The following is a 144,179-nucleotide window of genomic DNA, read 5'->3' as shown; positions in this document are numbered from 1 at the left end:
ACAGTGGATAATAGTCTCTGGGAAGGGAGTGTGACTGTGGGATAACAGGTATAGTAGGGAGAGATGGTGCCTATAGTAACAGTGGGATAATAGTCTCTGGAAAGGGGAGTGTGACTGTGGGATAACAGGTATAGTAGGGAGAGATGGTGCCTATAGTAACAGTGGGATAATAGTCTCTGGGAAGGGAGTGTGACTGTGGGATAGCAGGTATAGTAGGGAGAGATGGTGCCTATAGTAACAGTGGATAATAGTCTCTGGGAAAGGAGTGTGACTGTGGGATAGCAGGTATAGTAGGGAGAGATGGTGCCTATAGTAACAGTGGGATAATAGTCTCTGGGAAGGGAGTGTGACTGTGGGATAGCAGGTATAGTAGGGAGAGATGGTGCCTATAGTAACAGTAGATAATAGTCTCTGGGAAGGGAGTGTGACTGTGGGATAGCAGGTATAGTAGGGAGAGATGGTGTCTATAGTAACAGTGGATAATAGTCTCTGGGAAGGGAGTGTGACTGTGGGATAGCAGGTATAGTAGGGAGAGATGTTGCCTATAGTAACAGTGGATAATAGTCTCTGGGAAGGGAGTGTGACTGTGGGATAGCAGGTATAGTAGGGAGAGCTGGTGACTATAGTAACAGTGGGATAATAGTCTCTGGGAAGGGAGTGTGACTGTGGGATAGCAGGTATAGTAGGGAGAGATGGTGTCTATAGTAACAGTGGATAATAGTCTCTGGGAAGGGAGTGTGACTGTGGGATAGCAGGTATAGTAGGGAGAGATGTTGCCTATAGTAACAGTGGATAATAGTCTCTGGGAAGGGAGTGTGACTGTGGGATAGCAGGTATAGTAGGGAGAGCTGGTGACTATAGTAACAGTGGGATAATAGTCTCTGGGAAGGGAGTGTGACTGTGGGATAGCAGGTATAGTAGGGAGAGATGGTGTCTATAGTAACAGTGGATAATAGTCTCTGGGAAGGGAGTGTAACTGTGGGATAGCAGGTATAGTAGGGAGAGATGGTGCCTATAGTAACAGTAGACAGAGTAGTCTCTGGGAAGGAGCTAAGGAACCTGTGTTGATCATCCTAAAGTCCATCAGTTGTTCTGAGGTTTGTAGCCAAATTTCATATAAATTATTGGGAATCTCAATAGCTGCCCAGCTATTACAGATCTAATAGGGATCTATAATGTTAGGACACCTACACTGAAAACAGGTTTGAAGGGAAATCATCACAGCCCATTTCACATAAGCCTCCCTCTAGTCCATATTTATTCTACCATATTTCCTATAAAGTAAAGCAGAGAATCTGCACTGGAGTCTAAAGTGGTTTCTTCTCATTTGTATTCAGAGAGTTTTACATGTTCAGTAAGAGCTGCAGTCATATTATGTGCGATATAATTACAGATTTTACCACGAGGAGAGGCATTTACAAACCACAGTGGAAACACTAAACTTGAAATATCAACATGACGGTTTTAGCAGGCTGGCGTCGTTTCAAGCGAATGTGGTCCAACCGAGAGTTGCCGTCTGAGGCCTCCAATTAATATTTTATTTGGAATAAATGTAATAATACAGCACGGAGTTCAGAACTTTTTGCTCCTGGTGTTTCCTGTGATATCTTTGGTATCTTTATCTGTTTATATTTAGCCCTAGTGCATTAATGCTACAAATGTCCAGGCATGTTTCTGCTAATAAGCAGTGACATTTCTCTATATTAGAATGGATTAAGGGCTTCAGAGGCAGTGAATTATGAATTCACATAGTGTAGAGAAGATTACCTGGACTAAAAGCCTTATAATGGCACAAAATCCACTACCCGGCAGTGCAAGAAGGAATAAATGGATCATAAACCTCCTTAATGCCACACTTAAGTACACCATATGGTAACTCTGTATCAGTATATAAGGGGGACCATATAATTATTCAGAAGAGCTTTATAGAGGACATGTGAATACGAACTGAGTTTTGAAGAAGGGGTTTTATTGGCAGATACAGTAGATCGTTATTAAAAAAAGGGTTGGATGCTTTTTTTAGCAAGTCTTAGCGGCAAATTCACCAACCTACAGAAATTCGTCAGCGACGGCTTCATTCACATCGCCACACTTCGCCAGGCGAAAATTCGACAGGACAACGCTAATTCACTAAAAATGCGAAGTGGTGTCCAGGGTGCTGAACGATGGCAAAGTTACGCTAGCGTTAATTCGGCAAGCGAAGTTGCGCTAGCGTTGGCTAATTTGCATACGGCGGGAAGTTAAATTTCAATGGACGTTTCAATGGACGTATATGTTGCAGCAAATACATTACACTACACAAGCCCAGGGAACCTTAATAAAATAAAATAAAGTTGTTATATTGCCCTACACATGAGCCCAGTATATAGTTTATGTGCCATATGTATGGAAATGTAGGGGGGAAGCTGGGTACCCTAAAAAGAATTTATGATATTTTGCAGTCTATCACCCTGAAAAGTCGCCAGACTTTTTTGGGACTTAGAAAATTTTTCAGATTTTTTTTGAGGAAGTCCTATCTATTCTATTGCACATCGCCTGGTCTAAGGTGGCGAAGGCAAGTCCGGCACAAGAGGTAACGTTCATTAAAATCTGCATCTTAGCGTAGTCACGTCCATTTGCCAGAGCAAAATTCCTGGCGTTAGAGTGCGAAGTAACGTTACAGTCTATCTCCTTTGCAAGCTAATTTACTCCAGTGCCCGTTATAAGTCCCGAAATGACGTCACGCTGGTGTATTGTCGTCATTTTGCCCTTTAGTAAATTTGCCCCATAATATACAATGTTACGGAAATTAACTATTAATACAAAATTGATCCAGGAGTGGGTCCAACTGCCTTCTTGGGGCAGATTTACTAAAGTGGCCGTCGCAAGCAATAATTTGCCAGAAATCTCATCCACAGGGACATTGCTAATTTACTAACAGACGTAGAGGACAAATCGCTAGCAAAAGGGACCATCGCTAGTGTAGGTTTGCACCTTATCATATTTTTTTGCTTAGGCAAACGATCGTTACTGCTTTAGCCACCTTAGACCTGGCGAACCGATAAGATGAAGCTACATCCTCCTCAATCTTATGTCAGTGACATCATATCCTGTATGCCGAAAAGTCATAAAAGTTCTAAAAAAAACGCTGGCGTTTTCATACCTCCCAACAGTTCAGTTTTTAGAGGGACAGTCCTTCTTTTGACAGCTCAACCCACAGTCTCTTCTTTGTACCGGAAAGTCCCATTTTTCTCTGCACTGAACAGCCAGAAAATGAAACAAAGTTTCTAACTCAATTGGCTTTTGGCAGAGAGCCCAGAACAGCCACAGCTTCAGATAAGATATTTTTGTAACAATTTCAAGATAAGCAAATAAGTAATTGTAACAATATAAGATAACAGGTCTCTTAGGAAAAGTTAAGACTCGCAGCTTAAAGGGCAAGTCACCTTCATTAGCAAATCTGTAATAACTGGAAAAAAAATGGGCGTGGTCAAAAAATTCACCATGCTACACGCGGAAACTTTTTTGTTGAAACTATTATAGATTTTTGTGTTAACATTTTTTTCCAGCTATTTGAGGGTCATGCCACATTTGTCTAAGATATTAGAGGATCTTGTTTTTATTTTGCTTCCTTAGACATGTGTAATAATAAGAGGCCACTTCAAGCATTTGCACCAACATAATAATAAAGACGTATATATGATCTATATGTACACACCCTATTCAAATTGATCTAAATGTAAGAATACTAACGAAGTTTCGCTGGACGCTAGCGAAAGTTCACAATGAAATGCTCGCACTGATGAATTAACGATAGTGAAACGATGCCAGCATTCGGCTACAGAGACGCAACACAACTTTGCATTTTAGTGAATTAGTGTAGTGATAGCGATTTTACGTCTGGCGAAGTGGCGTGAAGTGTGTCGGAGTCTTCGCTGGTGAAAATTCGTCCATTGGTGAATTTGCCCCTTGGAGTCTAAAAGGATTGCAAGCAACACAGAGAAAACAGATGGCGTTTTCTGGACCTTGTAAGGGGTGGAATCAGTAAGGCTCTCACGTTTTATCCCCTCTATAAATGCTCTGAAGGGGAATTAAAGCTTAGCATTGAACTTTACATCTTGTGAAATCTCCTCCTCCGCCGCCTGTTGTTCCTTTAAGGTTCATATCCTATAGCCTTGCAATTAGCACATTCATCTGCATTAATAGCCTGAGGAGGAACGATTAACCTCCAAAGCTGGCCGAGCCATCAGGCGTATCATATCTTCAGTCTTCATTAGGAAACTCTTGCATACAAAGCGATAAAGTGCAAGTTTCTGTAGTGGGGGTTCTTCTGCTCCTATCATATGATTTAAAGGGGAAGTCTTAGGAATGAACATGCTTTATTTATATGGCACCTTGCAAGTTGTCCTCAGCACTTGACGGAGATCATACATCACACAATCCATGCAGACAAAACAGCATAGTTGGCTCTGTTAAACATTGTTGGGGGTTCTAGTTCTAGGGTAAAATGAGACAAAACCCATTTTGAACAAGGATCTTTCAAGGCCTAAATAAGAATAAAGCTGGCCATAGACACACAGATCCTATCGTACGAATCGTCGTTTGGTCAATCGGTCGGGCCCTTTTTTTAGCTTGTAAGGGGGGTCTTGGCACCAATGTTTTTTTTTAACTTATAAAAGGGCCCTGACAATTCCCACCAGAGCCCATTGCGCATCATAATCGGATCATTCGACCATACGGCCGAACGATCGGATCACCCCCGATATAGCCATGCTCGTTAATGGCATATAGGGGAAAGATCCGCTCGTTTGGCGACATCTTTCCCCGATATGCCATTATCTTTGTGTCTATGGCTACGCCGCGATCAGGGGGGGACAGGGGGTACAAGTGTCCTGGGCCCGGGCATGAAGGGAGGCCGACAGTGCTGCAGTTTTGACAAGAGCCAGGCCCCCCTTGAGAGCGCCGAAGCCGTGCGGCCATCCTGAACAGCCGAAATGCGGAAGTGGCGAACAGCCGACAGCCCCAAAGCCATGAAAACAGCCAAAGCCGAACTCCCGAAGCGGCCGAAATGGAAGTCCTGAAGCGGCGAAAAGACCCAAAGTCACGAAAGGAGGCGAAGTTGAAGTCCTGAAGCCACGAGTTCAATGCTACTGAACACTAATTAGTGTTTTATATTTGTTTTTTTAATCTCCTGGCCACCAATGTATTATTTTAATATTCTATAGGCCCCTGCCACCAATGTTTTTTTTAAAAAAAAGTTTTTGGGGCCCCAATTTTTTTTAACTTTTAAGGGGGGCCCTGCCACCAATGGTTTTTTTAAAAAAAAATAATTTTGGGGCCCCTTTTTTAACTTGTAAGGGGGGCCCTGGTGCCAATTTTTTGTTAAAAAAAAGTTTTTGGGGCCCCATTTTTTTTTTAACTTGTAAGGGGTCCCTGCCACCAATGGTTTTTTTTAACTTATAAAGGGGCCCTGACCATCAATACTTTTTTAGCCCTGATGTCTGTGTGGTCTTTGGGCAGGATGGAGTGGGGCTTGGGTGGACTGGGCGGGATCTGCGGTGGGGCTTAGGGCTAGTTTTGGTGGGGGCCCTGAAAATGTTGTTGTACGGGGCCCTGTGATTTCTAATGGCGGCCCTGATTATAACGTTATATCCGGCAGACATTAATGGTCTCTCAAGCCTACCTATCTAGAACCATGGATCTATTCTACAGGAGTCTCACAACTTGACTCTCTCTCCAGTAACAAGCTGGTATGACGTAGTAATCATGAACACCATGGGGAACCCAAATATCTCTGAAATTATGAAACCATGCACAAGTGTACCGTCCCTATTCCCCTTTACGGCTGCTTTACAGAAGATAAAGGCAATGAAATTTAAATTAACACTAGTGTTTGTATCTAACATTACTTAGTTAGTTCACCCTGAACATCATTATCTTGTTCCTATTGTTGCTGGATGCAGATCGATGCGGATCCCAGATAGGGAATTCTCTGCAGGGCTTACTCACAGATGGTCTGTTTGCTTTACACAATGACTAGATGTCATCTTTATAGTTCCAGTGAATTTTCATCCCGTTACTGGGGCCATAAAACTGAGACGTGACGGCCAGGAAAACAATGAATGTGATTTACAGGGAATGCCGCAGTCATCTATAATCTGTACACGTGTTGCATTGTTAAAAAATTACCAATTTAGAGACTTTCTTTAGCTAAGCTTTATACGAAACATTCTAAATCTAAACACATCAGGGAGCCATATGCCACCCATTTATTTCTTGGGTCAAAAATGTTTTCTGTTATGCCACTCTATACGGTATGAAAAGATATGAACATAAGGTTAAACTGGTCTGAGCAACACAGTTGTCTGAAAATTGTTTGTCATTTGGTAATGTTGGCTGTTCTCTAGCCCTGCTGCCTTCCAGGGCAAGTTTAGTAGGGCCAAAACCCAGGTTCTGTAGGGTCCTATAAGTTATTTAAAATATAGACTAAATATTCTCCTGTTGCTGCTAGTTGCAACTGAACAGCCAGAATTTGGCCACCAAAAATATGAAATATTACTGTCCCATGATGCCCTGGAGACCATTATACTCACTGCTACTATATGCACTGATATCATCTCTTCTTACTATACCTGCTATCCCACAGTCACACTCCCTTCCCAGAGACTATTATCCACTGTTACTATAGGCACCATCTCTCCCTACTATACCTGCTATCCCACAGTCACACTCCCTTCCCAGAGACTATTATCCACTGTTACTATAGACACCATCTCTCCCTATTATACCTGCTATCCCACAGTCACACTCCCTTCCCAGAGACTATTATCCACTGTTACTATAGACACCATCTCTCCCTACTATACCTGCTATCCCACAGTCACACTCCCTTCCCAGAGACTATTATCCCACTGTTACTATAGACACCATCTCTCCCTACTATACCTGCTATGCCACAGTCACACTCCCTTCCCAGAGACTATTATCCACTGTTACTATAGACACCATCTCTCCCTACTATACCTGCTATCCCACAGTCACACTCCCTTCCCAGAGACTATTATCCACTGTTACTATAGACACCATCTCTCCCTACTATACCTGCTATCCCACAGTCACACTCCCTTCCCAGAGACTATTATCCACTGTTACTATAGACACCATCTCTCCCTATTATACCTGCTATCCCACAGTCACACTCCCTTCCCAGAGACTATTATCCCACTGTTACTATAGGCACCATCTCTCCCTACTATACCTGCTATCCCACAGTCACACTCCCCTCCCAGAGACTATTATCCACTGTTACTATAGGCACCATCTCTCCCTACTATACCTGCTATGCCACAGTCACACTCCCTTCCCAGAGACTATTATCCCACTGTTACTATAGGCACCATCTCTCCCTACTATACCTGCTATCCCACAGTCACACTCCCTTCCCAGAGACTATTATCCACTGTTACTATAGACACCATCTCTCCCTATTATACCTGCTATCCCACAGTCACAATCCCTTCCCAGAGACTATTATCCCACTGTTACTATAGACACCATCTCTCCCTACTATACCTGCTATGCCACAGTCACACTCCCTTCCCAGAGACTATTATCCACTGTTACTATAGACACCATCTCTCCCTACTATACCTGCTATCCCACAGTCACACTCCCTTCCCAGAGACTATTATCCACTGTTACTATAGACACCATCTCTCCCTACTATACCTGCTATCCCACAGTCACACTCCCTTCCCAGAGACTATTATCCACTGTTACTATAGGCACCATCTCTCCCTACTATACCTGCTATACCACAGTCACACTCCTTTCCCAGAGACTATTATCACCACTGCTAGACACCATTTCAACCTAAATATTTCCACAGTCCTCACAAAACCTTTTGACTGACTTTGCTGTTAAACATTTTCCTGCTTTACAAAAAACAGCTCTGGCATATTCCTGTGGATGATACAATGGGGCTATTATGATATTTCCTTTGCAATGAGAACAAGTACCACGATTATTGAATAAAATTCTTTGTTCTTCCCTCTCTTCTCTGGAGTTGTGATAGCAACTAAGATCTAAAAATGAAAGTGGCTCACCTGTAATATCTCAGCGCTACCTCTCTGCATTCATTAGGCCCTCACTTAATTAAAACATATCCTTAATTTCCATATTAGCCCAATAGATTCCGTTTGGCAGCAAGCCACCAGTAATGTTCAGGAAATGGTTTAATGGCGCAACCTTAGGTACAGTTTCAGCATTTAGATTTAATAAAATAAGCAATTGTACGATAGTTATGTCCGACAAATAGTTATGTCCGACACTGCCAAAAAGTGACAGTCACCCAGGTCCGGACTGAGAATTAAAATAGGCCCTGGCATTTCAGGTACACAGAGGCCCAATCAGCCCACGAGAGGCCCACCCAGCCACTACCAGCCCACTAAGTATTGACTTTCTATGGCACCTTATAGCAGCCCCTCTGGCATTTGCCAGAACCCACAGATTGCCAGTCCGGGCCTGCAGTCACCCATTGATATTGTCACATAGGCAAAAAATGCAGAGATTTTATTGTTAGCTGAAAGAAATCTTCTAACCTGTTCTATTTACTAAATGACGGTACAAAAAATTACAGGTTGATTTACACACAGTCCAAAAATCGTACAAATTGACCTTAACTTTGCATCTATGGTCAGCTTTAAACACCATTTGTGGCTTATCATTGGTTTACCAAAATGACCAAACTATAAGTGCCAAAACCTGCGCTGCTGATTCTAGATGTTTGGACAAAAGTCCATAGAAGAAATTATAGAGAAAATCACTCGAATTCTTGGCTTCATCTGAGTTTTCGTGTCCCAGTAAAACCCAAACAAAAGTAGAATATCTGAAAAAGTAAGCTTTTGACTCAAGGCTGCATAACACGAGCAAAGTGGGCAGTAAATGCCACTACACATCGTCTATAAACTGGCAATTTGTAGCTTTCATCTCCAAAGAGCTAGAAATTGGTATCTGAAGCAGAAAAGAGAAGACGCATAGTGATTACAAACTGTGATTCACTAAAATAGAGAGATATTAGAACCATGGCTTTTCCCTCAGCCGCCTTACCCAAATCATTTATTTACTTCCCTGATTCTATCTCAACTCACAGGCGAGACAATGGAGATAGAGAACCCTATAACTCTTGTTCAATTTGTGCCCATGCAGTTGTAGGGAGCCTTTATTATCAGTCTGAAGGTGTATAGTTCTTACACACTATCAGGTATTGCTACTGCAATCTACAATTAAAATATCCACATGTACAGTGTATAAATACAAATATACAGAGAAGGAATGTTCTGGGCACACAATAAGCTATACCCTCATACTGTACTGTCTAAGGGAAAAAATACGACACCTCCTTCCCATATGTATAAATACAAATATACAGAGAAGGAATGTTCTGGGCACACAATAAGCTATACCCTCATACTGTACTGTCTAAGGGAATCAATATGGCAGCTCCTTCCCATATGTATAAATACAAATATACAGAGAAGGAATGTTCTGGGTACACAATAAGCTATACCCTCATACTGTACTGTCTAAGGGAAACAATATGGCACCTCCTTCCCATAGGTATAAATACAAATATACAGAGAAGGAATGTTCTGGGCATACAATAAGCTATACCCTCATACTGTACTGTCTAAGGGAAACAATATGGCAGCTCCTTCCCATATGTATAAATACAAATATACAGAGAAGAAATGTTCTGGGCACACAATAAGCTATACCCTCATACTGTACTGTCTAAGGGAATCAATATGGCAGCTCCTTCCCATATGTATAAATACAAATATACAGAGAAGGAATGTTCTGGGTACACAATAAGCTATACCCTCATACTGTACTGTCTAAGGGAAACAATATGGCACCTCCTTCCCATAGGTATAAATACAAATATACAGAGAAGGAATGTTCTGGGCATACAATAAGCTATACCCTCATACTGTACTGTCTAAGGGAAACAATATGGCACCTCCTTTCCATATGTATAAATACAAATATACAGAGAAGGAATGTTCTGGGCACACAATAAGCTATACCCTCATACTGTACTGTCTAAGGGAATCAATATGGCACCTCCTTCCCATATGTATAAATACAAATATACAGAGAAGGAATGTTCTGGGCACACAATAAGCTATACCCTCATACTGTACTGTCTAAAGGAAACAATATGGCACCTCCTAAATATACAGAGAAGGAATGTTCTGGGCACACAATAAGCTATACCCTCATACTGTACTATCTAAGGGAATCAATATGGCACCTCCTTCCCATATGTATAAATACAAATATACAGTAATGTTTTGTGTACACAATACTCTGATACTGTACTGCAAATGTAAAACAAGATAAACATTTCTTATTTTTTCCCTCTTCTCTTTTACTTTAAAACACTGAAATCATATTTTAGATGGTTCTTGAATAAGACTTGCAAGGACAGATAAATCCCTCACTTTGATAAATCTAAAGGTGTTTGAGATAATGAAGGGAAAAAAGGCACCATCAAGCTGTCAAATAGAAGTGACAGTGAAGTGACGGCAGCTTTGTTGTAGGAACACTCTCTTGCTGAGGTTAAACTGTGACAAATCGGTAGTATTACCCGGCTGTGTCTGGAGAGCAATTGATTTACAGCACATTAAATAAGACTGGGTGCAGATACAATTCCTCTGTTGTCGAGAAGCGGCAGAATCCAGGTCCTGTTGTACTCCTCTATACAGTCATATGATAAAAAGCAACGCTGAAAGGGAAGAAGATGGAGATAAGTGGCTCTCTGTCCACGCTTGTCTGCATAAAATCCTTGCTGATTGACTGTGAAGCAAAATACCCACTAAAACGGCTGCCTTTTTCCACCGCTCTCCTGTCTGTTGTGATTGGAGGTCACTACAGGGAATGATAGGTTACGCAGCCGGCCTGGGTTTCATTTCTCTATCTGTTTGCTGTGAAAGCTGAAGAAATTAATGTCACATAACGGGTCATATTAATATGGTGCCTATGGATCCTATCTGATCCCCATTGTAAGCAGCAGTCCTGCCCTGCTTTATGGCTGAGATTCTAGCTATCTGTATAACAGAACATTCTGTCCCAGTGACTGCACAGATCCTATCTGATCCCCATTGTAAGCAGCAGTCCTGCCCTGCTTTATGGCTGAGATTCTAGCTATCTGTATAACCAGTGTCGGATGGCCCACCGGGATGCCAAGAAAACTCCCGGTGGGCCCAGGTGTCAATGGGCCCTTTTGCTTCTAACTATGTGGCCAATTTCATGGTCATTCCTTATTTCTTTATGGGAAAAAATGCTTAATAATGAAATAATAGACTAAGTAAATATAGAAGACTAGGAGAATACAGAGGTTGAGTGAGGAGAGGAGGAATAATAGTTTGGAAGGTGGGCCCACGGTCTAATGTTTTCTGGTGGGCCCCTGGCATCTCAGTCCGACAGCTATCTGTATAACAGAACATTCTGTCCCAGTAGCTGCACAGATCCTATCTGAACCCCATTGTAAGCAGCAGTCCTGTCCTGTTTTATGGCTGAGATTCTAGCTATCTGTATAACAGAGCATTCTGTCCCAGTAGCTGCACAGATCCTATCTGAACCCCATTGTTAGCAGCAGTCCTGTCCTGTCTTATGGCTGAGATTCAAGCTACCTGTATAAAAGAACATTCTGTCCCATTTGCTGCAAAGATCCTATCTGATCCCCATTATAAGCAACAGTTCTAACCTGCTTTATGGCAGCTGAGATTCTAGCTATCTGTATAACAGAGCATTCTATCCGAGTGGCTGCACAGATCCTATCTGATTCACATTGGAAGCAGTAGCCCTGCCCTGCTTTATGGCTGCGATTCTAGCTATCTAACCTTAGACTATTGAAGTTTGGGTATGATCTGCATAGACTGAGTGACTAGGGTTGCCACATTTTCCGGAATATAATACCGCCTTTCCTATTAATAACATTGGAATCACTTATGCCCCTGAAGAAGCCGGGTAACCGGTGAAACGCGTCGGGAGGCATAGGTGGACGTTAGGGGACCAGCCCTTACATGCTCCCAACATAGCCAGGTAGTGTTCTCTGGGAAAATTACGAAAGGGAGGTGGGGGGTATACAGCGAACTCAGAGCCATAAGATTGGCTGAAAATTAGGCCACTTAGAACCTTTAATTTAATATATAGTTGGCAGGCAGTCAATTGAATTTATCGGCACTATACTTTGGAGGTCTGAGATTGAAGCATTACTTTTGTTGAAATATCCCCTTACGTCCATTCTATGTTTTTAAGTGTGTATTTTATGGACACGGTCCAGCTGCTCTGAAATGGATTTTCAGTGTTGTGTGGTGTGTAGTTGGCAGCGTGGTCTGCTTTTTAAAATAAGTGAAATAAAAATGGAATTTTAATTACTTGTGTATTTTTGTAAGCACCCGAACTGGTTAACTAGAGGACTGCAGGGTGGCGACAGTCATCACAAACTGTTGCTACTGAGCAATTCCTCTAATGTCTGTTGGCTATTGATACAATATTTAACCTGCGGGTGTGTTGATACTTTGTATCACTTGGTTACTGCTACTCAATTAGATCAATTGTATAACATTGGAATCAACCATAATTTTTACCGGCCAGGCCGGTAAAATACCGGCTTGACGCTGTTGATAAATTAGGCATCCATGTATGATTGGGATTATGGGAGTTGTAGTTTACTCAATAGTTAAAGTAATTTTCATGTTATTAGTGCTACCGTGTGAATCTATCTCCGTTCCAACTAAGTATGCAGTTCATTGGGTTTAGACACCCTCTCAAGGTGAAAGCCTGACGAAAAGAGCTTCATAAAAGCCTAATTAATTAGGAAATACATGAATCGTGTTGATGGAATGTCACATGACCTGACGGAGGGCTCTTGCTGTTCATTGGCTATACACTAAATAGATTGCCCTGAATAATTAAGAGTGGTAATTGCACTGGGTACAGTGCAATTTATTGTGTATTACGAACACTGCTACGTAAGTGTGCTTTATGGCATCGAATTGGAAATAACAGCGCTTGCTGCTAATTGTGTGCCCACTTTAAATCAATGGATTTATAATGCTTTTGAGATCAGATGGGGATAACACACTCGATATTCTCCTGAATGGCAGCAAAATAAAAATGTTCTGTTTGTGCCTGAAATGCAATGTTAGGTAAAACATCATTGGGCTTCTGGGAAAGCATGTTTTTAATTATGTTCTGATTCTAAGTAACTATTCAATTGGCCTTATTTATTTATTTTTATTCATTTGCCTTGTTCTTCCAACCCTTCCAGCTTTCAAATAGGGGCCCCATCTAAAAAAAAACAAATGCTATGTAAGGCTGCAAATGTATTGTTATTGCTAATTGTTATTACTCATCTTTCTATCTATATACTCTTAATTAAATTAATAAATCAATGTATGGTTCAGTGCAGTTTCGAGTACAATGACCATGTTTTATTTTATTTTTTACCCACATTGCATGGTTTTTCGCTATGATTCCAGCCTAATTGTGGTCAGTTAAACAAAATCGAGACCAATGAGACAAAACTGATGCACTTGCGATTGCACTTCAAGGCAGATCGGCCGCATGCCAGTTGAAAATATTCTAAAAAATGCCTACTTGTAGTAAGGTAGACAGCACAAAGGAAGATTAGGGGAGATTTAGTAGCCTGGTGACTAATCGCCTCTTTTTCGGGGCGACAATCTCCCCGACGTTTTTTCATTTTAGCAGGCGGCAGGCAGGGGGAAGGCAGTTCGGAGAGATTGTCGCCCCGAAGAAGAGGTGATTAGTCTCCAGGTGACTAAATCTCCCCGAATCTACCCGTGTGCTTGAACCCTAAGGAAGAGCCACAGGTCTCAAATCCCTTTTATCCCTGTCTAATGATTTAGTTACTATAGTCGGGTGGGTTAATAGGTTACCAACCCTGTACCTTTACATTACTTCCAAGGTTTTAAACCAGTAATTAGTGATGTTGGTAAGGAGCACTGATAATATCCTTTGATTGGACAGAGCCAGAAGGAAACATAAAACATATTGTTACCCGTGGATAATCATACTCCTTCATGGGTGACAAAACATTTAAAAATACCTTTGTATGGAAGCCTATTCAAATCCCGGTATTGTATAACATCCCTATTGCTCAAGGGCCAGGGCACACTCGTGAGGCAACTTCGAAAAACAAATCGCTTTTAAGTTTTGTCACTGGGCGACTAATCTTCCCTAATCTGACTCTAATAAAGCTGGCCATAGATGTTGAGATTTTTAAAAGATCAGATCCTGATCGTGAGACCACGATCTTCTCAGAACGATCGTACGATTGTACGAATTGATCATCAACTAAAAAGACCAATTTGCCAGGAAAGCAAAGGGGAGCTGCCTGCTTGGCCCTGCAAACATAGAGAGATTGCACTGGGACCGACAAAGATTTTTTGACCTGGCCGATCAATTTCCTGACAGATGTTGGCCGAAAAATCGTAAGATAATTTTGAAGGATCGGTCGGGCTTCCCTAAAATCGGTAGTTCGGCAAGAAGTAACTAAATCATCAGACAGGGATAAAAGGGATTTGAGACCGGTGGCTCTTCCTTAGGGTTCAAGCACACGGGTAGATTCGGGGAGATTTAGTCTATGGGGAGCTTTAGACTGTGAAAATGCCCCATTCCTGATTGATGCCTGTGAGTAACAAAAACATCATTTGAGCCATTGCCTTAAGCATAATGGTTGTCCCTTGTTGGTTTTTTCACTATTTGCGGTCAAATTTCTGCCTTGTTGGATCAGAGTGATGTCTAAAAAGATGACTTTATACTCTTGCTTGAGAATATGCACTACTTAAATCCACAGCACCAGTGAAATCCATCCATTCCAAGAGTAATGGCGCAGCTCACTTTACAAAAGGAATTGTTATGATGATGCTAAGTCTGTCCTTCTGCAGCAGCTGAAGGATAATGGCACATCAGAACTTTGAGCTCCATCCCAAAAGCGTAATGTCAAAGTGATCCCCCCCAATCTAAAGTTACATAAGCTCTGCTGTCTGGAAATATGGATGACAAAAGGCCAGCATTGTCCTGTGTGTCATTACATTAAAGGGCAAGTTAACTGTTTAGTACAGTATAGAGAATTGTATAGACAATGGCAGTCAAACAAGGGCTTATAAACTGATTTTTGGCCATTTATGGGGGCCCATTGAGTATCGCATTGGCTAGTTGACTTCTGATTGTTTGGCCCTCAAATTGGGCATAACAACCTTGATAAATGAGTGGATCTTTGGGGGCCTTATTTACCAAAATTTAATGTATTTAGATAAAAAAAAGTCTGACCAAGCTAGAATCCACCATGTGACCTTATTTATTTATAAAAAAACAAGAATCCATCGTATAGAGGACAAACTCAATTTTCAAGGCTTTTTCCCGAAAAGCCCGAATTTTTCGGATTTTTGTCCAAAAGTCGGATTTTCGGACTAATTCCAGCAAGGACCACATAAATTTCCAAATAGGATAGGGACTTCTCCCATTGACTTATATACAACCTTGGTACGTCTGAGATGCTGGATTTTCGGATTCTGACTTTTTCCACCCTCAGGGTATAAGAAATCTTTTAAATTTGAGTTTTTTTCCACTAAAAATTCGGATTTTATAGTTAAAAAAAACTTGAATTTTTCGAGCTTTTGGCATTTAGACTTTAATAAATAACCCCATTAATGTATGCCATACTAAGATAGCCTTCACTTTGTAGTTTGTAAGTTGTTCAAATGAATTGATTTAGCTGTGTGGTTGCTAGAGTTTCACTTACTCTATCAACAGGGAAGTGGTTAGGGAAACAGAATTGAGGACAAAAGGAGAAAGATACATCATAAAACATATTAGTAGTGACTAGTGCCATCTTAAATGCCAGCAGTGGCATAATTTATCTCTTCTACCCCAGATTGGATGGTATAATTGAATCAGTAATATCAGAACCCACCTAGGTATGGTGAGCCCTTCAGAGTGATATATACAGTGTATATACACACGCATATATATATATATATATTAATTGTTTTATATAAATACAGATATACAGAGGTGTTCAGTAGAAATTCAGCTGAAATCTGCATTTTCCATTCCTAAAGTCAATGTTCTAGTGAAATGAAACACTAGTGGTTGTTCATCTCTGCTTCCAGCTGCCACATGTGTTGTGAATCGGCAGAGAAAAGCCTGTGAATTATATTATTTTGCTTTTAGTCCATAATACAGTGTCCTCCAGCCGCCGGCGACAAGCACTATCATGTTCCTTGTGCCTCCGAATAATTACAATTTGCTAGATGGCTTCTCCCTCTCTCCGCGGTCTCGGCTTTATAATGTGCAACTTTTTATTTCATTGCGCCCAATAAAGCAGGCTGGAAAATGAAATAGCAAGGAAAAGGACATTCAATTGTCACCTTCCTTTATTTATCACTGAATAAGCGAAATTATTATTGCCAGGATAACAAAGGAGACGAGCGGCAAAACTGAAGCTGCAGTTATAAATTTTGAGAAGCCGTCAGGCGTTTGTTTGACTCTTTCTTGGCTTCGGATCAGTGCAGAATATAACAGAAAGGAAAGTCAGAAACAAGGGAAAATAAGGTGAGGCTGGGATTCGTTCTTTAAAGGGGAAATAAACATGAAATTTCTGGTGCTGTGCTAGGCGATGACATGCCTGAGCCCGAGCAGCTTCATGTGCTTTAGGGTAAAGGCACACGATAAACTTCGGGGAGATTTAGTCACCCATCGACAAATCGTCTCTTCTGGGCGACTAATCTCGCCGAAAAGCCTTCCCAACGGCTAGAATCTAAATCGCCCACGGGATGACACTCAAAGCTCTTCGTTTTCCGAAGTCGCCCGAAGTTTCCTCGTGAGGCAACTTCGGGCAAGGCTTAGGGGCAAATTTACTAAAGGGAAAAGTGACTAACGCTGGCGAAAATTCGCCAGTATGACGTCAATTCGGTACTTTGCTGATTTACTAACTGTCGCTGGCGTAACTTCGCTAGTGAAGGAGATAGACTCTAGCGGTACTTCACTCCCTAACGCCTGGCAAATTTGCAGATTTTACTGAACGTTACCTCTTGCGCCAGACTTGCCTTCTCCACCTCAGACCAGGCGAGGTGCAATAGAGTAGATAGGACTTCCTCAAAATTTAGTTGAAAAATTTTCTAAGTCCCAAAAAACGTTGGCGTCTTTTCCTTTTATCACGGTGATAGGCTGCAAAAGAGCCTAATTTTTTTTTTGGTGTAACCCGTTTCCCCCCTACATTTCCTAACAAATGGCACATAAACTATACAGTGGGCTCATGTGTAGGGCAATATAATACCTTTATTTTCTTTTATTAAGGTTTCCCGGGCTTGTGTATTTGCTGCAACATATACGTCCATTGTACTTTAACTTCCCACCGTATGCAAATTAGGCAACGCTAGCGCAACTTCGCTTTGCTTGGCGCAGTAACGCTAGCGCAACGTCGACAGCGTTCGCGCCCTGGACGCAACTTCAGATTTTAGTGAATTAGCGTAGTCCTGGCAAATCTACACCTGGCAAAGTGTTATGCTGTAAGCGAAGCCATCGCTGGCGAATTTTCAGAGGTTAGTAAATTTGCCCCTTAGTCTTTGGGTGTGCAAAGGAATCATGCTTAAGGCATCCATTGACGATTGAGATTATTCCATGTATATCAATGTAAGTATGTTAGACTTACACTTGTTCTATGTCACACATATTAAGTTTTACATTTGACTTCTCTTATACATCATGCTAGGGTTCTGTTATGCCAGGGGTGGTCACAGAAGAAAAAAAAGCTCAACCTGCACCCGCCCAGCACCCGCGAATAAGAGTGAGAGGTCAGCCCAAACCCGCTCGACTGGCGGGTTCCGAGGGTATTGGGCCGACCAACACATCTCTATAAACAACCCATGGAATACCCACAAAGCAATCTGATATCCACGTCACTTTGCTTGGGCACTATTGTAGTTTCTGAGCCTCTATTGATCCAATTTGCAGAGGCACATTATGTCCAGGATACAGCAGGTAACACTTCAACTCCCTACAAAAGCTCCTGCTAGTTGGATAATGGGTCTGAGAAGTCAAATACTAATCAGTGGGTCTGTGCTGGGTCATTTTTAGCCAATGGATTGGCAATTCTATCATTCAAATTCAATGTCAAAAAACTGCAAATATGCTCAGTTAACTTCTCAGCTGAGATTGGTAACTGTAGCCCAGGGGCCCCCAACATTTTTTAAACTGTGAGCCACAATCAATTGTAAAAAATGTTGGGGAGCAACACAAACATGAAAAAAGTTCCTGAGTGTGCCAAATGAGGCCTATGATTGGCTATTTGGTAGCCCCTGTGTGGACTGGCAACCTGCAGGTGTCTCTAGCAGAAAACATGTAACCAAAACTTGCCTCCAAGCCATGAATTTAAAAATAAGCACCTGCTTTGAGGCCACTGGGAGCAACATCCAAGGGGTTGGAGAGTAAAATATTGCTCACAATCCACTGGTTGGGGATCACTGCTCTAGCACCAACTACTTCAATTAACCATTCAAAGTAGACAGGTGCTCTAAAACCTCTACAAATGGGCCAAGCGGGGCTTCTCTTAAAGTGCATTGAAAATAAACTCCAAAACAATTTATACAATTTTTTGTGGATAGAATGCAACATATTATCAAAGGGAAGCTAATGATGGTTTTCAAAACATAAGAAATAAAACATGAATTAAAAAAAACAAATATATTTACTCTATTGGATACTTCTTCCTATAACAGCCACCAGTAAGGGCAGTGACACACGCTTAGGCTAAGGCCACACTAGGCGATAGCGCCGCGATTTGACTCGCGGTGACTTTTCGCCGCGACTTTTAAGCCGCAATCGCTGGGGAAACTTTTGCGCTGGCGTCTATGGGGAATCGCGAAAAATCGCCAGCGTAAAAACACACGCGGCGATCTTTTTTCTATTGTCGCTCGAAATCGCCTAGCGAGGCAATCTCCAGAAGAAGAGGAGATTTGTTGCTGGGTCACTAATCTCCCTGAATCTTAGCGTGTGTCACTGCCTTAATTCAAGTGCCTAAACCATTCTAAACCAAATAACTTGGGTAACCTGGGAAAAGTTTATTTACTGTTTTGCATTCAGAAACATCTTTCCAGCAGTGATATTGATAATAGCAAAGTAGACTTTAGCACCTCAGGAGCGGTTTATGTAACCTGTAAGTGTGAATTCAGCTCCAAGAGGTGAAAATAAAAGAACAGAATGAGGCTGTTCTCATCCGACAGCACTAGCAATGACTAATAACAATGGAACAGAAAAGAGAAAGAGGGCAAAAAGAACTCTTATCAAGGAAAAAAAACAAAGCTCGTTTCAATCAGCGAAAAGGCACTCAGTGACCTATACTTGCCCAATCTATGGGAATCAGTATGGCACCACCCTCCTATGGTATAAATAAGACATAGAGAGTAGAAACGTTCTTAACATAATAAGATTCATTATGCCTTGATAATGTACTGTGTAACTATGAATGGAAGATAACCTGTGATTGTATAACAAAGTGCAGAAAAGGATAAATGACCTTCACAGTGAGGCGATTTACTGCAGGAATACAGCCCATTCTGCTTTCTCAATGATATCTTTACTCCCTTGGTTCTGTGCAATTGTTATCGATTGTTGCTTTTGTGAGGCAGAAATTCTGCAATCCATTAAAGGGCGGGTCATTTTGCTAATCTACATTTAATTTAATGCAAACAAAGGCCACAGTTGACCTATCATATGGTGATCTTGCCTACAGGTTGGCCTTTCAAAACAAAAGCCGTCTCTTTAAATAAGTGGAAATTATTGGAATTGATTTTGGATTCTCAGACTCCTGCAGGAGGTGATTTAATCTCATCTTCATTGGCCAGAGTCTCTAAGGTATTCAGGTTATCTTCAAAGTGAAATGTGAGAGGCTGAGGGCAAATTGGCAAAGGAATTCTGGTTAAAACGAAGGTGTATTTTACTTTATAACAACCTCATTTACTTGTTTTTCTCCCAATAAAAATTGCAGCTTGTTTATTTCTTTCTAACTATTTCAATAGTTCAAATATGTGGCTGGAATGTACGTTAAGATAGGATCTGTGCCACTGGGACAGAATGCTCTGTTATACAGATAGCTAGAATCTCAGCCATAAAGCAGGGCAGGACTGCTGCTTCCAATGGGGATCAGATAGGATCTGTGCAGCCACTGGGACAGAATGTTCTGTTATACAGATAGCTAGAATCTCAGCTGCCATAAAGCAGGGAAGGTCTGCTGCTTACAATGGGGATCTGATAGGATCTGTGCAGCCACTGGGACAGAATGCGCTGTTATACAGATAGTTAGAATCTCAGTTGCCATAAAGCAGGACAGGACTGTTGCTTACAATGGGGATCAGATAGGATCTGTGCAGCCACTGGGACAGAATGTTCTGTTAAACAGATAGCTAGAATCTCAGCTGCCATAAAGCAGGGAAGGACTGCTGCTTACAATGGGGATCAGATAGGATCGGTGCAGCCACTGGGACAGAATGCTCTGTTATACAGATAGCTAGAATCTCAGCCATAAAGCAGGACAGGACTGCTGCTTCCAATGGGGATCAGATAGGATCTGTGCAGCCACTGGGACAGAATGCTCTGTTACAGATAGCTACAGATATAGCTAGAATCTCAGCCATAAAGCAGGGCAGGACTGCACAGCTATGTGGCAGGCTAAGCTATTAATGCTGCACTTTTCCTTTATTCTGATTATATTTACATTAGCCATCATGCCTGGAAACAACATGGTGCCAACACTACAGAATTTTCCATAGGCCGAATAGTTATAATATAGTGAATAAAGTACCCCCTCTTGTAAAATATAAGGATATTATAAGTTACCGAGGAGTTTCATGACCATATAAAAACACGAGGCCGAAGGCCGAGTGTTTTTATACAGGTCATGGAACTCCGAGGTAACTTATAATATCCTCATATTTTACAACTGGGGGTACTTTATTAATTATAATACACAAATTTTAGTGAGTCATGTGACAGAAATTACATCACTACTCACCGTTTATAACTGATGACATCACTACTCACCGTTTATAAGGATATAATTTACAAGATATTCATGGCTTTTGTGTATTATAGAGAAATAAAACACTGCACAGAGAGAAACATTGGTTGTTGCTGTTCATTCAATGACCTCTGTTTTCTACTCCATCATTAAAAAAAAAACACAAAATGATGAATAATTTACTTTTATTTATGGATCTAAAGGGATAAGTGCAAAGTGAATTATTCACTCTCAAATATTTCCCCGCAGTGCTGTATCCTTGTACCTAGCAGATAATAAGTCATAGTAATAAGTCATAGCGGCGCATTGCGAGGAATGATTGTCGGCACGGAAACTCCATGTTTTGCCCAGCGGTGCTTAAAATTCTCATATCACGGTGTCAGAAAACATTGGGTTCTTTGTGACTTTCATGGCTGAGTGGTTAGGATACACACACACAAACACACTCACGCTTCTGCCCTCCGACAGCCGCCATTTGTCATTTACAGTAAATTCCGAACTTTTGTTCCTGGGACCGCGAGTGACAAATCTTTAAAGATGGGAAGATAATGGATAATGTAATGAGGGAGGCCAACAGCTCCTAAATATGATCCAACGTGAGAACCTGCCCTGCCTGATTAACCTCACCAATACTAATCACAAGTGGGACCTGCCCGGGTGTCCGATTCATTTGCAATAAATAGGGGCATTTAGCATTTCAGGCAGCGAATATCAATCATGGCACCATTTAAATTTGAAATAATAAATTAAATTGAAATATTCATTAAAATCGACATCTGTGCAGAGATTGTCTATGGAGGGGCTTTGGGTCAGCTCTGTTGCACATCTTTACTATACATTTCATCATCATCATCATCATCATCATCATTTATTTATTTATATAGCGCTGTCAAGATACGCAGTGCTTTACATTTAAGGTGCTTTTACTGGCTGGCACTGTGGGAAGCAGAATGTACCTACATTTACATTTTCCTACCTTCGCACAGGAACATTTAAACAGCAGGCAGCATTTTCTGTGTAAGGACCATGGGGAAATCATTTACATAATAGTAGTATTGGCTCATTCCTAGTCTGCCAGTGTCTGGAATTTAATATAACGTACCAGATCCAATATTATTATACTTTAGATGGGGCATAGAGAATGAGCTCAAGTTGCTCCACTGAAAATCCAGAGGTAGATAAAAGATCAAATGTTCCATCCAGTTTAAACTTGACTACACTCCTAGTACCTCCTTATAACCTTCAGCTATAAGTAGTTATCTGATGATGAACTTCTGCAACACCTGCAAGGTCACCTACTCTCCCTTTCTCATTCTGAACCTACACTTACCATATTTCCCCTTTGTCTCGATCTTGTTCTACTGTCTCCTTCTAACTCACCATCTTGTCCTACAATCATCATTTGCCCTATTGTCCCATATTATTCTAGTCACCTACTTGCCCTACTGTATCCTTCCTGCTCTACTGTTTCCTTCAAACCCTGCTCCAACCATATTAACCTACTCTAATCATCTTGCCACACTGTAGCCATCTTGCCCTACTGTCTCCATCATGCCCACCTCTCACCATCTTGCCCTACTGTCTCAATCATGCCCACCTCTCACCATCTTACCCTACTGTCATTATCTTGTCCTACTGTCTCCATCTTGCCCATCTCGCACCATCCAGCCCTATTGTCTTCATCTTGCCCTACTTTCACCATCTTGCCCTACTGCCTCCATCATGCCCACCTCTCACCATCTTGCCCTACTGTCTCCATCATGCCCACCTCTCACCATCTCGCCCTACTGTCATTATCTTGTCCTACTGTCTCCATCTTGCCAACCTCTCACCATCTTGCCCTACTGTCTTCATCTTGCCCTACTTTCACCATCTTTCCCTACTGTTTCCATTATGCCCACCTCTCACCATCTTGCCCTACCATTATCTTGTCCTTGTGTAAACATCTTGCCCTACTGACTCCATTTTCATCTACTATCTCTGATAAATGAATACTATCATATTGTCATCATCTTACTCTACTGTTTCCTTCTAACCTACTATTACCATACTGCTCTCATCATGTTGCCCTACTTTTTCCATCTTGCCCTATTCTCTCTGTCTTGCTTTTCTGTCTCCTTCAAACCCTTCTGTCACTATCTCGCCCTTCTGCTCTAATGCTACTCTCACTATCTTGCTCTACTGTCCTGCCATACCCAACCTTTCAACCTGCATTACTCCCAGAGGACCCCTCATATACATACATAGGTCACATATTATAAATTATTAAGGAAAAATATGAAGGCAATTAGGGCACTGCCAAACTGTTATTGGCACTTGTGTAATGTTCATGTGCTCAGTATTTTGCCAGCATGGCATTTTTTCTGCCCCATTCCAGGGCAAAATCAGTTTCACCAGCAAATCGAATAACGCACATTATACACATATGCATTTTATTGCCAATGTTATTCATTGTTTCCATACAGCAAAAAGAAGGAATCAAATGTGCCCTTGGCAGGGCAATGGGTGATGCCAAAATGGTCCAGGCCTGGACTGGGAGTCAAAATAGGCCCTGTCATTCCAAGTACACAGAGGCCCAAACAGCCTACTACAAGCCCAAACAGCCCCCTACCAGCCCACTATATGTTAACTTTCTATGGAGCCGTACAGCAGCCCCTCTGGCATTTGCCAGAACCCACAGATTGCCAGTCCGGGCCTAGTTCTGCCCAGAGAGCAGCTGCTGCCCATTAAACCCAGTTTGAATGTCTGTAACTAGCAATATCTTCGGGCCGGAGCATCTTTTCAATCCGTATAAAACGTTACAAGTTTATTGGCAATAACCCTGTAATTATCTATTATTTATGCACATTCTGAATGTATTGTTTCATACTGGTACATGAACAGCCTGGAACATTTTGGGCTTTTTGTTTTAGAATCTTATAGCTCACACAGGTACAAATATATAAACAGAGAGCTCCCAACACTTCTTTAGAGCAGGGAACAGCACAGCTCCATTCACTTGTATGGGATTAATTAATTGTAATTTTACTTATAGATACATAGCAGCCATACCTCCATATGCAATAGCAATAAAAGGCACTAAGTTTGCCCAGGAGCAGTAACCCATAGCAACCAATAGGATCATTGCTTTTAAACAGGTGGCCATTAAATTCAACCTTCTGATTGGTTGCTATGGGTTACTGCTCCTGGGCAAACTTAGTACCTTTTATTACATAACCCCCATAGTGTTGTACCTTTAAGTTTCAAGTTACAGAGAATCCCATCATAGTAGCACAGACGTTATCCAAAACACATTTTAATGGGACAGACTTTTTGCCTATTATTTTAATCAAGGATGTTTTTTATTATTTTTTGGGCAATGCTGGGCACACAGGGAAACTGAAGCTCTTCAATATTTGGTAAGATATATAAACCCTTCTTTCCAGTAGTCTGTACTAATAAATTGTCTGTTCTCAATCTTTTTCTTCCCGCATATACTGTAGGCTCCCTCGGAGAGACCGATGTCCGGCACCTAATTGGGCCCCAATTGCTCGTGGCAGTTAAATCAATCTTTCCAATTTTTTCCGTTCAACAAAAACACTTTACAGCATTAACAGAAACCACTGATGAGAATGAGAATCCGCTGTTCGGCCAGAGTTTGATATCTCTATTTTTTCCCCCCCACAAAGATACAGTTAAAAATAAAAAGCAAATTGCAATGTTCCCAGATTGCGGCTCGCTCGTTTCCGCTTGATGACTCTCCGTGTGCCATTAAGTCATAGCAGCTGGTGTGAACCCAACTCCGAGCAGCGTGCATTGAAATAAACGGCAATATGATGTGCAATATCTTTGTAAACTTCATACATAATACATAATAATATATATGTTATTAATTTGTATGTTTGTCTCCTTCCCCCATGGCACAGACTTATATGCACTGTTTTCACTGACCAGTGGTTGGTTGCTCGTTTATTGTCGAGAATAAGCCCTGTCTGATTAATTGAGTCAAGCTTCTTATTCCAGAAAAAGTTTGGGTAAATAAGTGAAATATGGGTTTCTCCTGGTCTCTATGCACATAAAACAATCTTCCCTTGAACATTTTATAGGGAATAGAAGACATGTTCTGGGCACACAATAAGCTATACCCTCATATTGTACTGTCTAAGGGAAACAATATGGCACCTCCTTCCCATATGTATAAATACAAATATACAGAGAAGGAATGCTCTGGGCACACAATAAGCTATACCCTCATACTGTACTGTCTAAGGGAAACGATATGGCACCTCCTTCCCATATGTATAAATACAAATATACAGAGAAGGAATGTTCTGGGCACACAATAAGCTATACCCTCATACTGTACTGTCTAAGGGAAACAATATGGCACCTCCTTCCCATATGTATAAATACAAATATACAGAGAGGGAATGTTCTGGGCACACAATAAGCTATACCCTCATACTGTACTGTCTAAGGGAAACAATATGGCAGCTCCTTCCCATATGTATAAATACAAATATACAGAGAAGGAATGTTCTAGGCACACAATAAGCTATACCCTCATACTGTACTGTCTAAGGGAAACAATATGGCACCTCCTTCCCATATGTATAAATACAAATATACAGAGAAGGAATGTTCTGGGCACACAATAAGCTATACCCTCATACTGTACTGTCTAAGGGAAACAATATGGCACCTCCTTCCCATATGTATAAATACAAATATTCAGAGAAGGAATGTTCTGGGCACACAATAAGCTATACCTATCAGGGGCCTATAGGCTCCTAGCGGAGAGTCCTGGCCAAGTAGGAAGCTTAGGGGTTAAAGTCCAAGTTCTCGGTATCCAAAGTGGTCAGGCGTAATCGCAGTCGAGTTCAACTAGGCAGGTTGCAAGAATCAGAGTCAAGCAGAGGGTCAGGAAGACAGGAAACAGTAATTTAGGAAACCCAGGAATTCCTACAATTGGGCATTGAACCTGTGACCTCGGCGACCTTTTATTTTGAATTTTGGTGCCAGATGTGACATACCTCGTTTTAACGTCAGTACCTTAATAAATTGTGTCAATATGTGCTGTCCAATAGAACAACTATATTAGTAGGTGCAATCATAAAAGACCCCTAGCAACTACAGCAACCCCACTAGTAGACTCTTGACATTCAGAATTTTAACGTTATTATTATTTATCAGTCTTACAGATGATCTGTTATTCAGACAGCTCCGGACCAGAGGTTTTCCAGAAAAAGGGGTATTTCCGTAATTTGGAACTTCATACTTTAAGGGGCAGATTTACATACGGTCGAATATCGAGGGTTAATTAACATTAACTGCCGAATGTAAATCCTTCGACTTCGAATATCGAAGTTGAAGGATTTACCGCAAATAGTTAGATCGAATGATCAAAGGAAAAATTGTTCGATCGAACGATTAAATCCTTCGAATCGTTCGATTCGAAGGATTTTAATCCATCGATCGAACGATTTTTCTTAGACCAAAAAATTGTTAGAAAGCCTATGGGGACCTTCCCTATAGGCTAACATTGCACCTCAGTAGGTTTTAGGTGGCGAAGTAGGGGGTCGAAGTTTTTTTTAAAGAGACAGCACTTCGACTATCGTATGGTCGAATATTCGAACGGTTTTTGTTCGAATCGTTCGATTCGAAGCCGTAGTCGAAGGTCGAAGTAGCCAATTCATTGGTCGAAGTAGCCAAAAAAAACATTCGAAATTCGAAGTTTTTTTTATTCTATTCCTTCATTCGAACTAAGTGAATGTGCCCCCTAGTCTACAAAAAAATCATTTAAACATTTAAAAAAACCAACAGCGTTGTTTCCCAACCATAAGGATTAATTATATCTTAGTTGAGATCAAGTAAAAGGCATTGGTTTATTATTACAGAGAAAGATGCCAGTCTGGAAGATGCCACGAGAACTCAACTTGCCTCAATGCATAGGGGCCCATTTACTTAGCTCGAGTGAAGAAATAGAGGAAAAATAGTTTTGAATGGTCGAATATGGCTACTTCGACCATCGAATGGGCTACTTCAACCTTCGACTACGACCTTCGAATCGAACGGTTCGAACTAAAAATCGTTCCACTATTCGACCATTCGATAGTCGAAGTACTGTCTCTTTAAAAAAAACTTCGACCCCCTACTTCGCCACCTAAAACCGACCGAGGTGCAATGTTAGCCTATGGGGAAGGTCCCGATAGGCTTCCTAACAATTTTCTGACCGAAGGAATATCCTTCGATCGAACGATTATTCCTTTGATTGTAGGAATAGCGGTAAATCCTTTGACTTCGATATTCGAAGTCGAAAGGATTTTACTTCGACGGTCCAATATCGGGGAACCTTTTCAGAAAAGTCGTTTTTAAGTTTCTATATGGAAGCCCTAACTTTACTGTATTTACCGGAAGGACGGCAATTTCCTTTTTTCAGGATCAAATAGCAATTTGCACATTTAACCTTTAACGTCTCTAAAAGGGGGAATGTAATATTGGTCGGTAGCTCAACAATCATTTGCAATTCATTCGCACTGCGAATAAATGTTCGCAAAGTGAAAAATGACGCCTTTGCGAACACTTTGCTCCTCAGACAACAGTAAGATAGTGATTTGTGAACATTCGCAGTGCATGTATTAGAATTTCTCAATGCAAACCAATTTTTGCAACAAAATAGTCAATGAAACTGCAGAGCAGGTGTTAAAGATTCGCAATTAATATTCGCAAAGCAATAAAAGCCTAATAAAGTATATTACAATTTTTATTCCCAAAGCTTTGTGAATTATATTACATTTCCCCCTAAGTGATTAATGAACACGCCCTCTGCTGGAAAAAGTCCGGATATGACTGGCAACAAAACTTTCATTATATTTAACCAACAGTATGAAGCCGGCTCACTCGGCTCTTCCAGCTAATGATTTTGGAATAAAGGACAGAAATTAAACTTTGTTTTACTGGGCAAGAAACATAGATAATATTTTATTATTGTCTTTAGAATGAAAAAAAAAATAATTGAATGTACATTCCTTAAAGAATATTGTCAAACCGTTATATAACTTTAAATGCAACAGTTGATTTCATCAGTAGAGGAGAAAAACTCTATTTTCAGCTGGGGACTTAAAATGTAGAATTAAAATCTCTAGTTCAAAAGAGGGAAAGGAATCGCTTCCCCACAGTGCAGTTAGAAAAACACACATTTTACCTGGATGGAACGATGCTTGCTTCTATGGAAACACAAATACAAAGCGAAATATTGTTTATTTGCTCATTTCAAAAAAAACCTACGTAGATGGATAAAAGAATGTACAGTAAATGGGACATATTACAAAAAATTCACAGTGATGTAGGATATTGTAGTTGTCTACTGATGAAAACCATACAGGGAATCCAGACCCTCTTGGAATTGAGCATAAACTAAGCTGCTTAGGTAAATGTAGCTACAAATGGGATTTGTTAGTGGGAAAGGTTTGAGGCAGCTCTTCCATAAGATGCATAAGCCCAGCCATTCATAGATTTTCTGAATATTAAATCAATAAGCTGCTGCTCTCGTTAAAATAGTAAGGGATCATACAATTCAAGTATAGTCAGGAGAGATGGTGTCTTTAGTAACAATGGGATAATAGTCTGTGGGATAGCAGGTGTAGTAGGGACAGATGGTGCCTATAGTAACAGTGGATAATAGTCTCTGGGAAGGGAGTGTGACTGTGGGATAGCAGGTATAGTAGGGAGAGATGGTGCCTATAGTAACAGTGGATAATAGTCTCTGGGAAGGGAGTGTGACTGTGGGATAGCAGGTATAGTAGGGACAGATGGTGCCTATAGTAACAGTGGATAATAGTCTCTGGGAAGGGAGTTTGGCTGTGGGATAGCAGGTATAGTAGGGACAGATGGTGCCTATAGTAACAGTGGATAATAGTCTCTGGGAAGGGAGTGTGACTGTGGGATAGCAGGTATAGTAGGGAGAGATGGTGCCTATAGTAACAGTGGATAATAGTCTCTGGGAAGGGAGTGTGACTGTGGGATAGCAGGTATAGTAGGGAGAGATGGTGCCTATAGTAACAGTGGGATAATAGTCTCTGGGAAGGGAGTGTGACTGTGGGATAGCAGGTATAGTAGGGAGAGATGGTGCCTATAGTAACAGTGGATAATAGTCTCTGGGAAGGGAGTGTGACTGTGGGATAGCAGGTATAGTAGGGAGAGATGGTGTCTATAGTAACAGTGGATAATAGTCTCTGGGAAGGGAGTGTGACTGTGGGATAGCAGGTATAGTAGGGAGAGATGGTGCCTATAGTAACAGTGGATAATAGTCTCTGGGAAGGGAGTTTGGCTGTGGGATAGCAGGTATAGTAGGGACAGATGGTGCCTATAGTAACAGTGGATAATAGTCTCTGGGAAGGGATTGTGACTGTGGGATAGCAGGTATAGTAGGGAGAGATGGTGCCTATAGTAACAGTGGGATAATAGTCTCTGGGAAGGGAGTGTGACTGTGGGATAGCAGGTATAGTAGGGAGAGATGGTGCCTATAGTAACAGTGGGATAATAGTCTCTGGGAAGGGAGTGTGACTGTGGGATAGCAGGTATAGTAGGGAGAGATGGTGCCTATATTAACAGTGGATAATAGTCTCTGGGAAGGGAGTTTGGCTGTGGGATAGCAGAGAGAAGTGGTACCTTTAGCAATGCTAATAATGTACCTGTTTAAATGGCACCTGCTCCTGATGATGATAGCAAAAGATACAGAGAAAGCAGAAACAATCTGACAAAAGAGGAGAACTAAAAGCAATATTAAGAGAGAGCATTAGTAAAATGGGGAGAAGAAGGAAAAATCTAAAGAATTTAATAAATAAATAAAGGGGGGAATATAATGTCAGAATGAAATGAGAAGTTATATGATGGAGCGGGAGAACAAGAGGAATAAAGAATGGGGAAAAGATAAAGGGGACACAGAAGGCACCAGAAGAAAAGTTAACCATTAAATGGAACTCATCAGTATTACAGTACAGGAAAGGGGTTACTGTGCCAGTCTCCCAGGAGGTGCTGCAGAGACTTAGTCCTGTCCTGTTGTATTTTCACCAGCCCTGATAGTAAAAGTAGAGGGTGGGGAAGGCAACAAACTCCCCTGCTTGGAAGATCTGTCACCTCTTTGCACTAAACGTCCCCTCCGCTTCCTTGCAACAGGCACAGAAAGAGGGATCTCTACCCTCCCCTGCAATCAGAGCTCACTCCTCCCTTCCTTTCCAGCACACAGAGCCGGTTCCAGCACTACTGAGGTTGCATTCCCACCAACCACCTGCCTGCAGACACATGGCAATGTATCCAACCACCTCCAGGGAACAAGGGATGGAGGCAGACAAGCAAGAAGGATGAGACCCCGGACCATAACAAGTAAGTGTCCCCACTTCTAACATCCCTTTAACCCATTACTTTCCAAGATCTCTCCATAACACATGTTGCTTTCAGTCCAGACAAAATTAAAGTAAAATTAACGTATCTAATTTATACAGGATCCTTCAAATACTGCTAGAAGGTATTATCCAATATGTAAATACAGGGGGATTGTTTCCTGCTGTAACATATGCTCATTCTTTTGTTATGTAGATACTGAAATCACTTTGTGGTCAACTTGGTTTAGGAAAATGTTCTTTAATCTACATTATTTTGACAATACAAAGAGTATCACCGTTAATCATCACAGAGAAAATATATGTTGTCTATTGGTAGTAACAATGATGGAAGTGATGCTGATAATTGGCAAAGAGCAGAGATGCACGGGAAGATATGGCGAAATTTAGTCCCTCGTTGACTAATCGTCTCTTCTTCGGGCGATAATCTGAAAAGCCTTCCCGCCGGCAAGAATCAAAATCACCGGCGGGATGGCACTCGGAGCGCTTCATATTTTCCAAAGTTGCCTGAAGTTTCCTTGTCAGGCGCCTTCAGAAAATGAAGCGCTCTGAGTGCCATCCCACCGGCGATTTAGATTCTAGCCAGCGGAAAGGCTTTTCGGGGAAGTCGCCCGAAGAAGAGGCAATTAGTCGCCGGGTGACTAAATCTCCCTGAATCTTCCCATGTGTCTCTGCCCTAAGGGTTTGTTCGTTTTGCTCCATAATCTTAACTTTTAGTGCTATTGCAGAATCTCGGCATGGGTTAAACCCCAGTTATCAGCAGGACTAGTTCTTATCCGCAGCAAATGCAACATGTGTTTATTTACTGTGGAACTTCAGCAGCTCAGCTAGGTGGTTGCTAAGTAATATGACATGCTGGTGACATGCTTTTTCTGAGTATATTTAACTCCCTCTGATCCTGTAAGACCACCAGACTTGCTCCTGTAGACCCCGGTAAATTCAAGGACTAGATCTTTAATTCGTCATCCCTTTACTTTTATAATCAATGTTCCTGTTGTCTGGGAATTCTATTTTCAATTTTGTCTGGGACCCTCCTGATCCTGCAGTTCCTTCACTTGACCTACCCTTGAGATGTGGGTCATTTACAAGTGTTTGGACTTAATTCTTTCCATGATTGACTAGATACGTTGCAGTCTCCTTGTTTATAAATTAAGGGACGTCACAATGTGCACACATGTTGAAAATGGTGCAGAATGGAGGCAGCTTTATCTACCTGTGTTATGTGATTTTTGTAGGCTTATCCATCCCTTGCCATGTACACGAGATTTGACTAACTAAACCCAGGTGCAGTGTTATTTTAAGGAAATTGGGAAAATGGAAATAAGAACATTTGCATAACTGACGCCGTTCCTAAATGCAGATCTATTCTGTAATAAAAGCTTTGGACTTGGTTAAATAAAAGCCGTTTATTTCCATTTGGAAAATTCGTTTTTTATTTAAATCAAATACATTTTCCGATTTCAAATGCCGAACTCACCATTATGAACACACTCCAAAATGAACTTTCATTCAGTTGTCTCTGGGCGGAGGTAGTAAGTGCTTATTAACAGCACAAACCCATTTAGGTGCACCAAAAGAAATGAAAATTGCTTTGCCGGATCTTAAATGCAAATTTCGGAGTCAATTTTCCCTTTTTTGTATTTGAATGGCGTAGAAGTTGCGTTGCGTAGAGTCTGTTCCTCCAGCTGTGTTTACAGCTTAAATTATGAATGCAGCAGATCAGAAGTGGAATGATTAAAAACGTGCCAGCCAATGGTTTCCCAGGCTTGGGACAATGGTACGTGGGTAGATTTTGGGAGTTTTGTCTTGGCAGGGGATGTAACTAGAAGCAGACCCTGAGGCTGCTTGGGTTGGGGTGGGAGTTATTGGATGTTTAGTAGGACAGTTTTATGAACTTTGTAAAGTCTTGCTATGATTTTACTATGGGGCTGTATTTTCTTATTACACCACTGCTATAATAGTGGGGGACAAGTGCACAATATCAGCATCCACTGACTACAATGACAAGCATTGGTTCTTGAGCTTTCAGGGTCATCTTTGGTCTTGTATTAAATAAGGCAGAAAGGCAGGCAAAAAAAAAAAATATATATATATATATATATATATATAAATATATATATTGAAACCCCCTAATGAACCTCAAAACCCACACGTCAACTTGTCAACATATTTCAAGTGAATCACACTTATAATTAACCCTTTCTGGGTCACCCCAAGTAACTGGCCCGCCACCAGTTGTACAGGTATGACACCTATTAGGCAGAATGCCCATGGCTTGGGGTTTTCTGGATAAGGGATCTTTCCATAGCTTGGATCTCCATACCTTGCCTACTTAAAACTAATTTCAACATTAAATAAACCCGATTGTTTTGCCTCTAATAAGAATTAATTATACCTTAGTCGGAATCAAGTACAAGGTACTAATTTATTATAACAGTGGAAAAAGAAAAGCAATTTTAAAAATTTAAATTACTTGATTAAAATGGAGTCTAGGGCAGACGGCCTTTCCGTAATTCAAAGCTTTCTAGATAATGGTTTTCCAGATAACAGATCCCTTACTGTACATGTATTATAACTTTCCTGATCCTGTTCCTAGTATAGAATCGTCATCCAAAATGTTTAGAAGCAGTGAAGCAGGGAGCAGAAATGCCAATCTGGATTCAAAGTCATCTGGTGCATCTTTGTGGGACTGGGTTTTGGGCAGGCAGAGCCAAGAAGCACTTGGATCCAGGATGGCATCTCTGCATACTGCCCCATTTGCCCATACCTGTTAACTAAGACAGCTCAGCAGGGTTGATAGTGGGGGCATTTGAGGTCCTTTTAAAAGCTCTCTGGCCAGCCAAGGACATGTGCAGTTAGGACCAGATCAGCTTCAACTGCCACAAGAGAGCTAGGGACAGGCCATCAAACAGCTGAACGTGGCCTTAAACCCTACTGCACTACTCTTTTAATTTGCATGTTCCTTAAGTCTACTAGAAAATCATGTAAACATTATATAAACCCAATAGGCTGATTTTTGCTTCCAATAAGGATTAATTATAACTTAGTTGGGATCAAGTACAAGCTACTGTTTTATTATTATTAACGAAATTACTTTTGAACATTTGGATTATATGATTATAAATGAGTCTGTGGCCCTTCCATTATTCGGATCTTTCTGTACAACAGATTTCCAGATAACAGATTCCATACCTGTACTGGCAAACGAGGCAGTGATTGGTTCAGCATGGGGGTCTGTAAAGAGGATTTAGAAAATGTAAATCTTGTCCTTGTATGGGAAAGTTTGGCTAAACAAATTATAGGAGAAGCAATGTCGTATCCCACATCCCAAATGTTAGGCCCCCCCAAGTGAATGTATTTACTTACCCGACACTCCGAGCTGGTGCTCCTATCAGCAGAAAACTTCACTGGCCAAGGGTTATTCAAGCTAGCACCACAGAGTAATTGCCTTACAGCTTCTTATTTCTTCAAATCTCTGTTCACAATAGAATAAAATAGCCGGCATTTTTGTTAAAGTTCAGCCTTTCGCTTTGATGCGCATGTGCAACCACGAGAAGAAAGAAGAAGCCGTAAGCGGATCGCTCCGTGGTGCTCGTTGGAATAACCCCGGGCCGGTGCAGTTTTCTGCTGATAGGAGCATCAGCCTGGGTTTTCAGATAAGTGAATACATTCATTTTGGGGTGCCTAACATTTTGCACCCCCAATGGTATATATCTTTATTTCTCCTTTAAAAGCGCTCATTTAAAATTCTCAGGCTCAGTGCCATGTACAGTGCACAAAACTGCACCCATTACAATGCTTTGCACTTTCACTTACTTTGCATCAACTTGTGCCTTTTTGTGGTCATATATATAAAACCTTGGCAATTTGAATGCAACTTAAGGCACTATAAGTGCCCCTTTACTTTTGCAGGTGCATTTGTGTAGAATTGCACAACCCTGTGATGTTGGGCAGAAAACTTTGGTCTTGACTACAGCAGGTCCAATTATGTCACGTATGAATGTACCAGGCAGTTATAGCGATACTTCCTAGTGGGGTGCACAATAACGGCTGTAATTGGCTATTTGGTAGCCCCTATGTGGACTACCAGGCTACAGGTGGGTCTCTTTGGCAATACCCATGGTCTTTATGACTCCAAATCAGAAATCCAAAAATGAGCACCTGCTTTGAGGCCATTGAGAGCAACATCAAAGGGCAACATCTTCATCTTGAGTCACTGGTTTGAGATCACTGGTTTATTGTAATTAACATTTCTGCAACAAGTGATTGCTTATAAAGCTCGATAAACTGGGGTGATTAAAATGACCTGGAAACTGGTTCTGACTGCGGAGCTAAATTATTGCAATTAGTCTGGAGCTGATAAGAATCAGGAAAACTCATTGTGTGTGAATCAATGCGCAATCATCCTGCTCTGATTTCCAACCTCTCACGGATACTTGAGTCTCAGGGATAGCATCTCCACAATGGCCCCTTTTATTACATAAATAGTTGAGATGCATAAGGAATGGGCTCCGGTAACCCACAGCTACAGCAAGTGAATGCACAAGTAAATGTACGCGTGCTAGACCCCTAAGGGGCACACAATTACACCCATGGACAGGGCACTTCTATCTGGGCCTATGCAACCAAATTACTGTCGGGGGCAGAAAGCAACACTGCTGGGTACAAATTGAATCCTAAATTTTACCAGAATTTGAATTGAAATGTGCTGTTTAAATTCCAGCTGTCTTTCCCATCTCTGCTTCTCACTGTTCTGTCTTTATTTACCTGCCTATTCACACTGGCTTATCCTGATGAATATAAAACATTTGCACATCAGGTTACAATAAGGCACCACAGACAATAAGAGAGATTTCCCAAAAACCGTTCCCAAAAACAACTGCTTAATAAATTGCCCTGAATTTCCTCCCTATAATATATAATGTAATTTGTTGACATTAACCTCTCCAGAGATTTTTAATGCTTCTTCAAATTTCAAAACCCTTTAAGTATTTTTATCATGTTCTACTTTAGGGAGCTAGCACACGGGCAGATTTGGGGGGGTTTTAGTCGACTGGAGACTAATCGCCTCTTCTGCAGGGCGACAATCTCCCGAACTGCCTTCCCCCTGCTATAATGAGAAAATGCCAGCGCCAATGCACTCGCGGCGCTTCGATTTCCGAAGTCGCCCGAAGTTGCCTCACGAGGAAACTTTCTAAACCTGACTATTTTGCCATGAACACAGGATTTATTCCCAAACGATCGTCCAAATGACTCTTCAATAGATTAGTGGAGAAGCCATCTCCACAGCCAGAGTCGGACTGGGGGGCCCAGGGCCCACCGGGACTTGTTGTCCCGGGCCCCCCTCCGGACCCCCTGGCCCCCCAAACGCGACGGCGCAGAAGCGCGCAAGAAGTCGCGCAGAGATGCGCCGTACATTGTTTGGTTTTTTTTAGGACCAGGAGATCGGGAGAGGGGGTCTGGCCCGGCGGGGGCCCACCGGGTTTTTTCAAAAGCATTGTGCAAATACTTTATGTCAAAGTTATAAGTAGTTTTCAAAGACATTATTATGACAGATGTAAAAAAGAGTTTAATTTCTGGTGTCAGTATCTCTAACTATGTTAGGGCCCAAGAGTTGCACTCAACACTATAACCACCAATAGCAAAGAGCCCTCGTTTCCGCCGTTACCTCTAACACAATCCAGAAACAGTGACTTGCCCTTTGAAGGCAGCCATTAATCTGGGAAGCAGTGCGTGGAGGCTGTTTTAATACATTTATTTTATCTCCTTTGTTCATCTTTATTCTTGCGGAACTGTGTAATATTTCAGGGCTCTACTTGAGGAGTCGTAAAGGTAATGAGACTGTTACGACTGGATCAATAGCTCCAGTTCAGTTTTTAACAATGCGGTGATCCGATAAAGCACAACATGGAACAGGGTTTCATTCTGATTGTTCCATCAGCAACTGGGAGCATAACAGAACATGGTCAGATACAGAAGGGGATGAAGGTGAGGGATATGGAATGGTCAGGGTCGTGCAAGCATAAACATGCTTATTTTCATTTCATAGGTATATAAAGAAACTGCTTATCAGTCAAAGCCCCACTGTGTACCCTATACCTCCTAGGAACCACAGCTGTAACAGGGTTTGCTTCCTATGACCTTGTGCCCCCTGTTCCCTAATATCTGGGGCAATCCAATAAGAGCCACTACACACTATGGGGCTTTCCTGCTGAACTGCTTAATACAAGGGAATATATTTGCTGCCATAGTTTTATGATATCTCTCTGTACAGGCTATGAGCAAACTTAGGGGACTGTTCCTGCTGAATTGTGCTTAGTACAGGGCAGTGATCCCCAACCAGTAGCTCGTGAGTAACATGTTGCTCTCCAACCCCTTGATGTTGCTCTCAGTGGCCTCAAAGCAGGTGATTATTTTTGAATTCCAGACTTGGAGGCAAGATCTGGTTACATAAAAACCAAATGTACTGCCAAACAGAAACTCCTTTAGGGGAGAGGCTACCAATAGCCAATCACATCCCTTATTTGGCACCACCCCGGAACATTTTTCATGCTTGTGTTGCTCCCCAACTCTTTTTACATCTGAATGTTACTCACGGGTGAAAAAGGTTGGGGACCCCTGGTATAAGGGAATACCTATGCTGCTATAGTTTTATGGGATCTCTCTGTACAGACTATGAGCAAACTTAGGGGACTGTTCCTGCTGAATTGTGCTTAGTACAGGGAATACCTATGCTGCCATAATTTTATGGGATCTCTCTGTACAGACTATGAGCAAACTTAGGGGACTGTTCCTGCTGAATTGTGCTTAGTACAGGGAATACCTATGCTGCCATAGTTTTATGGGATCTCTCTGTATAGACTATAAGCAAACTTAGGGGACTGTTCCTGCTGAATTGTGCTTAGTACAGGGGAATACCTATGCTGCCCTAGTTTTATGGGATCTCTCTGTACAGACTATGAGCAAACTTAGGGGACTGTTCCTGCTGAATTGTGTTTAGTACAGGGAATACCTTTTCTGCCATAGTTTTATGGGATCTCTCTGTACAGGCTATGAGCAAACATAGGCGGCTGTTCCTGCTGAATTGTGCTTAGTACAGGGGAATAACTCTGCTTCCATAGCTTTTTTTGTATCTCTCTGTACAGAATATGAAATAAACACAGGGAAAAGCAAAACAAGATAAGAATAGTTCTCCATTAACATGTTAATATGAAGCCAAATATAAAAGGGAAAGAAGAGATGAGGGTACAGCGGCTCACTCTATCAGACCAGCATGGATTGAGTCCAATGTAAATGAAAGTGCAAACAGCTTCTGTTGTGCTATTTATGATTGGGAAAAGTATTCATTCTGAAAGGCTGTATTATTTCCAGGCTCATCATTTGTCAGAGCCGCTGCGTAGGCTTCTATTCTTCCCTGTGATAATGGCTCCCATTGTCACGCCAAAGGCAATAATCAGTAGGTCCAGCATAAAAGGCTTTCTGGTTGCGTTGATGCTCAGATAGACTTGTTTATATATTGCGAGATGGCATGTTTGCTGCAGGATGAAACAGAACAATACATGAAAAAAAACATAAAAGCAGCCCATAATAGCACAGGAATAAGAGCAATCTTACACTAGAGTTTGCATTACTAAGAACATAGCCTATGCCTACAGCTTGCAGGATTTCAATTCAGTGAAAGGCACTAGGGTAAAAACCGTTTAAAGGAGAAGGAAAATCGTATCCCATTTGGGGGGTGACAAATTTTAGGCACCCCCAAGTGATTGTATTGACTTACCTGACACCCCGAGCTGATGCTCCTTTCAGCAGAAAACTGCACCGGCCCGGGGTTATACCAGTGAGCACCACGGAGCAATTGGCTTCCGAATTCATCTTTCTTCAAATTTCCCGGGGCAGATGCATGCGTAGTAGAACAAAATAACCGACTTCTTCATTAAAGTTTAGCTTTATGCTCTAATGCACATGTGTAACCACGTGAAGAAAGAAGAAGCCAGAAGAGGATCACTCCGTGGTGCTCGTTGGAATAACCCCGGGCTGGTGCAGTTTTCTGCTGATAGGAGCACCGGCCCGGGGTTTCACTCGCGGGTGCCTAACATTTGGCACCCCTAAGTGGGATAAGTCTTTCCTTCTCCTTTAACGAAGAATTGCAATAAAATGGAAACATCATAAAAGCCACTCTGCACTGTTCTAATGGAATCTAAAACAGAAAAATCAATGTGAGCACCTCAAATACTTTGACCCCCTTTTCACATACCTTAAATGGCCGTCTCTGTTGTAAGGTGCTCCTTGTAGCTCCATGTTTCTGATATTGGCCAGCCCTCTTCCTAGTGTCACTGGCAACGCACATGGGGGCAAATTTACTAACCTCCGAAAATTCGCCAGCGACGGCTTCTATCACAGCACAACACTTCGTCAGACGTTAATTCGCCAGGACAACGATAATTCACTAAAATCCGAAGTTGCGCTGGCGTTACTGCGCCAAGCAAAGCGAAGTTGCGCTAGCGTTGCCTAATTTGCATATGGGGAAAGTTAAAGTACAATGGACGTATATGTTGCGGCAAATACATTACACACAAGCCCGGGAAACCTTAATAAAATAAAATAAAGTTGTTATACTGCCCTACACATGAGCCCAGTGTATAGTTTATGTGCCATATGTTAGGAAATGTAGCGGGGGAAGCGGGTTACCCCAAAAAAAATGTACGCTCTTTTGCAGCCTATCACCGGGAAAAAAGGAAAAGACGCCAGCGTTTTTTGGGACTTAGAACATTTTTCAACTAAATTTTGAGGAAATCCTATCTACTCTATTGCACTTCGCCTGGTCTGAGGTGGCGAAGGCAAGTCTGGCGCAAGAGGTAATGTTCAGTAAAATCCACATCTTAGTGAATTTGCATAGTTACGTCCATTCGCCAGAGCGCTAATTCGGCAGGCGTTAGGGAGCAAAGTACCGCTACAGTCTATCTCCTTCACTAGCGAAGTTACGCCAGCGACCGTTAGTAAATCGACGAAGTACCGAAATGACGGCATGCTGGCAAATATTCGCCCTTTAGTAAATTTTGTCCCCATGCTCACTCTGTGCTGTGCCTACAGATTAACCGCCCTTAGATGAACTACATTCCAGTGTAATTGCACTTGGTGCAAAGGTTCTCACCATTTAGTGATGCAACTGGGAATCCTGCATCTAAAGGGGTGGCACACAGATGGGACATGGGTGCTCACCTATCACTCAAAAAGTTTGCTTATTTGTTGTTGTTTGTTTTTCAGCACCAAAAAGGTACAAAAAGCAAAGGGCGCCCTGGTCAAGTGTTAGATACAGGGCTCTCCTCAGTGACAGAGGTAGGTGCACCCATAATCTCAGAATAAACTGCTTTAAGATGAAGGTAATTTGTGTATGACATTTAACCATTTAACTGCCAGTAGCACAGGATTTAGACTCCAGTCACAGAATGCCAGGCAATGTAGATTCTCGCTTTCCAGGGTTACATTTTACTCAAGCCAGCAGTTTAATTAGTTAAATAGACACAATTCTGACATTTACTATATGAGCCCAATTAACTGTAGCTATAAGGTTTCCAATAATAGTGAAGCAATAAAACTGCCCAGGCACAGTAACACTTACAGGAGACTATACTGAAATGATATATATAGAATTTCAGTATAATTCCCAGCATGCACCCTAATGATCAGACACAGCCCCAAAGGGGCAAATTTAGGGACACAGTTTATAGGATTAGCAATTATTGGCCCCAGAGGGAGAGCAACCTGTTACACACAGCACAGTGCAAAGAAGCTTGGGACACAGCCACTTGAAGCTAGGATTCAGCGAGCCCCGTTATTGGGAAAAAGTTAAAAGAAAAAAAAGAAAGAAAATTCAGAAAGCAAATAGAAGACAGAGTGACAGATCTGCTGCAGTAACGGAAGCCATTATGTTTCCCCGGCATTACAGAGCCAGCCGGTGATAGTCATTCTCACCCTGACAGCAGGCAGTTTGATGGCTACTAATTGCCTGCTATCTTAGCCACTAAGAATAACTCCCCAGCCTAAAAAAAGACAGCAGGATTCCCCGTATTGTTCAGCTCTCCAGAATGACACTGAACTACAATTCCCAGCATACACTGATTGCCAAAGGCTGCTTCTCTTCATAGCAAGGGTCCTAATTAAATTGCATCCTTCCATCCCTTCTATTTATTTTTCGAATATAGGAACACAGCAGAGGTTTTTAGATATTAGAGTATATTCTTTCCTGTGCTCATTATGGACACAATAGGTGCAGGTAGGTTTTGCCCTATGCACTATAATGATTGTACAGGAGAATGCAGATATACTGGCTGTGTCTGTGCTGGTGCATCAGGATCACATATACTAGACAGCTGCCTTATGTAGGCATTAGGTATAAGGCCACCTTAATGTTTGCTGCCATAGACCCATGTCTCACCCTTTGTGCCATTTTTCTGACAACAAAACCACTAATCACTACCCAGCACTGATTTTGCTCTTTCGGAATCAGAACAAGGGTTTATGCTAGATAGCTGCAAAATTTTCCCGTATCCATCTCTACAAGCTATGAGCAAAATTAGGGGCTGTTGAATTGTGCTTAGTACAGAGGAATACTTATGCTGACATAGTTGTATAGTATCTCTCTGTACAGGCTATGAGCAAACTTAGGGGACTATTCCTGCTGACTTGTGCTTAGTACAGGGGAATACCTATGCTGCCATAGTTTTATTTATGGGATCTCTGTGCAGACTATGAGCAAACTTAGGGACTGTTCCTGCTGAATTGTGCTTAGTACAGGGGAATACCTATGCTGCCATAGTTTTATGGGATCTCTCTGTACAGACTATGAGCAAACTTAGGGACTGTTCCTGCTGAATTGTGCTTAGTACAAGGGAATACCTATGCTTCCATAGTTTTATGGGATCTCTCTGTACAGACTATGAGCAAACTTAGGGGACTGTTCCTGCTGAATTGTGCTTAGTACAGGGGAATACCTATTCTGCCATAGTTTTATGGGATCTCTCTGTACAGACTATGAGCAAACTTAGGGGACTGTTCCTGCTGAATTGTGCTTGGTACAGAGGAATACCTATGCTGTCATAGTTTTATGGGATCTCTCTGTACAGACTATGAACAAACTTAGGGGACTGTTCCTGCTGAATTGTGCTTAGTACAGGGGAATACCTATGCTGCCATAGTTTTATAGTATCTCTCTGAACAGACTATGAGCAAACTAAGGGGGCAGTTACTGATGAATTTTGCTTAGTACCGAGGAATATCTATAAGCATTGGTATTTTGGAGCTGATATGTCCAGCCTGCAGCTCTCTCGATTCTAGCGACATCTGGAAATCTACATGCCTATTTTAGAGTCTGCGATCAGTAAAAAATCTTTCCAGTAATTCCTATAACCTCATTACATTACTGTAAGAACCTCATCTTAGATGTTATTTCTGGCTCCCAAATTGCTTGAACTGTCACTCACCTATAATGACTTCTAGGACTCTGCTCCCTTCTCCATTGACTCTCTGATCTGAGACGCTCTCTACTGTGCTCCAGTAATGATGTCCCGTAAGACTTCTCCCCTTCTATGCCATCTTCTCGCCCCCTCTGGGTCAGCCTTAAAACTCCTGCAAATCAAAACACCTTTTCATAAATGTATTCCCTTTCCTCCATATATGACTTCTGTATGTGCTACTACTGTGTGTCATCTGCTTGCTTCCATTTTTATCCCTTTCTATGTCTCTGTCACTGCTTATCCCCACTGCTGTAAAGCAATAAAGATGTGCCTTCAAGTTAATCACCGTTTCATAGTGACATTTCTATGATTCAGAAATCTATGATGAAGTTTGAGGTTGGCCATACACATGCCAATACAAGCTAACATCTGAGCCTCGCATACATCGAAAAATATCTATTGGGCAGGTTTGACGATCCCTTTGGATCCAATCAATCTGGCCCTGTGCGTGGGTGGTCAGTTCAATACGGCAACCTGCCAAAGCAACAATGCTTTAGTTCAACACCAGATGCTATCAGCTAGTTAGAAGGCAGTGGTGTTGGTTTTGCCTTTGATCAGATACAAGAACTGCCAGTTGGTTGAGTTGGTGGCATTTAGGTTCACAGTTCCATTTATGCAAATGACAGGTTCTTCTCTGACAGATGAGAATACATGTGTTCTGAAACTGGAGGGTGGTGATATTACGGCTGAAAAATCTCTACAAAAATCTGGATCTGCAGTTCGATAGCTGAGGATGCTGGGAGTGATAGGTTACAAACTGCAGAGCCAATAAATTAATCACTTCTCCTTTTTTATCCTTTATTGGTGTCCCTTGATCCTCAACCAGCCAATGACATGATTGGCTGCTCAGTGCTCATTGAAGTATTTACATTATAGGAATTGATTTACTTTCTGTCCCAGTAGGAAGTAGCAACCAACATTGCCACAGCACAAGAAATGTGTTATTTATATTAAGCACTAACCTTTATATTTGGCAAGATACACTCCCCCCTAAGGGAATCCTGCAACAGTACGATCAATGCACTATTTACCCCAAAGCAGAGGCTGACTCGAAAAAGTAATTCTGGTACCAATGTTTCTCTATTCAGAATACAGCTCCCAAAACGGAGAGGCAAAATTGACCCCAAATGTAGTTTGTATTTCCTTTTAAAAAATACAATGCTATTTCTCACAAAATCTGTATGCAATCAAATAAGTGTTATTCCTGATCCAATTCTGTCTCCCTTTGTTTGCAGTGTAATTGACTCAAGAAATGTGAGTCACTGACCATCAAGATGACTCTCTTAGGAGGAGAAAACTCTGATTATGACTACAGCGCTTTGAGTTGTGCTTCTGAAACCTCGTTCAACCATAACTTCTTTGGAGAGTCCGAAACCCTCAAGGGTATCTTCTACAAAAGGGCCAAGCTTATCCAGCCAACCGAGAACCTCTTCAAGAGTGCTCACCCAGATGATCGCAAACACCATGCCATCATAAATGTTGGAGGCATCAGGTACCTCCTGCCTTGGACCACCCTCGACGAATTTCCTTTAACACGCCTTGGGCAGCTAAAACTCTGTAGTAACTTTGATGAGATCTTAAGTATTTGTGACGATTACGATGTGACGTGCAACGAGTTTTTCTTTGACCGTAACCCTGGAGCCTTCAGAACTATTCTGACCTTCCTGCAGGTGGGAAAGCTACGGCTGTTGCGTGAGATGTGCGCTCTCTCTTTCCAAGAGGAGCTTCTTTATTGGGGTATAGAGGAGGATAACCTGGAATGGTGCTGCAAAAGGAGATATGTTCAGAAGATGGAAGAGTTTGCTGAGCTTAACCTACAGGAAGGGGAGCTGATTGAGAATGAAAATGCATCTGAACCTGAAGATGAAAGCAAATTGGATACGTGCATGCGTCACTTAAGCGATATGGTGGAAAAGCCTCAGTCCGGGCTTCCTGGGAAAATCTTTGCTTGTCTGTCTGTGTTATTTGTCACCATCACTGCTGTCAATCTGTCCATCAGCACCATGCCAGACCTAAGAGAGGAGGAGGAAAAGGTTTGTTTTTGCTTTATTCCTTCTCTATTAAAGGAAAACTGGCAGAACCATTTCAGCCCATCTATGAATAGGTAGAATGGCTCAGACATCACCAATAATAAGAATAATAAAAGATGGGCAGTTTATAGCATTTAAGGGGTCTGAAAATGTTTTGGGTTTTACAAATCAGGGCTTTTATCTTTAGATGTGGTAGGACCTGGATAAAATAAGACTTTTTGGGCATTCATCGTTAAATGTAAAACTGCCCAAACTATGGCCTTTAATCCCAGTCAGGTAAGGCACAAAAGCAATAACTACTAACTGTCAGCTATGACTCCTAACATCCTCCTCCACCTGATGATGTTAGATGCTATTGTGTCTGTTTTTTCCAGTTGTGTCTTTAGACCTGAATCAGTTCAAGCTGAGATATAAAAGTTTAGAAAAACCCCACCTTTCCCAAACAGGTGTGTCAACTATAAAATACATACCACTTTACCTGCATTTTTTTCATGGTCACTGGTGGACTTTGGGCCTGGCTACTTGGGATTTTAATCCCACACCTGTTGGGAAATTTAGGCTCATGTACTTGTGGACTTGTGAGTGGCACGGGGGACTCTTGTAATGCTCCTTACAGTTGAATTTTTTGTAAAGAGTGTGGACTGTGTAGGGCAAAGAAAGTTAGACTTTGTAAGGTAGTTCTGGGATGGAAATATAAAGAGTATTTAATTGTGTTTGTAGCAAGAGACCAAGTCCAACTCATGACCTGGGTTCCATGAGCCCATAGTTACACCTCTGCTACTATATTTGTATAAAGCCCTGTTTATTAATTTGGTGATACAATATATCTTAAATTTGTCTTCTAGGGAGAATGCTCTAAAATGTGCTACAACATTTTCATTGTGGAGTCGGTCTGTGTGGGCTGGTTTTCACTGGAATTCTTACTGCGCTTTATACAGGCTCCAAGCAAATTCGCGTTCATTAAGAGGCCCCTGAACCTTATAGACATTTTGGCCATTTTGCCCTACTACATCACTCTAATTGTTGACAAAACATCAGTGGGAGAAAAGAAGCCCGGCTCGGGAAACAGCTACTTGGACAAAGTTGGCCTTGTGCTACGCATACTCCGTGCCTTGAGAATTCTCTACGTGATGCGCCTCGCCAGGCATTCCTTAGGGCTGCAAACATTGGGTCTCACAGCCAGGCGCTGTACACGGGAATTTGGGCTTCTGCTTCTCTTTCTTTGTGTGGCCATTGCTCTATTTTCTCCTCTGCTCTATTTGATAGAGAATGAGATGGCAGACTCCCAGGAATTTACCAGTATCCCCGCCAGCTATTGGTGGGCTGTCATCACAATGACAACAGTGGGTTATGGAGACATGGTGCCCAGGAGTATTCCAGGGCAGGTGGTTGCTTTAAGCAGTATTCTGAGTGGCATCCTACTTATGGCATTTCCAGTGACTTCAATATTTCACACTTTCTCGCGCTCATACATTGAGCTCAAGCAGGAACAGGAGCGTCTCATGTGCAGGAGGGCACAGCTTCTCATGAAGACCAAGTCCCAGATGAGCAACATCTCCCAAGGAAGTGATATACTGTCTGAGAATGCATCCTGAGAGATCAAAGGCTGACTGGTACTGTCCAGGTCTCACAGTTTGTACTGTAGAAATAGTCTAGAGTTGCTATGTGATTATTACTGGAAAGAAATAAATTTTTGGCTCTATATTAATACTGAGTACCACTGCACACTTCCAGCTCTGCAAACAAATTGTGTCAAATGTATTTTCATAAAAATTTTGTTGCTTTCTATGGTTGTTTGTTGGTTATGGAATCTCTCGCTGTACATGCTATGAGCTGCCCTGAGCACAGGAGAATATCTATGCTGTCATAGTTTTATGGTATCTCTCTATACAGACTATGAGAAAACTTATGGTGGCCATATACGGGCAGATAAAGCTGCCGATATCGGTCGTTTGGACCGATTTGACAGCTTATCTGCCCGTGTATGGGGGCTTCCGACGGGTCTTCCCGATCGATATCTGGCCACGATATCGATCGGGAAGGTTGGATTTTTACCCGACCATACGGCCGAACGTTCGAATTACCCCCGATATAGCCATGCAGTTTAGTGGCATATCGGGGAAAGATCCGCTCGTTTGGCGATGTCACCAAACGAGCGGATCTTGGAGTCTATGGCCACCTTTAGGGGCTGTTCCTGCTGAATTGTGCTTAGTACAGGGGAATACCTATGCTGTCATAGTTTTATGGTATCTCTCTGTACAGACTATGAGCAAACTTAGGGGACTGTTCCTGCTGAATTGTGCTTGGTACAGGGGAATACCTATGCTACAGTTGTATGGTATCTCTCTGTACAGGCTATGAGCAAACTTTAGGGGGAGGTCATCCTGTTTAATTGGGTATAATAAAATGGAAAAATTATCTCTACAGCAGCACACTTTCAGGTACAGGTACAGGACTATGGTGTTTTATATTTGTCTCTCCCTTTAGGTTTGTTCTTTTGCATGAAATTCCAGCTTCCTGGACTCCATTCACTGTGGTAAGCAACTACTGTACTTGCAATCAAATGCCCCATGAACAATAACCCTTAATAGCAAATCGACTCAGATCATCCAACTTTGTCAGTTGGAAGGCCATTCTTGTGGTGCTTGAGTGGTTTGAATGATGGCCCAATGGTGTCACTGCATGGACTTGATACTTCAAAACTGGAAACCTCGTTTGTGTCATCTTTATGCCTTTGAAATAGTTGAACATCTAAGAGCAGTAGGTAACACAACATTTGCTACATCAATCAACCATAATCAGTTGAAATGTAGCCAAATAGTTCTATTGCCCCCCAACTACAAAATTGACCAAACACATCCATGTGCTTAAAGTAGGTTTCATGCCAACTGCCACTTTTATCCCATTAAAATGAAGACCAAATGTAAAACCCATATTATTTCTCATATATTTATATATTCTTATATAAAATATCCAGAGTCTAAAGCTGAGGGTGCAGGTAATAATGTTGTCAATGCAGCACTGGGAGTAATCACCTATGAAAAACCTATGAACCACATGATTGACAAAGTGCAGGAACTTGGTCTGAAAACTGGAATTTCATTAATTTGTCCACCCTGCTTCTCTATTTCCAAGGCAGTTTATGCAGAACAACCTGTAATTGTTGGCTAGACTGATCTAGCGTTGTCAAAACCGACCGGTCAAATGATGCAGGAGGAACAAATCTGCAGTTGTTTCAGTGTAGGCGATGTTATGATGCTGTGCCCCCTTCCTCCTCTAGCTTGCTGGTTTTGTTTCACAGAAACCAACAAACTATGGCCACTATACCCCAATATAGATTATTAGCCCAATAAATGGGGCCTGAGGTAAAACTATTCCATGCCTGTTTAAACAAAACAAAATGATGAATGCAGTCAATTAAGGAGAAGGGGGAATTCTCAGTCCATCAACCTACTGTATAATTAACATATTGTTAATAATAGCTGAAATGGTAATGGAGAAGTGTCCCCTATTTTTTGCTTTTCTTCGATTATCTTGTACTAACTAAGAGCTGGGTAAGTGTATGGGCTCTGCTATAAAGATAGCTAGAATTTAAGCCATAAAGCAGGGCAGGACTGCTGCTTACAATCGGGATCAGATAGGATCTGTTCCACTAGGGGAGAAGGCTCTGTTACTGTATACAGATAGCTAGAATCTCAGCCATAAAGCAGGGCAGGACTGCTGCTAACAATGGGGATCAGATAGGATCTGTGCAGCCACTGGGACAGATTGTTCTGTTATACAGATAGCTAGAATCTCAGCCATAAAGCAGGGCAGGACTGCTGCTTACAACGGGGATCAGATAGGATCTGTGCAGCCACTGGAACAGAATGCTCTGTTATACAGATAGCTAGAATCTCAGCTGCCATAAAGCAGGACAGGACTGCTGCTTACAATGGGGATCAGATAGGATCTGTGCAGCCACTGGGACAGAATGCTCTGTTATACAGATAGCTAGAATCTCAGCCATAAAGCAGGGCAGGACTGCTGCTTACAATGGGGATCAGATAGGATCTGTGCAGCCACTGGGATAGAATGTTCAGTTATACAGATAGCTAGAATCTCAGCTGCCATAAAGCAGGACATGACTGCTGCTTACAATGGGGATCAGATAGGATCTGTGCAGCCACTGGGACAGAATGCTCTGTTATACAGATAGCTAGAATCTCAGCCATAAAGCAGGGCAGGACTGCTACTTAGTTTCCTGCCTCCATTAAGGCTGTGTTGTTCTGATAAACAGGATCACAGCCTATGCTGGAAGTGTTTGGTTATACTCAGTATTTCTTATGCCATACCTTGGGTATGAGTAACCCGTTGTGCTGCGGGGAATGCCATAAGATGTGTTTCCTACTCCCAGTTGCAAAAAAAGTAGACATTTTTGACAAGCCTATAGCTTTAATATGTCATATGCTGTTGTTTTGCATGATCTAATGAACTAAATTATTCTCCAGCTCAAAACCTATTTTTTCCATAAATGATATTATTTGTACAGAGACCTGTAAATATATGTACATAGAGATGTGGGGCGCTGTGTGGAATAAACTGAGAAAATTTCATTTTGTTTTTATATCCACCTGGACTCTGATTGTACCTGAACGGGAAAATAAATTATGTGGTAATACAGAGGTTTGTTCCTTGGAGGGAAGGAGCAAGAAACTGTCATCATCACGAAATCTCTGTTTTGAAGGGAAAGCACCAGAACCAGAGAACAGAAAGGATTTTATTCACAAATAACTTTATAACCATTGAAAGTTGTGCATTGTGGGAGTTCAGGGCAGGGCTTGGCTGCTGTTGGAACACATGATACAGAATCTTCAGGTGATTGGCTGCTGTTCACATGATCACGTGGTTACCAGGAAGTTTGCTGCTGTTGCTATACAAAGCCATCAGGTGATTGGCTACAGAAAGTTTGTTGTTGTTGCTATACAATGCCATGTTATACAAAGGCCAATGTTAACCACACTGGCTGCTGCTACCAACTGGGAGCAAGGCTATTGCTGGTCATATCTCCATACTGTGAATAACACTGTGATATCAATCAATGCTTATACATTTCACCTGTTTTTTTATCTGTATCTGAAACCTTATACAACATTGAGTAAAGTTATGAATAGATAGAAATATATACGGAGATTATTCTCTGTTATTTATTATTTTTTACATGGTGTAACTGAAGATGGTGCAGGGGTCGTGTCCATAGCAGTGCCCCAATATAGTAATTCCATAATTATACAAATTTAAGGTCCCTATAACATTCTCACACCAAGGAGACCATTGCCTGGCCTGTATCGGAAGTAGGGTTGCCACCTTTCTGGAAAAAAATACCGGCCTTCCTATATATTTATCCTTTTTTCCCTATTAATAACATTGGGATCAGCCATCATTTTCCCTAATCGGAAGGTGGGGGGAAATTGCTTTAACTGGAGGGCCCCCACAGAAAACCAGAAGAATTTGCAATGTTGGAGTGGGGTAGGCTTGCCACCAAATGATGGTTGATCCCAATGTTATTAATAGGGAAAAAAGATAAATATATAGGAAGGCCAGTGATCCCAATGTTAATAGGGGAAAAAAGATAAATATATAGGAAGGCCAGTATGTTTTTCCAGAAAAGGTGGCAACCTTAACTGGGGGATGTGGGTCCACTGGGAATCTAAGAACAAGGGCCCCCACTGCTGAGGCCCAGTGTTGCACGTACGATTTTCCTCACCATTGTATCCCAGAATAACTCTGCTTCATTCCTCCTCTCACCGGAATTTCTCCTGTTGTCCCGGCGGGCCAGTCTAACCCTGAGAATTTGCAACATCCAATGCAGACTGTAACCTAGTCCAAATCAAACCCGACACTCCAGCACTCCAAGTAGGGTTACCACCTGGCCGTTATTTTACCAACCTCGCGGTAAAATACCTGCCAAGGCCTGGGCTGGTATTACACATTTATATATGTAGTTGATGGTAAATTTGTAATAGCCCTCACAAAAGCGCTAGGCTAGAGTTACCACCTGGGCATTAAAAATGAAGCTTGATGTTATTAATAGGAAAAATTGGCAAAAACATAGGAAGGCCGGTATTTTTTTCCAGAAAAGGTGGCAACCCTACCCTTGGCCCTCCCCCAATCCACTGGAAACGTGACTTTTTTCCACCTTGAGGTCAATACCGCGATGTGGCTCTGCCCCCTTTTACATTAAGGCCCGCCCCCACCACCCAGTAAAAAGTTTATGAAAAGGTGGCAACCATAACTCCCTACCCCCTTTGACAATGTGAAAAGGTTTACGGGTCTGTAAAATGAATCCACATAACAGTGAGGAGGCATTTATTAGCTCTACTCTCGGCCATGGGCCAATCCGGATTACTGCATGTAGTTCATTGTCATTTAAATAAATGAGAAATTTGGCCTGCACTGAGATTCAAAACAGGCCCTGACATTTACAGTACAAAGAAGCCTAGTAAATAGTCACTGTCTATGGCAGCCTAGAGAAGCCCCTTCTTTCTTGTATGAGAATTTGCCTCCCCTCGAATTGTACTGCCTGAGATATGAAATCATAACAAAATCACCCTTGCTATCCCTATGCATAATGGCTTGTGATCAGTTAAACATTTATTCATGAATAATTACATTTGCCGCAAGGACCGTGAGAACACAAAAACTACCGTTACAATCAATACAATAATACAATTATCTCCAAGAGGAGATTTCTTTTATCAATAATATCAAGGATTAAAACGCCTTTCATTTTCCGATTAAGAGGGAACTGAAAAAGTAGTTGGAAAAGATTATTTTGTGTGTATTTCATTCTTTGGAAGGCTTTACTAATGACAAGGCAGCACAGTTTTAAAAAAGATGCTGACCGGCCACATTTTCATACAAAGCTTTTCAAAGAATGAGAGGGAAAATGAAATTCCAATGCATTTCTTTTTCCATGAACATATCTCATTATCTGAATTGTATTGGATGGCTTTGATGTCCCCCATTTCAAAGAAAAGGCTTCTGATTGGTTCATTAGTGCTTTCCCAAAGGAAGCCAATTATTACTATAGTGAGTTTTGTTTATTTCTAACGCCCCCATGTGTTCATTCATTTCAATGCAGTAATGTCAGTATAAGGTGTTACAGTTCAGCGTATTGTTCATTCACCTAATCAAATAGTAATCTGTTCTATTTAGTTCGTTCATTTACACGTAACTGAAAGCATTTGCTCTCCCATCTGTTTTTGGGTTCTGCTTATAATAACCATGTAGCAGTAGTAGTCAGCCTTACTTTACATCCATATGAAATATTTTGGATTGCGTGAACAGGGTCGGACTGGGGGGCCGGGGCCCACCGGGACTACTGTCCAGGGCCCCCCCGACCCCCTCGACTCCCTACCGTGATGCGCACTGCACGCCTGCGTGACGGCATGGCTCGACGCTCCTTCTTGAAAGGCGGCGCTCAGAGCTCTGTATGTTGCTGCGCGCATGCGCAGATGGCGCAGCGCGGCGCCTAAAGAAATCTTTTTTTTTTAACAAAATGGTCGGGAGAGGGGTCTGGCCCGGCGGGGGCCCATTAAGGGTCGGGGCCCATTAAGGGTCGGGGCCCACCGGGTTTTTTCCCGGTTTCCCGCCGGGCCAGTCCGACACTGTGCGTGAACACTGCAAAATAAGCACCATTCTGGCACAAGGAACTTGTCACGGTCGGCACCCAACACCGGAACAAATGGCAAGCACCCTGGTCTCGGTTCGTGCTTCACCTGTAGCGTGACTGCCTTTGGCCTCGGGAGGAGCCCTCAGCTACTTGGATGCCACCAGGATTTAAAGGAGAAGGAAGCTACCTGGGCGCAAATCCCCTCCCCTGTGTTGCCCCCCCTCCCTCCTCCCCACTGACCTACCCGTCCCCCTGGGCAAATGCCCCTAACTTGTTACTCACCCCTCTGCCCAGGTCCAGTCCACGGAGTTCACAGGCGCCATCTTCTCCCACGCGGTCTTCTTCCTGCTTTGACCGGCGTCTTCTGGTGCATGCGCAGTAGGAACATTTACAGGTACGGATCTACTGCGCATGCTGCGAATGTCACAAAGCGCATGCGCAGAAGATCCGTACCTGTAAATGTTCCTACTGCGCATGCACCAGAAGACGCCGGTCAAAGCAGGAAGACCGTGTGGGAGAAGATGGCGCCTGTGAACTCCGTGGACAGGACCTGCGCAGAGGGGCGAGTAACAAGTTAGGGGCATTTGCCCAGGGGGAAAGGTAGGCCAGGGGGGAGGAGGGGCAACACAGGGGAGGAGTTTTGCGCCCAGGGGGTTTCCTTCTCCTTTAAGCGAAAGGCGCAAGGCTAGAGGTTCTGGATAGGCAGAGGGGCACGACTGTTAGCTAGGGTCTTTAGGCCGAAGGTCGTGGTACAAGATAATAGAGCAGTCAGATCAGGCCGGGGCAGGCAGAGAGTAACGTAGTCAGGCAGGCAAGGGTCAAACCAGGAAGTCAATCAGAGGGTTAAGCAGAAGAGGTAGTCGGTATTGAGGCAGGGGTCAAGATCCAGAGGTCAGAATAGTCAAAAGCCAGGCAGGGGTCACAACAGGAATCAAACAGGTTCAAAACAGAATAGCAAAAGCTCAGATAGCACCAGGAAAATACTCCTATCACGGGCAAGGTCCAGTAATCAAAATAGGCTATTTATACTTTTAAATTTCACGCCAATTGTAATTGTAATGACGCCAGCGCGCCTTTAAGAACCGCCGAGGCACGCGTCCTAAGAGTCCAGCGCCAGCGTGAGAGAGGAATCGGCACGGTGGGCCTTTCCCTGCTTATGGCGCGGCGGGCGTCCCAGCCGCACCGGGTAAGTCCTCACAGAACTATAGAGAGGAGTGGTACTCAAGAAGAACTTTGTCCTGTGAAGAAGCACCATTTTTCAAGTAGATTTCATAGGGTTTTAGTATAATCTAGTGGAAATAATTAATATACAGGTATGGGACCTATTATCCAGAATGCTCGGGACCTGGGGTTTTCTGGACAAACGGATCTTTCCCTAATTTTGCTTTGTGCGTTCCAGGAGGGTAACTTGTGCTCTACTATAATGCCTTCAGCACTGATGCCTGCGGAACTGCCAATCAAGCACCCTGCTACAATGTGGGGGATAGTTATAGAAAGTAGGCAAACCCTGTAGTGTGCAGCCAGATTTTATACAGTGCTGTTTATACAAGTAACATTGTATATATATTTCTCTCTTCCCATAACATAACTTATTAAACCAATGAGAGAGAGAGAGCTAAAGTCTTGTCATTAGCAGAATCTTGTTGCCATCTACTGGCGAGTCTTGGATACAGCTTTAGTACAATGCAACGTCTTTGTTTATACCATCAAAACAACAAGGGAGCCATTTCCCATATTAGAATGTGCAGGTTGTTACATATTCTTGCCATGCAACTGTACAGGCTGTTCAGCTAATGTTATATCTATGCAAATAAGTCAATATTTATCACCCACAGGCCACCAAACTGCTGTCCAAGTTTGCCAGGTAGGACAGACATTTTTCATAACTGTTTCTACTTAATGAATTTCTTTGCTAAACATTTCAGGTATGGGACCCATTATCCGGAAACCCATTATCCAGAAAGCTCCGAATTACAGGAAGGTTGTCTCCCATAGACTCCATTTCATCCAAATTTTAAAAAACGATTTCCATTTTCTCTGTGATAATAAAAGAGTAGCTTGTACTTGATCCAAACTGAAAGATAATTAATCCTTATTGGAGGCAAAAAACAGCCTATTGGGTTTATTTAATAATCATTGGATTTTCTAGTAGACAAGCGATGACAATCCAGATTATGGAATGATCTGTTATTCAGAAAGCCCCAGGTCCTGGGCATTCTGGATAACAGGTCCCATACCTGTACTCACCAGTGGTGAGGTGTTTAACGCCCCATCCTCTGATGAAGTGCCAGAATAAGGCATGAAACGTGTCAGATGACTGCACATGTTGGGTATGTTTCATGATGATACCTGTCCATTGCTTTAAAGATAGATATAAAGCTTTTTTAATTTTACTTGCTATTTGCCGGGACACTTTCCTTAACCCTCTTTGGCTAAACTCCCCAATGCCAACACTGGTTCCAGGTTGTCATGCCCCAGACCATTGCAGACAAGTCGTGAAACTGCTTCAAAGAACTGACATGGAACTCTTCTTTTATGTTAAAAGTTTCTAACAAATATATTGCACACTACAAATGATATATATATTTACATTGAAGATAAAATAATGGAGACTTCTGTAACAATCAAAGAACAAAAGCTTGCTAAAGTGACAATCTTTACATAATCAAACTATTGTGGGAGAGCAAGTTTAGAAAACTCCATCAGTTTTAAAATGATACCTAGGGGTTTAAGAATCCAAAATTCTGCAAAATGCTTGATGGATAACTTTGAATATACATACGAAAAAGAAGAAATTGCTGGCTCCAATCCCTCTTTGGACCAATTAAATATTAACAAAGTAACCTCAATTCTAATCTTGCTTATAAAATGTTAAGTAACAAAAAGCATGCCACTGGGTAATTCTCACCGAGTGGAAAGGAGTGACCTGGGTGTCCAAACCCCAGGTCCGTCACTTGAAGGGTAAATAATTTAGCTTCAATGTGATAAAAAATCAGCAGAGCTTGTCACTCACGCGTTTCGACGCATACTTTTTAACATGATGGAATAAAAGTTACAAGTTTTAACCTCTAATGCCATGGCTGCAGGAGTGCGTGCATACTTATTTTGGATAACTTTGAATATATACACCACTGTAAGAAAATGAAGACTGATTAGTCATTATGTCCTCATAGTTTTTCGATGAGAAATCGAAAACTGAAATGAACACACCAAAAACCTCTTATGAAGACCTAGCCGATCCTTCAGATTATAATAAACATTGTGAGAACTTTATGGAATGGATTAACAAGCAAAAAATAGTAAACAGAAAAACATTGTCTAACCATTGTCAATTGTCTAAATTATATACAGGTATCTGTCGAATTTTATTTCAGAATCATGTCAGGAAGGCTCCTTTTGATATCAAAAGAATACAGTGCCATCAAACTAGATAATGATGGCTGCTCCTCATCTTGGTCTACCTAGGAATCTAGAGCCATTGAAGTATTCTCTGGTAATAAAACAATGACGGAGCTCTCCAACAGAAAAAAAAGACTCCAGATGAAGAAAAATACAAAATTTGAAGTGGAGATGCAAGGAAAATAACTAGCAAGAGAAGCCAGAGAGAAGAAGGACAAAGGAAGAGAAGAACAAAGTATTGAAGATGTCTAGGACATTAACTGAACTATAGCTTAAAATTTTGGCCAATGTGAAATGTTTTTAACTTATTGAATTGGTTTGTAAGAGATAGTTGTTTGCCGAGATATTGAATGACAACATGAATAAACACAAATAATGCACAAGAATTTGTGCAGTTTAGGTTTGCTACTTTTAAAGTTACCTTGGAATTAGACCATTTACAAATAAAAATGGTAACAGATATGGGATCCGTTTCCAGAAATCTGTTATCCTGAAAGCTGTGAATTATGGAAAGACCATGTCCCATAGACTCTATTATAAACAAATAATCAACATGATTTTCTTTTTTTCTCTGTAATAATAAAACATTACCTTGTTCGGACCAGAGGCTTCAGACTGAACTAGAACGTTCTAGAAACAGGATGATTTGGAACACACTAACCTTCACCATGAAATCTTGAGTTGAGAACTAAGAAAGGCAAAAATAAGAATAGAACTAACCCGACTAATAGATACAGGAGGGCATAGATAATTTAAAGAAAGATGGGGACACTTATTTCAAATAGATGGTATAATCTACATTACGCTTATAGATAACTGTCAGTTAAATCTTCACACAATTTCATTCCTACTAATCCTGTAAGAATTCAAAGAGTTGAACTAACAAAAGATGCCCTTCAGCATCATATTATCGATGATAAAATATAAATTTTTAAAGTAGGCTTGGCAAAGACAGCAATCGTGCTTCACTTTTGAAAAATAAAATCACATAGTAGGCCCTCTATAGGGCAACCTAACATTGGAGGATCTCTCTGTGACCCTTTGGGGTAAATTTATTAAAGAGTGAAGTTCCGCCACTAGAGTGAAATTCCGCAGCTCTCAATTCATTTCTATGGGATTTTGAAAGGAGTATTTATCAATGGGTGAAAGTTCACCCTTTGATAAATACGCCTATAAAAATCCCATAGAAATGGAGAGTGGCGGAATTTCACTCTAGTGGCGGAACTTCACTATTAACTTCACTCTTTAATAAATATACCCCTTTGTATAATGTCTGCCTAGTCACCTTAAAGGAGAAGGAAAGTCTTCTTCTCTTTGGGGGTGCCAAATGTTAGGCACCCCCAAGTGATTGTATTTACTTACCTGAAACCCCCGGGCCGGTGCTCCTATCAGCAGAATACTGCACTGGCTGGGGGTTCTTCCAGCGAGAACCACAAATCGATTCTCTTCCGGCTTCTTTTGCTTCCTCTCAGCAAAAAACAGAAAAAAAAAAAATCAGCATGACCTATAGATAACTTTGAATGTTCATTCATGTTTTAAAAAGTAGTTTTTTTAGCGTCAGTATCACTTTAACTAGAAAGCTTTCATTTAGATATAAATTGGGGGGGGGTTGTTTATTTACTTCCCATTGTGAGGTGCAGCTATCACGGATCATTAAAGGTGCAAGTTTTAATCCCAATCAAAGCACAATACAAACAGCATGAACAGATTCTAGGATTCCCAATTTTATTTTGAATGATGTGTGACTAATCAAAGCAAAAAAAAAAAAAAAATGATAAAGTTTTAATCTGGAATACATATATATCAAAATTGCAAAATTGCATAACGTTTAAATCTTGGTGGTTATATTGTACCTACACTAGCAAGTTTGTGCCGAGGTTATCATCAAGTAGGGTCTTTGGGTAATACACACAACCTAAGTAATGATTCCAGTTCAACACATTAAAATGATTCAAGTATTAAAGGAAAACTATACCCCTCAAACAATGTAGGCCTCTATAAAAATGCATTGCATAAAACAGCTCATATGTAAAATTCCTGCTTCATGTAAATAAACCATTTTCATAACAATATACATTTTTAGCAGTATGTGCCATTGGGTAATCCTAAATAGAAAATTGTAATTTTAAAAAAATAGGGGTTGACACTGGGATCATATGATTTACAGTGCACACAAACATACCAAATAAACTATACTTGTTAGGTCACATGAGCCAGACAAAGTTCTGTCTTTTGCTTCCTCACTTCTTCCTGTTACAGTTAGAGTTGTAGTATTTCTGGTCAGGTGATCTCTGAGGCAGCACAGAGACCATCACAAAATGGTGGTTTAAGGCAAGAGATGTAAAAGGGGCAGGGCAATGTTTCCTTAATTATATATTCCAGTTTGATAAGATTCTTTAATATGCCACTTAATTTGATATGAACTGTTGCTCGAGTATTCCTTTTGGGGGTAAAGTTTTCCTATAAACATTTTTTATATTCAATTTTGAAAGCTGACATGGGGCTAGACATATTGTCAATTTCCCAGCTGCCCCAAGTCATGTGACTTGTGCTCTGATAAACTTCAATCACTCTTTACCGCTGTACTGCAAGTTGGAGTGATATCACCCCCGTTCCTCCCCCCCCCCAGCAGCCAAACAACAGAACAATGGGAAGGTAACCAGATAGTAGCTCCCTAACATAAGATAACAGCTGCCTTGTAGATATAAGAATAACACTCAATAGTAAAAACCCATGTCCCACTGAGACACATTCAGTTACATAGAGAAGGAAAAGCATTTCTCTCCTAAAGTGCAGGCACAAGTCACATGACCAGGGGCAGCTGGGAAATTGACAATGTCTAGCCCCATGTCAGCTTTCAAAATTAAATATAAAAAAATCTGTTTGCTCTTTTGAGAAACTGATTTCAGTGCAGAATTCTGCTGGAGCAGCAGTAATAACTGATGCGTTTTGAAAAAAAACATGTTTTCTGATGACAGGAGGATCCCTTTAAAGGGGAAGGAAACCTCGTCGGCGCTAACCCCCCTCCCGTGTATTGCCCCCCCTCCCTCCTCGCCTACCCCTCCCGCTGGGCAAATGCCCCTAACTTGTTACTTACCCTTCTGCGCAGGTCCAGTCCAGGGAGTTCACAGACGACATCTTCTTCCACGCGATCTTCTTCCTCCTTTGACCGGCGTTTTGGCGCATGTGCAGTAGGATCATTTCGCCGGTACGGATCTACTGCGCATGCGCCAAAAGTCACGCGCATGCGCAGTAGATCGTACCGGCGAAACGATCCTACTGCGCATGCGCCGGTCAAAGGAGGAAGAAGATCGCGTGGAAGAAGAGGTCGTCTGTGAACTCCCTGGACTGGACCTGCACAGAAGGGTAAGTAACAAGTTAGGGGCATTTGCCCAGCAGGAGGGGTAGGCCAGGGGGGAGGAGGTGCAATACACGGGAGGGGGGTTAGCGCCGACGAGGTTTCCTTCCCCTTTAAGGAACAAGGCCTGAACAATTCCATAGCCAGACAGAATGCAGCATTTGGTGTGGGTAGTTACTTGGAATAACCAGTAGCAGTGCCCCCCCCCCGCAGCCCATTCTTTAAATTTCCCCTAATGTCCCCTGTACAGAACTCGCATTTCCCCTTGATCCCATTATACAGCCCCAGATTTCTCCTGAATTACATTGTACATGCGCCATATTGCCTCACAGCCAGTTTACAGCCCCCCAAATGGACCTGGAGGCTTGAACCCGCTGTAAAACCCACAAATTGCCCCTGAAGCCCATTGTTCATCCCCTGGACGATACTGCCCATCTCCCAGGCCCAGACTTCTTCTTCTTCTGCACCACCTCCCTTCCCCGCTTCCACCACAAAGCACATATCAATCCCAGCCGGCGCGCCAGCAATTCGTAGGCGGAGCATTCGCTGGCCGGATGGTGCGGTCACGTGATGAGAAGAGGGTGACGTATGCAGGGCCGGTACTTGGTAGGTGCTAACATGGCCACCTCCGGGAACAAGAGGAAGTCCGGGGACAAATACTCGGTGCTGCTCCCCACGTATAACGAAAGGGAGAACTTGCCGATTATTGTCTGGCTGCTGGTCCGGTGCTTCCGAGACAGGTGAGCTCTGAGCTGCGCGCAATTATTTACCTGCCAATCAGAGCCGGCCATTATCACTACCCACAATCCTTTGCTGTGTGGCTGTATTGTCCAGCCAATCAGATACTGCCACTATCTCTTCACACAGTTCCCTGGGGATCATGTTGGTTAAAGGAGAACTAAAGCCTTACTAAGGAAGTAGCTAGAAATGTTGTACATGATGTTTTGTGCTTCTGTACCAGCCCAAGGCAACCACAGCCCTTTAGCAGTAAAGATCTGTGTCTGCAAAGATGCCCCAGTAGCTCCCTATCTTTTTTTCTGCTGATTCACTGCACATGCTCTGTGCTGCTGTCACTTACTGAGCTTAGGGACCCACTCACAATATACAGTACACATAGAATAGAAATGTCACAATATAAGGCTGATTAGTAATTAATACACATAATTACTACATGGCAGCACAGAAACCATCAGAATTTAATAATCCGCAAACCTGTAGCATCAGTTTATATTACAGCCAGGGAAGCTCATTTTCTGCTGGATAATTAGTGACGAGCCCTAAGCTTAGCTTCTCAACAGCCAATCAGAGCCCACTGAGCATGTGATTGTCACAGACACTTTCCAAGATGGTGACCCCCTGTGACAAGTTTGAAGTCCTGGATCATTGCTGCTATTGACAAGCTGAAACTTTAGCCTCGTGCAATAAGTTCACTATATAAAATATGGCATTTTTAGCCATGTTCATTTTTAGGGTTTAGTTCTCCTTTAAACACCCTTTTTCTGCCAGTTAGAGCCATTGCTGCTACCCTGTATCCATGCAGAAGGAAGGGGCCACGTATCTGCATTTGTATATAAGATTTTCCCTTGTACATTCACCAGTGTATACTGGATAGGGCAGTTTAGTTTCACTAACACCTGCTATCTTTCTATTTAGGCTTATTCATTTTCCGGTCTTTCAGTTAAACATCTGCTTGGTTGCTAGGGTAAAGTAGGTCCCTAGCAACTAGATAAACCAAACGTCTTCCCTTTAGCACAGAGCGTTGACCTTTAATTTTACTTTTAGTGTGATTTAGAGAGGGATATTCTGAGACAATTTGCGATTGTTTTTTTATTATTTGTGGGTTTTCAAGTTGTTTAGCTTTTTAGTCAGCTTGCAATGTCAGCAGTCGGGTTGCTAGGATCCAAATTACCATAGCAACCATGCACTGATTTCAATAAGAAACTGGAATATGAATAGGAGAGGCCTAAATAGGTAGATGAGCAATCTAAAGCAGCAATAACAATACATTTGTAGCCTTACAGAGCAATTGTTTTTTAGGTGGGGTTATTGACACCCCCCACCAGCTGAAAAGAATCAAAAGAAAAAGGCAAATTATTCAAAAACTATAAAAGAAAAAATGAAGGCCAATTGAAACGTATCTTAGAATTATCTTTTCTATAACATTAACTAAAAGGTGAACTATCCCTTTAAGCATTCCAGAAATCAAGAGAAGACTGTCTCCCCATCCCACTGCCTATATAATACTACAAGCACATTTCAAGCTGAACTGGTCTGGCAACGTTATGATTACAGCACGGCTGCTTAGTATTTTTATATTAAATTTGCCTATTTGTCTTTGCTCATTTATGATTCTGTATTGGGATTAAGAGAAACCAACATGTTGTCACTTTTGTTTCTGTAGTGGGTACAACTATGAAATTATAGTCATCGATGATGGAAGCCCGGATGGCACATTAGAGGTTGCTCAGCAGCTGCAAAAAATCTACGGCTCTGATAAAATTGTAAGTATTTAGGGCAGAGACACGATCAGATTCGTGAAGATACTCGCCCAGCAACAAATCTCCTCTTCTTCGTGGCGACTAATCTCCTGGAACTGCCTTCCTGCCTGCTAGAATGTAAATAGCCAGCGGGGTGGCACTCGGAGTGCTTTGTTTTTCGAGCGATTCGAAGTTGCCGAAGTTTCCTCGTGAGGGCAGAGACACGCTCAGATTCGGGGAGATTAGTCACCCGGCAACAAATCTCCTCTTCTTCGGGGCGACTAATCTCCCCGAACTGCCTTCCCGCCGGCACTTGAAACACTTCTTTTCAGAAGATGCCTCATGAGGAAACTTCGGACGACTTCGGAAAATGAAGCGCTCCGAGTGCCACCCTACCGGCGATTTATATTCTAGCCGGCGGGAAGGCAGTTCGGGGAAATTAGTCGCCCCGAAGAAGAGGAGATTTGTCGCCAGGCAACTAATCCCCCCCCCCCCGAATCTGACCGTGTGTCTCTGCCCCTAGCCACACCAAAACTGTAGATAATATCTATTGCTACCTGCAGAGTGGCCTAACATGATATTACGCCAACATTGTATAGCGCGTGAGATGTCAATTTTAACATGATCCTCAAACATTAGTGCGTCCAACTGGGGAAGAATGATACAGTACCTAAGGATTTATTATTAGTGAACTGACAATGAGAAATGATTAACAGATTTCTTGCCCACAATTGAATGTGATGTGTTCATTGGTAACACGGCAATCGTTACTTTGTTTATTGATAACTCAAATACAGGTATGGGATCCGTTATCCTGAAATCTCCAAATTATGGAATGGCCTTCTCCCACAGACTCCATTTTATCCAAATAATCCAGATTTTTAAAAATGATTTCCCTTTTCTCTGTAATAATAAAACAGTAGCTTGTACTTGATCCCAACTAAAATATAATTAATCCTTATTCGAAGCAAAACCAGCCTATTAGGTTTATTTAATGTTTATATGATTACTTAGTAGACTTAAGTTATGAAGATCCAAATTATAGAAAGATCTGTTATCTGGAAAGCCCTACCTCCCGAGCATTTTGCATAACAGGTCCCATACCAGTACGGCTCATCAGAATTATAGTAGAATTTGAAGGTGAATATTGGCCAATCCTAGACTGGCTGCTATGGGTTACTACTTGATTAAAATTTTCCCTGCACTAAATCCCTTTCCTTGCAGAAAGACTTACCTGAACACACTATCCCCTATATGTAATATAAGGCTTTAAGTTTGCCCAGGAGCAGTAACCCATGGCAACCAATTAGATGCTTGCATTTAAACAGGTGACTAGCAAATTCTACATACTGATTGGTTGCTAAGGTTTACTGCCCCGGGCAAACTTTGTGTCTTTTATTACATAACCACATAGGGTTGATTAATAGAGGTGCTAAATTGGCCATAGCAACCAATCAGTGATTTGCTTAGTTTAGGCTAGCGCATGTTTGTTAATAAAAAGAGATACGTGGTTACTACTGGTAGTAGTGCAATTGAGAGCTTAGGTTACTAAAATCAACCCCGCAGTTACTAAAATGCAGAAAATAAGGGAAGTTATGTGACAGATGTAGATAGTGATTGGTCTGTGTTAGGACCCGCACTTGTTGTGTAGAAAGAATAATCCCAAAACAAGATGGGCGAGCTACAGGGAGCACATACAGATTCACAGATCTTCCCTGATAAAGGACTGTGTTGGACTTGGGTTGGTACTGAAGCCCTAGATTATTGAGGCAACATTTCTAGCCTAAATCTTAGTTAAGCTTTAGTTCTCCTTTAATACAATGCTGATAGATGTTGGTAATTTAAAGCTTCAGCTAAATGTCAGTCTACGTACAGATTTCTCCAGTCTTCTAATCCAGTTGTCTTGTGTCATTGCAGCTGCTGCGCCCAAGAGCAAAGAAACTTGGCTTGGGTAAGTTGTTCTTGAGATCTTTAGTTATCTATAAATGTGATAGATATGAATGATCACTTAGTATATGTCATGTCTAAAAAATACCCAGCAGCCTCTTCACTTCCTGCCTTGACTTCTCCCCCACAGGTACTGCCTATGTGCACGGCATGCAGCACGCCACGGGTAACTTTATTATTATCATGGATGCAGATCTCTCCCACCACGTAAGTTTCTTCTTTTCTCTCTTACTTGCCTTTGTCCTCTGCTCCAGTTTTGGTCCTGACATTGGTTTTCATTTCCTGTTTTTTTAGCCCAAATTTATACCAGAATTTATAAGGTGAGTAAAGCAATAAATGTTAAATTGCCTGTTTGTTATGAGTTCTACAACATACACCATAAAGTATATGAATCATTTACATATTATCTTTATGTTGTTGCTGTTTTGTTAATATGGAATCACATTGCTTGTCTTGATTTATTCCCAGTAGCACTCAAATCCATCTAATAACCAAAACAGGGTTGTTCCTTTGTCTGTTGGGAAAGCCTATGCTGAAATATGTAGTACAGGTATGGGACCTGTTATCCAGAATGCTCGGGACCTGGGGGTTTCTGGATAATGAATCTTTTAGTAATTTGGATCTTCATATATGAAATAAACCCAAAAGGCTGGTTTTGCTTCCAATAAGGATTAATTATATCTTAGTTGGGATCAAGTACAAGCTACTGTTTTGTTATTACAGAGAAAAAGGAAATCATTTTTAAAAATTTGGATTATTCTGATATAATGGGAGTCTATGGGAGACGGCCTTTCCATAATTCAGAGCTTTATGGATAACAGGTTTCCAGATAACTGATCCCATACCTGTACTGCAGTCGCGGTTGATCTGTGGGACCTATTATAGAGAGTGCTCAGGCCTGGGGTTTTCCGGATAACCGATCTTTAAGTAATTTGATCTTCGTACATTAAGTCTACTAGAAAATCATATAAACATTAAATAAACCCAACAGGCTGATTTTGCTTCCAATAAGGATTAATTATATTTTAGTTTGGATCAAGTAAAAGCTACTGTTTTATTTTTTACAAAGGAAGCCATTTATTTCTAATTTGGATTATTTAGGTAAAATTCAGTCTATGGGAGACAGACTTTCCATAATTTGGATAATGGAACCCATTCCTGTATTTAAAAGGAAATAAGTAGCATTTTGATAGATTTAGTATAAGTATAAAGTTTAAATTTATCTAACATATTATATACATTTGTAACTACTAAATATCTGCACTCGAAAAAAAGTGGGCTGCAAAGTCAACATCACATGGATAAAAAATTATAAAACCAACACTCCTATGCATAATTATAAAGATTAACATGATTTATTCTTGTAGATTTGCATTGTACCTTTCACCCTTTAGTGCCCTACTCGAGGATAGTACATAAATAACAGCCGCACTCATTAAATAACCTCCCCTTTCTGAAAGAAAGTGCCAATTTGACATGATTTAGTTCCTTCAAAGTTTTATAATTGTCAAAAAAAAGCTATTCCATGCTATAATATGATATCCCTACTAGGTGTCTCAATTGTGCACCAAAACATTGCATAAATAAATGTCTAGTCTGCTATTAATTTGCCTCCAGTGATAGATTCAGTGTATTGGCATCACTAGATAGCAATAGGTATTTGCCTGGGCTACTGTAATCTGTAGATTCTGGCAAATGCCAGTGGAGTTACTGTAGGATTATTATTATTATTTTTATTAACAATTATTTATATAGCACCAGCATATTTTGCAGCGCTGTAAAGTAAATAGCATACCATAGACTCACTATTTATTGAGCCTGTAAGAGGGTTGTTTGGGTCTCAGTGTACTTGAAATGCCAGGGACTATTTTAAATCTCAGCCTGGAATTGACTAGGAACGTAGTCTAGATCTACGACCCATCTAGCATCCTTCAAATCTGTATACTCTTGGGCACTATGATAGTAACTGTTGCACGGGAGCCCTTGCTCATTTATCATAACCTTCCTGGCTATAGATATATTCTCCAATAAAAAGCACATGTTTTCGTTTCTAATTTTTGCACAGAAAACAGAAAGAAGGCAGCTATGATATAGTGTCTGGCACTCGGTACGCTGGAAACGGTGGTGTTTATGGCTGGGACTTGAAAAGAAAGTTAATAAGGTAAAGTTGAATAGGGGACCCCCTTCACCTGCAAGCCTTTTCCATTGACACTTTTGTTTGGATGTTCGTTAAACTTACAGATAATTACATGTGAGACAGCAAGTTTGAAAGCAGAACAATATAATGCCAAAATATTCTACAGCGCATTCGAGATTGTACATCTTTCACGGCATGGGGGGTTTACATGTCCTTTAATGCAGAAGTTTACATTAAAATTCACCGCATGAGCTAGACTTGAGCTGTACTTTAAAAGGCTTCAAAAAGATTTGTATAACCCCCAAAGTGATGACACAAATTTAATTTGATCCTCCCCTCTGTTATTAATATCTCGAAATTGTTCCCATGACAATGGCTGTTTGTAATTATCTGATTTTAGCAACTAGGTATTTGTTTAAATGTGATTATGAATATGAAGCAAAATAACATAAACTATAAAATAGTAAAGACCCTAGATCAGGGGACCCCGACCTATTTTACCCGTGAGCCTCACTCACATGTAAGAAGAGTTGGGGAGTAATGAATACAAGCATGAAAAAGTTCCTGGAGGTGCCAAATAAGGGCTATGCTGTGCTATTGGTAGCCCCTATGTCAACTGGCAGCCTACAGGAGTCTCTGTTTGTCAGTAGACCTTGTTTAATGGAACCAAAACTTGCCTTCAAGCCTGGAATTAAAAAAATAAGCTCCTGCTTTGAGACCACTGGGAGCAACATTCAAAAGGTTGGTGAGTAACATGTTGCTTGTGAGCCATTGTTGGGGACCACTGCCCTAGATTATAGAAAAAGGGTACTTCTTAAAGGCCATGCAGTATACAACATATGTAGACTGCTTCTAAGTAAAGTAAGTAAAGATTAATCAAAGGTGGGCCTCCTTTTAAGTATACGATGCATTGATGCTTGAACTGTGAATATCTTTATGTGTTTCTTATTCAATGTGCCTTCCTTTACAGCCGGGGAGCTAACTTTATAACTCAGGTGTTGCTGAGACCAGGTGCCTCTGATTTAACCGGAAGCTTCAGGTATGTGTGTTTTGTTTTGGGTTTTTTTAACAAAATAAAAACAAAATTCTTAAGGTGTTTGACTCTTTCATATGAAATTAGAGCAATTTTTTCCCATTCTCTCTATGTTTTAGGCAACTATCTGGTGTTACCAATCCCTATTTCTGTAGTGAAATGAGAGCAGACAGTAACCCTTCCAACACTTTCCTCTTGTCTATGTCCTTATATATTAGGCACCTATCTAGTGCTATCAATCCCTATTTCTGTAGGGAAATGAGAGCAGAGCAGGCAGTAACCCTTCCAACACTTTCCTCTTGTCTCTGTCCTTATATATTAGGTACTTATCTAGTGCTACCAATCCCTATTTCTGTAGGGAAATGAGAGCAGAGCAGACAGTAACCCTTCCAACACTTTCTTCTTGTCTCTGTCATTATATATTAGGTACCTATCTAGTGCTACCAATCCCTATTTCTGTAGGGAAATGAGAGCAGAGCAGACAGTAACCCTTCCAACACTTTCCTCTTGTCTCTGTCCTTATATATTAGGTACCTATCTAGTGCTACCAATCCCTATTTCTGTAGGGAAATGAGAGCAGAGCAGGCAGTAACCCTTCCAACACTTTCCTCTTGTCTCTGTCCTTATATATTAGGTACCAATCTAGTGCTACCAATCCCTATTTCTGTAGGGAAATGAGAGCAGAGCAGACAGTAACCCTTACAACACTTTCCTCTTGTCTCTGTTGCTGTATATTCCCAATCCATATTTCTGGAGCCTTAGCTCAGCATGCAGGACAGGGTTTTAGCCATTTTCAGACTTGCAAGCACAGCAATGGGAATTGCATCGTAGGATTAAAACTCAAGAGAGGAGACATTATGAGGGATAAGACTTTTTTTTTTTTTAAATAAGGATAGTAGAAGTCACAGAGGTTATTTCTTACAATACACAAGTTGCATTGAGCCATAAGACATCACTAAATACTGGTGACATTATGCATATATGGTTGTATATAAGAGGCTATTTATTGGTATATTGTACAATATTTCATTAAATAATTCACAGGTTGTATAGAAAAGATGTGCTGCAAAAGCTGGTAGAGCGGTGCGTCTCGAAGGGCTATGTTTTCCAGATGGAGATGATCGTCCGAGCTCGGCAACTGAATTACACCATTGGGGAGGTAAAGACCAATTATAGAACAATTACTTTTGAGTTATTCTACTTTGCTAAAATAAGTGGGATTGTTGTTTGCTTAGGGCAGGGGTCCCCAACCTTTTAAACTCATGAACCAGATTCAAATGTAAAAAGAGTTGGGGAGCAGCACAAATTTGAAAAAAGAATTCCTGGGGGTGCCACATTATTTGGTAGCCCCTATGTGAACTGGCAGCCTAAAGGAGGCTCTGTTTGGCAGTACACCTGGTTTTTATACAACCAAAACTTGCCTCCAAACCAGAAATTTAAAAATAATCTGCTTTGAGGCCACTGGGAGCAACGTTCAAGGGTTGGCGAGAATCATGTTGCTCATGAACCACTGGTTGGAGATCACTGGCTTAGGGAGATTTTTACAGACATCAAAAGGCCACAGTGCTTCATACAGGGGAATACCTTTGCTGGCATAATTGATGGAGTTTACCCAGTTCTAAAACTTTGTAAATCTATGGGTAAGCTAAGCAAAAAGGCAATCAATATAATTATTTCCTTGAAGCAAATGAAAATGTATAAAATGGTATAATTGCCTTTTACTATACCAGGAGTGGAATGCTCAGGAGGAAATATTGTTCTTTAAAAGGAAAAAACACCCAGATGACAGTAATCATTACTAAAAAGTATTACATTTAATATATTATTATTGTTAAAGTATATATGATATTAGTATTAAAGATGCAAGTATCCCTTATAGGCTGCAATGATCACATTCATTGATGACGTATTAAATTACATTTTAAATTACATTTATCTATTCTATGAAAAGGACTGCCCCTTGCATCCCTAACATCCCCCACCCATAAAGTCCTTGCCATTGCACATTACGCTGGGTGGGTTCATATCCGGTCACATGATCTGAGCACAGGATACAGGAACTGACATGTGCCTGGGGCAAAAGAGATATGATAGCAAATGCAGAAGAGGTCAGTCGGCAAGGAGAACCTGACAAAAAACAGACCAATTGTCTGCTTCTTCTGAATTGTAGGTGTCCAGCAGCTGGCATACAAAATACTAACTTTCTGAATCAGTCTGTGCACAGACTATAAAGACAGACACTGCTTTCCACAGCAATTACAGCAGAATACCCATGTTTTTGTTTTTCGGGGCCAGAAAAAATGGTGTAAAATTAGGGTAATATTTAAAATAATAAGTATAATGCATAAGATATAGATGGGACCAGTAAAAATCAATGAAAAATTAGGAAAACGTAAAATAAGGGCATGTAAGATCAAAGTCTGAATGTACATTTATACAGAGAGTGATAAATTATTGTATATTAGAAAGTCACTATTTGTAAAAATAGCAACAAAAAAAATCTGCAGACCACACAATTGGATCTGTAGATTTGTCCAAGAATGTTTGTTTAAACAGCACAAAATCTCTTTGATTTCCATGTCGGTAGGTAGGTTTGATATCCCAAATCTACATGAAGTGATCACGTAGGTTATATGACAGAAGTACAACCTCGAATTTACATTTCCCAGGAGATGATGTCAAAATGGTGTAAAGTCTGGGAAACTGTAAAGTCCAGGGGGAAAGAAAGATGCCACTTGCCTGTATGAGACCATAAGAGAAGTCTATTCCAAGAATCGTTTAAAACCCAGATATATAAAATTGGAGTTCTACTGTCTTTGAAATATGTGCTGATTGGACTTCACATTTGACGTAATCAAAAATATTAAAGGGTTAATAAAGTATAAAAATTAGGGATGCACTGAATCCACTATTTTGGATTTGGCCCAATTCCTTCGCGAAAGATTCGACCGGATCCTAATTTGCATATGCAAATTAGGGGTAGGAAGGGGAAAACATTTTTTACTTCCTTGTTTTGTGACAAAAAGTCACGAGATTTCCCTCCCCGTCCCTAATTTGCATTTGCAAATTAGGATTCAGCCGGGGAGAAAGATTCAGACGAATACGAATCCTGCTGAAAAAGCTTGAATCCTGCCCGATTCCCGAACCGAATCCTGGATTCAGTGCATCCCTAATAAAAATATAACTGCAACACTGTATTGTCAGTGGTCAGAACTTGTCCCAAGGAGGTTTAGGCTTCGTAGCATTCAATAGAATTTAACAGGGCTGGCTGGGTGCCCTAGGCAACCCAGCTCGCCACCTCCCACGTTGTCACACATGCGCCCGCTTATGTGCGAGGTGACCTCACATAGGGGGCAGATACAAGCTACAGCACGAGGAAGAGGGCCCGGACTAGAGGTAAGTGAATGGAAGAGGTATTTGCCTAGCGCCCCCTTCACCTTTGTGCCCTAGGCACGTGCCTTTTCTGCCTACCTCTAGTTCCGGCCCTGGAATTTAAGCATTTTGGGTGAAGAAATGCAGACCACTTGTGGAAGCATACAGAGTAGCTATGGGTGGGGCATGCAGATGAGTAGCTGTGGTTGGGCATGCAGATGAGAAGCTGTGGGAGGGGCATGCAGATGAGGTGCTGTGGGCGGGGCATGCAGATGGGAAGCTGTGGGTGTGGCATGCAGATGAGGTGATGTGGGTGTGGCATGCAGATGAGGTGCTGTGGGGTGGCTTGCAGATGAGAAGCTGTGGGTGGGGCATGCAGATGAGAAGATGTGGGCGGGCATGCAGATGAGGTGCTGTGGGTGTGGCATGCAGATGAGGTGCTGTGGGTGTGGCATGCAGATGAGAAGCTGTGGGTGTGGCATGCAGATAAGAAGCTGTGGGCGAGGCATGCAGATGAGGTGCTGTGGGTGTGGCATGCAGATGAGAAGCTGTGGGCGGGGCATGCAGATGAGAAGCTGTGGGCGGGGCATGCAGATGAAGTGCTGTGGGTGTGGCATGCAGATGAGAAACTGTGAGTGGCATGCAGATGAGAAACTGTGGGCGAGGCATGCAGATGAGAAGCTGTGGGTTGGGACATGCAGATGATGGACTGTGGATGGGGGCGTTAATATGGGGCAAGATGGAGGGTCAACATGTGATCTGATCATTGGCCTCCGACGCTGAACATTTGCATTTGCCTTATTTGACCTGCAGTCAACATGCTTTTATCACTCCTCACTGATTGACCGCTCGTATTGTTCATTACAACTCCCAGTTCACCTAATAGGAACCTACAAGTTCTTCTCTGAGAAAAGGCTGCCGACGTGTCTATGTGCTGATACTAATGCTGCGTGTCTAGAGAGTGTCATAGTCATACTTACAGCAAGCTATTGTTTGCACCAGCACAGCTCCCAGGACTGGCCTGTAGGTGGCAGCAGTCAGGGCACATCAGATTCTCAAGCATTGTGGGGCAGCCATTTTGCTCTTAAGCGATGTGTTTAGCTAAAGCAGGAAGTGGAGCAAGTCTCCTCGTGTGCAGCCTGAATAAACATCATCCCCCTCTGTGACCAATTCTTATGTCAGGAACACTGCACACCTATGGAAAAGGGCTTTTCCTCAATGATATACACGTGGCTCTGTTGTTAGGAACTGTATGAGAGATTTGCTTTGTCACCAAAACAGAACAGTGGAAAATTGGAAATCTATGTTGGTGATGGGCTTTATTATCTGGAATGTTTGGCACCTAAGAAAGACTGGATAGATTTAAAATAAACTCTGCTTAAAAGGCTTGTTCACCTTTAGATTAACTTTTAGTACAGGTATGGGATCCATTAACTGCAAACACATTATCCAGAAAGCTCCCAATTACAGAAAGGCCGTCTCCCATAGACTCCATTTTATCCAAATAATTCAGATTTTTAAAAATGATTTCCTTTTTCTGTGTAATAATAAAACAGTATCTTGTACTTGACGCCAACTAAGATATAATTAATCCTTATTGGAAGCGAAACCAGCCTATTGGGTTTAATTCATGTTTACATGATTTTCTAGTAGACTTAAAGTATGAAGATCCAAATTACAGAAATATACGTTATCTGGAAAACCCCAGGTCTCAAACATTCTGGATAACAGGTCCCATACTTGTGTGATAAAGAGAATGATGTTCTAAGACACTACTAGGGTTGCCACCTGTTCGGTTTTATTACTAATTATCGTGCGGTTAGTGGGATTCGAACGATCGTACATCTTACGATTTTTCGGCCGACATCTGTCAGGAAATTGATCGGCCAGGTTTAAAAATCTTTGTCAGTCCCAGTGCAATCTATCTATGTTTGCAGGGCCAAGCAGGCAGCTACCCTTTGTTTTCCTGGCAAATTGGTCTTTTTAGTTGATGGTCAATTTGTACGATCGTTCCGAGAAAATCGTGGTCTCACAATGACGATCGGATATTTTAAACATCTCAACATCTATGGCCAGCTTTACTCAACAGGCAGAATATAGATAAGAGATAGGGTTGCCACCAGTGTGGTTTTGAACTGGACATCAAAACTTTCTAGGCGGTTTACAACATTGAGAATAATGTGATAACCCACCTTGGGGTCATAACTCCACCTACTTCATTGTGCCTGCCTTTTATGTCATTACAGCTCCACCCCCAATGCTATCTGCCCCGCCCCTTGTGTTCAGGTTTAGGTGGTGGCAACCCTAAATTGGGATTAAGTACAAGATACTGTTTTATTATTAAAAAAGGAATTCACTTTTAAAAAGATTGGATTATTTAGATAAATCACAGTCTATGGGACACGGGCATTCCATAATTCAGAGCTTTCTGGATAACAAATCCTATACAGGTATGGGACCTGTTATCCAGAATGCTCTGGGTGTTTTCAAATAACAGATCTTTCCATCATTTGGATCGCCATACTTTAAGTCTACTAGAAAATCATGTAAATATTAAATAAACCCTATAGGCTGGTTTTGCTTCCAATAAGGATTAATTATTTCTTAGTTGGGATTAAGTACAAGCTACTGTTTTATTATTCAAAAAGGAATTCACTTTTAAAAAGATTGGATTATTTAGATAAATCACAGTCTATGGGACACGGGCATTCCATAATTCAGAGCTTTCTGGATAACTGGTTTCTGGATAGCAAATCCTATACAGGTATGGGACCTGTTATCCAGAATGCTGGTGTTTTCAGATAACGGATCTTTCCATCATCGCCATACCTTAAGTCTACTAGAAAATCATGCAAACATTAAATAAACCCAATAGGCTGGTTTTGCACCATTCTGGATTAATTATATATTAGTTGGGATCAAGTACAAGCTCCTGTTTTATTATTACAGCGAAAAAGGAAATATTTTTTTAAAAATTGGATCATTTTGATAAAGTGGAGTCTATGGGACACAGCCTTTCCGTAATTCAGAGCATTCTGGATAATGGATGCCATTCCTGGTACTTGTATAAGCATATAGGTCATGAGTGACTTCTAATATCCTATTTTTCAACAGGGGGGTACTTTATTATAGTGAGTCATGTGACAAATGACATCATTAAGCACCATTTATAAGAATTTAATTTACAGTATATTCATTATTATAACCATTTTAAATAAATTGACCGAACAAGCTCTGCCTATATATGTAAATATCATACTTTAGAACCCAGAAAGTTGCCCCTGGTATGAAGTGTGCCATATAGATTTCTGTTTTAGTGGCCATTATGCTATGCCATATTTTATTGCCTGCCTGCTCCCTAATGATTGTATTTTATTATTCAAATGAGACACAGACTAGATAAGGATGAAGAATTTTTTATTTGAACATTATAGAAGATTGCCAGTGTTTGGAGCATTCTGGATAGTAGATCCCATTACTATATGTAAGAAATACCCAGAAAGAAAATGCTCTGCTCATACTAAGGTCAATAACATTCCTTTGGTTCTGCATTTCAGGTTCCTATCTCTTTTGTGGATCGAGTCTATGGAGAGTCCAAACTGGGAGGCAATGAGATTGTGTCCTTTTTAAAAGGATTATTAACTTTGTTTGCAACCACATGATCCAACCAAACTGGCAGCTGCTTAAATCCTAATCCCCTGATCCGGGGAAGTAAAAGTAATATTAACCCTCCTCTCAAAAGTAAGTTACACGTTAAAATCGCCCAGAATGAAAACCCCTGTATTTTGGAGGGGCGGGGAAGACCAGTTGGGTTTTTCCATTGCTTCTTAAATATTGCTATGGGCCCAAATATTGTTTTGATTTTTGTAAAAAAAAAAAAAAAAAAGTTTACATTAAAGCAATTATCTTTGTGAAACACTGGTCTATATTTATTTATTTCAGAATTAGATGTTATCTTAGGACAATTAATGGAATTATCTTCTGTTTTTATTTGTGTATGAAATACAAAATATGTCAATTTTTATTTATACATATGGATGGAATAAACAGAACATTCCTTCTCTGTATATTTGTATGAGGTGCCATACTTCCAATAGACATTACAGTATGAGGGTAGAACATTCCTTCTACTGAATTTTCAGTGCAGCAAACAAATGTTCATCCCCAAATCCTTCAATGATTGACTTTACTAGAGTATCTTGGACAGGGATTCTTTACATTTTGCTCAGGGGCAAATTAAACCTGATGACCCAAAATAATTGGTTTAGAATTAATTATGCACCTTATATAACTGGTATTAATTCATGCCGCAAAACATATTACTGTACTTAAAGGGATACTGTCATTGGAAAACATGTATCAGTTAATAGTGCTGCTCCAGCAGAATTCTGCACTGAAATCTGTATCTCAAAAGAGCAAAGACATTTTTTTTTATATTTAATTTTGAAATCTGACATGGGGCTAGAAATATTGTCAGTTTCCCAGCTGCCCCCAGTCAGGGAAGTTGGAGTGATATCACCCCCCTCTCTTCCCACCCCAGCAGCCTAACAACAGAACAATGGGAAGGTAACCAGATAGCAGCTCCCTAACACAAGATAACAGCTGCCTGGTAGATCTAAGAACAGCATTCAGTAGTAAAATCCAGGTCCCACTGCGACACATTCAGTAGGAGAAACAACAGCCTGCCAGAAAGCAGTTCCATCCTAAAGTGCTGGCTCTTTCTGAAAGCACATGACCAGGCAAAATGACCTGAGATGCACCTACACACCAATATTAGAAATAAAAAAAATACACTTGTTGGTTGAGGAATAACATTTTGTATTGTAGAGTGAATTATTTGCAGGGTAATTTAGAATTTACATCATAAAAATCATAACAGAATCCCTTTAAGGCAGTCAAGGGGACTAAATAATGGGGCCCATACAATCTCTTATAGTCTAGGCCCTGCTTGGATGTGAGTTACATTTCTCTAGGTATGTAACATTAAATAGATACTGTCAGGGTATTTGTCTCTTGGATATGGATACATATTGTATAGTGTGAATGTAATTCATTTGAAGATGAAATCATATAGGAAGCTGACAAATCTATATTTTGTTACAGAATCATTGTTTTTGCTCTATAAAGTCTACAGGTCAGCAGCAAGCATTCTAGTTCATTGCTGTGTGATCTTGCCAATGTGTATAAGAATTGTAGCACGTTCTAAACTATTGGGCACAAATAGACCTAGTCTTTTAATATCAACCTTCTCTAGCCTGACACCCTGTGAGTTCGGAGTGTTAATGGCAAATCCTGGAAACAAGCCTAAAAAGAGAAAGCAGAATCAGTTAAGAATAAAGAAGAGTCTGAATCTATAATAGAAGCTGCTGTCATCTGAAAGTGATCTCAAAGAGAGATAGAGATTTCAAAGCGATTTAAATCAAATCACATTGTAATTGATTGGCTTTGACACTTAAAATTTTCAGTTCAAGCTCCAATTTTGGGTTTCTTTTCTATGATCAGTCATTGTGGTACTGATTATTATTGTGGTTGTCATTTAAAATAATGTGTTAAACGATTTGCAACTTTACTAGAAATGCATGCAATCCATATTTTTTTTTTTTTATTTGGACGAATACTATACCATCCACAAAAGATTTCCCCCCATATGTAATTAAAGGTACTTAGTTTGCCCAGGAGTAAATTGGTTGCTATGGGTTACTGCTCCTTGGGCACACTTACTACCTTTAATTACATATGGTGGTTAGTAGAATAAAAATGCCCTAAAATTATTTGCAAATTATATTTACTTAGTCTGTGCTGTCAAAAATATTGCTACAATTCTAGAAAGAATATATATATATATATATTTACATGTATAGGTTTTTTTAATACAAGGAATGCATTGAACCCATAATTTTTTTGAACATTAGGTATCTGGCCAAATAGAAGAATTTAATACTCAATAATTTCTCCAAGGCATGCTAATAAGTAAAAAAATATACTTTATTTACAACAATAGTTAAAAAAACATGAGAAATATCCCCTCTAACGCCTGACGCGTTTCATGCTTACCCAGCACTTAGTCATAGGCAGAATCCAACTAGTCTCTTTTGCTCTGTCCCAAAATTAATCCCATTTCCCAATTTGTGAATCAAAATCTAAGAAAGTATTGCATTACTTGGGTACAAAAAAATTGTCCTATTTCAAGTCACGTGACTACGGGTTTGGCCAAATTCTGGATTCTGTGAATATCTATAGATTTTCTAGGAGAGCTTTTTGAGGTTGTTTGACAGGAGAGGGGGCAGACTTTTGGAATTAAACTCAATATCAAACCGCAGGTACAGAATTCACGAACACATTAATCTATTAAATATAATTTCGTGTGATACTATGCAGTCCAGTTTAACTGTGTGTAGGTAAAGCTGTTTTTAGAGGGTTTTTTTTTTTAATTTAGCCTAGGCAACCCAGACGGCCAGCTCGTCCCCTCGCGCGCAAGCGTGGTAAAACCAGTGTCGGACTGGGATGCCAGGGGCCCACCAGAAAACCTTAGACCGTGGGCCCACTATTGTTCCTCCTCTCCTCACTCAACCTCTTTATTCCCCTAGTCTTTTATGCCTACTTACTATATTCATCCATTGTTAAGTATTTTTTTTCTCATAAAGAATGACCATGAAATATGCTAAATGGTTAAAAGCAAGAGGACCCTCTGACACCAGAGCCCACCGGGAGTTTTCCTGGTATCCCGGTAGGCCAGTCCGACACTGGGTGACGCTTGCGCATACGTGCTGGTAGAGGAGCACGGTCCGGTCTAGGGGTAGGCAGAAGAGGTAGCTGCCCAGCGCCCCAAATCATTGCACCCTAGGCAGCTGCCTCTTCCGCTTACCCCTAGTTCCGGCCCTGTTCTCCTGTAAGTAAGATCAGCGCCAGCCCTATTTACTAAAGTCAATGAAGAAGAGGGTATACTGCCCCTTTCAATAGATCAGCCGATGGAAGGTTGAAGGCGATAAGTTGAACTAAAGTTTGTTGTATATTTATTTGATGGTTTAATAGAGCCTGTAGTTTGTTTATTCTTATGCTGCAAACAGACATGTCTAATAGGGAACACACTCAACCTCTCATGAACCAATAGCCCTCACACACACACTGGTCCCCCATCTTCAGATCGGGTCTTGAGCAGTTCAGAGAATTTGTGGAACACAACAACAAAGCAGTTGTCTTTGAGGTCCCTTAGAAACACAGTAGGTTATAAAATGGCCCCATTTAAGATACTGTTCTATCTACTCTACTCATGCAGTAGGCAATGGTTTGTTGGTGTCTATCTGGCTGTGCTTATTGCTAGTCCCTCTCCAATGAGACAGCCATGACTTGGGCCAACTCTGCTTCCCAATGAGACAACTCTTATTAGCACAGAGCAGAGACTAATGGGCTGCCCCAGTCTTGCTGTTACTAGAGAAAGCCATTGGCAGTTGCCAGAGAGCTGTCCCACCAATCTCTTTCCTCCACACAACAACCCAAGCCACATGGCAGCAGCACTCAGAACCCACAGCCACGTGACCTACCCCATAATAGTGCCGGTGGCGAAGGGATACCAAGCACATTGTGCATTCCCTCTGTGATTTTTTTTTTCAGTCTTTGATATATCCGTCCGCAAAAGGCGCCCCCTAGCGGTGAGAGGGAGATTCTTTTAGTGACCTAATTTTCTCATTCACCCTCAAATTCCTGCTAAGTAAAATCGCATCTGTGCATTATCATCTCTCCGGCAGCCAAGGTGTACGGCTCCGGCCGAAATTTGTTTTTTCCCGGGCTCCAGCCAGCTCCGGACAATGAGTCCCCCAGCCCCTCCTTCATGCTAATGAGGCGCTGACGTCACTTCCGTTCCATTGCGGCCGCCATTTTGGCCAAGGCAGGATCCGAGCCGCTGTCGCCGCCGCTCTGTATTGTCTGCAGGAGGAGGAAGTGCACCCGGCGGACTCTCAGCTGCAAACACCGGCACCGGGAACTGACTCCACGCCCTTCACTCACACAAACACGGGGCTCATGCTCAGGCACATTGACTGGCATCCCCGTATCTACTGGGGCCATAGGCTGCCCCCCGCCTTGGGCTGACAGGAACCCCCTCGGCTCAGGTATGTCTGGGGTTGCGCTTAGGGGTGATACAAATCCCACAATCCACTGTCAGGGGGAACTGGGAGATCTAGTTCCCCCTGACAGTGGATTGTGGGATTTGTAGTTTTGGAATTGGAGGTGACTGGAAACATACAGGGGGTTGGCACAGGGTCCAGCTCATTTACTGATGAATAATAAAGTTATTGGTGGGTGACACGTGACAATGATTGGGGTGAGGAGAAGTGTGAGGGAATAAGAGGGGTGCACTTACTGCTGGGAGGGACTGGGGGTTGTACATAGTGGGGGGGGGACAGTGACTTTATTGGGGAGCAGAGTTTGATGGGAGCTGCCTATTGTATAGACTACATGTGTCAGGGAATGGGCTGCAGCACAGTGACGTGCCAGGGGGTAGAAGTATGTGGGGGTACAGGAAGTATATGGGGTACAGGAAGTATATGGGGTACAGACAGTAATGACAGTGACATGTATAGGGGCTACACAGAGGGTTGTATGATGGGCCCAGGGAAGTTCTAATTGGATGCAACCAGTGATCAGGTACCGGGGAGCCCCTATGGGAGGGAATGTGGGAGCCCCTTTAGAGCACACAGTGCGGCTGCTTATCCTGTTCATTAGGGGCCCCCCGAATCCCACGCCTCGGGAGTCCCATTGGGGCCTTGGCTGGATGTCGGATCCAATAGGAAGGGGCCCCAGTGACTGGCATAGGAGGGAGTGCAGCAGGAGGGCATGGGGGTGAGTGTTTGCAGCAGGAGGGCATGAAGTGTGTGAGTGCAGCAGGAGGGCATGGGGTTGGTGCTGACATGATACATAACTAGGTTCCGGGGTTAGCAGTTCCGAAGCCGGAGGGCCGTACCAAGGGCAACCCAGTCCAGTGCCATGACAGCAAAGGGTTAATGTATGGGAGGGGGTGGGGATAGGGCTGCCCCCACCCTCCCTTGTCTGGCTGCTGCTGCTGCAAAAAGGCGCGATTCTGTAGGAGGTACCTTTAAACTAGCACGTTCCCCTCTCCCCAGGTACACATGGACTGGCCGGCGGTAGGGTTTAGCGGTAGGCGGGCTGCACCAATCGCCGGGTTGGGGGTCCGGCACAAAGGCGCTCGATCGGAGCTGCTGCTGCCGGTGTTTTCCTGCTGTGCACATGGTCTGCTGTCACAGTGATGGCTTCGCATTAGTCATGCACTTCGGCGCTGTTTGTTTTCAGTGTTCGCATGGCTGCGAGCAGCGCACGGGGAGAAAGGAGAATAAAAAAATAACAGGCAGCCTCCACCCAAGATGCACTGCAGCTGCAAAATGGCGACTCACATTCCAGTAGGGGGCGCTTGCTGTGCGCCGGGTAAGGCTCTGGGGTGGGGGGATGGGGAGACTGAAGCAGAACTGGGAGCAGCCGCAAAGCGCCTCCTATAGGCTTGGGAATGGAATACAGCATGACAGCAGCACTGCTTGAGATCAGAGAGGCACTGATTCACTCCCACATTCCCTAGGCCCCAGTGCAGCTGACTGTGTGCAGCCTCTAACTTATCCCTTGTTTGTACAGCCATAGGGACAGCCTCTAACTTATCCCTTGTTTGTACAGTCATTGCCCAGCCATGGTGTAGGACTTGGATGCCCTACTTGGGGCCCTCTGTGTGCTACAACTCTCAGCATCTCCACTAAAGCTGGTCGGTTGGTGATGGTTCAACAACACCCTTAAGACTATATATTGGATAGCCAGGTATAGCCATCCTCATCATAAAACCACATTGTCTAAGCAGTGCCCTTTCTTGCTTATGACAATTTACTTTAGTCCATACTAAGCCACAGTTAGTGCACAAGCTTTCCACCCTCTTGTGCACATTCGGGTTCTTTCAAAATCAGCCGGCATTTTGAAAGATGTCCCAAAACTGGCATTATTAAAAGGGTGGCATTAGAAGGGGCTTAGGTGAACTGATAGAATACTGATACAATTTAATTTTTTTCCTTTTTCAGGTGGATAATTCATTGGCACTTACACTTTTTCCTGGGATTCCTATCGGCAACACCTTGCACTGTGTGGGACATACAGCAACAAACTGGCGCTCGGATCATCATTTCAATTTTTCTTAACTTTGTTTTGACATTAAAGGTTTGTATTCAGTTCTCCTTTTCAGCTCTAAGCTTAGGAACACAGGCAGCTGGACTATATTTTGGAATGACTTTCTATAGGACACTGGAATCCATGGAGGGAAGTGTCTAGTAATGTAACTGTACTTTTTCAACTGCTGAAAGCAGTTTTTGTTTGTGCATTTCCATTCTCAGCTCCTGCCTATTGAGACAGTCACTTTTTATCCAGGACTTCTGCTGCATTGTTTCAGTTGTCAGAACTAGTAGTGTGGCAGAACTAGTAGTGCGGCAGTCAGATGCTGCTTGTCATAAGTTATTTTTATAAATAACATTAAGGGCCGATTTATCAAGATACATTCTGATGAATCCCATTGTATACTACAAACCTTATCTGTTATCTACTGTGTATCCTGTGCTTGAACTGTTGCCTCCATGACTACACAGCAGCTTATTTATATAAACTATAGTGGTACTTATCTGTTATCTACTGTGTATCCTGTGCTTGAATGGCTGCCCCCATGGCTACATAGCAGCTTGTTTATATAAACTATAGTAGTACTTATCTGTTATCTACTGTGTATCCTGTGCTTGAATGGCTGCCCCCATGGCTACACAGCAGCTTGTTTATATAAACTATAGTAGTACTTATCTGTTATCTACTGTGTATCCTGTGCTTGAATGGCTGCCCCCATGGCTACACAGCAGCTTGTTTATATAAACTATAGTAGTACTTATCTGTTATCTACTGTGTATCCTGTGCTTGAATGGCTGCCCCCATGGCTACACAGCAGCTTGTTTGTATAAACTATAGTAGTACTTATCTGTTATCTACTGTGTATCCTGTGCTTGAATGGCTGCCCCCATGGCTACACAGCAGCTTGTTTATATAAACTATAGTAGTACTTATCTGTTATCTACTGTGTATCCTGTGCTTGAATGGCTGCCCCCATGGCTACACAGCAGCTTGTTTATATAAACTATAGTAGAGTTTCTGAATCAAACACACCAGTTTTACCAGTGCAGAGCAACACTACATTATATTTTCATTATTTTAAAACACATACATTTTTTGTTGTTCCTTTAACATTTTGGTAACCCGGTGAATATGGGTTTCCTTGTCTTTTAAAACAAGTGAAAATGTAAGCAGCTTTACAATATACATGCATTAAACATTTTCATTGTCTTTCATTATGCAGATTGGTTTACTAGTGGAGTTCCTGTTTAATGTTCTAATTGCAATGCACACTAGCATCAGCCTTTACTTGTGTACGTAGGTTTATTTTTTCAGAAACTTTAATTGGTTGTCCATTTATTTTGGAAAAGGTTCTTTTTGTGGGTAATGAAAGAATAATCCTGTTTTGGATTTCATTCATAAAATTCTGTAAATGCAGAGCAAATACAAACCTGCAGCTTGAGCTTTGCATGATATTTGTTTACAAATTAGATCTGCAGCCCAATTTGTGGAAGCAGCGGGACATTCACCTTAAAGGGATTCTGTCATGTATTTTATGATGGTCGTTTTTTTTTTTTTATTTCTAAATTACCCTGTTTACACTGTAAATAATTCACTCTACAATATAACATTTCATTCTTGAACCAGCAAGAGTAGTTTTTTTTTAGTTGTAATATCGGTGTTGGATGCATCTCAGGTTATTTTGCCTGGTCATGTGCTTTCAGAAAGAGCCAGCACTTTAGGATGGAACTGCTTTCTGGCAGGCAGTTTCTCCTACTCAATGTAACTGAATGTGTCTCAGTGGGACCTGGATTTTACTATTGAGTGTTGTTTTAAGATCTACCAGGCAGCTGTTATCTTGTGTTAGGGAGCTGCTATCTGGTTACCTTCCCATAGTTCTTTTGTAAGGCTTCTGGGGGGGGTGATATCACTCAAACTTACAGTACAGCAGTAAAGAGTGACTGCGGTTTATCAGAGCACAAGTCACATGACTTAAGCAGCTGGGAGACTGACAATATGTCTAGCCCCATGTCAGATTTCAAAATTAAATTTAAAAAAATCTGTTGAAATGGATTTCAGTGCAGAATTCTGCTGGAGCAGCACTATTAACTGATGTGTTTTGGAAAAAAAACATATTTTCCCATGACAGTATCTCTTTAAACATTACTTCTGTCTGCCATATTTAAAGGGCCATGGTTGTAGATGGACCACTTATCTGTAGCTCATCACCACATTTAGTAGCACTAGACTCTCAAATGTTTATGTGTCCCTGAATATTGTGACTAACCGAGGACACAGAGTGTATTGCAGAGGCTTATTTTGGCAAAGTGAGTGACACATTGTTGACTCTTTGCTTTAGGGCATGTACAGACTAGTGTTCTGTGATCAGTGGATGCTGGTCTTATACTTTACTCTGTGGCCACCGATACGAGCCATGTTTTCTTTAAAGGGGTGGTTCACCTTCAAGTAAACTTTTAGTATGTTATAGAATGGCCAGTTCTAAGGAACTTTTTAATTAGTCTTGATTAATTATTTGTGAATGATTTGCCTTCTGACTCTTTCCAGCTTTCAAATGGGGGTCACTGACCCTATCTAAAAAAAAAATGCTCGGCAAGGCTACAAATGAATTGTTATTGCTACTTTTTATTCCTCATCTTTCTATTCAGGCCTGTCCTGTTCATATTCCAGTCTCTTATTCAAATCAGTGCATGGTTGCTAGGGTAATTTGAACCCTAGCAACCAGATGGCTGAAATCAAAAACTATACAAAAAATAAATAATGAAGACCAATTGATAAGTTGCCTAGAATTAGCCATGCTATAACGTATGAAAAGCTAGAGAGCCCCATGGCACTCTTAATGAATATGCCTTTGTGTAGACTGTAACCTGTTCATGTGCAAGTTTCATACATTTTGAGCCATAGTAGTGAGCACCTTCATGGTGTGTGTGTGGTTTTTTGTCTTTGTTTGTTTGCTGTTTGTGGGATTGTGCCACCTGAATTATACATTTATACATTAGACATTCAGGATCTTTGGTGACCTTGTTGCCTTGGGCAAGTGCCCTTTGTTTCCATTAGCCGTAGGCACAGAGTAAGAAACTCTTCTGTGTTACAGATGTGCTCCTGCAGTATTATTTTGTATCCTTTGCGGCCTCTGATTTCTGTTACATATAAAGGATGTTGTGGAATAAACGGCTTCTCGCTGCTTGTGATGGGCAAATTTATTCGCCAGGCATGGATTTGCGGGGAATTTCTACACTTAGCCAAAAAATTGTCACTCGTCAAAATTGTTGCACACATAAAATTGGTTGTGCACCGAATCCACTATTTTGGATTCGGCTGAACCCCTGAATCCTTCGCAAGAAATTCGACGAATACCGAACTGAATCCAAATCCTAATTTGCATATCCAAATAAGGATTCCGATTCGGTTCAGCCGAAACCTGCTGAAAAAGGCCGAATCGTGGATTAGGTGCAACACCTAGTTGTGCATCAAAATTATTCTGGCTTTAGTCGCCCATTGACTTCAATGCGTTTCGCAAATTTTTCACCATTTCGCCGATCACTACTCTAAACCTCCGGACCGCGTAATCACATCCTCCAAGCTCCATGCAGTTGTACAGGTCATAAAATATATCAAAAATGTTATGATTTGTCATGTGCCCCTACAAGGCTGTAAGACACAAAGCATTTTCATTTGGCAAAATAAAGTTAAATTGAAGATAATGAGATATAGCTATGGGATCCGTTATCCGGGAAAACCCATTATCCAGAAAGCTCTGAATTACAGAAAGGCTGTCTTCCGTAGACTCCATTATAATAAAATAATCCAAATTTTTAAGTAGCTTGTACTTGATCCCAACTAAGGTATAATTAATCCTTATTGGAAGCAAAACCAGCCTATTGGGTTTATTTAGTGTTTACATGATTTTCTGGGGTATCCGGAAAACCCCAGGTCCCAAGCATTCAGGATAACAGATCTCATACCTGTATAATGAGATACAAACACTGAGAATGTGGTTAAAAGCAGACCGATTTTCTTTTGAGACCCTTGGGCAAACCGCATTACTGGGAAGCCCCTTTTCTTCCCAACGTGGTTAGGAAGCTGTGAAGTTAAATAGAAGATAATGAGATACAGCTATGGGATCCGTTATCTGGAAAACCTGTTATCCAGAAAGTTCCGAATTATGGAAAGACTGTCTTCCATAGACTTCATATAATCAAATTCATCCAAATTTTTAAGTAGCTTGTACTTGATCAAAACGAATATATAATTAGTCCTTATTGGAAGCAAAACCAGCCTATTGGGTTTATTTAATGTTTACATGATTTTCTAGTAGACTTCAGGTATGAAGAACCTCATGTCCCGAATATTCTGGATAACAGGTCCCATATCTCTCTAGTGAGATACAAACACTGAGAATGTGGTTAAAAGCAGACCGATTGAGCAAACCGCATTACTGGGAAGCCCCTTTTCTTCCCAATGTGGTAACGGAGCTGTGTAGGTCAGGGTTAACTCGATTTTTGTCACCAGTCTTAATAAGACAGTTTTTTTTATAGAATTCCCTACAGCTAATATTAACCTATTCCTGATGTGTAAGAAGGCCAAATATCCCTAACAGGATTTCCCCATAGCCAAGGTAAATAGAAATGCCTTTTGGGTTGTTTTTATAGAAAAATTCGGAATTTTTGATACATTTGTTGAGGTAGTCTGAACAGGACATCTCTCGATAATGCTTCTAGCATTATGTGGAGAGCAAAATCTAGGGTCCATGCTCAATCTATTGTCTATTCTGAATTTCTCATATTGAGAGCATATAGTTGCTCTTAAAGGAGAACTATCGCGAAAATTTAATATAAGCTTCAGCATACTGTAATAAACTTTGTAAATACAATCAATAAAATATTCTGCATTGTTTCTGAAATAATTAAGTTTATCTTCACTATCCCTCTCAGCATCTGTTTCTCTTCATTCTGTCTTCATGCAGCAGTTGGGTGTCAGATATTCACTGACAGTTAGATCCAATATATCCTATAGTGGGGCTTTGTTTCCTAGCAGATGTATTAGAGCTCACTCAAATAACTGATTCCAGTACAAATGACGTGATGCTGATTTTTCCCTGCACGCTGCTAGATATCGGTGAGCAACATGCAGTTCTGTCACCTGACTGGCAGTTGCATTAAAACCAGGAAGGATGCAGTTTCACTGCTGCTGAAATCAGACGGTTGCAGTAACCTTGCACTGGCAGATAGAAACAAGGCCTTGGCTGCAGTTTTATTTTTATAGAGAGCTGAGCAAATTCTTGGAGTCAAGCAAGAAATTTTTTTTTACTGTGAGACCTTCTGCTTTTACCAGAAACATTTATGATATTGTAATTGATACGCATCTAAAGCATATGTACAGGCTGGCATACATATTCATGAAATATACTCTGGTCTCAATAAAAGAAACTGTTCTGTAAGAAGTTGCTGAGAAGACTGCTTTGTGTAGCTGATTGACCTGGCAGGTTTGCCCTCAACGACTTGGGTTTGCCCTCAACGACTTGGGTTTGCCCTCAACGACTTGGGTTTGCCCCCAACGACTTGTGCCCCCAACGACTTGTGCCCCCAACGACTTGTGCCCTCAACGACTTGTGCCCCCAACGACTTGGGTTTGCCCCCAACGACTTGGGTTTGCCCTCAACGACTTGGGTTTGCCCTCAACGACTTGGGTTTGCCCTCAACGACTTGGGTTTGCCCTCAACGACTTGGGTTTGCCCTCAACGACTTGGGTTTGCCCTCAACGACTTGGGTTTGCCCTCAACGACTTGGGTTTGCCCTCAACGACTTGGGTTTGCCCTCAACGACTTGGGTTTGCCCTCAACGACTTGGGTTTGCCCTCAACGACTTGGGTTTGCCCTCAACGACTTGGGTTTGCCCTCAACGACTTGGGTTTGCCCCCAACGACTTGTGCCCCCAACGACTTGTGCCCCCAACGACTTGTGCCCCCAACGACTTGTGCCCCCAACGACTTGTGCCCCCAACGACTTGTGCCCCCAACGACTTGTGCCCCCAACGACTTGTGCCCCCAACGACTTGTGCCCCCAACGACTTGTGCCCCCAACGACTTGTGCCCCCAACGACTTGTGCCCCCAACGACTTGTGCCCCCAACGACTTGTGCCCCCAACGACTTGTGCCCCCAACGACTTGTGCCCCCAACGACTTGTGCCCCCAACGACTTGTGCCCCCAACGACTTGTGCCCCCAACGACTTGTGCTTGCCCCCAACGACTTGTGCTTGCCCCCAACGACTTGTGCTTGCCCCAACGACTTGTGCTTGCCCCCAACGACTTGTGCTTGCCCCCAACGACTTGTGCTTGCCCCCAACGACTTGTGCTTGCCCCCAACGACTTGGGTTTGCCCCCAACGACTTGGGTTTGCCCCCAACGACTTGGGTTTGCCCCCAACGACTTGGGTTTGCCCCCAACGACTTGGGTTTGCCCCCAACGATTTCAGTTGTAGGTTGACTGGAGAATGTGCTTTTGTTTAAATTTGTAGAGTTGGGTGCAAGTCTCTTCAGATTAAATAAAATCTTCACCTCACGTAAAACGTCACAATTAGTCTTGTTTCTGGCTGTTGGTAACCAAGTAACTGCACCCCAGCTTGTTACATCTAATGGTGTAATTGTCGACTCCCCTACAATATAACTCTCTTCTGTTCAACTCACCAGTGTCTCATTTCAGCAGTTGTTTCCCCCTGTGGCAGTTTCATTGCCACTTGCAACATTATACAATTTATTGTGGCTTGGATATGTCTGTTTCTTCTACCAATTAATATTTGTTATACTGTAGTTAAATTGTATGTTTAGAAGGAAGGGTCTGATACACGCAGCAACATTGTATAAAACTTGGCAACTCCAAATTTTGTATCCATTGCTAAATTGGCCTTTATTCTTTTTTTTGCATTTTATCCTTTCCCCAGTGAAATGCCTGGTGTAAAGGAGTGGTCTGACGAGTGCAAGCTGAGTGGTTTCTCTGCAATATCCTTGGCACACACTAATGCTTTCTATTCCATTGAGTGAAGCTGAGATGGGCCGTATATGGGCAGCTTATTAGGCCGTTTTTCATGTTTTATGAGTACTAAGCGCAGTGCTTTGATTGGGTTGCATGCAAAGAATTTACTGATTTTGGCACCATTGTTCACCATGCAGTTTACACAAGCTGTGCCATTAATTATGTGTCATTTGTAGGGATGCACCGAATCCACTATTTTGAATTCGGCCGAACTCCCAAATCCTTCACTAGAGATTCGGCTGAATCCTAATTTGCATATGCAAATTAGGGGTGTGAAGGGGAAACCATTTTTAACTTCCTTGTTTTGTGACAAAAAGTCATGCGATTTCCCTCCTGCAAATTAGGATTCGGTTCGGCCAGGCAGAAGGAGTCGGCCGAATTCGAATAGTGCTGAAAAAGGCCGAAGCCCAAATCGAATCCTGGATTCGGTGCTTCCCTATTGTCACTCCTGCTAAATTGGCCTGAAGGCAGAGACACGCTGCAATTTGGGGAGATTAGTCGCCCGGCAACAAATCTCTTTTTCGGGCGACTAATCTCCCCAAACTGCCTTCCTGCCGGCTAGAGTGAAAATCGCCAGCAGGATGAAGATCGCTTTGCCTCACGAGGAAACTTCGGGCAACTTAGGAAAACAAAGCGTTTAGAGTGCCATCCCACCAGCGATTTTCACTCTAGCCGGTGGGGAGGCAGTTTGGGGTGATTAGTCACCCCGAAGAAGAGTAGAGGAGAGTTGCCACCGGGCAACTAATCTCCCCGAATTGTAACGTGTGTCTCTCTGCCCTAAGGGGCGCACAAATGATTTTTTTTTTTTTGCATCTAGATCAAAGTTGTCCAACTGTAAACCTGCAGGATGGATGTGGCCTTCAAATACTTTCTTTATTGTCCCAGTCTGGTCAAGGGATCAGTTCACTTTTTGTATCCCCTTACAATTTTAATCCAGCTCCTGGCACTGATCACTGTTAAGAAGCTTAATAGGATCCCATAATGCAGGCTGGGGGATCTATTTCACTTGCACTTAGGTATTGCTTTTGGGCACCTCTCTGACCTGCACAATAAGCACATATCTCTTTTGCAAGCTGGAATATGATCCCAAACAATATGCTTTTCTGACTCTTAAATTGGACTCTTAAAAGAGAAGGAAAAGCTGAGTTTATTTGGGGTGCCAAAAGTTGGCCACCCCCAAGTGATTGTATATACTTACCTCACACCCCAGGCCGGTGCTCCTATCAGCAGAAAACGGCACAAATCCGGAGCGAGCACCACAGAGCTATAGTCTTCCTTCTACTTTCTTCTAATTTCCCGGGGCAGACGCATGTGCAGTAGAACTAAATAGCCGACTTCCTCGTTAAAGTTTGGAAAGAAGAAGGAAGCGATCGCTCTGTGGTGCTCGCTGGCTACCTGACCTCCTAAGCAGCACATTTACAAATTCCTTGCAAAGTGCTTTGATCCCTATCCCCATGGGAGCCAGAGATGAGAGCGCGTTACCGAGACCCTTAAATCCATATCGACTTTTGAAAATTCAAATTATTGAAATTTTAGAAGACTGCCTTTTTCTAGTGATCTCAGTGCAGACTTTGCCTGGTCATATTGAAGTTCTTATTGTCAAACACAAGAAGAGGAAACCTGCTATAACAGCCAAGCTGTGGTTGGGCACTGTTAGATAGTTCTGGGTTTGCGTTCAGCCCATTAGAGACTTGCATTGTGCAGGTTAGTGCAAAGGGAGTGTTCACTGGTGCAGTTTGTTTGCTAGTAACTTTGGCCTTGTTGCTGGTGTGTAGGCAGCCAGGCAACTTCTTGGCCCCTTGTATATCCTCTGCTTAATTGACGAGTCAGTGCTTTTTCTTATTTTTTGGTCTCTCTTTTCCAGTGTCTTAAAGGGATTGTTCACCTTCAAAGTCATTTTTCATTTTACCAGAAATAGACTTTTTCCAATTACTATCTAATTTCTATTTGCGACTGTTTTTCTAATATCAGCCTATGATTAAGTGTCCTTGGGGGACACGAAATGCGTCAGGCTTTTATTTTTTATACATGTAAATAAAGACTTTTTGTACTATTTCACAAAAAATTTGGACTCCTGGATTCTGCTGACTGACTGATTTTTGGTGTTCCGGAGCGGTGCCTGCCCGTTATTCAAGGTTTCTGTGTGTCGCTCCCCTTTGCTGAAAGTCTGGGGCATGAGCACCCGGACCCATTGTGGAAAGCGGTAAGCTTGTCCTTTAACTTATAATATCCATGCTTCCTATGGTTTTCATTTCATGTTTTTCTAATATTGAAGTGTAAAGTTTCATTTTTCACTTTCTAAAGCAGCTCTGGGAGGGGTCGTCGACTATTCTGTATTACATTTCAAATAAATGTAGTTACAGTAGAACCCCCAGTTTATGTTTTTTCAGGGGATCATGAAAAAATTATGTAAAATCAGGGAAATGTGTTAAAGTAACTTTTTCTTCAAGTACTGAAAGGTTATAAGCACATAGGTCCATTTTACTTTGAGACACAATATTTAGTGTGTTAATAACAAGGGTTAAGCATTGCAGTGTTAATGTTACACTATGGGGGGCATGTCAGTCATATACACAACCTAAAGCAATAAGTGATTGGTGCAGGACTGTATAAGGGGCAGACTAATTGGAATTTACCATTTACAGGCAGAACCATGGCAAAATATACACCTGGTTAGTAAGTTAAACCTCTTAATTTTACAAATAATAACATTCATAGAGGAAAGAAAACAGTTTTTGGGTACATCAGGACAAAACTTTCATGGAAAATCCATTAAAACATTACTTAAAATCAGGGAAATGCACCCATTGAAATGCATTATAAATTGGTTGGACCACAAATAAAAAAAAATGTAAAATGCGGGAAAACTTAAAGGGATTCTGTCATGATTTTTATGATGTTTTCATTTCTAAATGACACTGTTTACACTGCAAATAATTCACTCTACAATATAAAATTTCATTCCTGAACCAGCAAGTGTATTTTTAGCTGTAATATTGGTGTGTAGGTGCATCTCAGGTCATTTTGCCTGGTCATGTGCTTTCAGAAAGAGCCAGCACTTTAGGATGGAACTGCTTTCCGGCAGGCTGTTGTTTCTCCTATTCAATGTAACTGAATGTGTCTCAGTGGGACCTGGATTTTACTATTGAGTGCTGTTCTTAGATCTACCAGGCAGCTGTTATCTTGTGTTAGGGAGCTGCTATCTGGTTACCTTCCCATTGTTTTTTTTTTGTTAGTCTACTGGGGTGGGGGAGGGAATGATATCACTCCAACTTGCAGTAAAGAGTGACTGAAGTTTATCAGAGCACAAGTCGTATGACTGGGGCAGCTGGGAAACTGACAATATGTCTAGCCCCATGTCAGATGTGCCCACTAACAGCAGTGCGATATTTGGTTAATCCGATCAAACCTGCCAACAATTTTTTGGCCTTGTATTGATCACTAATTATCCGGCAGAGGTTGGTCTGTAATATAAGCTGATGCTACAGGTTTGCTGAGTATTAAGTTCTGATGCTAATTGCACTGGTTTCTGTGCTGCCATGTAGTAATTATGTGTATTAATTACTAATCAGCCTTATATTGTGACATTTCTATTCTATGTGTACTGTATATTGTGAGTGGCTCCCTAAGCTCAGTAAGTGACCGAGCATGTGCAGTGAATCAGCAGAAAAGAAGATGGCGAGCTACTGGGGCATCTGTGGTTGCATTGGGCTGGCACAGAAGCACAAAACATAATATACAACATTTCTAGCTACTTCTTTAGTTAAGCTTTAGTCCTACTTTAAGGTTCCAGCTAGACTTTATAATTGAATTCTTGATGAGCAAATGTGTTTATTGTTCAAAATGATTTATTTATGTTGTGGAAGGGGGGGGGACAAAACCTTTTGTGTTGTTGGTTCTACCATTAATGTCTGTGATGTGCAGTTTCTCTCATGCTGTGCTTGTGAACAAATAAAGGAACCAAAGTTGGCACTACCCCACCAGGACTTACCATTAGGGATGCACCGAATCCAGTACTTTGGATTCAGGCTGAACCCCCGAATCCTTTGCGAAAGAGTCAGCCGAATACCGAACCAAAATTTGCATATGCGGAGTGGGAAGGGGAAACATTTTTTACTTGAGCTGTGTGGCTATAATTATTGCTTTTTTTTTTCTTCTCACAGGTAATCAAATGCTAAACTTTAAAGTGGTAGTAGATTACATATCCAACACAAAACGAGCAATATCATTGGGTATTGTGATGCGTTACATTTCAGTGCCTCTAAAGGCAGAGACACACACTCGGGGAGATTGTCGACCAGCAATAAATCACCTCTTCTTTGGGCCGACTAATCTCCCCGAACTGCCTACCGCACGCTAGAATGTAAATCTCCGGCGGGGTGGCACTCGGAGCGATTTGTTTTCCGAAGACGCCCGCAGTTTCCTCATGAGGCAACTTCAGGAAAACAGAATAACACTCCCAATTGCCATCCCGGTGGCGATTTACATTCTAGCTGGCGGCTGGCAGTTCTGGGAGATTAGTCAGAGGAGAGAAGAGATTTGTCGCTGGGCGACTATTCTCCCCGAATTTGAGCGTGTGTCTCTGCCCTTAATGTAATACTTACCTGGGCAGCTAGATAGGTTGTACATAGTGATGGGCTCATTTATTTGGCAGTCATGGATCCACTGCGAACTTCTGCATTTCGCCACCTGCGAATTGTTTCACAAAACTGCTGCGACAATTCGCAGGCAAAAAAAAGTCGCTCGTCTATAAAAATTGTTGCGCGGCAAAATTATTTTGGCGCTCATTGACTTCAATGTGTTTGGAGACTTTTTCTGCGCTTTTGCGTTTTTTTTTTTCCGGAGTTTAGCAAATTATTCAGCGAAGTGAAACGGGACAGATTCGCCCATCACTAGTTGTTAGAAATGACACTGTGGATGGAGCTCTTCCAATAGCCTGCCTGAAAATCAGCCAGATCTATATCGGGTAGGTAAGAAAATCCCATTGGATGAGCACCTTATTAGCCAGCTCCTAACAATCCTTCATAGGTCTTCATTATGACTGTAAATTCTGGAGCCTGTTTTGGGCACTTTAGGGGGTTTATTTTACCTCAGATTGTTTTAGTACTGGCACCCAACGATTGTACATGCTGATGGTTAGAAATGAGACATGCTACTGTAATTCCTAGGTCCAGTATTTCTAGGACTCTGGCCCTGCCTCTGAAATTGGAATTTAATTATGTGGGTGGCTTTCCTGCAATAAACTTGGGGAATATGTGGGTCATTGTATTGCACCATTCTGACCTCACCATGGTTCTGACCTCACCATGGTTCTGACCTCACCATGGTTCTGACCTCACCATGGTTCTGACATCACCATAATTCTGACATCTGCGGTGGCATGGAAGGGCAGAACAGAGGAATAAGACTCTGTGGTCCTTACACTTTCTTTTTGGGGGTTTGCCTGAAAAAGTCCATCATTCCAAAAAGATTTGTTAAATTGTTTCATTTAAGTGCATGTTCTTTGTGTGTGTGGCATGCTTTCCCGTTAGATAAGAATAATCTTGTATTCTGTTTGTCCTGTGGTCTGATATTGATTAGAGTTGTCTCTTAATTATCCTCATCGTTATTACACTGTTAGTAGTTGCTAGGCCGTGTCATAGCTATGCCTTGGAACCTAGAGCATGGTTGTATAGTTCAGCAGAATTAAGTTATTCATATCCTATAGTTTTTATTTTATTTTTATTCCCATATGTTGTAAAACTATAATTTTTATATATTTTTTTTTTTTTCCAGGTAGAAATTATGTTCCAGCTTCCCGTTAATAACCTTGGCAGTTTAAGAAAGGCCAGGAAGAATGTAAAGAAGATATTGGGGGACATTGGTTTGGAATACTGCAAAGAGCATGTAGATGTAAGTCTTGATTTTGGATTCTTTTGCATCGAGGTCCATTCTGTTTCCCGTCCTTGGGCCTTCGCTGTCTCCCTTCCCAGTGCATTTCAGGCCTATCAGAAAGTGCAAGGAGCTGCATGTTAATGGCTGTGGCCTCAAGCGGAGTTTTTCCTTATTCACCCAAAGTTTAGGCAGTGGATGACTTTGGTGGACTGCGGGAGATTTCCATCATTAGTTCCGTCACTCTCATTCCATATGTGTTCTGATTTGCTATCAAAGGTAGTAACCAAAGAGGGCAGCGACTGGTACACCAGGTTTTCATCATCAAATACCATCAACTCTCTTGCTCTTAAAGGAACAGTTCAGTGGAAAAATAAAAACTGGGTAAATAGGCTGTGCAAAATAAAAATGTTTCTAATATAGTAAGTTAGCCAAAAATGTAATATATAAAGGCTGGAGTAAGCGGATGTGAAACAGAACACTACTTCCTGCTTTTCCGCTCTCTAACTCTGAATTAAGGTGGCCATAGACGCAAAGATCCGCTCGTTTGGCAACATCGCCAAATGAGCGGATCCTTCCCTGATATGCCATTAACGAGCATGGCTATATCGGGGGTAATCTGAACGTTCGGCCGTATGGCCGAATGATCCGATTACGATGCACAATGGGCTCCGGCGGGATCGGTCGGCTCAAAATCAAACATGTCCGATCAACCAAACAACCGATCTCTGCCGGACGAAAGATGTCTGCACTATCCACACACAATCTGAAAATCGTACGAATCCTCGATTCTTACGATAGGATCTGTGTGTCTATGGCCACCTTTAGTCAGCGACTTTAAAGAAGTTGTTCACCTTTTGAGATAACTTTTAGTATGATATAGCATGGGCCCCCAACTGCCAGGCCGTGGACAGTCCTGAACTGGGCCACCGAACAATTACCACATCGCGCCAAATTGGATGCCGGCGCGACCACTCCCTACCCCCTCCGGTCCTTGAAAAGAATTTGGCTCTTTTTTTGGTCCCCGGGCCAAAAAAGGTTGGGGACCCCTGATGTAGATAGTGATATTCTGAGACAATTTACAATTGGTTTTTATTATTGAAGGTTATTTAGCTTTTTATTCAGCGACTTTTCAATTTTCATTTTAAGCAATCTGGTAACTAGTGCCCAAGTTCCCCTAGCAACCCTGCATTGATTTGAATAAAAGACTGGAATATGAATAGGAGAGAGTCTGAATAGAAGGATAAGTAATAAAAAGTAGCAATAACTACATTTGTAGCCTTACAGAGCATTTGATTTTTAAATGGGTTCAGCGAAGCCCATTTGAACGGAAGAAAAAGACAAATAACTATAAAAATTTAAAAAATACATAATGAAAACCAATTTGAAAAGTTTCTTAGAATTGACCGTTATATAACATACTAAAAGTGAACCACCCCTTTAAAGGGCGATATTCTCAGACAATTTGCAATTGGTTTTCATTTTTTATTATGTGTGGTTTTTGAGTTATTTAGCTTTTTATTCAGCAGCTCTCCAGTTTGTAATTTCAGCAGTATGATTACTAGGATCCAAATTCCCCTAGCAACCATGCATTGATTTAAATAAGATACTTTAATATGAATAGGAGAGGGTCTAAGCACAAAGATTAGTAATAAAAAGTACTGCTAACAATAATGTGTAGCCTTACAGAGCATTTCGGGGTTTTTTAGATGGGGTCAGTGACCCCCATTTGAAATCTGGAAAAACTATACAAAATAATTAATGAAGGCCAATTGTAAAGTTGATTCTATAAAACACTAAAAGTTAACTTAAAGGTGAACCATGGGGCCACATGAAACCTAATTGTTCAGTGAGTTTGCAATTGATCCTCAGCATTCAGCTCAAATTTAAAAGCAACAGTTATGACCCTCCTCAAGTCACTGATTGGTTACTGCCTGGTAACCAATCAGTGTAAACCAAGAGAGCTGCAAAGCAGGAAGTAGTGTTCTGGCTATTATGTTACACATCCGCTCACTCCAGCCTTTATACATTACATTTTTGTCTAACTATATTAGAAACATTTTTTATTTTGCACAGCCTATTCTAGGCTCCTTTAAGGCCTACACTACTTTTGCTTTGCAAGCACTTTGTTTACTATTGGGTAGAGATAAAAATGTTAATGGGGATGTTAAATATTATTTTTTTTTTTACAATTTACTAGACAATCCCATATCTGGAAAACCCCAGGTCCCGAGCATTCTAGATACAGGTATGCGACCTATTATCCAGAATGCTCGGTACTTGGAATTTTCCGGTTAATGGATCTTTCCATAATTTGGATCTTCGTACATTAAGTCTACTAGAAAATCATGTAAATATGAAATAAACCCAATAGGCTGGTTCTGCTTCCAATAAGGATTAATTATATCTTAGTTGGGATCAAGTACGAGCTGCTGTTTTATTATTACAGAGAAAACAGAACTCAATTTTTAAAAATTTGGATTATTTGGATAAAATGGAGTCTATGAGAGACGGCCTTGACTTAATTCTGGAGCATTCTGGATAATGGGTTTCTGGATAACGGATCCCATGCCTGTAACAGGTCCTATACCTGTCCAGCCAAGTTCTCAGAACTGTAGGTGCTCATTTTATGCTGATGTTGGTGGTTGATTTATTTCTCAAACAAAGTCTGAATTGGCTGACCCAGATAAACAAATGGATTTATCACTCACCCCCATCTTCCCCCAGGACAATTCCGATTTAAAGTTTCATACTCAAACTCTTGCATTTTTTAGAAAGGCTGGTGCTTTTCAAAATGAATAAAACGTGTACATGTTTCCTTAATGCATCGTTATACTGCTTGCTGCTTTCTTGCTGATGCTGAACTAAATTCCTAGTATCCCAGCAACAACCAGTGGCTATTAAGATGCTGTGATAGAGAATGACTAGTGAGGCTACATACCAGGCATCTGTATATGTATACTGGCTACAACACTGAGCATAAAATCTATATGCTTAAAAGGAGAACTCAACCCTCCAATACATAGATGTACATAGTCCCCTTCCCTGCTTCACTACAAACTACACTACCACATTGCCTGAAAGCATCAGCGTAGTAGGAAGTGATAGGCCAAACCCAGGGATTAGTTAATTTCATTGTTTTAATTATAATAATGATTATGATGATCAAAAGGAGAAAGTTGGGTTCATTTTTATATGTCCTACCACATAGCTATTAAAGGGACCTCTCAAGGCATTTAAAGGAGAACTAAAGCTTAACTAAAGAAGTCGGCTAGAAATGTTGTATATTATGTTTTGTGCTTCTGTGCCAGCCCAAGGCAACCACATCCCTTTAGCAGTAAAGATCTGTGTCTCCAAAGATGCCCCAGTAGCTCCCCATCTTCTTTTCTGCTGATTCACTGCACATGCTCTGTGCTGCTGTCACTTACTGAGCTTAGGGAGCCACTCACAATATACAGTACACATAGAATAGAAATGTCACAATATAAGGCTGATTAGTAATTAATACAGATAATTACTACATGGCAGCACAGAAACCAGTGCAATTAGCATAAGAATTTAATAATCAGCCCTGTAGCATCAGCTTATATTACAGGGGAAGCTCATTTTCTGCTGGATAATTAGTGACGAGCCCTAAGCTTAGCTTCTCAACAGCCAATCAGAGCCCACTGAGCATGTGAGTGTCACAGACACTTTCCAAGATGGTAACCCCATGTGACAAGTTTGAAGTCCTGGATCATTGCTGCTATTGACAAGCTGAAACTTTCGGCTGGTGCAATAAGTTCAGTATATAAAATATGGCATTTTTAGCCATATTAATTTTTAGGGTTTAGTTCTCCTTTAAACGGACACACACTCTGCAGTTGGCCATACACAAAGAGGACCAAGGTGGCCATAGACGTTACAATTACGATCTTTCTTGGAGGTTTTGATTCCTTTTTAATGTGTGTATATTATGTAAATGCTTATAGGGCATATTCACTTTGGGCACGTTATCTGAAGTGCAAACTGTTCAATAATCTGAATATATTGGGTTTTTTTTTTACATGAGGCTTTTTCTTATGTTTAGGAGTTCAAACAATTTGAACCAAATGACTTCTATGTGAAGAACACGTCATGGGATGATGTGGGACTGTGGGATCCTTCACTCACTAAAAATCAGGTTAGTATCCCTTTGCTCTTCTCATTTAGAATGGACACTTACTAAGTATTTGCAACTGTACCTTAAAGCAATGTCTAGAGTAGTTTTGATAAGAGGGTAATTGTGTGCTTAAATTACATTTAATTGTGCTTGCTTTTCTTTTAGAAGTAGTACCTTACTATCTTTATAACAGAACATTCTGTCCCAGTGGCTGCACAGATCCTATCTGATCCCCATTGTAAGCAGCAGTCCTGTCCTGCTTTATGGCTGAGATTCTAGCTATCTGTATAACAGAGAATTCTGTCCCAGTGACTGCACAGATCCTATCTGATCCCCATTGTAAGCAGCAGTCCTGTCCTGCTTTATGGCAGCTGAGATTCTAGCTATCTGTATAACAGAACATTCTGTCCCAGTGGCTGCACAGATCCTATCTGAGCCCCATTGTAAGCAGCAGTCCTGTCCTGCTTTATGGCTGAGATTCTAGCTATCTGTATAACAGAGAATTTAGTCCTTATTTGGTAGGAATTCTATTGGGAACCTACTGTTTGAGTGACTGCCATTTTGAGCCCCTTACCGTATTTATTAGCAGAGAGTCTGATCTCTGTTTTAATCAGTCCCCAGTTGTCAATCTGGTATCAGACAGAAATATACTGTAAGCAGCAATTCTGTTGTGCTTTATGTATGTATATAGATAGATATAGATATAGATAGATAGATAGATAGATAGATAGATATAGAGATAGATAGATATAGAGATAGAGATAGATAGATATAGAGAGATAGATATAGATATCTCTATCTATATATAGATATAGATATAGATATAGATATAGATATAGATATAGATATAGATATAGATATAGATATAGATATATATATATATATACTATATATATATATATATATATATATATATATATATATAGTGAATAAGTACCCCCTCTTGTAAAATATAAGGATATTATAAGTTACCGAGGGAGTTTCATGACCCATATAAAAGTACGAGGCCGCCGAAGGCCGAGTGTTTTCATACAGGTCATGGAACTCTGAGGTAACTTCTAATATCCTCATATTTTACAACTGGGGGTACTTTATTTATTATAATACACACATTTCAGTGAGTCATGTGACAGAAATGACATCAGAACTAACCGTTTATAACTGATGACATCAGAACATCAGAACCGTTTATAAGGATATAATTCCTGGGAATGGGCTAAATTGACAGTTTATACCATCCCTTGCTCAAAGTATGTTTATACAGTTAACAGAATTTGCCCGGTTATTTAAATCTGCACAAATAAATGTTAATTTTAAAGTGGCAGTTAAAGATAAAGGCAATTTTGTGCTAAACATTGTTTTTGTTTTTTTTAATCACATCTTTTATTTGACGTTATACCTTATTGTTTTTACTCTGTTTTTAGGATTACCGTACAAAGCAGTTCTGCTGTAGCCAATGTCCATTCTCTTCAAAGTTCTTCTCTGCCTACAAAAGTCACTTTCGAAATGTTCACAATGAAGACTTTGAAAACCGGATCCTTTTAAACTGTCCCTACTGTACTTACAACGGTGACCGAAAGACCTTGGAAATGCACATTAAAGTATTTCATGCTCCAAATGCACCTGCACAGAGTCCAGGCCTTTTCAAAGATAAAAGCAAGCTCGAGAGCCTTAAACCGAAACAAGGTGACAGTGTAGAGCAAGCTGTTTATTATTGTAAAAAGTGCACTTACAGAGATCCTCTCTATGAGGTAGTTAGAAAGCACATATACAGGGAACATTTTCAACATGTGGCAGCACCTTATGTTGCAAAGGCAAGTGACAAGTCGCTAAATGGAACATTGCCTTTGGGGTCAATCCAACGAGATGATGGGAACATCCATTGCAAACGTTGTCTCTTTATGCCGAAGACCTATGAAGCTTTAGTGCGACATGTTATTGAAGACCACGAACGCATAGGTTACCAGGTGACTGGCATGATTGGACACACGAATGTGGTAGTCCCTAGATCTAAGCCATTGATGCTAATAGCTCCAAAACCACAGGACAAAAAAACAATGGGCATTACTCAGAGATTGGGTACAATGTCCCCAGGAAACATCCGAACCCTTCCTTCACAACAGATGGTGAATCGGCTCTCAATACCAAAGCCTTCAATGAACTCTAACATGATGTCCAACGTTCATCTACAGCAGAATAGCTATGGAGTTAAAAATATGCCATCTGGTTACACTGTTGGCCAATCAATGCGATTAGGTATGGGGGGAAACTCACCAGTCTCTCTTCAGCAACAGTCTCCCTCTATGAAACAATTGCTTCCAGGAGGAAACGGAAGATCGTATACCCTTGGTTCTGATCAAAGATCACAAGCCCAATTAAGGTACTCTCTTCCATCTGGAAATTCAGGTCTCTCAACGGGCCAATTAAAGACTGCATCTATAACGCCAGCTCATGCAGCATCGCGAGCACTAGCTCAAGCCAGTTCAAAAACACCCACTTCGGCGGCCGCCGCCGCGGCTGCTGCCAATTCCAACTCATCTACTCAGAAGTGGAAAATCTGTACAATCTGCAATGAGTTATTCCCTGAAAATGTGTACAGTGCACATTTTGAAAAAGAGCACAAGGCAGAAAAGGTGCCCGCTGTTGCCAACTACATTATGAAAATTCACAATTTCACTAGCAAATGTCTTTACTGTAACCGTTACTTGCCCACTGATACTCTGCTCAATCACATGCTCATCCACGGCCTCTCCTGTCCCTACTGTCGTTCTACTTTCAATGATGTGGAAAAAATGGCTGCTCATATGAGAATGGTTCATGCTAATGAAGAAATGGCCCCCAAAACAGATTCCACTCTAACCTTTGATTTGACTTTACAACAAGGCAGCCATACTAATATACATTTGCTTGTAACTACTTACAACCTTAGGGATGCTCCAGCAGAGTCTGTTGCATATCACGCGCAGAATCCAAATGCGTCTCCAGTTCCTCAAAAGACTACACCAAAAACGGTTGAGAAACAGCCCGAGCAGCCAGCACCCATTAAAAATAGTCCACAGGCTGCCGTTCCCTACAAAAAAGATGTAGGAAAGACTCTTTGTCCTCTTTGCTTTTCTATCTTGAAAGGTCCCATATCTGATGCACTTGCCCACCATTTGAGAGAGAGACATCAAGTCATTCAGACAGTTCATCCTGTTGAAAAGAAGCTAACCTATAAATGCATTCACTGCCTTGGTGTCTACACCAGTAATATGACTGCCTCAACCATTACGTTGCACCTTGTGCATTGCCGAGGCGTAGGAAAGACACAGAATGGCCAAGACAAATCTATTCCACCACCAAAAATTAACCCAGGTCCTCTACTTACTACAATGAAACGTACCAATGATTATGTGGAGATGGCTCTTGCAAAGAGGAGGAGAATGGATGATGATCCAGATGCACCTCTTATTATTGATGACAAACCTGAAGAACCAGTTGTCTTGGCATTGGATCCAAAGGGACATGAAGACGACTCGTACGAAGCACGAAAAGCATTCCTTACAAAATATTTCAACAAGAGGCCGTACCCCAGCCGACGAGAGATAGAAAAGCTAGCATCCAGCTTGTGGTTATGGAAGAATGACATTGCTTCCCATTTCAGCAACAAAAGGAAAAAATGTGTGAGGGACTGTGAAAGATACAAAGTCGGTGTCTTACTTGGATTTAACATGAATGAGCTCAATAAAGTAAAGCATGAGATGGCGTTTGGTGCTGAATGGATGTTCAAGAATATCGATGACACGCAAGCCAATGCTAGTAAAACCGTAGACAAGAAAAAATTGAACGAATCCAGTTCATCTGATAGCTTCAACAATGAAGATGACTCCAATGAAAGTATCGGTGAGCCAACCCCGGAAAAAAGCATGCCCACAAAACCTCTGTTAGACAGCCAAGAGTCATGCATTTCAGTGTCTCCTCTAGAAGTAGTAGAAAAGACTGAGGTAAAGGATGAGGACGTAAAGGCTAAAGACAATGATGTGTCTGAAGCACCTAAAGAGATTATTTTAGACAACTCCGATAGTGAAGGTGATCAGGAGCAGCCTTCCACATGGAAGGACGAGGCCTCACAACCTGCTAGTGATACTGGCTCTCAGCAGGGATCCGATGTAGAAGACACTACTCCAGAGACAAAGCCAGACCTATGGGTTAATGATTCCAACCACCGCGAAGATGATGCTGCAAGTGCAATGGACTCCAACAATGACGCTCCTGTTATCGAAATCAAACCTGAGCAGTCGAAATGGAAAACTAACACTTTTGAAAAAGTTGAGGAGTTTTGGTCCAAAGACAAGCCTACGTCCTATCCAAATTCAACTGGAAAGGACGGCAGCTTCTCAACCCAGCCAATGGAATGGCCCAATAGCACAAATAACAGTGAAGATGGGGAACAGTTTGATATGACTGTTACAGACACAATGCACAGCACTCTACCAGGTGTAGGGCTCAGTAGTCAAGAAGTATAAGTTCACTTTTCAGGCACCACTGCTGTGTACACCCTCTACTCCCCCCCAGTAACTGTTTAAATAATGTTTTCATTACCAGATGGCTTTGCCTAACTTGAACTCTTACAGCCTATAAGTGATAGGCCTCCTGTGCAGTGGGAATGGCCACTGGTATTCCACGATTTCTTTACAGACAAAGCTATTTGTTAACGTTGCTTGTAATCCCCGCTGTGTCGGGCACATCAAACCGTGAAACTAACGGAAGAAGAAGCTTTTGACGGCAGTAGAACGTATTGTGGAGATCTTGAATTGCGTTTCTCTTTCATGTCATGTTCAAATGTATGTCCATGTAACAGCCGGCAAAGCGTATTTTGCCAGTCCTTCATTAAGAAAAAACTTCTATAAAAACATCCTTTCCCTCCATAGACTTAAGTGTGACATGCCAGTCGCGCTCCACGTGTTATAGCGAGATTCTGGAATACGCGATCTGTTTTCCCTCGCTATTCATTCTGAATAGCTAACAATGTATATATTGTACAGTCTTCTTAGACCTATATTCAAAGTGAGGCTAAGGATATTGTTCTTGATGTATCCAAAGTAAGAATATTTTTTTTTAAGCTTAAACGGTCCTGCTGCTGTAATAAACCAATGTACTGAGTTTACCTAGCGAGGCGAGCTTGAAAAGCTATAGTAAAATAGCTTTGAAAACAAACTACATTCTCACCAAAAATACTAATAAAAAGTACCGACTTGACAAAAGTTAGGTTTTTGCATATAACGTACACCCTGGCGCAAGGAAACCGCGTCCAATTACCGGACTGTTGCTACTAAATACTTTGGATATCTCGAAGTATCGGCAGTAAGACGCGGCAAACCGCAGTCTATGTGTCGTTATGGCTGCGTATAATCTTTCAAGCTATGTAAGGTTAAAGCAAAGAAGCAAAGTTTGCAGTCCTCTTCATATTTTTGACACCTTTTAAGACTCTGTTATTTAGTATGTATTTGTGTTTCAAGTACCCGTACAGTAACTACCAATGCCACGTATTTTGGGATATTTATTCTATGTTAATTGCCACATAGTGTTGATCAATTTCTAACACCACTATATGCCGACACACACACCCGTCTCAAGCCATCCCATACCACTCCCTGTACTATCCAACAATCCACTTAGAGGGCGCAGGCTGAGATGCTAGCAGGCCCAATCCCAATCCCCCACACCGCATCTCTCACTAGAGCATCGTGCGCCACGATTCCTCACAACTACTCTCGCCTGCCCTCTCGTGTACCTCGAGCAATCGCCAGCTCACTGAAGATCCAACGCCTCTCTACAAATCTCCACAGCCCCTCTGATCAGTCTGCGCCAGAGTGATACCCCGCTACCGACTCGCGATAGGCTAGATGCCTGCGCTCGATCTAGATACTCGGCTATCCCCTTCGGCTCCCTGTATTCGTATCGTTAATTGTCGCTGATTGGTGGTTCTCACGTACGATTCTCATGTGCTGCCAAACACACGCTCCCACTTAGACCATCACCGCGCGGCGCAGTTATCACCATCACCGCTTGAATGTTCAACAAAGAATATACACTCGAAAACGAACCACAACAAGTAATACCATCAAATCAAACACGGGCGAATAAAAAAAAAAAAAAAACAAAAAGGCATAAAAACAAAAAAGAACATAAAACAACATCGAAAAAATAAAAAATCAACAAAACAAACTAAAAAAAAAGAAAAAAATTCTCTGCTCTCGATCGACTCTGATCGTGCCATTCAAGATCGGTATCTTAAATATCCATGGAACTCGCATCACTGATCCGCATACATACACTATTATATCTACGTACGATCTCGTCCACCACTCACCCCTCGTAGAACGTCCCGGTACGTAGCCTTCATTTCCGCTTCGCTATACACTCACCCGATCCACTCAGGACCACATAATAATCCCCATCGACCTCACTAAATGCCCATCACACAAACGCTCCACTCCTCTGCAAATCCAGATACCTCTTGACTGTCCTCCGATCCATACAATGCGTCGTCTCTTGCCTCTAGTCCGAACCCAGCATTTGCCAGACTCACCCTTGACACCGATTCATCTTTCAAGCATCACCCCATGCAAACTTCGATCGTATAGCCTGCACTATCACCACTCGGTTAGCATCCATACCAAACTCTTCTACTTCCGGACTACAAGCATCTGCTACTTCTGCATGCCCCCTCACGGCAATCTTTTCCTCTCCTGGCCGCACCTCATCCTCACACCATCAGATCACATCACGTACGACTTCCGTCCCTCTGACCGTATTTTGGATATTTAGTTTTTCTTAGTAATGCCCAACATTAGGTGATCATTTTACACCATCTAATATTCGACACACACACCGTTGTAGTAGTAATACGTGACCTTTATTTTCCCTTTGTATTCATTTAAGCATCTAAATAAAATGCTGTATTGTGCTCAATGTACAAATTTATTGCGTTATTCACAGGTGCCGCTGTGCTTTGCAGGGTAAGAACTCTCTTTCGAACGACAATGGTTTGTCGGTTTATGTGCAAAAGTCCGTGCTGAATAAAAGGAGTTCTTTAAAGGAGACCTTTTGTGTAAAAATAAATAAATAACGTACCAGTGCGTTATACTCTTAGATATAGAATTGTGCTTAAAAAATGTTTCAGGCTGATTTATTCAATATTTCTGCAAAAACGTAATAATCCCTCCCTTTTGCTCCCTGAATTTCCAGGTTGTACAGGTGAGCCGGCGGCACTCCGCTCACTGCACTGTAGAACAGGAACCAATCAGCAGCTAGCAGGACCTGATAGGGAACTGATGCCTGTCTGTGCTTGTGTGACTGCAGGGCTGTGATTGGCTGTCCCCCTCCTACTGTGCTTTTGGCAGTGACCATTAGAACACACCCACCTCTCATTTGAAACGGGCCAGTGAACATCTATAGGGAGCGCTAATCTAATATTTTTAAAGATATCAATTTTAGCACCATGAAGAGCAACACCATGTTACTCGTAATTGCCTACAAGATTAGGGTTTTTTTTCTTTATCCTATATGTCTCCTTTAAAGCATATACATTTTAGAAGAAGCGTTATTAGTGATGAAAGGGATACTGTCGGTGGTATAAACACGTATCCAAACTGTAGGGGATGTTTCCAAATTTTGCAGTTTGGTTTATAATATAAACCTGCCAGATTGATATTTGGTTGATTTTCAGATGGCCATTGATTAGCGTGGCTCATGGGTGGGCCTTGTATGCAGTACAATAAGTTGCCAAGATGGTCTAGTGCAGGGGTCCCCAACCTTTTTAACCAGTGAGCCACATTCAAATGTAAAACGAGTTGGGGAGCAACACAAGCATGAAAAAGTCCCCTGGGGTGCCAAATAAGGGCTGTGATTGGCTATTTGGTAGCCCCTATGTGGACTGGCAGCCTACAAGAGGCTCTCCCTGGCACTATACTTAGTTTTTATGCAATTAAAATTAGCTTTCAAGCTGAAAATTCAAAAATAAGCACCTGCTTTGAGGACACTGCGAGCAACATCCAAAGGGTTGGAGAGCAACATGTTGCTCATGAACTACTGGTTGGGGATCACTGGTCTAGTGGAACCCAACTGGCAGGTTTATCTGCCCATATATTGCAGCCACTCGTATACTGAAATCTACCTGGCTAAAACCAGGTGCCAAACAATGCACAGAAAAACAAAACAATGCAATGGCCAGATGACACAATAGCTGGCAAATCAGACCAGGACGAATCCTTCTGACAGTTTGACTGATTTTCGTAGGACAGTTTGACCATGCTGACTGGCCATCTGTATGTTTAATCCTGTGATCTAGGTGTGCCGAGGATATTGTTCCTGATGGAAAACCTAATGGGTCAGCCAGATTTGAAGAGGGTCCTGATTGTTTGAACATGTGTTATCTCAAATTGATGTTGCTTAAATTGCACATGACTTTCTGATTGGATAAAGACTGTTGCATTTTAATGGTCTCCAGTGCTTGCGGCTGTGCAATTTTTTTTCTCACCAAATGATCTTCATACTACAGGTTGCAGTGTCCTTCTAAAATTGTATGAACGCTTGTGCAGAAATATTGCATGAGATATTGTTCTAGCTCTGATGAGACTCAATGTGTTTGTGTACGAGCACCATGTACAGCTATTGGCTTTTATACAGGCAACATGGAATTAAAAATACGCCACCCACTGACAACTTGGAAATGACTGCTACTAGCCCTTTGTTTCTGTGTACGCTTTATAGGCAAAGTGATCCTCATTGTGTGGTATAAAGCCAGAGTATTGTAAAGAGGGAGAATATCAGTGTTGCTAGGGAAACAAGGGTGGGATTTTTTTTTTTTTTTTTTGCATCTTTGCCCTGAGCCACATTGCCATATGCCAGCAAGCAGGCTTTCCCATTATATTTTGGAAGCCAATGCATTGGGAAGCAATGTCTATGTATCTTCACAGCTGTTCCTTTTCCTATACAATGGATAGGCATCTTTCCAACAGCCTGGGGGCTCGTCTGTCTGCCTCCTGTTTTGAAAATATATACAGTCACAGCCCTCCTTCTTCTTTGCTCCTCACTGGCAAGAAATAATGTCACCTTGATATCACTCTTCAGATTTAACCGTATCCTATTTTCTTTATACCAGGCTGGACCTATTAAGTATTTTGAGTTAATGTCCTCACATCCAGATCATTTGGCCTCTTACAGGGAGATGGGTCCCTCTTGATTATGCTTGTCTATTCTACCCCCACAAACCCTTCTCAATACTTCCATCATTCATGTTTTTGGAAGGCTTGAGAATCCCATTGGTTGAGGAACACACTATTTCTGTTGTCCTCTTCCAACAGGTCTGCATAGATGTATGGTCAGTTTGTTATTGTGAAAGCAGTCAACTTCCTTAACATTGAAATTATTTCTGCTGCCTGGGGATTAAGGGCCCATCTCTGATAAATGTATTAGACCAGTGATCCCCAACCAGTGGCTCATGAGCGTGTTGCTCTCCAACCCCTTGGATGTTGCTCCCAGTGGCCTCAAAGTAGGTGCTTATTTTTGAATTCCATACTTTCCAGGTAAGTTTTGGTTGTATAAAAACCATTTGTACTGCCAAACAGAGGATCCTCTATGGGGCCAGTCCACATAGGGGCTATCAAATGGCCAATCACTGCACTTATTTGACACCGCCAGGAACATTATGCTTGTGTTTGCTCCCTCATTCCTTTTATATCTGAATGTTGCTCAATGGTATGGGACCATGTGATGTTCTCTAAAGCAAATGTCTTCAAAGTGTGAGCTGTCCAATCAGCAGGGCCACTCCTTCCATCAATCCATTTTATTATATGAATAAGTGTTTAAGAAACAAGAATTTACACTAACGATAATTAGACTCCATTACCACTGTGTAGAACCCAACTTAAGCAGTTAAATATATATTTTCTATTTCTTTACCTTCACAAATAAGCTAAAATGTATTTATATTTTTTTTGCCGGAATATGTTGCCATGGTGATCATACCATCTATTTGTCTAAAGTATTGCTGATGGCAGTAAGCTTTATAAGGCCAATTAAATCTCATGAGTGCACACCATGGCTAAATACACTATAGATACTAAGCATGCTCAGAGTCCTTGAAAGGGTTATAATATATATATAATGCTAAGGATGCTGGGAGTCCTTGAAAGGGTTATTTTATATATATATATATATATATATATATATATATATATATATATATATATATATATATATATATAGTCCAATAGAAGATTGCACTCACGGCACACATTTTTCCATAAAAAGTAAAGAACGTTTATTCAATGTCCATAACGACATGTTACGGTCCACACAGGACCGTCACGAAACGCGTCTATATGGACATTGAATAAATGTTCTTTACTTTTTATGGAAAAACGTGTGCCGTGAGTGCAATCTTCTATTGGACTGTATTGTACTTGGTGAGCACCCGGCCTGTGTGAATGGTGAGTGCCGATGTTTATACACTTTATACGTAAAAGTATAAAGTGATAGTGCAGCCTATGTGATACCTATAGTAATAACATCCGGGTTGCAAAGGAAAGCGTGTCATGTCGTTTGTGATATTTTGAGACTTTCTTTCCAAAAATACCAGTAGATGCTTTTGATGTTAGCTTAAAGTTCTCAAGCGCTACTCTGTGTGTTTGGGGGTTTCAGGTGGAACAATATGTCTACTGGAATTGTCTCCAGTTAAAAATAATCCACTGTACAGTAAAGTTGGTTTGACTTCAAAAACATGAACAAGGCTTATTATCCATTACCAGATTTACAGGTATCATCATTTCATGATCCTCAGGATCAGATGTTCTCCAACTCAGCCCAAGCCAAAATAGGCGTTCCTGCTCTTTACACTTGCTCAAATAAGTAGAGCAAGAAATGCCACATAAAAAGGCCACAATGTGGAACCCAACAGTAAAGGAGATTAGCTATTATATGGCTAATGTGCTTGTTGCCTGAATATTGTCTGATTTGCTGATCTTTGCTACTGCTTATGGCAGTGGCACACTGGAAGATTTGTCACCTGCAACAAATCTCAGAAAATGCCTCTTTATTGCCGGAAATAGGAATTGCTGGCAGTATGTCCTAATTTATCGCTAAATAGCCATAAGTTTCCTCTGGAGGCATCTTCAGACTATTTAGCGATCAGTTGGGCAAACCACCAGAGATTTCAATTACTGGCAATGGGAGATTTATTGCCCGCAGTCACGTCTAAAAAAATCACAGGGACAAATCTTCCGGTGGTCCTCTACCCTTAAACAAGCTCATCAGAATAGTTTCCATTTTTCCATCTTGGGCCTCTACCCTTAAAGTTGACCTGTCACCCAGACATAAAAAGCTGTATAATAAAAGTATTTTTCTAATTTAACGTGAAATCCAAATTCTTTTTTTTTATTAAAGCATTCATCGCTTTTGTAAACTCGTTTAAAAATCTCAGCTGTCAATCAAATATTGCCTGCCCCTCCTCTAGGCATAGAGGCGGGGCAAGCAATTACTTTCACTTTCCATTCAGCACTTCCTAGATGTCACTGCTCTCCTCACATTCCCCCAGTTCTCTTAAACATTTGATTGTGTAGCCAGGACATGGGGATGGACATCGGGTCCCCCATTCTGGTGCACAAACAAGATTTTGAGATGATACAAGGCTTGTCTTAATAACAGTGTCCACAAAATGGCTCCTGCCTGCTTGTTATAATTATGAGTTCCCACACTGATGGAAACAAGTTTTATATAATATATACAGTGTAATTAAAGTTAATTTTGCTTGACTGACCTGATAAAATAGGATTTGGAATACTTTATTTGGGTGACGGGTCCACTTTAAACAAGCTCATCAGAACAGTTTCCATTTTTGATCTTGTTAAGGTCTCTTTCCTTGTCTCGGCAATCTAAATGTTATCTGTTTTTCCCCACCTCATATCCAGAGCTGTGTATTTTATACTTCAAGTTAAGTGTTGACTTGCCTTACAAGTAAGTTTAAATACTGATTAGTATTGCGATATCCATATTTAAATCCAGACAAACTCCGACCCCTTCCGAAAATATATTAGTATTCTTTTAAACGGCCCAAAACTGCAAAAAAAATAAAAACTTTGAAAGCACTTTTACGTTACATTGGTCTGTGAGTCTAAAACCCACTTTCAATAAAATATCACACATAGAAACGTCAATAAAAAAATGTATTGAAGGCAGGGGGTCACACTGTAGACTGTTTTCTCCGGACTCAGGTGGAATTTATTTCAACAGAAAGTTAAATTACTGGATGTGCAGTATATATTTGCATTGATTAAAGGGATTTTTATGGTGTCGTTTTTATTTCTAAATTACACTGCAGATGATTCACACTACCATGTAAAATTTCATTCCTAACAACAAGTGTATTTTTTTAGTTTTAATATTGGTGTGTAGGTGCATCTTGGGTTATTTTGCCTGGTCATGTGCTTTCAGAAAGAGCCAGTGCTGCATTATGGACAGACTGTTGTTTCTCCTACTCAATGTAACTGAAGGAGTCGCAGTGGGACATGGATTTTTACTATTGAGTGTTGTTCTTATATGTACTAGGGAGCAGTTATCTGGTTACCTTCCCATTGTTCTGCTGGGGGGAGAAGGGGGATATCACTCCAACTTGTAGCAGTAAAGAGTGACTAAAGTTTATCAGAGCACAAGTCACACGACTGGGGGCACCTGCAAAATTGACAATGTGTCAAGCCCCAGGTCAGATTTCAAAATTAAATATTAAAATATCCGTTTGCTGTTTTAGAAAATGGATTTCAGTGCAGCCATCTGCTGAAGCAGCACTATCAACTGCATTTTGGGGGGGAAAAAACTTGTTTTCCCATGATAGTATCCCTTTAACTGAGGATTAATGGATCTAGAAATTGTCATGTTATATACCTCGCTTCATTAATATTACTTCAAACAAACAAAAAATTTTTACTTAGTGACCTGTTCATAGCGCCTCCTTTTATGGTTTCGTTCTGCTCACAGTTGCAATATTTCACTTTAAAAATAAATAAAGGTTTTCCATATTTTGTGTAAAAAAAAAATTTCAGTCCATTACGCCCTTGGCTCCTTTTGACACGTGGATTATGGATTCACATACATTTTTTGGGATGGATGGAAGTGGTGGGAAAGTAGTCTTCTGTCCTGTACATCTTTGGAAGTTTATAAATAGCTGTTGTGGTCCGGTTTTCTAAAGTAATAAATGAACAGAAATCACTACATATTCTGGTTATTCGCACACAGTCATAGTTTTCAGAAATAAGGGATTCTGACATGAGAAACTGGCAGTTTAGCAGTAGATGAAATAGGGGAATCCAACTTGTCATATCTGAGTAAGATAGAAACCATAAATATGTTACCCAAACTCAGTTGCATGCTTATTACAAAGGCAAAGTTGAGGTCCCCCATTCTACTACAGCCAAAGACATGCCTGCCTCCATCGTAGGATAGTCAACCCACTTCACTAATCATAATGTAGAACCTACACACAAGGCAAGCAGCTCCCAGCAATGCCATTACTTGTTGCAAGAAAATACTGAACTAGGCATGGATTGGGCTAACTGCCAGCTGCACTTATTCTTTTGTCTACTGCTATAGATTGTGACGTCTAAAGATGGCCAAGCACGTAGAGATCCGCTCTTTTGGCGATTTCGCTAAAGGAACAGATCTCTCCCCGATATCCCCACATTGTGGTAGGCGATATTGGGCTGATCCGATCTAGGGCCCAAATATAAACTTGGCCATAGATGCAAAGATCTCATCGTACGATCGGACTTCCCCATCTCCCGACCTGCCACTAACCATTCAGATCAAAGTCTTACCATTCAGATCAAATAAAGTAGTAAAAGAACAGATCAGCCAATGTTCTGCCCCTGACAGCAATCGTACGATATCTATGTCCGACAAAGCTCACACTGAAAATCGTACGATCGGCAATACACGCAGAAATATCGGCAGCCGACAGAAATTTTCTAACCTGTCCGATCGACCGAACTCCGCCGGACGAAAAATGACGGGACTCTCCACACACGGTCCGAAAATCGTTCGAATCCTCGATTCGTATGATCAGATCTTTGCGTCTATGGCCAGCTTATTGCAGCCAGGGCGGTTGGATCGGTGGACCACATCAATGAAGAGATCCAACGGGATATTTAACCCTGTGACCGTCATCTGGCCGACTTTCGGGCAGATATCCCCACACGGCCCAATAAGCTGCCGACTCGGTCTGTGGGCAGCTTTTATCTGCCCCTGTATGGCCAACTAAAGGCATTAGCTCATTCATTGCACCCCTTTTGTCCTCTTTTCCTTTACTCTATTCCCTCCTTCTGTTTTTGGCTTTTCCTTTCCTCTAGTCTTTCTTTTATACGAGTTACCTTGGGTATAACGGCCTGAAAAGTTGTGAGTAGCAAAGGAAAAGCACAAACTCGTTCGCTATGTGCCAAAGTTAAGACTTGTCTCCTTCCTGTAAAGCTTGCAATATAAAGAAGGCCATACATACCTTTGACACTTAGGGGATTTTTGTGTAATTCCTTACAGTAAACTTTGTTGAAAAATAAAATTCCCCTGTGATGTAGTCGTTATCAAGACATGAATCAATGCAAATTACACACAAGTATCAGATCAAGCACAATCGGCACTTTAAGTTGAAGGTACAGGTATCTCAGACCTTTATCAGTTTAATCATCCTTCTGTCAATGACACGGCTTTATCTAAGGCGTATGGGTGGATATGAGTATAAAGCTGGCCATAGATGTTGAGATTTTTAAAAGATCAGATCCTGATCGTGAGACCACGATCTTCTCAGAACGATCGTACGAATTTACCATCAACTAAAAAGACCAATTTACCAGGAAAACAAAGGGGAGCTGCCTGCTTGGCCCTGCAAACATAGATACATTGCACTGGGACCGACAATGATTTTTAGACCTGGCCAATCAATTTCCTTACAGATGTCGGACGAAAAATCGGAAGATGTACGATCGTTCGAATACCACTAACCGCACGATAATTTTGAAGGATTGGTCGGGCTTCCCTAAAATCGGTCGTTCGGCAAGAAGAATCATCGCGTCTATGGGGAGCTTTAGTGAGAACCTCGAGGCAAAAAGATAAGGAGAATATACTGTAATTCTGTCATTTAGGGGATGTCCAACCTGCAAAACTCTTAACTGTTGTTTCAAAACCTCCAGCATCTCCCAGTGAAAAATAATTTAGTAGGTAAGGGACCCGGAAATCTGTTCTGCTCCGAATTATTAACTGCACCGGCCCCGGGTTATACCAGCGAGCACCACGGATCGCTCCTCTTCCGGCTTCTTCCTTCTTTATGCACATTAGAGCAAAAAGCCGAACTTTAACTAAAGGGTCAGCTTTTTCATTCTACTGCGCATGTGTCAGGAAATTTGAAGAAAGAAGAAGCCGGAGGAAGAGGAAGAAGAGGATCACTCTGTGGTGCTCGCTGGAATAACTGCTGAAACCAGCCCGGGGTTTCAGGTAAGTCAATACAATCACTTGGGGTGCCTAACATTTGGCACCCCCAAGTGCTAAACGACTTTCCTTCTACTTTAAAGTGAATTACACACCCCATTCCCATGTCTTGTTTGTTTTCAGTGTCGTGTCTGGATGGTAGGCTTGAGGCATGTTTAAATAGATATGTAGCACCTCACAAAGCACTAAACTATTCATTCCATTAGTTGATGAACAACTCTCTTCTCTACTCAGAGTCAAGGTGGCCGTACACTATAAGATCCGCTCGTTTGGCAAGGTCGCCAAAAGAGCAGATCTTAGCCCGATATGCCCACTAACGGCTGGGCGATATTGGATGAATCCGAACGTTCAGCCCTGGGGCCAAACGATTGGATTACAATACTATGAATGGGCTCCGATGGGTCACGGGACCGCATTAACTAGCCGATGCGGTATCTTGCTGATTTTTGGCCTGATATCGATCGAGAGGACCCGTCAGGAGCACACACACTGGCAGATAAGCTGTCGAATCGGTCTAAAGGACCGATATCGGCAAATCTGCCCGTGTATGGCCAAGTGGCAAAACTACTAGCCCCAAGGGGGGTTGCTGTCCCCTGGCTTTTGAGCTTACTGCTCCAACTCAAACACACAGCACTATGGTCTAATGATGTGCACTGCAGCAGCAGAACTTTTCTTTGGAATCTGAATGGTATAAAAATATCAAGTTTTCTAGGGTATATAGGTCAATGTTCAAAATTAATTTCATACAGGATTGTCCTTTTTGGGCATGTTTGCCTTTTCTTTAGTAAAAGTGACATGCATGCATTTCTCCTATGAGACGTGCCAGCAAAAATAAAAACTCAATCGCCTTGTTTTGCTGTGGCACCTTCCTGCAGTGTAACCATATTTAGCAGGCCATACTGCTTTCTGCATTATTCATGCCTTCTGCTGCCAGCCGGCCCGATTAATTGGTGCCCACATGCTACTAAATGGGAAGAATATGCCGGCCTCTGGGGCGTAACCCAAACCAGCTGTGAATTGATGTGTTTTCTGATCACTGCTGACGACCACTGCAATCTTAATGTGATAACTGGCAAGTGCCAGGGAAGGACCAATCCCTGCGGCCGTACAGCTATGGCTCCTGAAATGACTTATTTTTCACTGGGGATGTTATATTGTTTTTGTCCTCGCTGTCTCCTGAAAGAATAATGTCTGGCTCATGGCGATCTAACAGATATAACCCAAATAGACTACTGGACTATTTTTATAGTTTATATTTTTGCAATTTCCAAAAGCTTGTAGCCATATCGTTCATAGGCCATGCTAGTTGCTCTGTTGGGCACTAGAATTGGCAAACTTAGTCTGTGTCTGAAGATAAGTCTTCTTATGTACAATGACCAAAACATCACACAAAGCCTCATGCCAGGCTCTACATTCTTGTAATTATTCAAGGAGCACCAGGCTTCTTCTTCTTCTGAGGAAGTGGCGTGAAGCCACGAAACGTATCAACCGTGGAGTTTGTTACACTACTGCGAATATTTGATTGGTTTTAATGGATTCAACAAAATGAAGATTTTATGACCCGAAGTTGCCTGGTGCTCCGTGAAAAATTAAAAGTTACAGCTACATTGCCGGTAAATTTGTAATACCGGCCTTGATTGGTGTTTTACCGGCTAGGCCGGTAAAATACCGGCCGGGTGGCAACACTAGGGGCAGCTGGGAAACTGACAATATGTCTAGCCCCATGTCAGATTTCAAAATTAAATATAAAAAAATCTGTTGAAAAATGGATTTCAGTTCAGAATTCTGCTGGAGCAGCACTATTAACTGGTGTGTTTTGAGAGAAAAAAAAACATGTTTTGCCATGACAGTATCCCTTTAAAGGGCCAGTGTATGATAAATCTCAAAAATCGAATTTCAATTTTTTTTGAAAAAATTCGACCTTTGATGTGTCTGCCCCATGGTGTGCTTTATGTGTGCCATTGGCTGTAGGGTTCCAATCCCTTGCAATATTGACCAAGTCTTTAGCTTGCAACTGGGACTACTGAATCTGGCTGTATATGATAATATAGATTCTTCTATAAATTTACATTTTGTAACCATAAAGATCTTGGTGTGCACTAGCACCTTACTGTAGGCTGCACCCCTGCCTTCCTAACGGGAACAAAGGAAATACTGTTAGTGGGGAGCCAATCAAGTGGCTGCATTGATATAAAAGAGCAATTAAAGCTATGAAATAGTGCCAGGGTGGAGATATGGTGCTGTATTCATCGGTCGCAGCTTCTAGTGCTGCATTGGAAAGCCCCAACACCAGGAGCAGCTAGACTTGCAGTGCTGGGGGATGGGAGGCTCATTAAGCTGCAGAGACTCATGGCGACTCCTACAGGCGGAATTTTAGTGGGTGCACTGCACAGAGCGCTCTGCAGATGGGAAAAACCACTAGACACACACCCACAGCAACTGCAATTTGCAGACACCAGGGAGCGGAGAAAGAAAAACCCCTTCCAGACTCAGGAACTCACTACCCCTGACTGCTCAGCAAACTCACATTTTCCAGACAGAATATTTTCCATGTGTTGAGCAGCACAGACCAGTGTTATAATTATTATGTGCTCTATTATTATTGCACTAATTGTGTAGTTCACCTTTAAATGCTTTTTTTAATATAAATTATTGCAGTTGGTCTTCATTTTTTTTTTTTTTTTAATTATTTGAAATTTCAGCAGCTATCTGGTTGGTAGGTTCTACATTACCATAGCAACCGGGCAGTGGTTTGAATCAGAGACTAGATGGCCTGAATAGAAAGCTGAATAATAATAAAAAAATAAAACATAGTCCCGCAGAAAAATAGGAATTTGGCTGCAGGAGCCAGTGATCCCCATTTAAAGATGGGAAGAGGCAAAGTAACAAGGAAAAATAATCAGAAATTATACAAAATATACATTTCTAAAACATACTGAAGGTTAAAAGCAAATATAAAAACTTTAAGAAAAAGTTGTTCATCTACAAGTCCCAGGGTATTATCAATAGATAAAGCATGCTGGGAGCTGTAGTCCAGAGCAACTAAACCATAGTATGATGTCCCTCCTCCTAGTATTGTATGATGGTATAATGTCATGTAATCAAAAGCAGCAAAAAGAGATCACTGATATGACTGATAAGGTGCTGGTAAGCAGCATTCTCATTGGCCAGCTCTCTTGCATCAGTAATTAGGTTTTGGGCCTCTGCTCTAAAGAAACGTGGGACAGTTATATGAAGGGTTTAGATCCCCTTTAAACTCCCTTAGGAGGCCTCTACAGTACAGGGAATGATAAGTCATTGGGTCAGGCACAGAAGTAGAGGGAAAAGATCACATATGTTTTCTAAAACTGTTACACATTTCGCAATATATATATATATATATATAATTTCTTTTCATATTCTGTTACTGACACTTACCAAGGTTTGTGAATTCCAAAAAAAATGATTTACTTGTGTTTTGAAAGGGGTGTATCTTTTTTGCTTGAATAGGTATGTGTAATCAAAGTGTCCCTTTCTCTGTTTATAACAGAGCATTCTGTCCCAGTGGCTGCGCAGATCCTATCTGATCCCCATTGTAAGCAGCAGTCCTGTCCTGCTTTATGGCAGCTGAGATTCTAGCTATCTGTATAACAGAGCATTCTGTCCCAGTGGCTGCAAAGATCCTATCTGATCCCCATTGTAAGCAGCAGTCCTGTCCTGCTTTATGGAAGCTGAGATTCTAGCTATCTGTATAACAGAACATTCTGTCCCAGTGGCTGCACAGATCCTATCTGATCCCCATTGTAAGCAGCAGTCCTGTCCTGCTTTATGGCGGCTGAGATTCTTGCTATCTGTATAACAGAACATTCTGTCCCAGTGGCTGCACAGATCCAATCTGATCCCCATTGTAAGCAGCAGTCATGTCCTGCTTTATGGCTGAGATTCTAGCTATCTGTATAACAGAGCATTCTGTCCCAGTGGCTGCACAGATCCTATCTGATCCCCATTGTAAGCAGCAGTCCTGCCCTGCTTTATGGCAGCTGTGATTCTAGCTATCTGTATAACAGAGCATTCTGTCCCAGTGACTGCACAGATCCTATCTGATCCCCATTGTAAGCAGCAGTCCTGTCCTGCTTTATGGCTGAGATTCTAGCTATCTGTATAACCATGCCAAAGGAACCTTTCCAACCTTTCACATCACTGCAGTACTTGGAATACGAATAACAATTATCAGAGCGACTGAGATGAGACCTGTGATCAAGTCAAAAGAAAGACAGCACTATCACATTAACAACTTAATAACAATAGAATACTGTGCCCGACATAAACTGACTAAATGCATAAAACTGAAAGTGAAATCTGTGGATGATGGGTGGGTGAGTGAGACAGGGTGACCAATATGGCCAGTAATTAGCAGAGTGAGATTTTTTTTATATTGACCAACTGCATTGATATAGTTCTATGCCCAGAAACAATTTGCCAGTGCCCCCCCCCCACACACATTCTGTACGGCCCTGGCACTCTAATTCTAGTGGCCGCCAAAGAGATTGCAGTTGGAGTATAAAGCTTTTGCCATGTCTGCAGCTCCTAAATAGTTAAAGAGGAGATTCTGCAACCTGCAGGCTTACTCATGTAGCTAAACTATATCTCCCATCCCTGTGTAACAGCTTCTGGTTGTGGGTTGTACTTCAGCAAGAGGCCAGAGGTTGCCCTACTCTGAAATCCCACGTAGACAAGAGCCTCTCTAGGGCTGGCAGTTTGAGAGAGAGAGAGAGAGAGAGACATGGCCTCTTTATGCATTCCCACTGCTTGAGAGACAGATCATGTGAGTCCAACTCCAGACGGCTGTGTATAAGCCTAAGGGACATTCTGTATGCAGGGAAGAAAGCGCAGTATGGAGAGATCAGGTCTTAAAGGGGATATAAACCCAAATATAACATGTTGAAAGAATAAAAAGAGAGAGACAGATATTGCTTTTAATAGCTATTACATGTACAAATAACTGAAAAATATGAAATAAATATACATGGAATTGTATTTGTTTTCTTGTATTAGGTTTCCATCCCCTTCATTATTCTTTAGGGTACAGTAGTAAGAAATGGCTTGGAGGAGAAAGCCCATAGATGATGTAACAGACCCCAGTGTGGGACAGGGGGAGGCACCATCATAATAACTACAATACAAGTTTAAAATCGGCTGAATTTCATCATAATGCTGCCCCTTTTGTTCCTGTTCTACTTCAACTCTTCATAATAAAACTCTACTTCACCCCAAATGTCTCACTTCCAAAAAGTATCCGGGGATATTATCACATAAGGTATGGGACCTGTTATCCAGAATGCTCGTGACCTGGGGCTTTCTGGATAACAGATCTTTCCATAATTTGGATCTTCATGCCTAGAAAATCATGTAAACATTATATAAACCCAATAGGCTGGTTCTGCTTCCAATACGGAGATCAAGCAGTATTAGTAGTGAGAAATGATTGTTGGCTTTACCAGTATTGATTGTGATGTATGTAACTCCATATGTTCTATGTATATAATTCATGTGATTTAGTTGTATAATCACATTTACTTTACAGTGCTACGCAATATGTTGGCGCTATATAAATACATGTTAATAATAATAATAATAATTATATCTTAGTTTGGATCAAGTACAACAGACTGTTTTATTACCAAAGGAAATTAGTTATGAAAATCTGGATTTATTTGGAAAAAATGGAGTCTATGCAAAACAGCCTTTCCGTAATCCTGAGCATTCTGGACAATGGGTTTCGGGATAACGTATCCCATAACTGTACTATTACGTCCATGTCCTTTCATTTAAGCCAAGGTCTGTAAAATTTTGACAAAAGTTTGTTTCACTTTTTTTTTTTTTTCATTTGACCAAACCCAATATTTCCTACTGTAGATGAAAGTTCCACTCAAATTCCACCTGAAAGTTCTCCCCATGAGTGATGAAACTCTCATGTTGGTAAGTTTATGGGGTCAATTTACTAAAGGACGAAGTGACTAACGCTGGCAAAAAATAGCCAGCGTGACGTCATTTCGTAACTTCGTAGGTTTACTAATGGTAGCCGGCATAACTTCGCTAGCAAAGGAGATATACTCTAGCGGTACTTCGCTCCCTAACACCTGGCGAATTCGCTTTCTATCGAATGGACGTAACTACGCAAATTCAATAAGATGCGGATTTTACTGAACGTTACCTCTTGCGCCAGACTTGCCTTCACCACCTCAGACCAGGGGAAGTGCAATAGAGGAGATAGGAGTTCCTCAAAAAATAGTTGAAAAAACTCCCAAAAACGCTGGCGACTTTTCCTTTGTTCAGGGTGATAGGCTGCAAAAGATCGTAAATTTTTTTTGAGGTAACCGGCTTCCCCCCTACATTTCCTAACATATGGCACATAAACTATACACTGGGCTCATGTGTAGGGCAATATAACAACTCTATTTTATTTTATTAAGGTTCCCTGGGCTTGTGTAGTGTAATGTATTTGCCGCAACATATACGTCCATCAACTTTACCTTCCCGCCATATGCAAATGAAGCAACGCTAGCGCAACTTAGTTTCGCTTGCCGCAGTAACGCTAGCCCAACTTCGCCAGCATTCAGTGCCCTGGACGCAACTTTGGAATTTCGCGATTTAGCGTTGTCCTGGCGAATCTACGCCTGGCGAAGTGTTGCGATGTGAGCGAAGCCGTCGCTGGCGAATTTTCGGAGGTTAGTAAATTTGCCCCTAAGTTTCCATCCTGATGTAGGGATCTGACTTTTGGCCTCTTTATAACATACAATTCTATTCCACCACCAAAAACTGGTTTGATCGAAAGGAACTCAATTCTGTTCAATTATTAGCAAGTAGTGAGGATATGTAACAGACTCCCTGGGGCAAATACCAATGTCACCTCTTGAACCAAGAATGAAGGCGTTGATTCGCTTACAATGTATCAGTGATTAGTAGTTATTTTTTTTATTGTTATTATTCACACTGCGTATTTTCAGTACTAAATGTCTTTTTTTCCTCACCGAATTATTTGGGTTTTCCAGGAGACTGTACAATCGACGTCAAAACAGGTTTTGAAATTACCCAAAAGTAACGAGTTGCTATGGCAACACGACACAGACAAAGCAGAAGATCACAGCTAGATACAGTCTAATTACAGATTGTTAGTAGGTGGGAAATGTATCCCCAATTGTATTGTCTGCAAAGAGAGTACACACACTGCTCATATACATGTCAACAACACATAGGCATCTACTGTATACAGGGAATCCTAACTTTTTTATTATACTTGTATTTATACATATGGGAAGGAGGTGCCATATTGTTTCCCTTAGACAGTACAGTATGAGGGTATAGCGTATTGTGTGCCCAGAACATTCCTTCTCTGTATATTTGTATTTATACATATGGGAAGGAGGTGCCATATTGTTTCCCTTAGACAATACAGTATGAGGGTATAGCTTATTGTGTGCCCAGAACATTCCTTCTCTGTATATTTGTATTTATACATATGGGAAGGAGGTGCCATATTGATTCCCTTAGACAGTACAGTATGAGGGTATAGTTTATTGTGTGCCCAGAAAATTCCTTCTCTGTATATTTGTATTTATACATATGGGAAGGAGGTGCCATATTGTTTCCCTTAGACAGTACAGTATGAGGGTATAGCTTATTGTGTGCCCAGAACATTCCTTCTCTGTATATTTGTATTTATACATATGGGAAGGAGGTGTCATATTGTTTCCCTAGACAGTACAGTATGAGGGTATAGCTTATTGTGTGCCCAGAACATTCCTTCTCTGTATATTTGTATTTATACATATGGGAAGGAGGTGCCATGTTGTTTCCCTTAGACAGTACAGTATGAGGGTATAGCTTATTGTGTGCCCAGAACATTCCTTCTCTGTATATTTGTATTTATACATATGGGAAGGAGGTGCCATGTTGTTTCCCTTAGACAGTACAGTATGAGGGTATAGCTTATTGTGTGCCCAGAACATTCCTCTGTATATTTGTATTTATACATATGGGAGGAGGTGCCATATTGTTTCTCTTAGACAGTACAGTATGAGGGTATAGCTTATTGTGTGCCCAGAACATTCCTTCTCTGTATATTTGTATTTATACATATGAGAAGGAGGTGCCATGTTGTTTCCCTTAGACAGTACAGTATGAGGGTATAGCTTATTGTGTGCCCAGAACATTCCTTCTCTGTATATTTGTATTTATACATATGGGAAGGAGGTGCCATATTGTTTCCCTTAGACAGTACAGTATGAGGGTATAGCTTATTGTGTGCCCAGAACATTCCTTCTCTGTATATTTGTATTTATACATATGGGAAGGAGGTGCCATGTTGTTTCCCTTAGACAGTACAGTATGAGGGTATAGCTTATTGTGTGCCCAGAACATTCGTTTTCTGTATATTTGTACAGAGGACATAGGGTGGCCTTTATCTCTTATGAGAACAAGTATCAGTTTTCATATTTAAAGGAGCCGTGTCTGGTAGATAACTAGTTACATTGCCCAGTAGCTATGTTGATAAGTCAGGGCTGTTTGTTCCAGTGAAAACCATCAGCTGAGTGGCACATGGCTCTTTGTTTTTCATTCTGCAATTAATAGGGAACTATAATAAGGTTCCTGGAAGATGCAGTTCAGCAACATCTGGATAACTGCAGCCTTAGATAACTCTGTCTCTTTTACCCTGTACTGTTTAAGCAGCTTCTTCCCTAGAGGCCAGAACTCACTGCCCAAGGCTGTTTGACCAATGACCTCTATGTTTTCTCTCTTTTCTCCCTCCCTCCTGAGTTCCTTGCCATAAGAGTCGATAAAGGAATAGCAGTGTTTAGATTGGAACCCTATGGAACCAGCCAATCTGATTTGAACCCCCATTTTTCCTGCTGCCGGCACAGCAGTTGGGGGGTTGTGTTCAACTGTTCAAGCTGCCCCATAAGCCCTCGCTTCAGCAGCTGACAGCTCATTTTACCAATCTCAGCTGAAGGAGACGGGAGGCACAGGTTGGGGGGCGAGAGCAGATGTGAGACTGCTTCTGCTGGCTCAGGGATTTGTTTAGCCAGAGGGGTAAGAGCACTGAAATGAACCTTACAGGCTGTTGTCATAGAGACCACTGATATGTCCTTCAAATAAAAGGGTCTCAAATTGTACAAGCCCAAATCATCTCTTCTATTATAAAGTTATCCCTGCACACTTACATTGTAGCTCATTAAGGAAAAAATGGTCCAAATCTAATTTTCTTTTATATATTTGTTGTCACCTCTTGGATGTATTGTCTCCTCTCAGCTTCTGTAGTAGGTGTGGTTACAGGTGGGCAGGGCACTTGCAAGAGTCCTGCACTGCGAACTGCAAACCCAAAAGCTTCAAGCCACATCACATGTAGAATTCTGCAGCTAGCAGTTGATTTATGTGACCATAATGAACATTTATGGGCTTAGTATGTTAAGTATTGCCACCGGGTTGGGTAGTGTCACTTCTTACCATTCCTTGGAATTCTTACCAGCTCATTAGTCCTATATGTAGAATAAATGTTGTGTGTGCTGAGGGAAACAATATGGCAGATGCCGAAACATATGTATAGATAAAAATATTCAGAGAAGGAATGTTCTGGGCACACAATAAGCTATACCCTCATACTGTGCTGTCTAATGGAAACAATATGGCACCTCCTTCCCATATGTATAAATACAAATATACAGAGAAGGAATGTTCTGGGCACACAATAAGCTATACCCTCATACTGTACTGTCTAAGGCAGAGGTCCCTGTAGCAATATGATATATTACAACTGGCCACTAGATGTCTCACTGTTTTAACTTATGCAAGAACTAGCAGGATATACTTGTTGGTAGTTACAGACCGTGTGGTCAGCAGCTAATGGTCTCTCTTGGGATCAGTTAATAAAGTCTGTGCTACGTGATCCTGAGTGTGTACCTCCTTGATGTAAGTCTCCCTTCATAACATGGTGGCAGCAGGGAAGTAAACCTTGGAGTGAAAAGCTGACTGAAATCACTGGGAGTGAAAGTGAAAGTAAAGCAGCATCCAGAGGCTGTGACTGGAGCTACAGCTATAACTGTGAGTAACAATCACTGATAATATTCCTACAAGATGGAGAGTGGACTGAAACCCCCTGAGAGACTTAATGTAAATGCTTCCAACCTGTCACAAGCTTGGAAACACTGGAAAGAGGAGTTTGGCCTGTATGTGGATCTCACTGTAGCACCCAGTGATGAGAACCGAAAAATAAAGCTCTTTCATTATTTGATTGGGGAAAAGGGCAGAGAAATCTCACAGACCTTATGCATAACAAGTGGCAGAGATGACAGTCTCTCTCTGAAAGATATAATCCAGGCATTTGATGAATACTGTGATCCAAAAAAGAATGAAACTGTGGAAAGATACACATTCTTTTCAAGGAACCAGGAGCCTGGGGAAAATATTGACATATATGCCACAGAACTGAAACTACTAGCATCCACATGTGAATTTGGGGATATAAGAGACTCTCTCATAAGAGACAGAATAGTGTGTGGAATCAGAGAGTCACATCTGAGAGAGAGACTGCTTAGGGAAGAGGATTTGGGCCTGGAAAAATGTCTCCAGATCTGCAGAGCATCTGAAATAACAAAAGATAATCTGAAAATGATTGAGGGCCCATCTGAGAGTATGGTACATGCAGTAACCGGTAAAGGAAAAATAAAATATAAAATCCAGGAAACTTTAATACTGTGTAAATACTGTGGTAAAAGACATGAAAGAGACAAAGAGAAATGTCCTGCTTATGGTCAGACATGTAGGGTCTGTGGAAAAAGAAATCATTTCTCAGCCCAGTGTAGGCAGAGCAGAAAGTCACAGCACAGATATGTAAACACAGTGACACAGGACTCAGACACAGACAGTGCAGAGGACATACTGTGGATGCAACTACAGTCAGCAGCAGAAAGTGTAAATGTGGTTAATCCACCAATGCTTAAAGATTCAAATCAACTTTTTGCTACATTTCTTCTAGATAGTAAGCCCATTAAGTTTCAGCTGGACTGTGGGGCAAGCTGCAATGTTATTCCCTTCCATTTGCTTAACAACGATGTTAAACTAGAACACACTGACCAAGTACTTATGATGTATAACAAAAGTATTCTGAAGCCTATGGGTAAATGCAGACTTAAAATTCGTAACCCATGTAATAAAAAGAGTTACAGACTGGAGTTCACAGTTGTACAAAATGGCCATCATATTCCACTACTGGGTGTAAAAGCTGTTCAGGCAATGGACTTAATAAAAGTGCAGTTTCACAACATAATGGCTCTAAAGGGCTCTACAAGTCTCCAAATTTCTCCAGAAAAGTTAGACTGTGATTTGGATTTACAGATAATACAAGCACACTATGCAGACCTGTTTAAAGGGGATGGGTGCTTGGAAGGCAAGTATAAACTGGAGGTTAATTCTGCCATAGAACCATCCAGGCTACCCACAAGGAGAGTGCCTGTAGCTATGATGCAACCACTAAAAGAAGAACTTCAGGATTTACACAACAGACACATTATAGAACCAGTTCAAAAGAGCACTGACTGGATAAGTAGCTTGGTCATAGTAAAGAAACCATCAGGTAAACTAAGGATATGTATAGATCCTAAACCACTTAACAAAGCCCTGAAAAGGAATCATTACCCAATGCCTACAATAGAAGATATTCTTCCAGATTTATCAAAAGCCAGGATATTTTCAGTATGTGATGTTAAAAATGGATTTTGGCATGTGGAACTAGATGAGAAATCAAGCTACTTGACAACTTTTGCCACCCCATTTGGGAGATATAGATGGCTCAGAATGCCCATGGGAATAAGTCCAGCTCCAGAAGTCTTTCAGCAAAGGCTAAATCAAGCTCTAGAGGGACTTTCAGGTATTAAGACAATAGCTGATGACATACTAATTGTTGGTGAAGGTGACAGCCTAGAATCTGCTACCCGGGATCACGATCTGAAAATAATTCAGTTATTGGAAAGATGTAGACAAAAAGGCATTAAACTCAATCTGGAAAAATTCAAGCTTAAAATGACTGAAGTACCATATATAGGGCATCTTTTGACATCAGGTGGCCTAAAAGTAGATCCAGAAAAAGTCAGGGCAATTCAGGACATGCCTGCCCCAACAGACGTAAGGGGAGTTCAACGGTTCCTAGGTATGGTTAATTACCTCTCTAAATTCTGTGGCCATTTGTCAGCGCTGTGTGAACCACTGAGACAGTTAACACACAAAGATTCACTCTGGGAGTGGACAGACACACAACAAACAGCTTTTGATGCAGTGAAACAGGCTATTGCAGATGCTGCCACACTCAAATATTATAACCCTTCTCAAGCAGTGATAATACAATGTGATGCCTCAGAAAATGGCATGGGAGCCACACTGATGCAGGAAAAAGAACCTGTAGCATTTGCAAGTAGAGCGCTAACAACTACAGAACGGGGTTATGCTCAGATTGAAAAAGAACTTTTAGCTGTTGTATTTGGTATGGAAAAGTTCCATCAGTACACTTATGGAAGACATGTAACAGTGCATTCAGATCATAAGCCATTAGAGACCATTACAAGAAAGCCTTTAATAAATGCTCCAAAGAGACTGCAGCGCATGCTTCTCAGATTGCAAAAGTATGACTGTGACATCTGCTACTGTCCAGGCAAAGATTTACTTATTGCAGATACTCTTAGCAGGGCCTACCTTCCTATCTCAGATGAAGGTGACAAGGACATTGAAACTATCAATATGTGTGAATACTTGCCGATGAGTAAAGATAGGCTTAAAGAGATACAAACATGCACAGAACAAGATCCAACAATGCAAATTCTAAAGACTACAATTTTACAGGGTTGGACAAAGTATAAACAATATACCCCTGTTGAAATTTCTCCTTTTTTTCACATTAGAGATGAACTTTCAACACATCAGGGCATAATATTCAAGGGAGAAAGAGTGGTCATACCAGGGAGTCTAAGAAGAGACATCATGGAAAGATTACACACCTCACATGTAGGCATAGAAGGATGTCTACGCAGGGCACGGGAATGTGTATACTGGCCTGGAATGAATGATCAAATTAAAAAGTTCATAACTCATTGTGAAATATGTGCATCTTGTGGAGATAAGCAGGCAAAGGAAACACTGCAACCCCATGAAATCCCTGACAGACCATGGTCAAAGGTTGGTACTGATCTGTTCACTTGGAATGACAAAGAGTTCTTGATAACAGTTGATTATTATTCCAATTTCTGGGAAGTAGACTACCTACAAGACACCAGATCAAAAACGGTAATCAAAAAGCTAAAAGCCAACTTTTCAAGGCATGGCATTCCAGATGTACTATTTTCTGATAATGCAGCTCAGTTCACATCACAGGAATTCAGACAATTTAGTAAAGAGTGGGAATTTGAGCACAATACCTCCTCACCAGGGTACCCTCAGAGCAATGGCAAAGCTGAATCTGCTGTGAAAATGGCCAAGAAACTGATGCGGAAAGCAAAACAAGCAGGTACAGACATCTATCTTATGTTACTGGATTTAAGAAATACACCCACACAAGGCTTGGAGAGTAGTCCAGTTCAGAGACTAATGAGTAGACGAACAAAGACTCTCTTACCAATAACTAAACAACTGCTGAAACCAAAACTTGTGGTTGACATCAATTCCAAACTGAAACTGAATCAGAATCGACAAGCAAAGTACTACAACAAATCTGCAAGAGATCTACCAACTCTTCAGAAAAATGATAATGTTTGGGTTCAACCACTCGATAAATATAGTAAACACTGGCAAAAGGCAAAAGTCATGCAGAACCTAGGACATCGGTCTTACCTAGTACAAACAGAGGAAGGAAAAGTGTTGAGAAGAAATCGTAGGCATATAAAGAAGACTGGAGAACCTGATAACAGGAAGCCACAAAGACTATTTGATGAAGATCTAACTTGGCCTTCAACAAAAACTTCAACAGCAGTTTCTCAAGGACAGATACCACAAGAAGCAGATCAAATAAGTGGGGAGCAAGAAAATGGAGAGCCCACAAAAGATTTGTATGTCTCAGAAGTACCACATTCTTCCAAGGATACAACATATGTGTCAAGAGCTGGGAGAATGTGCAGAAAGCCAGCTCATCTCAAGGACTATGTATGACTGGCCACAATATAACATTTTAAGTTATGCAGTTATAAACAATGTTTGCTGTTCTAATTTTTTGTGTTCTTTAAAGAGAAAGGATGTAGCAATATGATATATTACAACTGGCCACTAGATGTCTCACTGTTTTAACTTATGCAAGAACTAGCAGGATATACTTGTTGGTAGTTACAGACCGTGTGGTCAGCAGCTAATGGTCTCTCTTGGGATCAGTTAATAAAGTCTGTGCTACGTGATCCTGAGTGTGTACCTCCTTGATGTAAGTCTCCCTTCATAACAGTCCCCAACCTTTTTTTATTGGTCAACCACATTCAAATATAAAATAAGTTGGAGAGCAACACAAGCATGAAAAAAGTCCATGGGCTGTGATGACTATTTGGTAGCCCCTCTGTGGACTGGCAGCCTAAAGGAGGCTCTGATTGGCAGTTGACAACGTTTTTACGCAGTTAAGCCTGGAATTCAAAAAATAAGCACCTGCTTTAAGGCCATTGAGAGCAACATCCAAGGGGTTGAAGAGCAACATGTTGCTCACGAGCTACTGGTTGGGGATCACTGGTCTAAGGGAAACAATATGGCACCTCCTTCCCATATGTATAAATACAAATATACAGAGAAGGAATGTTCTGGGCACACAATAAGCTATACCCTCATACTGTACTGTCTAAGGGAAACAATATGGCACCTCCTTCCCATATGTATAAATACAAATATTCAGAGAAGGAATGTTCTGGGCACACAATAAGCTATACCCTCATACTGTACTGTCTAAGCGAAACAATATGGCATCTCTCTCCCATAAGTATGAATACAAATATACAGAGAAAGAATTTTCTGGTCACGCAATAAGCTTAACAGAGGTCAAACATGGCAACAACCAGGCAAACAGGGACAGTCCCTAAGTTTACTCATAGCCTTTACAGAGAGATACCATACAACTATGGCAGCATAGGTATTCCCCTGTACTAAGCACAATTCAGCAGGAACAGCCTCTAAGTTTGCTCATAGCCTTTACTGAGAGATGCCATACAATTATACCAGTGCAAAAACATTAAATTGCAGTTAATAACATAATACAATGAAATAACATAATACAATAAAGGTTCATGATAAGGAAATAGTAAGAGTAGATAGGTTCAGCCAAGAGCAGGTACTTAGCCATAGAAATGTAGGAGTTGCCTTTAGAATTCTGTGAAGGACTTGTGGGAAAGGCAGGTACTAGTTCTCTGCAAGAGTTAGCTCCTCCTCTATGAAAGAAACGCCTGACCATCTTCAAAATTGCCTGGGGAATCACATCGGATCATTTGAAAAGTGACACTTTTAAAATACCCAGAGGGCAAATGTATACAAATATACAAAATGTATGTAGTAAAGGTCTGTCCATTCAACACAATGGAGAAGAGTCTAAGGTTCTGCACTGTCAATACAAAGTCACATGATGTCACAGTTAACATGTACATCAACTACCGTTGTGTTATTTGCACTAGCAGTATGCATGTTCCCAAGCAGTCACCTGTGTGTGTCACAAACCTCCAACTTATCAGCTCGTGTGTATATTCTGTTCATTTCTTCTGCTTTGAACTAAATCTCAGGGATTTTGTCTTCCATGATATGGAATGTATCACTTCATATCTGTATAACAAGAACAGAAATACACAGCATTGGTCCTAGTACTGACCAGTTCAAACCAAAGGGAATGGTTTGTGTTTCATGTTAATAGAGGAAGGAGACCAGCCAGTGGCAAAACCGAAAGCGACTGGGCCCCACACAAAAGCCATATTATTGCCCCTCATGTATATAAACATATACTGAACTCTTTATCAGTCAATGCTTTATTGGGCCCCTTAAAACTAATTGGGCCGCCAGTAGTCACAATATCTGCAGTCATGTCCCTGCTTAAAGCAGAACAAATAAGACTGCACAGTAGAGTTATACTGGGTATTGTACTTCAACAACAGCTAAAGGGCTGCAAATAGGTCATGAAGAGCTACTGCCACCATCTTCGCCTACCGATCTCACTTGATCCTGCTGTTGCCCTGCTGTCATCTCGCTCTACTGCCGCCATCCTGTTCTACTACTTTGATCTTGTTCTACTGTTATAATCTTGCTCTACTGCTGCCATCTTGCTCTACTGCTGCCATCTTGCTCTACTGCTGTCATCTTGCTCTACTGCTGCCATCTTGCTCTACTGCTGCCATCTTGCTCTACTGCTGTCATCTTGCTCTACTGCTGCCATCTTGTTCTACTGCTGTCATCTTGCTCTACTGCTATCCTGCTTTACTGCTACCATCTTGTTGAACTGCTGTCATCTTGCTCTACTGCTGCCATCTTGCACTACTGCTGCTTTCTTGTTCTACTGCTGCCATCTTGTTCTACTGCTGCCATCTTGTTCTACTGCTATCCTGCTTTACTGCTACCATCTTGTTCTACTGCTGTCATCTTGCTCTACTGCTGCCATCTTGCTCCTCTATAATAATAATAATAATGACATCTCTCTGTTCAGCGGAGAGATCTCAACTTCGGGAGCCAAAAATGTGTCTCCATGTGTTTACAATAAATCACTATAGTCCATGTTAAATGTATATTCTATTAACTACAAAATATTTCATCAGAAGTCAGTAGGATTGCTAAATTTATACACTGACTTCCAAAGAGCTGATATATCAAAGGCATTGATTGCCTCCCGACCTCTAGAAATGACTTATCATAAACCAATGCCATGACAAGTTAAAACTGAGGACTATTTGCAACAAAAAAAAACATCATAACCTATGGCAGAATTTATAAAAATAAGTGAGGGAAAAATGCCCCCGCCAAAAGAAAAGGACTAGTGCATGATAAATTGTCCATATAGTTGTCTATGAGAAATTCCTGCTTGCTGACAAAAAATGTTTTTGAGGTTTTTTTTTGGTTGCCAATAAAACACCCTAAAATGTGTAAAGTTAGACCTATGATAAAAACAAATGAAACAATGGCGTCTCATGCATAAATAAAACAGCAAAGAGAGGCAAACCCATTCTGTAAACTGGAGGCAAATAACTATATATTATTTTGGTTAGATCTCTTTCTGACTCTTTACTGCCAACTGCTGTGTGTGTACGGCTTCATCCTGACTCCATGTAAGTGGTAAAATTCGACAGGTAAAGTTAAAAATAATCAGTGTCTAAATTGTTGAGTATTTTCAATTGATTTCAAAGGCTCCCCCCCCTAACATGTAACTGTGGTTCAGACCACAAACTAAGCCTCTATTTGATGTGTCTTACAGTAGTTACTCACAATATCTGAAAGGGAGTAGAGCAAATGGCATTTGTGTAGCCATGATATCAGTTAAAAGCAAAACAAGGCTGCTCTTTCCTCCCTGCTGGTTACCTCAGCAGCACAGCAGTGAGCGTAGGAAGAGCCCCACCTCTGGCCACCAGTGAGAATGACAACCCTCTGAGGGGAAGAAAATAAAACAACATCCTCCATTTTGTGAGGGAAAGGAAGAACAGTAAGTGAGAGAGAAAGAGGAACTATCAGCAAAATGGCAGCCACTTTGTGGTGTTCTCATAAGGCCTTATCAAGGCCAGAAGTTTGCATGTTACATTTTCCCTTCACACGAACTAAAGTACCACAGAACTGATAATGATCTATTGTTGTGAGTCAAGGCATGAAACCATTTTACTCAAGCCAACTCCAGCCAAGTCGATTTCAACTGAGTAAGGCGTTGTCTTACTTGGGCTTGCGGCCATCTTGTTCTTAAGGACAGGATCAAGCCCACAGCTAAGGCACTGAAGGGATTATATTGCTGCTACGCCGCCTCTTAGAGTAAGGCTTAATGCTCTGTGAGCTGAAAGGGAGACGTGTTTATGATATAGCAAAGCATGCTGGGTGGGCCTAAAGAGACGTTTTCCTGCTTCAGACAAGGCGCCATAATGAGGTAAATGAGGTATGATTTTATGGTTAAATATCTGTAATATAGTGAATAAAGTACCCCCTCTTGTAAAATATAAGGATATTATAAGTTACAGAGGAGTTTCATGACCATATAAAAACACAAGGCCAAAGGCCAAGTATTTTTATACAGGTCATGGAACTCCGAGGTAACTTCTAATATCCTCATATTTTGCAACTGGGGGAACTTTATTTATTATAATACACAAATTGTGACTGAAATGACATCAGAACTCACCGTTTATAACTGATGACATCAGATATAAGGATATAATACACAAAAGCCATGAATATCCTGTAAATTATATCCTTATAAACAGTGAGTTCTGATGTCATCAGTTATAAACGGTGAGTTCTGATGTCATTTCTGTCACATGACTCATTGAAATTTGTGTATTATAATAAATAAAGTACCCCCAGTTGTAAAATATGAGGATATTAGAAGTTACCTCGGAGTTCCATGACCTGTATAAAAACACTCGGCCTTCGGCCTCGTGTTTTTATATGGTCATGAAACTCCTCGGTAACTAATAATATCCTTATATTTTACAAAAGGGGGTACTTTATTCACTATATAATTTACAAGATATTCATGGCTTTTGTGTATTATATAAATATATATACACCAATCTAGGCCATACAAATAACCACTGGTTTAGATACGTATATATTGCGGACATCAAAAAACCCCAGGCTAATTTATACATTAGTTTCAATGACATTAGACAAATTAAGTGTTGTTAATCCAAAACAGCCCCTCCCCCTTTTCCAAAGAGCTTGCAATCTATTTAAATGTATCTTTTTTTTAAATTGTTTTGTTATTATAAAAGAATTCAGTACTATTAGCAAGGAAAACTATTATTGCCGTGAAGTGAAACACAAAGTATTTTGGCACCAGGAACTGAAAGGTATGGGATCTATTATCCAGAAACCGATAATCCAGAAAGATCTGAGGATCTAGCTAAAGTATAATGCTGGTATGGGATTCATTATCTGGAAAGCCATTATCCAGAAAGCTATAAATTACAGGAAGGCCGTCTCCCATAGACTCCATTTTATCCAAATAATCCAAAATATTAAAATAGATTTCCTTTTTTCTCTGTAATAATAATAATAATAAAACAATAGCTTGTACTTGATCCCAACTAAGATATTATTAATCCTTATTGGAAGCAACCCCAACCTATTGGGTTTATTTCATGTTTATATGATTTTCATGAATTTCTAAATCACAGAAAGATCCATTATTGGGAAAGCCCCAAGTCCTGAGCATTCTGGATAACAGGTCCCATAACTGTACTGCATTTGAGTGAGAAACTGCTCCTTTTAATATCCATTTGTCAAACAAGATGTGGTTCACCTTTAAGCTAACGTTTAGTATGTTATAGAATGGCTAATTCTAAGCAACTTTTCAGTTGGCCTTCATTTTTTCTTTTTTTATGGTTTTTAAACTGTTTGTCGTCTTCTTCTTGTGACTCATCCCAGGTTTCAAATGACAGTGACTGCATCTAAAAAACTAGGGACGCACCGAATCCAGGATTCGGCCTTTTTCAGCAGGATTTGGATTCGGCCGAATCCTTCTGCCCGGCCAAACCGAATCCTAATTTGCATATGCAAATTATGGACGGGGAGGGAAATCACGTGACTTTTTGTCACAAAACAAGGAAGTAAAAAATGTTTTCCCCTTCCTACCTCTAATTAGGATTCGGTTCAGTATTCGGCCGAATCTTTCGCGAAGGATTCGGCCGAATCCAAAATAATGGATTCGGTGCATTCCTATAAAAAACAAATGCACTGTAAGGCTACACATGTATTGTTATTGCTACTATTTACTACTTTCTACTGCTACAACTTTCTATTCAGGGCCTCTGCTATTAATATTCCTGTTTTGTTTTTTTTGGGTGCATTTTTTGTTAGGATAATTTGGATCCCAGCAACCGATTGCTGAAATTGCAAACTGGAGAGTTGCTGACTAAAAAGCAATAATAAAAAATTAAAATCAGTTGCAGATTGTCTACATCATACTATAAGTAAATTTAAAGGTAACCAACCCCTTTTATGACTGTCAAGTGAAAATTTAAATACCAAGGTAGAAATGGGCTTTACAAAAACTGTAATCAAAGCTGCCAGCCCTTGACTAATCTTACAGTGCAAAATTAACCCTTATGCACAACAGTGATATCTAATAGCAAATATTTAGATTTATTTTTTATACAACTTGTGACTTATCCCTAGCAGAGCAATAACTATATCTGTAGATCTGATTAACATATTCTAGCTGGAAATCTGGAATGGCATTTAAAGACAACTCTAGGATCCAATCTTTTTTTGAGTCGCGAGTATAACAGTAATATGTCAAATGCTGAATTTTTATCAAACCAACGATAACCATTTCCATATTATAATGTTATTCAAACTGCCTTATTCTGAGCTGCATGATGTTCCTGATTTCCCAACCTAGAGAAGTGGGTGAACATACCCAGCCGAATTTCAATGTATAGCAATCATGCTCTTTACTCTCTTGCAAATTGGTTATTTTCCTGTTGTTTTGTCTCTTAATTTTTGATGTATTCATTTCTTAATTAAGTCCCTTTACTTAAAGGGATACTGTCATGGGAAAACATATTTTTTTCAAAATGCATCAGTTAATAGTGCTGCTCCAGCAGAATTCTGCACTGAAATCCAATTCTCAAAAGAGCAAACAGATTTTTTTATATTCAGTTTTGAAATCTGACATGGGGCTAGACATATTGTCAGTTTCCCAGCTGCCCCCAGTCATGTGACTTGTGCTCTGATAAACTTTAGTGACTCTTTACTGCTGTACTGCAAGTTGGAGTAATATCACCCCTCCCTTCCACCCCCAGCAGCCAAACAAAAGGGAAGGTAACCAGATAGCAGCTCCCTGACACAAGATAACAGCTCCCTGGTAGATCTAAAAACAACACTCAATAGTAAAAGGTAAGACCCACTGAGACTGATTCAGTTACATTAAGTAGGAGAAATAACAGCCTGCCAGTAGTTCCATCCTAAAGTGCAGGCACAAGTCACATGACTGGGGGCAGCTGGGAAACTGAAATGGATTTCAGTGCAGAATTCTGCTGGAGCAGCACTATTAACTGATGCGTTTTGGAAAAAAAATGTTTTCCCATGACAGTATCCCTTTAACATCCTTAAGCATCATTGCACTGGGAATTCATTCTCACATTTACAGAGGATTGAAATTCATCACATCATCGTTTTTACCTTCATGACATAATATAACAATGTTTAAAGGGGTGGTTCACCTTTAAGTTAATTTTTACTATGTTATAGAATGGCTAATCAATAGATTTCATTATTTATTTGTTATTCTCTTTTTTTAATTATGTGGCCCCATATAAAACCCTAATGCTCTGTATGGCTATCAAAATCCAAATTTATCTTGATATTTCCTATCCTCTGACCAAATACATATGGGTTATTTCCCCTTATTTATCAATCATTTTTCCTAAAAAATTCTAGTTCAGAAAAAAAAACTTGAAGAAATTGTGAAAAACATCCGAAATTTCAAATCGTACAAATTATTCGGATTTTCTGCTCCAAAAGTCTTCAGGTTATTGCACAAAACCCACCGCAGATCAGGATATCTTTGGGACTTCTCCCATTGACTTATATACAACCTCGGTAGGTCTGAGATGGCGGATTTTCCGATTCTGACTTTTTCCATCCTCGGGCTATAATAGATCCCGAAAAATGTGAGTTTTTCTATTCACTAAAAATTCGGATTTTAAAGTAGAACATTTTTTGGCATTCGGACTTTAATAAATAACCCTCTTAGTGCTATTACTATTTTTCTGTTCAGGTCCTCTCCTGCTCACATTCCAGTCTCTTATTCAAATCAATGCATGGTTCCTAGAGTCATTTGGACCATAGCAACCAGTTTGCTGAAATTGCAAACTGTAGAGCTGTCGAATAAAAGAATAAATAACTCAAAAACCACAAATAATAACAAATGAAAACCGATTGCAAATTATCTCGGAATATCCCTCTCTGCATCATAGTAAAGTTAACGCAAAAGTGAACAGTAAGGGGCACATTTACTTAGCTCAAGTGAAGGAATAGAATAAAAAATACTTTGAATTTCGAAGTATTTTTTTGGCTACTTCGACCATCGAATTGGCTCGACCTTCGACTTCGAAGCAAACTAAAAATCGTTCGACCATTCGATAGTTATAGTACTGTCTCTTAAAAAAAAACTTCGACCACCTACTTCGCCACCTAAAACCATGCCGAGCATCAATGTTAGCCTATGGGGAAGGTCCCCATAGGCTTTCCTAGCTTTTTTTGATTGAAGGAAAATTGTTCGATCGATGGATTAAAATCCTTAGAATCGTTCGATTCGAAGGATTTAATTGTTCCTTTGATTGTACAAACGAAGGAAATGCGGTAAATCCTTCGACTTCAATATTCGAAGTCGAAGGATTTTACTTCGACGGTCGAATATCGAGGGTTAATTAACCCTCGATATTCGACCCTAAGTAAATGTGCCCCTAAGAGTTGCTTATATAAGAAAGTAAGTTGCGACAATCCTGTAGCAGCATGAGAACTGTTTTTCAGCAGAGTTTATGGCAGCACAGCCTCCAATGTGCCTTTAATTCCTGATCTTATCGATGAGAAGCATGAATTGTCCCTCCGTGTTGACATTGGACCCCATGTGTGGAAAGACAAGCTGCGGCTGAATGTATTTCACATAGATGCAACTTGGTGCTGCTCTTTACTGTTCCTTTGACCCTCTTACACCTCATGCAAACCCTAGGGCCACATCTGAAAACCCCAATGTACAAAGAAAGCACACAGATCCTGCGCCATTTTTGAGATCAAAGCCAGACAGACGGTTGCCGCCATCTTTGATACAGTTGGTTGCACTGTGTCTAATAAATTGCATTAATTCATTTGCTTAAACACACAATGCTCAGTTTTAATGGCAGGCTTCCAACTTGTGTGTTGCATTGCCTTAAATGGATTACCCTTTTGGCCGGATGAAATAAACCCACCATGTATATTTATGCAGATGAGAGAGCACTGCTCCCTTCCTCAGGCATGAAAAGGTTAAGAGGAACACAGCATGTAGTACTCAGCGTTCAGCTGCTTGTGCACTCTACTGCCACCTAGTGCCTTGCACAACTGGTGAGTGAGTGTGTGTGCAAGGACATAGCCATCTCGGGAGGAGAGAAAGGCTTGACGATAAAATGGCTGCCTTCCCAGCAAGTTTGCAGAACACCTAGTGGCCGTGCAGGGTAATGCAGCTTACATCATGCAACAGTGGCAGCCAACTCCGCACACAGAAACCAGGAGTCACTGTACAGATGGAGTATTCTAATGGTTCTTGGTTGGCACTTTCCAAAAGGAACTGGGTAACCCCTACTCACCATATCCATCAAATGCAGAACTTGTCCAGCCTCACCAGCATCTCCTCTATGGAATCTTCCAACTTCTCCACCTGCATAAAAGTCACACACACACCAACTTATTAACATGGTGAAAACCCAATAATTAAAGATGAACTTAATCAAGCTCTCATTAGGAGGATCAATATATCTTTTTCACCTGCTCAAGGGCATCAAGAGATATTGAAACCATCAATTGTTTCTGGGGGACAGGGCAGACCCAGTTGCTGCAGAACCTCTTCAGAAACAAGGTTGCTTTCATTAGGCCTCCCTTTCTTTTCTGCATTGGAGAGAACAAGTTGTATATTTAAGGAGATTATGCCCCTAGCTTCATGGTCAGAGTCTCGGGGGCCCCAAGTGGGCCCATCCCGGCACAAGTTTTTGCCAATAAAGCTTCTCTGAAATGTCCTAAAACATTAAGTTTACTATTTTGGATCTAATTTGTCGATTCTCTACAAGCTCACACCTTAGCGAATTCTGGCTGCCCAATGTCTGACCAAGCAGGAGAAATTTCCATACTCAGCTTTAGCCTGCCCTTTAAACCCTTGTACCACTGCCTCAGGGAGGGTGGGAGTCAGGCTAAGTAAGGACAAGATTAATTCATTTGTCAGTTTAGCAATCATGGAGCCAAAGCAGTGGATCAGCAAGGGACTGAGCCCAAAGAATCTCATTCAATCCCTTCTCTCTTCCATCCTTTAATTATTGTTTCCCCTCTGTTTTGCTTTCTACATCTCTTCTGTTATTTGTTTTTATTTCTATCTTTTATACTCTTTTTGTATTTCCCCCTTCTTCCCTTATTCTCTATCTGCTCAACTGTTTTAGCTGCTGTTATGTCTGCCCATACACGTACCCATTATATCCTACAAAACAGAGTTCTGGGGAACAGACAAGTTTAAATATTATATATTATCATATTTAAATATATATGTATAATATACTGTATTATATCTGCAGATGCACCATGTTGGCCACCCAGATCCTTATCACTTCTTACTGTTCCAAACTTTCAACCTTTTTTTTTTCCTATAAGATCAGAACACTGGAAAGGCGCCTGTTATACAGTATGATCTCCCTCTGTGCGGTCATAGAGATCATACCTGATCCTCTGCTTTATTCCTGGTCTCCTTCTAATCTGTCCCTCTAACCCCCTTTCCCTTTTTCATTTCTTGTTTTTGTCTCTGAACACTCTCTTTTTTATATCCTCCCCCCAACTGTTTGATCTTACTCTCTCCGTTCTCTCCCCTTATATATTATTCGTCTCTTCCCCATTTCTCTCTCTCTACTACCCAACTCCCCTTGTCTTCTTTCTGTCCTTCTGTCTCTCATCCCCTCGCCTTTCCTATTCTCCCCAACTGTTTGGCCTTACTATCCCCATCCTTCCTCTTCCCTTCTATATTTCTCCTTTTCCTTTGTTTCTCTTTTCCCTAACCCATTTCCCCTTTCTTTTCTCTTTCTGTCTCTCATCCCCTGTCCTTTCCTTTTATATTCTACCCAACTGTTTGGTATTTCTCTTCCATCCTATCTCTTCTCTCCCCTTCTATAAGCCTGGTCTCCTCTCCATTTGTCTCTGTATTCTTTAACTCCAATTTCCTTTCTCTTCTTCTTTCTGACTGTCATCATCCCCATCTGATCCCCCATCTTATTCTCCCACAACTGTTTGTCCTTATTCCACCATTCATGTCTCCTTTTGGATCCATTCTATCTACTTCATAATCTCTTAGTCTTTCTTCTTCCACTTTTTTAACACAACCAGAACAATAAAAATCAGTGGCACAGAACCAATAGCTTGTAGCCTTTATGGAAAAATTGCACTCGATTTACAACTAGAGACTAAATTAATTATATTTTTAATGTTTGGCAAATAAGATGACTTGGCGACCCTGAAGCCATTGGCTTTCTGTACAATATAAAGAGCTGCCATGCTGTTTCTCATCAAAGCAACCAGTTATACCTCATCCACAGACTCAGACTCCTTTTATTACTGGTCACAGGAGTAACCTTGTTTCACTCAGCAAGAGAAGCTTTGTATTGAACTGTTTCTGAATGTTTAACTGTACAGCATGTACAAGTAATTTTCTGTGCTCCTTCAGCTGCAGATCCCTTGAATTATGCATGATATACAGTCAAGTGTTTATCCTAAGTCTTTATCTTGTCCTCCTATATATATATATATATATATATATATATATATATATATATATATATATATATATATATCTATATCTACAGTCTCCGTCTTCTGTCTCTACTGGCTTCATCATGTTTTTCTATCTCCATCTTGCTGAACTCTCTCCATATTGTCCCACTGTTGCCATATTGCTGTACATCTTGCTGTATGGTCTCCATCTTGCACTATTACCACAGTACTACCTGGTCCTACTGTCTCCATCTTGCCCTACTGTCACATATTGCCCAACTGTATCAATCTTGTCCTACATTCTCCATGTTGCCCTATTGTTTCTTCTTGTCCTACTGTCTTTTGTCTTACTGTCTTCATCATATGTCACTGCCTTTATCACACCCCACTGTCTCCATCTTGCCCTACTCTCTACATCTTGTCCAACTGTCTCCAACTTGACTTATCTCTACATCTTGTCCTGTTTCCATCTTGACCTACTCTCTACATGTTTCACAACTGTCTCCATCTTGCCCTACTCTCTACATCTTGTCCTACTGTCTCCATCTTGCCCTACTCTATACATCTTGTCCTAGTCTCCATCTTGACCTACTCTCTACATCTTGTCCTACTGTCTCCATCTTGCCCTACTTTCTACATCTTGTTCTACTGTCTCCATCTTGCCCTACTCTCTACATCTTGTCCTACTGTCTCCATCCGGCCCTTCCCTTTACATCGTGTCCTACTGTCTCCATCTTGTCCTACTTCCAACATCTTGTCTTACTGTCTCCATCTTGCCCTGCTTTCTACATCTTGACCTACACTCTCCATCTGGCCCTGCCATTTTACCTGAGGGCAGAGCATAACTGTAGGACATTACAGAATTAAAATTTTAAAATCACTGAGGCCCATTCCCCAAGCATTTCCTTTAATATTTGTATTTTCCCTTACAGACATTCAGCTAAATACTAAGGTTTAGCCCCCCTCTCTCCCCCCCCCCCGCCCGCAACACCCACCCATGGTGCTCAGTGTGAGATTATGACCATAATCTCCCACAATGCAACTGTTGTGCTGAGCACCCATCTGAATCAGATGGGCATAATACCAACATGTTTCTGCAACCGAGAATGGGCCAACCCCCTGGGCTAACTATTTACATGTTTTTATTTCCATGATCCAAATTCTGCTTCTATAATTCCTCTAAACAAACAATTCATGTGGTTTTTTCCTTTAGACAAAAAAAACAACAGCCTTATCTTGCTTTATGGCATGGACACCCAGAGTCAGAGCACTCATCTCCCAAGACAGAAGGTAAGATCAGTTACCCTTTATCTGAAAGTTTTATTTACAGCACTGCTGCATAGGGAGGCCTGTGTCTGATTTAGCTAATGGGAGGCATTGCTCTATGGGACAGGGACTGATGTATCTTGTCAGTAAAGTGCTGTGGAATATGTTGTAAATAAAAAATAATCACCATTAAAAAGAACAAACAAAAATACTGAAGTTTTCAGTACATCAATATATAAAATCTGCTCTCCAGCACTAATAAAGCTGCTATGACAAAAATGATATTTACAAAACAGGAGGCATAGGGGATGTAATATGGTATCTCTGTGTACAGGCTATGATCAACCCTAAGGGCTGTTCCTGCTGAATTGTGCTTAGTACAGGGGAATACCTATGCTGCCATAGTTTTATGGGATCTCTCTGTACAGACTATGAGCCAACTTAGGGTGCTGTTCCTGCTGAATTGTGCTTAGTACAGGGGAATACCTATGCTGCCATAGTTTTATGGGATCTCTCTGTACAGACTATGAGCCAACTTAGGGGACTGTTCCTGCTGAATTGTGCTTAGTACAGGGGAATACCTATGCTGCCATTGTTTTTATGGGATCTCTCTGTACAGACTATGAGCAAATTTAGGGGACTGTTCCTGCTGAATTGTGCTTAGTACAGGGGAATACCTATACTATATAATCACAGATATGTAATTATTCAGGTGCCTCAACTCTACTATATTTAGTTCACAAACTCCATTTATTCATCAGCAGTGTTACAACTTTATTGTCCTTCTTTATTCCTAAACAAGACATGGTATTGGTCAGGTACACGGAACTCTGCGTATCACTTATGTATTATAAGGGATAATGTACCCCCTACTTTAAATGATAAGGATATTAGAAGTCACTGAGGGGTTGTTCTGTGACCATATAAAGGCACAAGGCTGCAGGCTGAGTTATACAGGGAACTCTGAGTATCATTCATGTATTATAAGGGATAATGTACCCCCTACTGTAAATGATAAGGATATTAGAAGTCACTGAGGGGTTGTTCTGTGACCATATAAAAGCACAAGGCTGCAGGCTGAGTTATACAGGGAACTCTGAGTATCACTCATGTATTATAAGGGATAATGTACCCCCTACTGTAAATGATAAGGATATTAGAAGTCACTGAGGGGTTGTTCTGTGACCATATAAAGGTACAAAGCTGCAGGCTGAGTTATACAGGTAAATTAACTCCAATGTGCTTTCTTATCACAAAACACACATTTTAATGTCATGTAACTCATGTGACATCACTAAGCAACAGTATAAACCGGTGACAACACTTTTATGATTATATGTGCGTGTGTGTATGGGTGAGTAAACAAGCACACACAGACACACTCACAAACAGATGAGTGACGGTTAGTCAGTTCTAATGTTGCAAAAGGTTCTGCAGCAGCCAGATTGATCAGAGTAGGGGAAACACACAGGAGGGAGCAGGAATCCCATGTAACGTACCTGTGTGATAGTGTCTGCAGTGAGATTCAGTTTATACTGGTGGCTGCTCGGTACAGCGTTGTGCCCATGTCTTGCCCCTCTGCTGTGAAATAGTCACCCCCTGTGTCCCCTGTTGGTTTAACCTGTGAGACCTGCTCCTCTGTATCTTCCTGCACCCTATAACAAACACTGCAGCCCTCCAACTCCCTGCAGCCCTCCAACTCCCTGCCCCCAAACCTCCCCCTCAACCCCATCTCCCAGCACCCCATCTTCCTGCATTCTAGTTTCCTGCACCCCTCTAACTCTGTGTTTTACACTCCCTACCTGTATCTGAACCTTTAGCCCTTTCTGTACCCCAATATCCCACTGTACGTCATTAATCCCCTGTACCCTTCTCACTTCTTCTTGCACCCCAATCCTATCCTCTGTGCTCTGTCATCTCCCAGCACATCTGCCTCCATCTGCTCCTCACTGTCTTGCACCCCACTAAAGCTCTGTGCATTTACCCCTCTTACCATCCCAGGTTTCATCTCTCTATTCTGCTCTCCCCCAACACCCTGCACCTCTCTTACACTTTGAACCCCAATACCATGCTGCACCCCTATCTGTTCCTGTAAAACTGTTTCTTCCAGCACCCCATTCGTTCCCTGCACCCCACTCTCACCAAGCACCCCATTGTTTCCCTGCACCCCATTGTTTCCCTGCACCCCACTCTCATCCAGCACCCCATTCTTTCCCTGCACCCCACTCTCGTCCAGCACCCCATTCTTTCCCTGCACCCCATTGTTTCCCTGCACCCCATTTTTTCCCTGCACCCCACTCTCATCCAGCACCCCATTCTTTCCCTGCACCCCACTCTCATCCAGCACCCCATTCTTTCCCTGCACCCCATTGTTTCCCTGCACCCCACTCTCACCCAGCACCCCATTCTTTCCCTGCACCCCAATATAACCCTGCAGCACTTCTTGGCTCTCCCCCGGGTCCCTGCTATCACCCCCTTCTCCCTCATCGCTGTGGCCTCAAAGTTTTGCAGAGATTCCGGGTTGTTAGAGAAGCAGCTGGCAGAGCCCCAGAGCCGGTCCTTCATCCTCCGCTCCCCATCTCGGCTTATCCTGCTGCAGCAAAGCCCACGCCACGGTCATTTACTGCCACCCAGTGGCCAAACAGTGGAATTCTATTTTTTCCTCAGTAGCTGACAGGCCCCTGTGCAAATAAGGAGTTTAGGGGAGACTCTGATACAACAAGTGCATGGCTGCAGAACACTGTGCAGAATATTAACTAGATGCTTTTATTATTACTGAAATAATGACTGAATGAACGACTGAATTGCATTAATACTGAATATTTGTTGTTATTACTAATAATATGTGTTATATACTAATAACAATGAATATGATGGTGAGAAAGCTATTTCCAAAGGCTTGCAATTTAGTGGAGCGAAAGGCATAACAACAGCTGAAAACCAAACTACAATTTCCAGCTCTTGTCTGACCTAAGATCAGAAATCATGAGCCCCATTCCTGGGCCCCCCACCACAGGCCTCCCTCCCAGACCCCAGGTCACTACAAGACCTGCCCCCGCCCCCCAGAGTTACAAAATGTTTTTAAAAAATCTTTAAAAAATCATTGGTGGTCAGGGCCCCCTACATATTGGTATTAAAAAAAACATTGGCACCAGGGCCCCCCAAATGCATCAAAAAACATTGGTGCCAGGCACCCAGATTAAAAAAACATTGGCACAGGGGCCCCTCAAGCATTAAAAAACATTGGTGGTCAGGGCCCCCACAAATTAAAAAAATACACTTGTGGCAGTGCCAGAACCTATTGGGATAATTGGTGGCCAAGGGCTTAAGCTACACTGTAATAAGAACTTTGGTGTTCAGTGGTGGAACCTACCTTTAAAGTTTGGCAGGTGGCCATCTTCCTCCTCAGCGGGCTGCCTTATTTGTTCTTCTCCCCCAAGACCTTCTTCATTCTTTTCCGCCGCAGCTTCTTCTCTGATGAGAGCTTTTTAGTTCTTTTCCGGAGCAGCTTCTTCATTCTTTTCCGCCGCAGCTTCTTCTCTGATGAGAGCTTTTTAGTTCTTTTCCGGAGCAGCTTCTTCATTCTTTTCCGGAATAGCTTCTTCATTCTTTTACGGAGCAGCTTCTTCATTCTCTTCTGATGTGAGCTTCTTAGTTCTTTTCCGGAGCAGCTTCTTCATTCTTCTCTAATGACACCTTCTTCATTCTTTTCCAGTGAAGCCTCCTCATTCTTCTCTGACGAGAGCTTTTCGGAACAGCTTCTTCATTCTTTTCTGGAGCAGCTTCTTCGTTCTTCTCTGATGAGAGCTTTTTAGTTCTTTTCCAGAGCAGCTTCTTAGTGCTTTTCTGGAGCAGCTTCTTCGTTATTTTCCCAAACAGCTTCTTCATTCTTTTACGGAGCAGCTTCTTCGTTCTCTACGTTCTAAGGTGGGCCCGGCCATGCTGCAGAAGAAGCTCCAGAGAAGAATGAAAAAGCCACATTGGAAAAGAACAGAGAATCCGGTCTGGAAAAGAATAAAGAAACCACTCTGGAAAAAAAACGAAGACCACACTGGAGAAGAACGAAGAAGCCATGACAGAAAAGAATGAAGAAGACCGCCAGCCGAGGAGCATGAAGACTTACCTGCTGAAAGGTAAGTTCCAATTTTATTCTTTTTTACATTTGGTGGGGGGGAGGCTGGGTCACCAATGTTTTTTTGAATGTGTAGGGGGCCCTGGCACCAATCTTTTTTACTTGTGATATGAATCGGACAGGTTTTGCACTGGGGTGTCCAGGCCCACTGGGCCTACCACCTCAGGGGTCCCCCAACAACCCTACCCTCTGCTGCATGTATCTTTAACATCTTTCCTTTGTGGCTGTGTTTTGATAGTCTGGATTGACAGGGATCACCAGTCCCTTGAGTTGATGGGTGGTGGTGTCAAAGCTACAACTCCCTGCATCCCACCAACAGTCTTCAAGGGGTGGTTCACCTTTGAATTAACTTTTAGTATGTTATAGAATGGCCGATTCTAAGCAACTTTTCAATTGGTCTTAATTTTATAGTTTTATAGTTTGTTTTAATTATACACCTTCTTCCTCTGACTCTTTCCAGCTTTCAAATAGGGGCCACTGACCCCATCTAAAAACAAGTGTTCTCTAATGCTACAAATGTATGTCCGGTTCAAATTCCAGTCCCCCATTCAAATCAATTCAAGGTTGCTAGGGTAATTTGGGCCCTAGCAACCACCTTACTGCAGCTGCAGTCTAGAGAGCTGCTAAATAAAAAGTTAAATAACTCAAAAGCCACAAAAGAGAAAAAAATAATTAAAACCCAATTGCAAATTATTTCAGAATTTTACTCCCATCATACTAAAAGGTGATCAACCCCTTCAGATTCTGCAGGAACCCTATTTAAAGTGGCCGATAGATGTTGCTCTGAAGTAGCTCATTCCTGTTCTGTGTTACAGACTTATCTCTGAACCAAACGGGTGTGTTTTCTGTTTAAAGAGGATATTTTTATTATTTACATTATCATCATCAGGGGCTGCCCTTGAGTCCCAGGCCTTCATATGTTTAAGGAACAGCGTCTGATCAAAGAGAGCAATGACCCTAATACCTTCCCTTGTTCTGTGAGCAGAATACCTGCCATTTGGGGTCAGGAAGGAATGAAGCGTGG

At 41.3% G+C, this 144,179-nt stretch overlaps 3 protein-coding genes and 1 long non-coding RNA gene across 8 annotated transcripts; 3 read left to right on the top strand and 1 right to left on the bottom strand.

Annotated features, from left to right (window-relative positions):
• Positions 1–29,707: 29,707 nt before the first annotated feature.
• Positions 29,708–45,615, top strand: LOC108702599 (potassium voltage-gated channel subfamily G member 1). 2 transcript variants are annotated; one of them, XM_041578810.1, is made up of 4 exons: positions 29,708–30,451; positions 39,733–39,804; positions 43,217–44,014; positions 44,857–45,615. In XM_041578810.1, exons 3-4 carry the CDS (start codon positions 43,256–43,258, stop codon positions 45,604–45,606), a joined length of 1,509 nt encoding a protein of 502 aa, XP_041434744.1. In that variant the 5' UTR covers positions 29,708–30,451; positions 39,733–39,804; positions 43,217–43,255; the 3' UTR covers positions 45,607–45,615. The 2 variants fall into 2 exon arrangements, with proteins under 2 accessions (XP_041434744.1, XP_018093665.1); XM_018238176.2 differs by lacking the exon at positions 39,733–39,804.
• A 13,409-nt stretch (positions 45,616–59,024) lies between these two features.
• On the top strand, positions 59,025–73,274 carry dpm1.S (dolichyl-phosphate mannosyltransferase polypeptide 1, catalytic subunit S homeolog). Its single transcript, NM_001095996.1, has 9 exons — positions 59,025–59,162; positions 60,824–60,923; positions 62,817–62,850; positions 62,977–63,053; positions 63,141–63,166; positions 64,912–65,007; positions 65,954–66,022; positions 67,061–67,175; positions 72,946–73,274. Exons 1-9 carry the CDS (start codon positions 59,041–59,043, stop codon positions 73,048–73,050), a joined length of 744 nt encoding a protein of 247 aa, NP_001089465.1. The 5' UTR covers positions 59,025–59,040; the 3' UTR covers positions 73,051–73,274.
• Positions 73,275–78,451: 5,177 nt separating this feature from the next.
• On the top strand, positions 78,452–101,548 carry adnp.S (activity-dependent neuroprotector homeobox S homeolog). Of its 4 annotated transcripts, none has more exons than XM_041579127.1 (5): positions 78,452–78,473; positions 79,459–79,594; positions 92,349–92,465; positions 96,514–96,606; positions 98,010–101,548. In XM_041579127.1, exons 3-5 carry the CDS (start codon positions 92,358–92,360, stop codon positions 101,088–101,090), a joined length of 3,282 nt encoding a protein of 1,093 aa, XP_041435061.1. In that variant the 5' UTR covers positions 78,452–78,473; positions 79,459–79,594; positions 92,349–92,357; the 3' UTR covers positions 101,091–101,548. The 4 variants fall into 4 exon arrangements, with proteins under 4 accessions (XP_041435061.1, XP_018093661.2, XP_018093664.1 ...); XM_018238172.2 differs by lacking the exon at positions 78,452–78,473 and adding an exon at positions 78,476–78,507; XM_018238175.2 differs by lacking the exon at positions 78,452–78,473 and adding an exon at positions 78,526–78,826.
• Positions 101,549–109,721: 8,173 nt separating this feature from the next.
• LOC121398984 lies at positions 109,722–141,141 on the bottom strand. The gene is made up of 3 exons (XR_005964676.1): positions 140,523–141,141; positions 135,603–135,673; positions 109,722–109,804 (listed from the first exon to the last, which is right to left on the bottom strand). It is a non-coding gene; the product is annotated as an uncharacterized LOC121398984 (long non-coding RNA).
• Between the last annotated feature and the right edge of the window lie 3,038 nt (positions 141,142–144,179).

This window comes from Xenopus laevis, chromosome 9_10S, assembly GCF_017654675.1.
Source record: "Xenopus laevis strain J_2021 chromosome 9_10S, Xenopus_laevis_v10.1, whole genome shotgun sequence".
Classification (NCBI taxonomy): Eukaryota; Metazoa; Chordata; class Amphibia; order Anura; family Pipidae; genus Xenopus; species Xenopus laevis.
The sequence above is the reverse complement of the archived record's forward strand: the minus strand, read 5'-3'. Positions and strand labels throughout refer to the sequence as shown.

Excerpts from the sequence above, each read along its gene's own strand:
- LOC108702599 (XM_018238176.2), top strand. The coding sequence starts at position 43,256 with ATGACTCTCTTAGGAGGAGAAAACTCTGATTATGACTACAGCGCTTTG. Across the intron at positions 44,015-44,856 it reads TAAGAGAGGAGGAGGAAAAG|GGAGAATGCTCTAAAATGTG; the intron begins GTTTGTTTTTGC and ends TTTGTCTTCTAG.
- dpm1.S (NM_001095996.1), top strand. The coding sequence starts at position 59,041 with ATGGCCACCTCCGGGAACAAGAGGAAGTCCGGGGACAAATACTCGGTG. Across the intron at positions 63,054-63,140 it reads ATGCAGATCTCTCCCACCAC|CCCAAATTTATACCAGAATT; the intron begins GTAAGTTTCTTC and ends CTGTTTTTTTAG. Across the intron at positions 65,008-65,953 it reads TTGAAAAGAAAGTTAATAAG|CCGGGGAGCTAACTTTATAA; the intron begins GTAAAGTTGAAT and ends CTTCCTTTACAG.
- adnp.S (XM_041579127.1), top strand. The coding sequence starts at position 92,358 with ATGTTCCAGCTTCCCGTTAATAACCTTGGCAGTTTAAGAAAGGCCAGG. Across the intron at positions 92,466-96,513 it reads ACTGCAAAGAGCATGTAGAT|GAGTTCAAACAATTTGAACC; the intron begins GTAAGTCTTGAT and ends TCTTATGTTTAG. Across the intron at positions 96,607-98,009 it reads CTTCACTCACTAAAAATCAG|GATTACCGTACAAAGCAGTT; the intron begins GTTAGTATCCCT and ends CTCTGTTTTTAG.